General features: G+C 44.0%; 12 protein-coding genes and 1 pseudogene across 12 annotated transcripts in view; all 13 read right to left on the bottom strand.

The window, feature by feature from the left end:
* Positions 1–305, bottom strand: part of LOC129339654 (olfactory receptor 2D3-like) — a 945-nt gene extending 640 nt beyond the window's left edge. Inside the window, exon 1 of the mRNA XM_054994236.1 lies at positions 1–305. This exon is cut by the window's left edge and continues 640 nt beyond it. Within this exon, the coding sequence (XP_054850211.1) occupies positions 1–305 (305 nt within the window).
* A 7,365-nt stretch (positions 306–7,670) lies between these two features.
* On the bottom strand, positions 7,671–8,594 carry LOC129340304 (olfactory receptor 2D3-like). The gene has a single exon (XM_054995022.1). It carries the CDS (start codon positions 8,592–8,594, stop codon positions 7,671–7,673), a length of 924 nt encoding a protein of 307 aa, XP_054850997.1.
* Positions 8,595–13,609: 5,015 nt separating this feature from the next.
* LOC129339653 (olfactory receptor 2G3-like) lies at positions 13,610–14,560 on the bottom strand. Its single transcript, XM_054994235.1, has one exon. It carries the CDS (start codon positions 14,558–14,560, stop codon positions 13,610–13,612), a length of 951 nt encoding a protein of 316 aa, XP_054850210.1.
* Positions 14,561–41,288: 26,728 nt separating this feature from the next.
* LOC129339652 (olfactory receptor 2D3-like) lies at positions 41,289–42,222 on the bottom strand (annotated as a pseudogene).
* Positions 42,223–58,044: 15,822 nt separating this feature from the next.
* Positions 58,045–58,989, bottom strand: LOC129339651 (olfactory receptor 2D2-like). Its single transcript, XM_054994234.1, has one exon. The coding sequence runs from the start codon at positions 58,987–58,989 to the stop codon at positions 58,045–58,047; it is 945 nt and encodes a 314-aa protein (XP_054850209.1).
* Positions 58,990–67,777: 8,788 nt separating this feature from the next.
* LOC129339650 (olfactory receptor 2D3-like) lies at positions 67,778–68,722 on the bottom strand. The gene has a single exon (XM_054994233.1). It carries the CDS (start codon positions 68,720–68,722, stop codon positions 67,778–67,780), a length of 945 nt encoding a protein of 314 aa, XP_054850208.1.
* Positions 68,723–73,374: 4,652 nt separating this feature from the next.
* LOC129339649 (olfactory receptor 1102-like) lies at positions 73,375–74,319 on the bottom strand. Its single transcript, XM_054994232.1, has one exon. The coding sequence runs from the start codon at positions 74,317–74,319 to the stop codon at positions 73,375–73,377; it is 945 nt and encodes a 314-aa protein (XP_054850207.1).
* A 13,202-nt stretch (positions 74,320–87,521) lies between these two features.
* On the bottom strand, positions 87,522–88,463 carry LOC129339648 (olfactory receptor 2D3-like). Its single transcript, XM_054994231.1, has one exon. It carries the CDS (start codon positions 88,461–88,463, stop codon positions 87,522–87,524), a length of 942 nt encoding a protein of 313 aa, XP_054850206.1.
* A 10,555-nt stretch (positions 88,464–99,018) lies between these two features.
* On the bottom strand, positions 99,019–99,960 carry LOC129339647 (olfactory receptor 2D3-like). Its single transcript, XM_054994229.1, has one exon. It carries the CDS (start codon positions 99,958–99,960, stop codon positions 99,019–99,021), a length of 942 nt encoding a protein of 313 aa, XP_054850204.1.
* A 6,453-nt stretch (positions 99,961–106,413) lies between these two features.
* LOC129339646 (olfactory receptor-like protein OLF3) lies at positions 106,414–107,337 on the bottom strand. Its single transcript, XM_054994228.1, has one exon. The coding sequence runs from the start codon at positions 107,335–107,337 to the stop codon at positions 106,414–106,416; it is 924 nt and encodes a 307-aa protein (XP_054850203.1).
* Positions 107,338–117,510: 10,173 nt separating this feature from the next.
* LOC129339645 (olfactory receptor-like protein OLF3) lies at positions 117,511–118,443 on the bottom strand. Its single transcript, XM_054994227.1, has one exon. The coding sequence runs from the start codon at positions 118,441–118,443 to the stop codon at positions 117,511–117,513; it is 933 nt and encodes a 310-aa protein (XP_054850202.1).
* An 8,681-nt stretch (positions 118,444–127,124) lies between these two features.
* Positions 127,125–128,069, bottom strand: LOC129339644 (olfactory receptor 5L1-like). The gene has a single exon (XM_054994226.1). It carries the CDS (start codon positions 128,067–128,069, stop codon positions 127,125–127,127), a length of 945 nt encoding a protein of 314 aa, XP_054850201.1.
* A 6,527-nt stretch (positions 128,070–134,596) lies between these two features.
* LOC129339643 (olfactory receptor 10C1-like) lies at positions 134,597–135,544 on the bottom strand. Its single transcript, XM_054994225.1, has one exon. The coding sequence runs from the start codon at positions 135,542–135,544 to the stop codon at positions 134,597–134,599; it is 948 nt and encodes a 315-aa protein (XP_054850200.1).
* Positions 135,545–144,179: the final 8,635 nt, after the last annotated feature.

The following is a 144,179-nucleotide window of genomic DNA, read 5'->3' as shown; positions in this document are numbered from 1 at the left end:
TACATCTGGGCCGCGCAACGGGTGAAGGAGATGGCTCCATTTCCACTCACCAGGTGAGCCAGCATCTGAGGCCCAGTAGTGGTGACAAAACAGATCTCTACACCAGACAGATGTGTGAGGAAGAAGTACATGGGTGTGTGGAGGCAAGAGTCAACCCGCACGAGGATTATGATCAGCAGGTTCCCCACAATGGTAGCTGAGTACATAATGAGGAATACCACAAAGAGCAAAATCTGAGTTTCTCGGTTATTGGAGAGGCCCACCAAGATGAACTCTGTGACAGAAGTGATGTTCTCAGCCCCCATCCTGGCCTCCTGGCTGCAGAGAAAGTTCAACATTGAGAAAGAGTGATATTTACCTTAGATACCTGCATTGTTGTTGTACATATATATGTTGTATATTGCGCTTTAATATATTTTAATGTTTTAATTGTATGCTTTTATCTTTTACATTGTATGCTTTTATCTTTTACCTGCTGAGTAAAGGGTAAAAAAAGCATAAAATGTAAAAAGAATATTCAAGCATATACAACGTACAAGGGGAGCTGAGTACGAAAGGAGGAATACCACAAAACGGAAAATCTGAGCCTTGTGTTGATTGGAAAGTCCCACCAAGATGAGCTGTGCATCAGAGGTAACATTTTCAGTCAATATCCTGGCCTCCTGGCTTCTTAGAAAATACAATACTGATATTCTCTTATGTACCTCTGAATGCACTAAAGTAAACTCAAAAGCAAACAGACTCAAGACCTTAATTGCAGTATAAACAGTAACAAGATTTTACATGTATTTCCAGCAATCACCATCCCTAATCTACATGCCTTTGCAATTTTCAACATGATCAGATGTTTGAATGCAAAGAAAACATGGTTGTCTCTAGCCATGGATTGTTACTTTCACCATGACAGTGGTTACATCTTAGCTGTACAGTAGGATTTGTCTGTGGCTCAATGTGAGAGCCTCAGCTTTGCATGTAGAAGGTCCCAGGTTCAATCCCTTGTATCTACAGCTAAAAAGACCAGACAGTAGGTGATAAGAAAGATGTCTCCCCATGACCCTGGGGAACTCCTACATTTTTGACCTGGTGGACCAAGGGTTTGATTCAGTATAAAACAGCTTCGTCTGTATGACTTCACAGCTATGCTAAGCTCTGACATTTGACTCCTTGTCCTGAACAGCTTTTTATATTACAAACAGAGAGGCTGGAAATGCAGGGAAACATAACTGTAGATGACTTCTATACATGCCAGGTACAGAGCTTAATGATGCTCAAGACCATTTGGTTTGCAGTTTATCAAGCTCTGTCAAAGGAGGCATGAGAGGGGTTTCATTGGGGTGAAATTTAAAAAGAGTTGCGGAGTTTAATATTACTGCGTTCAAAATAAGTAGACAAACCTCTGTGGTTTTAGATCTAGAAAAATAGTACATATCAGGGAAAAGGATACATTTGGTTAGAAAATAAAGAATAGCTAACTAACTACATCTTGATGGTTAGAAAGAAAGACTGAGACTTCCTTAGAGACTGAAACTTAGACTGAACAAAAAGCAATAAAACCTTAGTATATGTTACTAGTTAATTGCCCCCCCCCCAATAAACTGGTTCATCCAATAGACAATCCTAGATTCCTTTATTAAGACTAGACTTCCCTTTGAAACACCACAACAGGGCATTAGGGCAGCAACCAGTCCATGGTCTGCCCCTATATGAAACTGGTACTCAGAGATGCACTGCCTCTGAACATGGAGGTTCCATTGTTCCAGCCTGGCTGAATGAAGGGGATGAGAAAAAGGGTTGTGCCTAATTTTTTCCCAGGTTAATAACAGACAGTCTAAAATATCTAAATTTTGTTTTCATTTCTTTTATTTGAAAGCTGCATATGGAAGCAGTCCTGGCTCGTGGATCACAATTTTAAAATAAAGGAACCAGAAAATTCAAAAGGAGCTTTAATTAGCACTGATGATTGAATTGTCCAGTGTGTGGATGGTGTGAAAAATACAATAAATGCTATAAAGGGGAGACCACTTGCTAAAACCCTTGCAATAAAGCCATTTCCAGTAGACGACTATTTTCTCAAGTGCTCGAGGATGAGGAAGCGTGCCACAGACTGAGACGTGAGATGGAATTTTGCACACTTTAGGACAAACCATCTGAAAACTGAACAAAAAGAGAGTGCAAGGAAGAAGTTTTTTCCCCTTTCTTCTTCCCAAGATCAAGGACAGCTCACAATGGGGCAAACCGCCTGCTTAAGGAAGTTCAGAAATATTTCCCTCTGGGGGAATTTTAAGAAAAAAGTGACCTTTTTCATTCTAGCATAAATGTTTGTGCGCTAAAGACCATCGAATACAGGTGCCAGACCTTCCTTTGACAAGCATTCCCAATATGCAATCCCACTTTATGAAATACAACCATACCTTTGTGCTGTTCCTAGGCAGTCTTCAGGAACCACGGTTTTAAAAACAAACGTTTTATGCCAGTACATAAAACAGCCAGAAGACTCAGTCAGCTTCGTCTTGTAAGATGTTAAAAATGGATATAGAAGTTACTGGACTGTCAGAGACTTTATAGGAAGATGTGCGTCATAGTTAACGAAAACTGCTGATGGAGCATTTCTCCATGGTGTTTTCAAAAATGTGCCTGTGGCAGGATCTTGGAGCCTATGCGCAAGTTCAGTCAAAGAGCGGAAAGCATCTAGAATTCTCTAGCTTTACCACAGCAAGAAGCATTGCAGATCAATATGGACCCAGAACCGTGTCATACAAGTACCTAAATCATCATTTAACAGTTTAGAAATATGCGGTTTAGCTTGCATGGAAATTCATGATGCCCGATTTTTCCAAGGAGGTCCACCACCTGTAAGACCAAGATGAGTTGCTTGTGTTGCAAACTCCATCTCTTCTTGCAGAATATCTCTTGACTGGCTGCAGCTCTCTGGGACCTCCAGTCTATGTTGCTCCTTGCTCTTTCAGCTGACATACCGTCACTGAAGTGCCAAGAGATCCTTTATCTTCTAACTATGTGCTTAGCTTGCTAAGCCCATGTTCGTCAACCTCCATGACAGATGTTTCTCCAACCAATTCTAAAGTTGCACAAAGTGATGGAAAATAAACTCTTTTCAATTAGATGATGTATCTTTTTCTCTTGATGATTTCAAAAGTTTGAGGGTTTGGGAAGATAATAAAAGCTTTGGGACTCCTTCACAGGGAATGCCTAGATCCCTTAGAGGCTGTCATTAGATTGTTAACTTTTTGTCACTTGTGATCTCCTCAACTTGTTGGGTCTCAAGAGCTTAATATGGTGTTTGGAGAGGGAGGAAGAATTTCTTTGAATTGTTTGAACAAAACAATGAAGAAAACCATAGGGTGCCTCTCAAAACTTTCCTCAGCAATTTGGAGAGTATGGATTTTTCATTCAAATATTTCCTTTGCCTCACTGATTTTGCTGTATTTCCATTATGAATCTCCTACCAATGGAGAACAGAGAAAAGGAAACATTATTGTTGATACGTTCCATTTATATCACAGATGTTTGGGTCTTCTATCAGCCTCTCTGAGATAAACTAAGCTGCAATCTCCAACAGGTAGCTCTTGCATTGCTAGTAGCTTTCTGGCTTCTGCAGAATAGCTCATGCGTCCTCTAGGAGAACCAGGAAAGGAGAATGAAAAGGTCTGTTCTCGGCTTTTTAAAAGAAAGCTTTTATTTCATAGGACTTTACTGACTACAGGAAAAGTGCCAAACCCCCATTTTCTTCATACAGCTGAGAACTGAAAATTTGCTTTTTAAAATAAAAAGTTGGATCCAGTGCTATTACTAGGAAAACAAGTTAAGGCAGCTGCAAACAACACCTTTTACAACCTCACTCTAGCCTGGAAGATGGCTTCTTACCTCAACGTGGCCAACCTGGTCACCTGGATCCATGCTATGGTAACATCAAGGCTTGACTATTGTAATGCACCATACAGAAGTCTCCCATCCAAATTAACTAGGAGACTCCAGTTGGTGCAAAACTCTGCAGCACAACTGCTATCAGGAGTGAGCAGGAGCATGAATATCACCCCCCATTCTGCAGTCACTCTATTGGTTACCTATCAGATACTCTGCTCAGTTCAAGGTATTGGTTATCACATACAGAGCTCTTCATGGCCTTAGCACGACATACCTATGGGACTACCTCCCCCCCCCCCCACACAACATGTTCCTCCACGGCAGCTTCGCTCAACTGAAAAGGGTCTCCTGCAGGTGCCACCCTGCACATGGGTGAAATCAACAGCAGCCTGTACATGGGTTTTCTCTGTGGAGGCCCTTACCCTGTGGAACGGCCTGCCTGAGGAGGTCAGGAGCATCCCCACTCTCCTAGCTTTCTGCAAATGATGCAAAATCAAATGATTCAAAAAGGCTTTAGTATTGTAGGGAGGGACTCTCAGATGCTTTGCTGATGAGTTAAGGACCATAGACTTCACCACTATGTTGCCTTAAATATGTGCTCATATGAGCTACCTGTGCTTGATGTGGTCTAATATCAGCCCTAGAATTGCTTATGTTCTGTTTTATCATTTCATCAACTCTGTATTGGAGTCTTACTAATGCTCTGTCTTTGTATACTTGTTTTTATTTTTACCCTATGGCACTGTTTATGGAAATATCCTTGAAATTGACTGTACTGTTCTCAAACTTTGTAATCCGCCTTGAGTTTCAGTGAGAAAGGCAGACTATAAATGACATAAATAAATAAATAAACTCTGTATTTCTTTACAGACAATAGTCTTGGTAGTGTGGTTTAGATTAGCAATACCAAGTTGAACTTGTACCCTTAAATCCCTCCTTCCCTTCTTAGATGGCCTCAATCCATATTACAGCTGTGTATACAATCAACTTTTTACTGACTTGGGGCCAAGCTACACATGACGAAAGACACTTGCCTGGCAAGTGGATTGAGTGGAGGGCAAGTGAACAGGGAGAAATACACTTGCCGTTCAAGTGTCATTTGTCACTTGTAGCTTGGCCCTCAGTCAGTGAAAGCCCTGAACCTCATTGGGTGACCTTAGGAATACTTATTTACTTCATTTATATCCTGCTTTTCTCCCATGTAAATGTAATATGCAAGCAGGTAGGGGACTCTGAGCCAAAGGAAACTTCAGTTGTGCCCAGACTAACAAAACAAGGGAGGATACAGCCCAAGACACCATGCAGAAATCAGCATTTGGCAACCCTAGGCTTAATTTGTTCATCCTCTCTTGCCAAAAAAGAAGAAAGGAACCTGAAACTGTGGAGAAAGTACTGGCCCTCCAGAACCTGGCCCATCTAGAACACCCCAACCCTCCTATCTGTATTAAAGTTATGTTTCTGGGTGAAAATAGCACCTTTGCTTGTAATTCCAAACATAGCTGTAGGGTGGTGGCAGTGGAGAGTGCCCTCAAGTCAGAGTTGACTTATGGTGACCCCTGGTGGGACTTTCATGGCAAGAAACTAACAGAGGTGGTTTGCTATTGCCTGCCTCTGCAACCCTGGTCTTTGTTGGAGGTCTCCCATCCAATTACTAACCAAGGCTGACCCTGCTTAGCTTCTGGGATCTGACGAGATCAGAGTACAGATTTAAAAACTGCACAGTGAAGATACTTTTGGCTCAGAGAGAGCTAATGGGATTGGGGAAGAGACTGAAAAACCTAAACAGAGGAAGAGAAGGAAACAGGAAAGGGGGAGAGGAGGAGGCATGGGAGGCAAGGCTTTTTTTCAGCTGGAACGTGGTGGAACAGAGTTCCAGCACCTCTTGAAAATGGTCACATGGCTGGTGGCCCCACCTCCTGATCTCCAGACAGAGGGGAGTTTAGATTGCCCTCCACGCCACAGTGGGCTATTTAAACTTTAAAAAACTCCCCCCTTGTTCCAGTTGACCCAAAGTGATGTCATTGTGCAGTCCTGGGAGCATGCATGAAAAAAAGCCCTGATGGGAGGGAAAACTGAAGGCCAAGCTGCTAGAAAAAGGGAAGGAAAGGGAGAAGACTGGGGGAATGGGAGAGACTGCATGGACTGCCAGGGGGAGAAAGAAGAGGAAAATGGGAGTAATGTGCGGAGGGCCATCAGAATCAGCTAGGGATGATCTAATCTCCCCCATGACCTTGTGAATTCCCTATTTGTGATCACTATTTATGCTTCCTCTCTGAGTACCTCAACTTACCTCCATTTAAATTAGACAAAGAGTGAAAATGGAGACAAAAATGAATTCATGGAAACTGCTATATTTAATTTTTATAGGAGTACATCAATGGCAACGTAAGCCAGTGAATTAATGATAAATACATTTTAGAGGCAGCACCTGCATTTGGAACTGTCCTCATAAAACATTTGCAATGCAGTCATAATGCAGTTTCATGGTGAGCAGGTCAAACTACAGGACTCTTTTTGTCCCTTTTCTCTAGCCTGATTTGCACATGGAACCGTGTGAGGTATGAAATCCCTGAGGTGGTACAAGAAGCTACATTTTTGGGACACGCTTTGTGATGGCTCCTCCGTGGTGAGGGGGAAAACCTTCTTGCTAATAGAAAATGGAACAGCGGGGGAGAAAATGGTAGCCAAACCTTGTTCCTGTGGTCCTTCTTTTCTATTTATACAGAATGTTTCTATGGATAAAAAAAACCCCACTCAAAATTATGTTTTTTTCACCATTTATATTTCATTCTAACCACTGTAAAATTGCCTTCATCTGTCAATGGCCGTTTCCACGCTGCTTACCTTCATCCGGAATGCTGCAGAACGTCGCAAAAAACCCACGGAAGATAGCATTTTCTCGCGCGAGTTTTGTGCGACATCGTGCAAAACTCATACAAGAAGATGCTATCTTCTGCGTTTTTTTCACGATGTTCCACAGCATTCCGGATGAAGGTAAGCAGTGTGGAACCGGCCAATGTTCTCTTCATCAGATGCCTTGTCAGATACTCGACAAAGGGAGCTTTGATTCTTGAAAGCTTATATTCGGGAAATCTTGTTGATCTTCAAGGTGCTGCTGGACTCAAGTCTAGCCCAAGGGTTGTATCCTACCACTCAGCTGAGAACAAAATGTTTCCCCAGAGGAAGAGCCTCTTCCTTCAGACAAGCAGATCCTTCTTCTGGAAGAACGCACAGCAATGAACTGAATGGTATGGTAGGCTACAATCTGGCATTTCTTTTCAGCCTGCCAGTTCTATTTTGCTTCCAATACAATGGAGTTAAAATATGTTCTCACCACAAGTCCCAAATGAGGATTAGAGTGAGAGATCGGGAGGAACCCACCCCCAGAGCCCACCCCGGGGGGGAACCCACCCCCGGAAGACCTCACAAATTCCACATGAACCTTGTGTGTATGTAAAGTGCCATAATGTCACAGCCTACTTAGGGTTTTCAATGAAAGAGATAGATAGAGGAGGTTTGCCATTGTCTGCCTCTGCATAGTGGCCCTGGCCTTCCTCGGTGGTCTCCCATCCAAGTACTAACCAGGACAGACCCTGCTTAGCTTTAGAGATCTAACAAGATCAGGCTAGCCTGGCCCATCCAAGTCAGAGCATGTGAACCTTAAGGTCAAGCTAAGACTTCCTCCATTCAAACATAAAGCTGCAGCTACTCTGTGTATGTGTTCATAGAAGGCAAGTGGTGGCCACCCTTGAAGAAGACATCAGTGTCCCAGTTTTTATTCAGAAATCTTATCTTTGCAGCAGCTTGGCTATGGCTCCATGGACATCCTTGTTCCTCAGGGTGTAAATAACAGGGTTGAGCAGTGGGGTGACTACAATGTAAAAAACAGCTATTTGCTTGTCATGAGCTGGAGCTGTACCAGAAGTGGGTCTCATGTACATAGAGATGACAGTGCCATAGAACATAGTGACCACTACAAGATGGGAAGCGCATGTAGAGAAGGCTTTGTACCTTCCAGTGGCTGAGTGCATTTTCATCACAGAGAAGAGAATGAGTGCATAGGAGGCCAGGATAACAGAAAAGGGACCCAAGAGGATCAACCCTGCCTGCACAGAAATGACAGCCTCTGTGATATGCGTATCAGCACTGGCGAGTTTCAGCACCACTGGCATCTCACAGATGAAGTGGTTGACATGGTTGGGGCCACAGAAGGGATGGCGGAAGGTACAGCCCATATATATGACACCAGAGAGGAAGCCGCCTGACCAGCATGCTGAGGCCAGCTGCAACTGACGCCATCGGTCCATGGCAACAGTGTAATTCAGAGGACGGCAGATGGCCAAGTAGCGGTCATAGGCCATGACACCCAACAGGAAGCATTCTGCACTCCCCATGGACAATACCATGTACATCTGGATGGCGCACCGGGTGAAGGAGATGGCTCCATTTCCACTGAGGAGGTGAGCCAGCATCTGTGGCTCCGTGCTGGTGACGTAACAGATCTCAACACCTGACAAGTGCATGAGGAAGAAGTACATGGGCGTGTGGAGTTGGGTGTTGGTTTGTACCAGCAGGATGATCACCAAGTTTCCCACAAGGGTAAGCGAGTAGATGAGGAGGAGGACCACAAAGAGAAGGTTCTGTGTCTTCCTGTGGTGGCTGAGCCCCTCCAAGATGAACTCTGATATGGACGTCGAGTTCTCAGCCTTCATTCTTGCCTCCTGTCTGTAGTGAAAGGGCAACACTGAGAGATAAGTGATATTTTCTGGGAATGGGATCGTCATTTAAAAAGTCATGCTTTGAATGCTATACCAAACCATGATAAACCTTAAACCACTTAATAAAATTCAGCACCTTCATCTCAGTCCAGTCTCTAGAAAACCATTTTTTCTTGATTCTCCAGATTCTTCCTCTCTAAGGGGAGGGAAAATAGCACCTCTGTGGAAGGGTCTGTGGTGGCTCCCCACCCCCACCCCAATCTCCAGAGATATTTCAGGCCTCTAAAAAATGTCAACATCTTACTCCAAACCTGTCTCCAGTCCATTTGCTGTCTCAGGGCCAAGCTACAAGTGACGAATGACACTTGAACGGCAAGTGTATTTCTCCCTGTTCACTTGCCCTCCACTCAATCCACTTGCCGTTCAAGTGTCATTCATCACTTGTAGCTTGGCCCTCAGATGAACTTATTGCATTTCTGCATAGCACAGTGCTGCAATAAAGGGCTCTTTGTCACAGTCCTAAATCATCTGACATTTAAAAAACTATAGATACAACTTACCTGAAGTTAACATAATAAAATTTACCATAAAAATGAAAAAAATGTAAGAGCCCAGTGCTTTGTTCTCCATTACAGGCTAGATTTTTAGCCTTGTGCTTTTCCTCCTAGGTGTTCTTCAAAAAGCAAGATGGAATTTCTCACACTACCGGCTTTTGTGGAGTGGGAGCAGAATGTCAGCCAACGTTCTAATGAAAGGTAATAGGACATCACCTGGAATGTCCCTGTATTGCCAATGACTTTGAGGGAAAGACAACAACACCCTTCCCACAAGCGCTGCCTATGAAGGGTTTCTCTGCTCTACTTCGTAAATATTGCTAGTGTCAGGATCATAGTAGCCAAACACCTGCTGACTTGTTCTTCCACTATGAGAACAGAATCCGTTTAGAATTCCCTCACTGTTTGACAGCAAGATCTGAAGATCCTTGGGAATTGATTTTTGGGCTATGGACACAGACACACTCTGGAGAAAAGTATTGGATGATGTACATTACTAGTTGGGAATATTATGCTTAATTTGCTACTGGAAGACATTAAAATCTCCCTGGCACCATTAGAAAGATGATGGAAGAACACAACAACACCCAGAATTTCCAAGGAGGACCTCAATACATCCAGCTGAGGACTTCCTATCTCAATTTGCAGCTACCCCCCCAGTGACACAGATCTGAGATTCATGTGCTAATTGGGATCTTATCCATGCAAAGCAGTAAGATGCAGACCGTAAATTACCTTCACTGATCCTTTGTCATCCAATTTGTAACGGTTTCTAAGACGAGGACTAAAACAAGCTGGCTTCTTCAAAACTGCTGGGCTGTTTTCAAGCACAGAAGATAGAGAGAACAGCATGCTGGCTTTGTTCTTACCGTGAATTTTCTTTAAAAGCTATCTTCAAAGGTCAGAGACTCAGTAGGGTAATAAAGACTGTGGATCTAATCCATGGGGAATGCTCTGATCCCTTTGGTGCTTGTATTTGTCTGAAAGAGTTTGTTGTTTAATACATTCAGCCTCTTGGGTTTCTCAAGTACTGTGTGTGTTATGTGCCATCAAGTCGCCTCTGATCTCTGGCAACCCTATGAAGGAAAGACGTCCAAAACATCCTATCATTAACTGCCTTGCTCAGATCCTGCAAACTGGAGGACGTGGCTTCTTTTATTGAGTCAAGCCATCTCGTTTTAGGTCTTCCTCTTTTCCTACTGCCTTCCACTTTTCTTGCATTATTGACTTTTCCAGAGAATCTTGTCTTCTCATGATGTGACCAAAGGATGATAGCATTAGTTTTATCATTTTGGCTTCTAGGGAGACTTCAGTCTTGATTTGATCTAGTACCCACAGCAAGCGTTTATCTTGCTGTGGGTACTAGATCAGCAAAAAACAGCAAGCATTTATCTATATTTGTGCTAGCTAGCTTCTTTCAGAGACGATTTCTGTCTATAGAATCAAATGCAGCAGCAAGAACTACAAATGCTACAAAAAGGGCTTTAGTGGGGCCATTTATGCCTGATAGGGCTAATTGATAAAGATTTTGACAGTGCTCAACTTTACTTTGGCCCTTTCTAAAGCCAGCCTGATTGGGGTGGATTACATGATTAGAAATTTCCCAGTCCTCCAATTTATGCAGAAGATATTTACTATAAAGTTTTGCTGTAATATTCAACAAGCTTATGGGACAGTAGTTTTTTGGATCTGCTTTATCACCTTTCTTATGAATAGGAGCTACAATACTAAGTTTCCATCCTGACGGGAAAACGCCAGTTTCATTAATCTGCGTAAAGACTCTGGCAAGTATTGGCAACCACCAGTCAGGAAAGGACTTTAGTAGTTCCGGAGGAATAAAATCCTCTCCTGGAGCTTTTCCTGAGGCTAGAGAGTTGATAAGATCTCTAATCTCAGGTTCAGTAACTGGGAGCCAATTAGGAGATACAGAGAATTCAGAGTGGGAAATTTGCCTCTGTATGCCATCAGTCAAGGATGGGGACGGAGGCGCTCCAAAAATTTTGCTGAAATGTGTACGCCAGTCTTTTCCTGAAATTTGAGCTTCAAGCTGAAAAGGAGGCTTGCCAAGCCCAAAAGAAACAAGTTCCCAAAAACGCGACTCTCTTTTCTCTGCGACTGCCAGACCTAATTCATGTCATAGGTGTTTGGCATGATCAAGTTTTTTTCTTTTAAGATTTTTATATTTAGATCTAAGGAGTCAGAGTTGGGTTACAGATGCTTCATCTTTGCGGTAACAAATCAAACGTGTACAGTTACTTAACTCTTTCTTGGCCATTTTACACTCCTGGTCAAACTCCACTGCCATGAGTTTTTTTCGAATTTAATGGTCTGTTGTTAGAAATCATGGGTTTAAAGGAGCTAACAATCTCATCAAAAAGTTTGATAGTGTTACTACTAGGTTGCAATAAAGTTTGACGCCAGGACAATAGTGCTTCATTTGTCAATACCTGAGCCAGGTCCATGAGCAACTGGTCAGACCACTTAATTCTTCTAGCCCCAGGAAGAATATCACCTGGAGGATCTAAAGTAGGGCTTAGGTAAATACCCTGCTTAAAGTTAAGAAGAAGTCTCAAAGGGCAGTGATCACTCTCAACTCTATTATCTGTCTGAAAGCAATCCATATGGTATAATAAGGAGGGAGAGATGGCCAGGTAATCAATTATACTGGCCCAACGTGAGGACAGGTAAGTAAATGTACCACCAGAGATATCAAATTTGGAACCATTCAGAATACACAGATTGTGAACAGAGAGCAACTCCAGTAGGCATAAGCCAGGCTTGTTAATGACTGGATCTTGAGAGGATCGGTCGAGCAAGGTGGCTTGTTCAGCAATCAAGGTTTTGGCATCGGCCACCATATTAGGTGAGCCTGACCCAATCCTAGCATTAAAATCACCACACAGAACAACTTGAGAGTTAGGAAAGCTACAAGTCAGGGTTTCAAGAGTGTCGGCTAGAAGGTCCCAAAAAGTTTTGTTGTTCTTTATTGGGAACTTAGGGGGATTGAATACAGTGATAAACAAAAGAGAACCAATTTGTCGTCCTTGTATTAAAAGGGCCTGGATATATTTTGAGCATATCAAAGAGGACTTGTGTTAAAATGCCAACGGTGTCAACTGTGAGGATCAGTATATCTCCGTTTCCTCGAATACGGACTTGATAAGCTGGAAGGAACCTGTGGAAATCCCAAGGTCGGATCCTCAACACTCGGACCCTAAAAGGGCCTATGCAGAACAAAATCCTACTAACCCAATGCATAATCATCTAGAAAACCCTGTAGAGATTGAACTCTTGCACTCCTTTGGGAATCTGCCAACAGTGGAACAGGCAGCTAACATCGAAAGGCTGGAATATGTGAAACAAAAACTACAAGTATCCAAGAACCTTGAGATAGTAACCCTCAAGCAGATTCACGAGACAATAACCCCTTGTTGGAATAATGCAGTGGGATCTCCCATGGATCTCATTTCTTCCAATCCAGAGACATATAAACCAACTGACCCTGGCATTTGCCAGTTGATACAGCAGGACAAGTCCTCCACTTGCTTTTGAAACACTAAGAGGGCATTAAAAAATGGCTGTATCTTCCAAGATTTAAATGGGGACCTAGAGCAAATTGCCAAGGATGACTGACAATTAAATGTCTTATCTTGGACTGTGTGTGTGTGTGTGGGGGGGGACAAACTATATGACCCTGAATTTTTAACTTTTTAATGCAATTTTGACATTCTTTGTTTACAGGAAACATGAGTGGAAGATTCCACCTCTCCATCTATTCAGGGTTACAGGACCTTTCCAGTCCCAGCTACTAAAGTTCATTCCAAAGGCCGGGCTAGTGGGGGCCTAGTGGTTCTCATCACTACCCTGATGCTCTAACCAGTACACACACTGAACCACCCATTGGTGCTACTAAAACAAGTAGATGCATAGTAGATCTAAACACAACCCTTCACCTACTCTACCATATTATTTATTTATTTATTTATTTAATACTTACAATATTAGTTTATTAAGCAGAGGGTGGATAACCGCCTCCTTGAGTGGCCAAGGAAAGGCACCTGGAGTTATTGACTGATTTATGACAGACATCAAGAGCTCATTTATGTGGTCTTTATATGATTTTAACAGCCAAGATGGGCAAGGATTCAGTGCACAATGGCCTTCACAGATACCAATATGCTGACTGGGTCCATAAGTGGACCCAATGGTGTACTAAGCATTTCTTCTGCCTTGCGTATATTACAGTTGGCATCCAGTTCACAGCATGTTTGTGCTATTTTATCAGTGAAAAACTTTGCAAAGGCATCACAACTAATTGTCTGTTCTAGAGACTAGTCACTGGGCGGGAAGTAGATGTGCATTGTGCAGTAGGTTGGACTAGATGACTTTGTGGGGGGTGCCTCCCAGATCTATATTTCTCTGTTTAGTCCTTGATCAATGTCCAGACCAATTGCGTTATGTTCCTCTTTTGTGTTCAGCCCCGCATCTTCGCAATGTCTTGGCCACTGCCACATGGATGTCCTTCTTGCGCAGGGTATAAATGATCGGATTGAGCAGTGGGGTTATCACCACATAAAAGACTGCAATTTGTTTGTCCCGATCAGGAGCTGAGCTTGATCGGGGTCTCATGTACGTGAAAACAACAGTACCATAGAACAGGGTAGCCACCAGCAAGTGGGAGCTGCATGTGGAGAAGGCCTTGCTCCTTCCAGCCATTGACTTCATTTGTAACACAGTGGAAAGTATTAGAGTATAGGAAGTCAGGATAGCTGCCAGTGGACCTGCAAGGATCAGACCTGCCAGCACAAAAATCACGGTCTCTGTGATGCAGGTGTCCGTGCATGCTAGTTTCAACACCAGAGGCAGCTCGCAGTAGAAGTGGTTGATACGGTTGGGTACACAGTAGGGGTGGCGAAGGATGCAGCCCACATATACAAGAGCAAAGAAAAAGCCGGCAGCCCAGGAGACGGAAGCCAGCAGCAACTGCCAACCCCTGTCCATGGCAATGGCATACACCAGGGGACAGCAGATGGCCAGATAGCGGTCGTAGGCCATGACGCCCAGCAGAAGAAACTCAACAGTGCCCAGGCACATACTGACATACCCCTGGGCTGTGCAACGGCCAAAAGAAATAGCACCATTCCCAGCCTGGAGGTGAGCCAACATCTGGGGCATACTGCAGGTGACATAGCAGATTTCCAGGCCTGAGAAGAGCATAAGGAAGAAGTACATGGGTGTGTGGAGATGAGGGTCGGTCCAGATGAGCAAGATAATTCCCAGGTCCCCCATTACTGTAAAGGTGTAGATAAGGAGGAGGATGACAAAGAGCAAAACCTGGGACTTTCGGTGGCTGGTGAGTCCCACCAGGATGAACTCGGTGATGGAGGTGAGGTTTTCAGACCCCATCCTGGCTTCCTGCTTGGATAGAAAGAGCAGCAGTGAGAGCAAGTATCATGATCCAGACCTCCCACCTTGACTCGTCCAACCAACTTTATCTCATTGACGTTGCAATTCCCACCCACCCCCAAATTTCCTGGAAGTAAGTTCCATTGAATTAAAGGGGACTTATATGTTAATAGACCTGCTTAATATTGCTCCCTAGATCTCTCACCTGTCCCTAGAAGGTAGCATCTCTTATACAACTATCAGGTTTGAAAGTTTCCAAAATAGACCCATGTAAAGTTCAGAAATAGAACTTCACTGTTTTGATAACTAGTCACAATTTGTGTCTTCATTATGGATAAATTCACAGATCCATAATAAAGTGATGGTTCGGCTAACTTCTGCCTCCCCCTGAAACACCGGAGCTCTATGGAAGTAAGATCTTTTTTCGGCAAGAAGTCTATTTAGAGAGGCCAGCAAAACTGGCCTGTCAGCTTGCAAGCAGAGTGTTGATGCTTGATGAATCATCGGGGCAGATTTATAGCAATCATTTTTAGTAAACCAACATCAAGCTGTAACATGACCTTTTGGTTTGTGATTGTAAAACATCTTGCAAACTGACCCATGAAATTGTCGAAGGCTTTCACGGCCGGAGAACGATGGTTGTTGTGGGTTTTCCGGGCTGTATTGCCGTGGTCTTGGCATTGTAGTTCCTGACGTTTCGCCAGCAGCTGTGGCTGGCATCTTCAGAGGTGTAGCACCAAAACACTCTACACCCGACAATAGCCCTGCGGAGAAGATTAGCACATCAAGCACCAATCCATATGCAAAAGAACCTCCTCAGGATACAGTGAAGCCTCCCGCCATTAGCATTCCACACCCTGGGAAACTCTTACAGGATGACTCAGCTCAACCCCACCCCTCCTGAGTAGATATAAATGACCTGCCAACACCTTTTCCACACTGTGACAATGAGAGATCTCTGTCTTTTGGTGCTACACCTCTGAAGATGCCAGCCACAGCTGCTGGCGAAACGTCAGGAACTACAATGCCAAGACCACGGCAATACAGCCCGGAAAACCCACAACAACCATGACCCATGAAAGTCTTTTTTTCTCCATCGGTTGAAAGACTTTGTGTTGCCTTCCACCAAATGCTTTGTTCTATCCCACTGCTATCCCTTCTCTACCCTTCAAAGCCTCTTTCCATCAACCCTCTGAAACATCTTCTGAATTCTTAAACATATTTGCTGTCACTCTCTGAAGCATCTCTGCTGTGCTGTGCACCAGACCAGGATGGGAGGAACCAGGTTCAAATCCCAATTGCAGATGAAATTTACTGGGTGACCTTCGACAAATCACTCTGTCACAGGGAAGAAAGACATACACTGCCCCGAGTTCCTTGAAGGATGTGTGCAATCCAAGCATAACGGGATAGAAGAGATGCATTCTTTTGAAAGATGGTGGTCTTTCCAAAAAAAAGTGTTACTGGAGTCATATGGACATTGCCACTGATCCACATCCTCCTCCTAGAATGATAAAGCAAGAGGACCTAAATGCAAGTGACTGTAAAGCTGGAGAAATTGCTTGCCAATGCAGTTGTTCCTATGTTAAAACATTTCAATAGCTGTACAAAGAGCAGTCAACTTCGAGCCGGCTATCTGAACCCAGCTTCTGTGGGTTAGTAGTATGACTCGGTGCTTTTACAAAGAGCAGAAGTTACTTTCTCCAGCAGAGGGCAGTAGAGACACAAAATCGATCACAGGCACAATTCCATTTAGTTAATCTTTTTTGCCTTAGCAGAAAGCCCTAGCTAAGATACAAGATACAATTAAATATCCATCAAGATAATTTTTATTAAAAATTCTGGACATTTTCATAAAAATGATTAAAATGCAGAATAATAAAAACGACATACAATCCAGAGTCTAGAGATTCAGAGTAGAGCAGTTACTGTAGGGGTCAACCATGCTTGGCCAGCAGGCCTCATCATCTTTTTTACCTTTATGATGGTAGCAGCAAACCTTGCCATTGGGAGAGTAATGGATGTGTCTCTATTTGCCAATAATAGAACTAATTTCTCCTGCTCTGTCCTTCCTGGGAAATGAGATATAATGGTCCTCAAAAATCTATTGCTCTCAGCTTCTAATCTCAGACACTGGAATGTCACATGAGACAAACCGTCCATGGGCCTATAATCACAGGAACAAACTCTTTTGCTGTATAGAATACCATTGAACCGGTCTTCCAATTCCATTCAAATATGCCTTTCACGTGGCTTCTACCAGCGACTGAATTTGCAGTCCGGATGAAGAAATTATACATACATACATACACACATACATACAGGGCTTTTTTTTCAGGGGGAACGCGGGGGAACGGAGTTCTGGAACCTCTTGAAAATGGTCACATGGCTGGTGGCCCCGCCCCCTGATCTCCAGACAGAGGGGAGTTTAGATTGCCCTCCGTGCCACTTGGCGGTGCGGAGGGTGCCGCTTGGTGGCACGGAGGGCAATCTCAACTCCCCTCTGTCTGGAGATCAGGGGGCGGGGCCACCAGCCATGTGACCATTTTCTACGAGGGCAACCCACTGAGTTCCACCACCTCTTTTCCCAGAAAAAAAGCCCTGCATACATACATACGTACGTACGTACGTACGTACGTACATACATACATACATACATACAGAGCCCAGGCAAGTCCGATCTTGTTAGCTCTCAGAAGCTAAGCAGGGGCAGCCTTGGTGAGTAGTTGGATGGAAGTCCTCCAATAAGGGCCAGGGTTGCAGAGGCAGGCAATGGCAAACCACCTCTCTGTTATTCTCTTGCCATGAAAACCTCAACAGGGAATGCCTTTCCTCCCATCTCCTTCTCTAGCTCACCGATCCCCACAAAATGCTGTTCCAGGGAGGCGAGGGGACCCAGAAGAACGACACAAGGGGTATTCTGCTGTGGGATGAGGGAATCGGTGGAAATTGCCAGTTGAGTCTGGATCCAACAATTTGTGAGCAGAGGTGATGGAAAACCAACTCCCCCAGAGGTTGCGTGTTCATCATAGCAACTTATATGTGGGGAACCAGTGAGCAAAACCGGGTGCCTTAAAATCTCATTATGTGTCAGAGACATTTCTCCCCACTGAGGACCCCAAGTGATTTACAACATTTCCCCCTTTTATTCTTACAAAGGCCTGCAAATTAGATGAGGCTGAGGGTGTGTAACTTGTTAGTAGTTGGACCTGCCCTCATGCTAATAATAATTATTATAATAACATTTGGTTTATATACCGCCCTTCAGGACAACTTAAAACCCATTCAGAGTGGTTTACAAAGTATGTTATTATTATCCTCACAACAATCACCCTGTGAGGTGGGTGGGGCTGAGAGAGCTCTGAAAGAGCTGTGTGGCTAACCCAAGGTCATCCAGCTGGCGTCAAGTGGAGGAGTGGGGAATCAAACCTGGTTCTCCAGATTAGAGACCTGCCGCTCTTAATTACTACACCAAACTGGCTTATGAATATGGCAATATCATAAGCCCCTCACTCCACGGGAATGCTGCCTAGCACAACAGGAGACGGATGCCAGATCCCGACCAGGAGCTGGAAAATTACTGACACGTGAGTGACCATGCAAGACTATCTTTTAGCCCTACAGCCCTGGAGATGTGCAGAGATCCTAAGACAATAGTATTTCCCGGAGTTCCTGAATTAATTCCATCAACACACCCTGCCAACCTTCTTATCCACTCTCCCATTCCAGGCCATTCAGGGCTCTGATAGCCTCACCTATACAGCCATCACTGGTCATGAATAGCTTTGGCTTCTCCCAAGAAGGCTTAATCAAATCTTCCCAGTTCTTTGTCTTGCCCTGGAGACAGCCATTAAGTTATTGTTTGGGGGCAGGAGATGCAGTCCTGCCCCAGGGTATGTCCCACAGTGTAACTAGACTACTTGCTGCTCCATTCAGCGTATGTGTTCTGGACCTACCCATACACTCTCAGACTGCACATCTGAGTCCCTCTCTTTCTTCTTGCTGCAAAGCGCTGAACGATGAAGCTGTTCCCCTTCTGGACTGGCAACTGTAACCCCAAAGCCCTGAAACTCTATCCAACTCTCTGCTTCTCCTAGGAAACCTTGTATGTGTGCAGTGCATGTTCTTGTACGATTGCTTTTGATACACCTTTAATAAAAATCATTCTTTGAACACCTGCTTGGTCATCATGAGAGTCTTCTGGGGGAAGAGACATGGTAAAAATTAGCGGAGGATCTCGCAGTTACGCCCTCTTGCTGCTTCTCCTTGCACGCGAATTCCCTCAACTCTCAAGGAGACCCCTCATTAGGGTAATAGACTGGCCCAAAGTCAGCCAGCAAGCTGCCACAGCAAAGCAACTCAGAGCAAATGTTCAGTGCTTGCTTATATTACATGTCCACGTAGTGTCCTTTATTTGACTTCACACCAACCTTGTAAGTGTTGGAATATATGTCGCAAGGTCTGACATTCAGTCATTATGGGGTTAACGTGTGTACCCAGTGTGCTTTGTTTGTATTGACCTGGAAGAGAACCCTGGCAGACAGCCAATAGCCTTGTCTAGCTGAAAGCCCAGGAAAATAAGATGTGTTTATTGGGCAATAGGTCAGGTGATTTCCTCTCTAAGGTCAAGAAGAAGGAGAAGGATCTCCATTGCTCACTCTGTCTAAGTTTGTACTCCATACTGTAAAGATATAGGGAATAGAGTTCTTTATTTTTTAAAATCAAAAAGAGTCCAGTAGCACCTTTAAGACTAACCAATTTTATTGTAGCATAAGCTTTTGAGAATCACAGTTCTCTTCGTCAGATGCATGTGTCAGGTTCAGAATGCTTCCCTATATGTTGTAACCAAAGAGACTCCATTTTAATTCTTTTAGTGTTCTGAGTGCTTTCCTCACAGGTGCCAAGATGTTCCCTAGCAGCTATCTCTCAGAAGAGGAATGTTTTGACTACAGCTTTTCCAGCCCTGGGAAACTTTCACTTTCTCAGCTTCAAAGGGATTGTTTTGAGAACTGTGGGGGGAGGCTGGGCCTACTGAGTCTTGATACTTTGTACTGTATTCTTTGCCTCTCATTCGTAACAATACACGTGTACCAGCCCAGATATTGCATCTGGGCCAGTGGACTATAATGGTTGCTTTTTTCAGTAAATCTTTTGAAAACAACGGACTCTTGTCTGATTGCAGAAGGTAGTCTGGATACAACTATTATTTAGCCACAGATCTGACAGCATGGAGGGTCAAAAGAAACTGGTCAGATATAGAGGAGGAGAGGGGAGGGCGGAGTAGATGCAAACAACTCCTTCTGATATGGAGATCAGTTTGCTTCTGTAAAGGTTCAGAGGAGTTAGCCGTGTTAGTCTGTAGTAGCAAAATCAAAAAGAATCCAGCAGCACCTCCAAGCAGCACCTTTATTTTGTAGAAACCCTGTGTACCTTTTTTCCCTTTAGAAGTAAATATTTTAAAAGCAAACCAGGTGTCTGGCTCTCTATAGATTCAAGATCCATTGCAACTCTGAATTTAAACGATTTTTACCCACTTTTTTCCCAACAGTGAGGCAGATCATTGATTTGGTCATTTATTTATTTTTATTAAAAGTACTTATTTTTCTGAAAGAAAAAAAGATATCTTCAAAGCAGCCTGTAAAACACGTCAACAGCACTAAATTCAATAGGCAGAGAGACAAGAGCTTAAAGCCACATCACAACTTTGTGGAGACCTAGAGCCAAGCTACAAGTGACGAGTGACACTTGAACGGCAAGTGAACAGACTCACGTGTATTCCTCCCTGTTCGCTTGCGCTCCACTTGATCACTACTGATGAGTAGTGTACTTGATGAGTGAACTTGATCACTCTACTTGATCACTACTTGATCACTACTGCGCAAGTGGAGTGCAAGTGAACAGGGAGGAATACACGGGAGTCTGCTCACTTGCCGTTCAAGTGTCACTCGTCACTTGTAGCTTGGCCCCTGGGGACTGAGTCTCAACATCTAATGAACCCTTTTACTCACTGCCTTCCAACATCAGAAAATAATGCCAACGCCGTCCCTCAGACTATGCATGCAGAATCTCCATATAACTGCCAGTGGATCATCTGGGCAGGGAGTAGGCAGTTTGCCAGCCTTCTCCCTGCCCAGCTGAGCGGCGAGTGGTTAGGTAGCTTCCCTTTGCCCACAGATCAGCAGATGAGGGAACAGATGGTTCACCTACCTTCTTGCTGCCCAGCTGAGTGGAGGGCTCCACAGCGTCCCCTTGTCCATGGATCATCTGGGCAGGGAGAAGGTGGGTTTGCCCGCCTTCTCCCTGCCCAGCTGAGCAGAGGGCTCTGCAGCACCCCCTTGCCTGCAGATCAGTTGGGCAGGGAGAAGACAGCAGATTGCCATCCCTTGCCTGCTGATCAGCTGGGCATGGCAGGCTGCGTGCTCAGCAGTTCTGTCCCTTTCCAGCTGACCAGTTGGCCGGGGTGTTATTGCACTTGTGCCAAATGTGAGTTATCGGGAACATGGTTACCATTTTATATAGTAGGATTAGGCTGAGAGATGGATCCATCCCTAAGAAATTCATCTCCCATCTCCAACACCCCTACCTGACACGGCTAACTCCTCTGAGTCTTGCCCAGTAGTCAGTTATTAACACCTGGGGAAAATCTAGACCAGGATGATGTCAATGCTTATTTCTTTTTGTTGAAAATTCTTTGCAGGACTTTGGCAGCTGCCTCATGAACGTCCTTGTTCCGCAAAGTATAAATGATCGGGTTGAGCAGAGGGGTAACCACAAGATAAAAGAAAGCCATTTTCTTGTCATAATCAGGACTTCTCGCTGACTGGGGAATTACGTACACAAAGGTGGACGTGACATAGAACAAAGAGACCACCACCAGGTGCGATGCACAAGTCGAGAAGGCTTTGCGTCTTCCGGCACCTGCTCGTATTTGCAATACAGAAGAAAGAATGAACCCATAGGAGATCAGGATTACACAAAGGGGAACCAGAAGAATCAAGGCACCAACCACAAAAGTGATGCGTTGCGTCACGTGGGTATCGGCACAAGTCAGTTTCAACAAGAGCGGTCCCTCACAGGCAAAATGGTTCACTCGATTGGGGCCACAAAAGGGGTGGCGAAGGATAGCGATGACAATTATGGACGCAAGGAAGGAGCCAGTTGTCCAGGAGGCCAAAGAAAGCTGCAAGGGGCGCCACGTGCCCATGATAATGGTGTACATCAGGGGGTGGCAGATGGCCAAGTAGCGGTCATAGGCCATGGCGGCTAGCAGAAAGCTTTCGCTGCAGGCCAGAACTGAACCAATGTACATCTGGGCCGCACAAGACACGAAGGGAATGACTCTCTTTCCCGCTGTGAGGTGAGCGAGTAGCTGAGGAACGGTGGTGGTGACGAAGCAAATCTCCAGGCTTGAGAGGTTGGTGAGGAAGAAGTACATGGGGGTGCGCAGGTGGATATCGATCTGTACTAATATGATGATCATCAGGTTCCCCAGAACAGTAAATAAGTACATGATGAGGACGACCATAAAGAGCAAAATCTGCGTAGTCCGGTGATTAGTCAGGCCCACCAAGATGAACTCAGAGACAGAGGTGAGGTTCTTGAATCCCATCCTGATGTCCTCCCTGTAAAGAAACGGCAACAGCGAGGAACAGAATATTTCATTCAGAGGGAGATCTGTGTGGAAGACTCGTGAAACAGACCTCTATTAAGCAGAAAAGAACAAGAGTCCAGTAGCACCTATAAGACTAACAAAATTTGCGATAGGGTATGAGCTTTCATGAGTCACTCACAGCTCACTTCTTCAGATACAGCTAAAAGCCAGATACAGCTAGCAGTATCTGAAGAAGTGAGCTGTATCTCACGAAAGCTCAACCCATTTCATTCATTTCATTTTGTTTATTAAACTTCTATCCCGCTCCCCCTGCTAGCAGGCTCAGGGCAGGTTACAACAGTGTCAATAGACTTTAAAATTACAATAAAACAGCAGCAACATTAGTTCCATAAAACATAATTCCAGCAGTGTTTAGTGCAGCCCACCACTGCTAACAGTGCGCAGGGGGGGGCATTTTTCTGCCCCCTCTACAGTTTGTGTGTGGGGGGCCAAATAACTGTACCACTCCCCTAGTAGAAGACTGGTGGGGAGGCGCCAGATGGATACAAGACCAGCCTCAACCACATGCCTGGTGGAACAACTCAGTCCTGCAGGCCCACCAAAAGGATAAAAGAACTTGGTGGGCATGCGTGTTGACTGAAAGAGAATTCCACCAGGTTGGAGGCTTGGGGCCAGGACCAAAAAGGCCCTGGCTCTAGTCGAGGTCAGTCTAGTCTTCCTGGGGTCAGGGACAACCAGTAGATGTTTATCAGCTGATCTAAGAGCTCTCCGAGGTACATACGGTATGCTGGCCCCTGTCTGCTAAGGCCTTTAGAGGTCAGAACCAAAACCTTGAATCTGATCCAGAACTCCACAGTGAGCCAGTGTAGCTGCTGCAAGATTGGAGTGATATGCGCCCTGTACAGAGTACCTGTAAGGGCACGTGCAGCAGCATTCTGGATCCGTTGTAATTTCCAGATTTCCAGGAAGCCCTGCATAGAGTGAGTTACAGTAGTCCAACCTGGAGGTGACCATTGCATGGATCACTGTCATTAGATCACTGGTTGAAAGATAGGGGGCCAGCTGACTAACCTGCTGAAGATGAAAAAAGCAGATTGAGCCACTGCTGTGACCTTTATAGATAAGGAGGCATCCAACGTCACTCCCAGACTCCTAACTGCCAGAGCAGACACAAGTGATGCCCCATTGAAAGCCGGGAGCTGGATCCCTGACCTCCATAGCTCATGATCCAAGAACAGGACCTTTGTCTTTATAGGATCCAGCTTCAGTCGACTCTGCTTCACCCATCCAGGCAGGGCTTCCAAAGCTCTAACTAGGGCATCTGGGGTACAGCCAGGCCAGCTGTCCATCAACAGGTACAGCTGGGTGTTATCAGCATACTGATGACAACACAGTCCAAAGCATCATACCAGCTGGGCAAGGAGGCACATATAAATTTTAACCAAAAAACGGGAGAGCATCAACCCTTCTGGGATGCCACACACCAATGAATGGCATGATGACAACTTCTCCCCAAGCGCCACCCTCTGTCCCTTTGTCCACTGTGGAGAAAGGAGATGAGCCATGGTAAGGCAGTCCCTCGTATTCCCATGTCAGCGAGGTGGTGGGTCAACAGATTGTAGTTGACCATATTGGACGCTGCTGAGAGATCCAACCACCTCGATCCAGGCGTCTACAAAGATCATCTGTGAGGGCAACTAGCACTGTATCCGTCCCATGACCTAAATGGAAACTGGACTGAAATGGGTCCAGGACAGAGGAATCCTTCAGGAAAACCTGCAGTTGTTCCACCACCACTCACTCAATCACTTTACCCAGGAACGGGTGGTTCGAAACTGAGCAGTAACTGAATAGGTTGGTGGGCTCCAAAGATGGGGTTTTTTTTCAGTCTCACCACAGCTTCTTTAAGCGCTCCAAGAAAAATTCTGGAGCTCAGAGACAAGTTGACAATGACCTCCAGTGGGGCCCTCAGTCCATCCACACTGGCCTTTACCAGCCATGAAGGACAAGGGTCCAGGGAGTATGTGGAAGGCCTCACCAGCCACAGGATCCTGTCAACCTCCTCCTGGGGAAGTGGACTGAAATGATCTAAAAGTGGACCAGAAGACGGCCAAGGGGCCTCCAGTTCCCTCACTGTTTCAACCATGGCTGGCAGGCCATGATGGAGAGACAAGACCTTATTCACAAAGTCGCTTATGAAAGCCTCACAGCTAATATCCAGGTTCCTGATTTGGGACTTTTCCTGGGACAGGGAGAGCAAAGACCGAACTACTTGAAATAATTTTGCTGGACAGGAACTTGCGGATGCTATTGAGGTGACATAGAACTCCTTCTTTGCTGCCTTTACAGCCACCTCATAGGCTTTCATAGACACTCTATAAGATGATCTCATCTCTTCATCAAGGCACCGCTACCACACTCAATCAAGCCATCTCAGCTCCCACTTCATCCATCTCAGCTCCTCTGTATACCAGGGGGCCAGACTGGTGTGTGGGCAGAGAGGGTGATGGGAAGCAATTTTGTCGATGGCTTCAGAGAGACGGACATGCCAGTCCTCCATCAGTTCATCCAATGAACCACCAGGGGGCATTGGGTCCCGCAGAACATTCTGGGATCCTATTGGATCAATTAGTCTCCACTGGCAAGCATAACACAGCTTGCCACCTATGCAGAAGAGGTCAGCATACCCAGATGAGCCTTTGGGACCGAATGATCTGACCATGGCAACACAAATTTTGTTAGTCTTATAGGTGCTACTGGACTCTTGCTCTTTTCTACTGCTACAGATAGACTAACACGGCTACCCATTTTGATCTCTACTAAGCAGGCATAGAAATAGTACCAGACAATAATGACCTTGATGGACCTAGCATTTCATAACAACAAAAACAACAACATTTGATTTATATACTTCCCTTCAGGACAACTTAATACCCACTCAGAGCGGTTTATAAAGCTTTCACAATACTCATGATACTGGCTGTCTAATAATAATATTAGATTTATATACAGCCCTTCAGACCAACTCAATGCTACACTCAGAGTATGTTATTATTATCCTCATGACAATCACCCTGTGAGGTGGGTGGGGCTGAGAGAGCTCTGAGAGAGCTGTGACTGACCCAAGGTCACCCAGATGGCTTCAAGCGGAGGAGTGGGGAATCAAACCCGGTTGAGTCCTGCTGCTCTTAACCACTACACCAAACTGGCACCAAACAGGCCAAAGCAGTGTCATATGTACTAAACAGCAGGAGAAACCAGTTACAGAGAGGAATGACAAAGTTGCTGAGGCAGCTGTAGGAAAAGAACTGATTCCATTCACAATCTATATCATACACATATACCTTGGATTAAGCTCCATATTCCATAATGGAATTTTCTTCAAGGTACAGAAGCATCAAATGGTGCCAAAAAATATTGGAGCAAAACAAAGGCAGATCTAGTGAGAGAGGAAGCCATGCAATTTGTGGAGGGGGTGGGGTGGGAAGAGTGGCAGCAGAAACGCAGGCATTGATCGTCCCCCATATCAGCTTGTCAATATTTTTCTTTGCTAGCTACGTCTGACTTGGTCCCCATTATTGGATTGGCTCTTCTTCTGTAGCATGAATGAGGACCTGTGTTTATTGCTTGTAGAAATCAATGGCCACACCCCGTCAACAAATCTGAACTTTGCTAAAATTCCATACAGTAAAAACACTCGGGTCAATGAACAAATAGACAGCATTCAGCAGGGATAAATAGGAATGAATATCACAACACAAAATGTTACTGATACGTAGGTCAAGTGCATGGTTTGGATCCAGCAGCTCCTTAAAGACCAACTAGATTTCCAGGGTGTGAGTTTTCAATGAAGACGAAGGAGCCACCTAATTATTTAAAGATTTTTCCTGCTGCTGCTTCTCAATAATTTTCATTAAAACATACATAACAAACCAATATTAAAAATCACAAATCACCACTCCAAATATACAAATGATAAAGTCAAATAAGAATGCTACATTATTGTCCAAGACCTCCCACCTGTGTGGAAACAAAGTCGATTTCATGTACTTGGCTCCAACACAAGCCATCTTTATGATCTAAAAGACAGCAAACTCTTACCTCAGGGCTTCGATCCCAACAGCTGCAACACTCCACTCCAGTTCCTGTTTCCAAGACCCACAGGGAGACGACAGCCTTGCTTCAGGGCTGTGAGTGACTCAGTGGAAATGTGTGAATCGCGGCTCCTCAGGGTAGGCAATACTGACTATGAAAGACCAGGGCTTGGGCGCAGACTAGAGGGGCAGTTTCCTCAGTTTCCCCTTTTCAGCTGCAGCAGTTCCTCACATCAATCTTCAAGGTCCACAGCCCTCAGGAGCGACATTTTGTGGAGATTCACAGACTGCAGTGTGGGGGTGGGTAGGTGGGGACTCCAAAGAAAAACTACCTCTTGTAAGGAGGGACTCAGCAATAGATGACACTGTTGCCCGCCTCAACTGTCACACCGACTTCTATCAGGAGACACAGCCCTTCAAGGGGAAAAAGATCACCACACCACTTAATGGAAGTAACTCTACCTCATCAAGACCAAAAGGTAGCAATGTTTCTCTATGTGGCAATAAAGTTCTGTCAGGAGCAGTTCCAGAAGTAACTTTGTTTTTTTCTGTGCTTTCTGTGTTGTGTACATTGTGTCAACTGGTGCCAATAAGGATAACTGAGACTGAGGGCCAAGCTACAAGTGACGAATGACACTTGAACGGCAAGTGTATTTCTCCCTGTTCACTTGCGCTCCACTCAATCCACTTGCCGTTCAAGTGTCATTCGTCACGTGTAGCTTGGCCCTGAGACTGAAAAAGGTTCATCCAAAGACAGTAGGGCACAGACCAACCGCTTTTGCCCATGGATTGCCTTTTTTTTCTTAGAATTAATGTTGGTTTTGTTAACAATATTTTATTTTATTGATATTTTATATTTATTCCTACCACTTGATGTTTTAGTAACATGCTCGTTATCAAGACAGCACTTTTTTATTTTGGCACCTGGAACTGATGCTATTTTCTATGCCAATTCCGATTCAGAGGTGTGAGACCTGTGTTTTGCTATCGGCAATATTTTAATCATGGAGTCTCTGTCTTCCTCCATCCTTCCCTCTCTCTCTCTCTAAGCCTACAAAAATCTCTTTTACACATAAAACAGGCAGCCTGTAAAGCGGTTGAAAAAGCCAAACTAATGGCAGGATCCGTGATAGAATTTCTGCGGTGGCTGAAGTCTTTTGGCTTTCAACTAAATGGTGAAAATGAGGATTTGCCCACATAAAGCGACCATTATTTTCTGCGAACATTCAGTTAAGAGAGAACTGTTTTAAAATGGCTAGTCAATGGTATATAACACCTTTGAAGTTATCTCAAATTAAAGGCAAAATTAGTAACAAATGATGGATTTTTCAATTGGAAAAAGTTGATTTCCAGCATATGTGGTGGGGGACATTGCAGATTGTAACTTTTCTGGAAAAATCCTACTATATAATTCTCTTAACGTCTTACCCGACGACTCACATGGATGCTGGTGCGCATGCCCAGGCGCACCAGCATAAAAGCGCACCGAGGAGGCCGCTTCCGGAGGCGCCGTTTGACGCCGCGGGCTTCGCAGCCCGGTTGGAGGGCGCCGGCAAGCCCCGGGGGAGCCGCGGCGGGAGAGAAGCCCGCCGCTCCGCTTTCGGCAGCGACGGGGCGAGGGCGAAGCGCTCGCTGCCGCGTCAGCCCCGCCGCAGCAGGGCGCGCCGCTTTGCAAAGACCCGGGACTTTGCACAGCGGCGGCGCTCCTCGTGGCGGCGCGGGAAGGGCGGCAAGGGCGAGCGCGGCAAGCCCCGGGGGAGCCACGGCGGGAAAGAAGCCCGCCGCGCTCTGACCCTTGCCGCAGCCGGGCGCACCGCTCTGCAAAGACCCGGGGCTTTGCGCGGCGGCGGCGCTGCTCCTCTCGCAGCATCTCGACCCGGGTCCGAGGAGAGCAGAGCGCAGGGCAGCCGCGCTAAACTCCCCTCAGGCCCGGCGAAAAGCGGCACGGGCGGAGCGCCGCCGCCCTCCATGGCCCCTGGAGCCGCGGCGCCGCGTTCCGATTTAAACCCCCATTTCCTCCCTCCCTGCCTTTCCCTTCCACACCCCACCTGTCTCTAACCCCTTCCCCAAACCCCATTGCTTCCCTCCTTGCCTTTCCCCTCTGCACCCCACCTGCCTCTGACCCCTCTCCAAAACCCCATTTCCTCCCTCCTTGCCTTTCCCCTCTGCACCCCGCCTGCCTCTGACCCCTCTCCAAAACCCCATTTCCTCCCTCCTTGCCTTTCCCCTCCGCACCTCACCTGTCTCTCAGCCCTCTCCAAAACCCCATTTCATCCCTCCTTGCCTTTCTGTTCTGCACCCCACCTGTCTCTCAGCCCTCTCCAAAACCCCATTTCCTCCCTCCTTGCCTTTCCCCTCTGCACCCCACCTGTCTCTCAGCCCTCCCATGGAGAGGAAAGGCAGGGAGGGAGGCAATGGGGTTTGGGGGAGGGCTGAGAGACAGGTGGGGTGTGGAGGGGAAAGGCCTTCCCCAAACTTCCATTGCCTCCCTCCCTACCATCCCTCCCCAGACCCCTCCTGCTTTTCACCTCTCCCCAGACCCCCCTAACCCCCCCCCCCACCTGCCAGCCCTTTCTAACCACACCCACCAGCCCTCCCCAGCCCCAGCTTTCTAGAACCGGTTGTATTTATTTGCACAACGGGCTCTGTTTCTAGTGGTTCATAAAGTTATTCATGAAATTTGGAACGTTATTCTTCTAATGAAAACAGTTTTTTTAAAAAAAATGCATTGAAATTGTTCAAGTTATTCAGAACAAACTGGTGCTAAATATATCGATAGTGGTATAAATTATGTTTACTAGGCATTGAAAGCCCCAATATACTTCCTAATACAAAAGAATAGCTGTTAAAAGTCTGATACTTTGTGAACGGAAAAATTAACTCTGCTGCAACTCTTTGGAAATAAAAGGTATCGAGAAGAAAGTTGACAACTTTTCATTAGATACTTAAATTTGGTACTGGAGTAGTGCATGAAACAAGGGCTGCTTCCACACACGTTGGATAATCCACTTTCAATACTCTTTAGTGAACATTTGAAACTGATTTTCCATGTGTGGAAGAAAAAATCCACTTCCAAAGGATTGCAAAAGTGCATTGAAAGTGCGTTATTCAACGTGTGGGAAAATGGCCAATGTGGTCAGTTAGAAATTAATGTCAGCAATTTCACCACAGGTTCCACCTTCCGTCTGGCTCCTTTTCCCCTTCCCAACTATACTTCAGTCTTTCTGCCTATTTTACTTTATTTTAAAGGGGGAGGTTTGAGGTGGGAAAGCAACATAGCACAATCCATTTTTAAATTATACAAATCTGTTCCAAGCTGTTAGTCAATCACTTCTATACACCACTAATTACCACTTCAATCCCTGTATAATTGGTTCTTGTCTACTTTTGCCTCTGGAACAAATCAGTTGCCTCATAAAAGAACACCTCCTACTTTCCCCAGTCCATCTTTTGTATGTACATTCTGGCAAACGTTACCTTCATCCTGAGGAGATGAGGAACAGAGGGACCAGTTTAAAAATCTGTGATGAGGAACAGAGAGACCAGTTTTTAAAATGTACAGATCTGTTCCAAGCTGTTAGTCAAAATACCCTCATAAAAATGCCATTTTACACATTCTACAGAATGATAAGGGTGTGGGAGCTTTCTTGATCCTGTCAGGTAGGCCATTCAACCAGGTGGGAGCCATGACAGAGAAGGCTCAGGTACTGGTTGTTGTTTATCTAACCCAGCAGTTCTCACTTCAAGCCCTAAACAATTGATTCTTTTCTACTTTTGCTTCTGGAATAAAAGAGCCAAACTACAAGAGACGCCTGACGCTGGTTGGACACTTGTCAGCTTCCCTCAAGTTTTGGTGGGAAATGTAGGCATCCTGGTCTTGCAGCTGTAATGGAGAGCCAAGCTGTAAAACCAGGACGCCTACATTTCCCATCAAAACTTGAGGGAAGCTGACAAGCGTCCAACCTGTGTCAGGCATCACTTGTAGCTTGGCTCTCAGTTGCCTCATTAAAGAACACCTCCTGCTTTCCCCAGTCCCTCTTTTGTATGTACATTATTTCAGCAAATGTTACATTCATCCTGAGGAGATGAGGAGGAATAGAGGGACCAGTTTAAAAATCAGACAGGGAAAAGGCCAAACTTCAGTTTTCCTTAGCATGCAATGCTTTCATAGAATCCATTAGCTTTTCAAAATGAGAAATGCTCACAATATTAATAAAGAAGAGGAAAGAGTCAATGTCAGCTAAGAGAATAAATCAAGCCTTTCCGCAAGCCGCTGTAATTCCTGATGCAAAATATGATCTTACCTTTGATCAAGCAAGAAGAAACTTTTCATGCATTTGGCTTCTGCGAAGTTATTCTGCCCCTTCAATCAGTTTCATTCACAGTTCTTGGAGTAAAAAGTTAAACAACCCTCAGGAAGTTCAGGAGACTTCAAGAAGGAACTGGCATTGCTATTACTGATTGGTGTCTATGCCCTTTAGGAAAAGTTGCCTGTAGCGGGATTTTGAATCTTAGCAGAGAGTACTTTAGTCCTCTAAGATGATCACATGAAATGTATGGGCTTTCCTACTATTATATTGGCAACACCTGTCTGAAAATTATCTGGAACTATGTTCAGGAATGAATTAAACACGCACAAATAAGTATGCAAACCATGAATATTATTGCTTGGGGAGATTGGTAATGTTCTCATCCACAGCCTCCCTTAGAATGAGGTTGGAATGATGCCCAACCTTTTTAAGAGGGTCACTGGCCTCCAGAACCAGGATAGAAGCAGCTTTAGATTGAGACAGACAAATAGTCCATCTGGTCTAGTGTAGCCCACATGGGCCGGCTGCTGATGTCCAGAGCTTAAGATCGATGCCCTTCCAAGCCAAAGTCCTTCAACAGGAGGTGTTGGTGCAAAGCATCTGCTCTACTTCTAACCTGCAGTTCCTAAGCCCCCTGGAAAGTGACATCTCCAGCCAATGCAGGTGATGGTCAAAGCAATCTAAGTCATAAGGACATAAGATGGACGGTGCAATTCTAAGAACACTTTCCAGGAAGTAAGCCCCACTAAGTAGCCTTGAGTAAGGGTTCTGCGAAGACCTTTTTAGAATTTCTCTTGGAGACGCTTTGTCTCCCAGTGACTTCACACAGTTGTAAAGGATGCAAGGACGAGTTGAGCTAACAAAGGTTGCTGCTGCCTTCCCCGGGGACTGCTCCAATCACTTTGCTGTTTTGTACTTTGCTGTTAGTTACTTCTATTTGTTGTGCTCAGGTAAGAAATGATGCAAGACAATTGGCATCCCTCGACAATATAACTCTGGTCTGTAATTAGAGTTGTATCATGGGTGAGATGTGTTTGCCTCCTGCAAACTTTCTACAAGAAATGTTGGATAGGTTGTCAGCCCCCAGTTGAGGTTGTGTCACCCAAAATGGTCTCCTTGCAAGTTGGGGGTAATTAGCAACAAGGAGAAGCCTGTGAGAGAAGGGCTAACTGTGGGCCAAGCTACACATGATGAATGACACTTGAACGGCAAGTGGATTGAGTGGAGGGCAAGTGAACAGGAAGAAATACACTTGCCGTTCAAGTGTCATTCGTCATGTGTAGCTTGGCCCTTAGAGACCTTTTAGTCTATGTATACGGGGATTGTCCCAGCTAGAGAACTCCTTCAATAAACAAACAGATATTTCAAACAAATAGAGAATCTTTATTGAAAAACAACCAAAATCAGTAGCTCACAGCACATTCACACAACACAGAACATGTATTCAAGGCTAGACAGAAAGAGAGTAGAGGTCGGGTGATAGGTACCATTCCGATGTCTGAGAGAGAGAGGAGATGTGATAAGCAGCCTGTGCTACAAGGCAGAAGGGCTCGAATGGAGTTCAAGGGTGGAGGCTCATCCTAAGCATGCACACATTTTGAGGAGCAGCCTAATTCATACCATGGATCCTACCTGGAGGTAAGATTGCACCTTCTACCCCAAAAACAAAGGCTTGAGTGGTTGGTCCTGGAGCAGGACAAAGGATTCCAAGGTTGTCTCTGGGGTAAGAAAAAGAGATGGTGAATCATCTCCAAAGTGGGACAATAAGCTGGTAAACCATCTTTGGGGTGTAACAAAGAACTAGGAAGGTTTGATTAAGTCTTCCTGAGCAGAACTAAATTATCAAATTGTGACCGATGACCTGTGAGGTGAGGTGGACAGGTGAGGCTATCAGTTCTCTGAATCAATTAAGAATAGGAAAGTGGTTAAGGTGAGACCAATAGAGTGGATTATGCTGATTAACTCAGGGACTCCAGGAAGCCCCTATTGTATCAGCATCCTTAGCGTGCCTCCGGGGCATGGAAGGGAGCGAACTGGCCTTGCCTGTTTCTCCCCATGTCTGCACGTTCCAGCTCCCAGGAGGCATCTGTCTTCCTGCTTGGGCAGCAGCCTTCATGTTTTCTGCCTGCTGGTGCAGTAGTTTTAATAGTGGAAGCATATTTAGAGAATGGGTTCGTGGCATATCCATAACCATAAGCCTTCTACTATTATGGGGGCAGTTCGGACCACTTACACTTGGGTTGAAAGCACTGGTCTTCCCATCAAGGGAGACTAGTGCTCAGGAGGAAATATTGGGGTCAGCCACAATAAATGTATATCAGCATTACAATTCTGGTTCCCAAATGAACATGATCTTTTCAGGAGCAACCAATGCAACCAGATAGGAAAGGAAATCATAGAGAGTGTCTCATCCAATCTGCCCCACATCTGTTGATGTTCAAAAGTGACTCTTCAAGCTTTCTGATATATATATATATATTTAAAAAAGAGCTTTTTTAGAGGTCTAAGGGGGAAATCCATTTTTAAGATACTGTAAATGTTCTGCAGGCATCAGGATAGTACAGCTGCTAGCCAATCTATGCTGCACCCTGCCGGCTTTTGCTGCAGACGCTTTTGTTGGTCTTCCAGATTAACTGATTGGCCACTGTGTGAGAGACAACTCTGGACTAGATGGGTCACTGCTGTGATTCGGCACAGCTCTTCTTATGTTCTTATGTTTTGAAGAAGTGTGCATTTTGCTTCAAATATTAATTGAATTTTTTAATTCCTTTCCCCCATCTCTGTTGAGAAGAAACAGCTCCCAAGAAGGCTGCATGTCCATCAAAGAACGTTGGCGTCGGGTGGGCCAAGGGGATCTATCGAAGCTTGAAAGGAATGCTATTCGACTCATTTGACCTGAATGCCCTTGTTGAGCAAGTTCCAATTTTAATCTTATCTGGCTTCACAACAACATTGTATGGTAGTTTGTTGGTTTTTAAAGTTGCCTTTATTTATTTATATCCCACTTTTCCAACGGAAGCCATTTTCTTCAAAGCACCATACGAAAGGAGACCATTAAACACTAAGGTCAATAAACCAAGAGACACTGGCTTACATAAATCCACAGAACAAATCAGATGGCATTGGGTATATGCTCACATTTAAAACACGCAGCAGGTCTGTCCCACTACTTGATGAAATACCGAGCATACAGATTGTCCCTGATGCGCATGAGGCCAGGACATGGTGCCCTCTGCAAGAAGAATCCTGACAGTGCAATTCTAAGCAGAGTTACTCCAGTCTGAGCCCACTGAAATCTCTCTTTAGGATGGCACTGTAAACTCTGCTTAGGATTGCACTGTAAGTGAACTTGATGGCTGATTTATCATTTCCTACATCCCAACCCACAGTTGAGCCCATGTGTCAAAGGATGCCTTGAAGACAGCTACGTCCCCCTGGGCAGCCCCTGACAAATGCAACATGAGGTCATCATGGCTTGAGTTTTCTGTTCAAGACCCTTTGCAGCACTTTGGCTGCTGCCCCGTGGACATCCTTGTTCCTGAGAGTATAAATGATAGGATTGAGCAAAGGGGTGACCACAACATAAAAGACAGCCACTTGCTTGTCGTGATCACGATTGACAGCCGATCGAGGAATCATGTACATATAGGTGATGGTACCATAGAACATTGTGACCACTACCAGGTGAGAGGCACAAGTAGAAAAGGCTTTGCGTCTTCCGGCAGCTGATCTCATTCGCAACACAGAAGAGAGAATAAGTCCATAGGAGGCAAGGATAACAGAAAGAGGAATCAGGAGGATGATAGAAGCTACCACTGAAAGGACATGCTTATTTATATGGGTGTCGGCACATGCCAGTTTCAACAAAAGGGGTGCCTCACAGAGGAAGTGGTTCACGCGATTGGGGCCACAGAATGGGAGGACGAGGGTTGTGAGCACACTTATCGAAGCAAGGAAGGAGCCACTTCCCCAAGAGGCTAAAGCAAGCTGCAGTGGGCGCCAGTTGCCCATGGCAATGGTATAGAGCAGAGGGTGGCGGGGGGAGGGGGGAGAACATGGAAATGAGGGTTTCAATTGAAAATCTGTAATATTAATTTTTACTCACCCAACAAAAATTTCTTTAAATGGGAATCAAACCCAATTCTCCAGATTAGAGCCCTGCCGCTCTTAACCACTACACCAAATGGACTCAACATCCAGGTCACAGAATGACTGGTCTCCAAGCCAATTTTCTCCACAAAAACAAGACAAGGGAGACTCCAAATATTCCCTTGTCCCATCTAGCAGCATACTTAGTCCAGGCTAGCCCAAAGTGGATCATCCTGACTTTTTGAATTGAAACACTTATGAGACATCCTGAGTGATAGGCTTTTGAAGAGAAATCATTCGAGGAGCAACTTTGGACCATAAAAATAAGCATGCATTAAAGGACTGAATTACTGCTTTCCAATTGCAACAGACTAACATTAACTGGCTTTCTGAAGTTTTACTACTAGAGGTATCCTTCAGCTCCAGTGATGAGAACCTGGCTTTGGTTGAGAGACAAAACCTTTGATTTTCAAGCAGAAAACTAGAAGTTTAATCCGTAGCTCTTTGCAGTTCAAAGGTCTCAGATGGTCTCTGAAGAAGGACCTCTTCCTTCCTGAAACCATGGAAGACCGGTGCCCAAACAGAGGAGATAATGGGTTGGATGCAACCAGCTTCTCACTGGTGAAAAAAAAGGAGAAGGAGGATCTCCTTTGGTCACCATGATGCCGTGCGATCTGCAGGGAACAATAGCTATGTGGGGCAGGACTTGTAAGGATGAACATTTGGGTGAGACTGAATGAGTCTAGCTAGATCCAAACAAATATGAGCGACATGGTCTTCACATTTCCTGGGAAGTAGAGGAACATTTGACTTCCATACCCTGCTTGTTGACTTTCCAGAGGTACCAAGTTAGATACTGTTGGAAAGAGGGCATCACAGCCATCATTTTTGCAGATGCAGCCATCATTTTTCCTCCTCTAGGTTAAATCTGGGTTACCAACTGCTGCTTTCCCCATATCTCTGATCAATTCATTTAAAAGCAGTTCCATCAGGCCTCGACCAGGCCTTGACCAGAGCCAGGGCCTTTTTGGTCCTGGCTCCGACCTGGTGGAACTCTCTGTCTAATGAGACCAGGGCCCAGCAGGATTTACTCTCCTTCCGCTGGGCCTGCAAGACAGAGATGTTCTGCCGGGTGTTTGGTTGAGGCTGAGGTGGGCCTCCACCTGCCGAATAGAGGAGATCGGGCCCCTCCCTGTTAGAGGTCTCTACCACCTGCCTCTTGAGGAGACGATTGGGTGGCAGACTGACTACCTTCCCGCTGCTATCGTGTATCTTTTAAATATTTATATTATTTTGTCTGTTTATTGCTGTTTTAAACTGTTTAAATGTAAATTTTAGGGAAATGTTTATGGAAATGTTTTTTTATTGAATTTAATCTGCCCTGAGCCTGCCTGTGCAGGGAAGGCGGAATAAAAATCTAAATAAATAAAATAATCAGATCCTGTCATCAGTTTGACTCCCCCACCCCCAGACACACATCAGGCTGTCTGCCTCTCTTATATTTTAAATAATATATTTAACCTCTAAGCACAATAATATATCTAACCTCTAAGATCCTTTTTTAAAATACTGGAATTCTGCACTAGGTATTAATTACTGCTTTGTGCAGCCCAATTCTGCTGCAACATGCAGCACAGAATATCTGTGAATTCAATTCTGGAAGGAGCTAGATATATCACATACAAGCATATGGTTGATTCCAGCAGTAGATGTCTGCTAAGGATTTCTTCCAGTTCAGAGCCTTCAATTTACCACCCAAGGGTCCCCTGTCTCCCACTGACAGCATTTTAAGGAGCTGAACAGGAAAGGTGAAAAAGTCCCACTCTCTTCAGGGAAATCCCTTCCAACTCTGGAAATTACCACTGGATCCAACCCATGGTGCGGAGTTTCTTTCCTCCTCTCCCATGCATGTTTCAGCATTAGCTTCTTTTTTCTTTACATCTCCCCGTTCTTAGACCAAGGACTCGAAAAATAAAACTGAAAAACTTAAATAAAACCCATGTCCAGAAGCACTTCCCTTCGGCATCTCTCGGCCTGCTCTAGAAATCAAGCAACAGAATCCTTTAAGAGGAATGGGACATTTTGCTCTAAAGTCACTAAAGGAAGCTTAGTCCATTTATCAAGGCATGGCATAATTCATAAGCTACAATAAATCAGGACAGTTTGGAAATAAAGAGAGAGAGATTCCCTCAGAATTCATGCCCAGTGTGTTGATAAGGAGAAAATAATCAAGGGAACCTAAGACCATACAATGAGCACTTCCCTAAGCTATTGGAATTCCTGGTGCAAATATAATCTTACCTTTATGCCTCTTTCACATAATCCGGATCAGTCAAGAAGCAGTTTGTCATGCACTTCACGTACGAGAAAGCAGGCCGCAGCTTCAATGCTTTGCAGCCAAAGTTTCTAATGCAAAATGTTAATTCATCTGACTGTCAGAGACTTTGAGAGGAAACTGATATCATTACTAAGGAATCTCCATGCTCTTTAAGGAAAGTTGCCCATAGCAGGATGTCAGTGCCTTAAGAAAGAGAACTTTATTCCTCTCCAAGACGACATTGATGGGCTTTCCTACCTGAATATTGGCAACAACTGTCTGAAAATGGTCTGGAACTAGATCAATGGAATGGTCAGGAATTAACACATACAAATCAGTACGTGGATCATAGATATTACTGCTTGGGAAGATGCTGCTTAGCTTGCAAATGTTATTCAGAGATGCCAGGAGGAGAAAGAATGATTCCCAGTGTTTCCAAGGTAGTCCCTGACCTCCTGGAACACATAAATGCCCAGCCAGTCTAGTGCTGCCTGTCAGGGCTGGCAGCAGATCTCCAGAGCTTCTTCTGGTCAATGTTCTTGCATGCCCAAATCATTCATCTTGAGGTGCCGGGGATCTCACTCCTGCAAAGCATCTGCTCTATCACTAACCTGTAGTTCTTAAGCCACTCAAAAAGGTTCACCTCTGGCCAATGCTTAAAGCGTTGGCAGGTGATGGTTAATGAAACTTAAGCCATCTGAAGGTTAGAAGATAGAGGGTGTGTTGGGAATCGCCCTGTGACTTCTTGCAATCTCTTATTATAAAAAGTTCAAGGACTGACTAATCTAATGAGGACCGTGGATCTCCTCCAAGGGGAGTGCTCCAGTTCCTTGGCTGTTTTCCACTGGTTCATTAACACTGCAACTCTTTGCAGGGTTGTGTGAGTCTAAGTCCATTCAAATTAATTGAATAAGTATGGAGTAAGTCTGCATAGGATTACACTGCCAGTATTAGAAAATCAAAATTTTGGAAGGGACTTTAAAGGCCATCTAGTCCAATCCCAGATCTATGCAGAAAATTCAAAGTCAATTAGAGTGTTTTTGACAGATGGCTGCCCACTCTTTGTTGGTTCATTTGGCTCACAAGGACAAAAGATACAATATAAATAATCAAAAACAGGAGCAGAAACAACAAACTGTGTCATGAGGTGGTTCAGGAAGGATTCGATAGCTGGCTTATTCACAGACACCAGCCAAGAGGCATGGGCTAAAAGCCAAAGAGCCCTCTTGTCCATCAGTTTTCACCCAAGGGTGTGATGCATTCAGATGTTGTGCAGCTTGCTAGATATGTCTGCAGATAGTTCCCTTCATGCCTGAAGACCTTCAGTGAGGCTCATCCAAAGGAACCAACTGCAAGCCACGGCTAAGAGCCAAAGCATCAAGAGCTCTCTTGCCCAAGGACATGAAGTACTCAGATGTAGTTCAGCTGGCTAGATGTTCCCCCAACAGCTCCCCTTCATGGTAGAGAAATCTAGCAAGAGAATGGTCCGACCTTCTCACAATGAAGTGGTTAGACTGTCAATGTAGGGCCAAGCTACACATGACGAATGACACTTAAACGGCAAGTGTATTTCTCCCTGTTCACTTGCCCTCCACTCAATCCACTTGCCGTTCAAGTGTCATTCGTCATGTGTAGCTTGGCCCTTAGTCTTACTTTCAGGTTCATCTAAACTTGACCCTCCTCTAGCTTAAGGCCCATCAGATCTAGTTTTGCTCTCTGGAGCAGCATGGAGTCTGTCCCTGCCATCTTCTATGTGATGACCCTTCAGGTATTTGAAGAGGAAGCTCATGTCATCTGTCAGAATTTTTTCCCTAAAACCTCAACCTAAAAGCTAAATTTTAAATCATACGAACATGTGTCGACTGGCCAGTATTTTCCCAACTTTCCATGTGTAAAATCTCCACATTACAAACACTTGGATTGGATTCTGTGTCTCCCTTTGTAGTGGGGGGCAGATGAGGGAGGTCATTGTCTTTGAGAGAAAATCTAGTGAATTGTTCACAGGTTCATGACGGCGTATTTCTTCAAGATGGGTAGCCATGTTGGTCTGTCTGCAGGACCAAGCTGTAAAACCAGGATGTGTACATTTCCCATCAAAACTTGAGGGAAGCTGACAAGCGTCCAACCTGTGTCAGGCGTCACTTGGAGCTTGACTCTGAGAGCAGAGCCTCTGTGGATCAGCCTCTGAAGTAAGACACCGGTCAGCTAAGTCAGATCCTATGAGTATCTTGTCTTCCTTCAAGGTACAAAGACTTCCTCCAATGAAGAATGATTTTTTTATGAAAAAGCAAGGCTTCACCTGGTGCAGAAAGGTCTTTCTTTGTTGAAGGAGATCTCTCCGTTGGAGAACAATTTGGCAGAGGTGAGTCGAAAGATCTAATTTTGCTGAAGGGAGTCATAGGATACAATCTAATACATTTAGGTATTTTTCATGTGGATTTAAGCTAGGAGGTTTAATTTAAGAAATATTTTTCCTTACATTTGTGCACACAAACACATCCTCTGTAGCACATGGGAGCAGCACACAGGAGCAGACACAAAGTAAACACACATATTGCTTCACAGCCTTTGATGGGTTCTTCTCACAGCCTTTGATGGGTTCTACAGATCTATCTGTAGATCTCAGGTTAAATACTGTTGTGTAAAATTTTTTAAATATTTATTCATCCTCACAAAATGTGAGCAAATGAAATAGATGCCCACTTCCATACAAAGCTTCCCAGATGTCATAAACAGATGCCTTCAATGTGACCAGAATTAAAGGAGATTATTCAGCCCCTAACTTTTCTGGTTGTACTGCATATAATCCTTTACATCCATTTTGTTTGGTCTCAGAACAACTGTGTGATGTAGCTATATTTGTTTTTTCTGTACTTTTTTGTACTTTTTCTGTACAAAAAATAGATGTGTTTGAAGTGCCTTACAAAAGCAAAACATGAAAACCCATACAGTCAATTGGAGAGACAGACACTTGGAACAAATTTTATGGAACACAAGGATCCAAGCCTCCAATGTTCAACTGAACATCTTATCCACTGCAGCCCAGAATTCTGCTTGCAGACCTGATCTAAAAATCTAGCACTGACAAGTCTAGATATTATGAAAACTATTGAACCTTTGTAAAACTGCAGGTATGCGATACCAATATGATTGTCTCAACATATAGCAACATGTCCTGAATGTAGAAAACTAGCACATCACACATACAAGATCCAACCCACAACTCTTCCTCCCAAGTGCTGAAAATTATTTCTGATATGTGTGTATTTAAACAGAAGTTGAGCATCCACCTGCAATCTGAACCACTTTGAATTCTACTTCTCTTTCCCACCTCCTTCATTTGTATGTGAACCTCACCCGCTGCAACACAGTTTATAGCCATTCATTTCTGATCTACCTACAGTGAAGGACTTATTCCAGATTCTTCATTTTGAAATCTGGTTTGGCAAGGACAGGTCTAAAGGCGTCTGTTCCCCAACCCTTAACAAAGAGCTGAGAGCAGATATTATACGGACTGGGACCAGCATACCTAAGGGACCGTCTCTCCCTGTATGTGCCCCAGAGAGCACTTTGTTCAACCAGAAAACATCTACTGATGGTCCCTGGCCCTAGGGAGGCTCGTCTGGCCTCTACCAGGGCCAGGACCTTTTCAGTCCTGGCCCCAACCTGGTGGAACTCTCTGTCTGAGGACACTCGGGCCTGCCAGGATCTTGTATCATTTAGGCGGGCCTGTAAGACTGAAATATTCTGCCAGGCATATGGTGGAGGCTAATTTTAGCCCATCATTGCCGAGCCTTCCACTGGTCTCCCTCTACAAGGGGTATGGAGAGTTCACTACCACTGGTTGCCCCAAAAGGGGCACAGTATTTTATCTGTTTTTTAATTGATTTTAAGTTGTATTTTAATCAATGTTGTACCTCGCCCTGAGCCCACTGGTGGGGAGGGCGGGTTAAAAATTAAATAAATACATACATACATACATACATACATACATACATACATACATACATACATACATAGACAGTGTTAGTTTTCAGGACATTCCTGTCCGAAGTACTGCACCTGGAATTTCTCACTACTTGGCAAGTACAGAGCACATCCTAATAGGATGTTATGGCAAGTCCCCGATGGATATTAGTCTGGTGTTATCCCCCAGACCACTGAGGAATTTCAGGGCCAGACGTCATCCCCCATGGCTAACGGCCCGAATGTGGCTACTCTTGCAAATTATTCAGAGTAAGCATCTGGCAATTCCTGAACAACATCTGGATGAATAAATCCAGATGTTAATCTTCAGCTTGTGTGTTCAAAGTCTTGTCTTCGCAAACACCTTGGCTGCTGCATCATGGACATCCTTGTTCCTCAGGGTATAGATGATAGGGTTGAGCAAGGGGGTGACCACAGCATAAAAAAAACGCTATCTGCTTGTCATAATCAGGGTTTACAACTGACCTGGGTATCATGTACATAAACATGGCAGTGCCGTAGAACAAGGTGACCACTGCCAGATGGGAGGCGCATGTAGAGAAGGCCTTGCGTCTTCCAGAAGCTGACTTTATTTGTAACACAGAGGAGAGAATCATCCCGTAAGAGGCCAAGATAACGGAAAGGGGAACCAAAAGAATGAATGAAGAGACAACAATAATGGTATGTTCTGTGCTACGGGTGTCGGCACAAGTCAGTTTTAACAAGAGTGGCGCCTCGCAGCAGAAGTGATTCACATGGTTGGGCCCACAAAAGGGGAGGCGAAGGGTGGAGATCATGTTTATTGAGGCAAGAATGGAACCAGTTGCCCAAGAGGCAAATGCTAGTTGCAGAGGGCGCCATCCACCCATGGCAACAGCATAGATCAGAGGATGGCAGATGGCAAAGTAGCGGTCATAGGCCATGGCAGCTAAGATAAAACATTCGACGCTGGCCAGGCAGGTAGCAATATACATCTGGGCTGCACAACGAGTGAAGGAGATAACTCCATTTCCAGCCAGGAGGTGAGCTAGCATCTGGGGCACAGTGGTTGTAACAAAACAGATCTCCAGGCCTGAGAGATGAGTGAGGAAGAAGTACATGGGTGTCTGGAGCTGGGAGTTAATCTGTACCAGTACTATGATAATCAGGTTCCCCAAAACTGTAAAGGAATAGGTGATAAGGATTACCACAAAGAGCAAAATCTGTGTTTTGCGGTGGCTGGTTAGTCCCACCAAGATGAACTCTCTGATAGAAGTGAAGTTCTCAGCGTTCATTCTGGTCTCCTGTTGGCAGAGGAATGGTAACATTGAACAACATGGACATTCTTTGGTATGAGACAGTCCAAACCAGTGAGGACTAGAATTCTTGAGCGACCAGAGCAAGGGAAAACACATCCATCAAATTCTGCCAACATCAAGATGGTAGCCAGGCTCGACTTAAATCTCCCATGCTTCTTTGTGTGTCTATAGCTTGAGGCAACCCTAATTGCTAGAGGCTTCCATCATTTCAGCTTCCTGTTTTTAAAGTGTTCTTCAACATTCCCCTTACAAAATTCCTGATTTTGTGATAAACATGATAAACATTAAGTATGATGATCATCACTAGCCCACATTATTTTCTTTAGCTATAGTAGAAAATCTACGGGGTCTGAAGAAGGGAGCTCTGACTGTCAAAAGCTTACACACTGAATATCTTGTTGGTGCCACCGGACTCGAATCCTACTAATCTAAATACAGTTACAGAGAGAGCAAAGTTTAACTACATGCCGCCATCTCCAGAGAAAATACATATTTCCCATTCTATTCTGCAAATTTTATTCCACCCCTTCCTTTGTGGAACTCAGGGCAGTATACACAACCTTAATTTTATTTCACAGAAGCCTTGTAAAGTAGTTTAAGCTCTGAGATAGTGACTGGTCTAAGTTCACATTTCCAGCTTCCCATTCCCTTTAATAAAGGAGTCACTAACTTCACATCTGCTCACTAGTGGTGTTTTTCCTTGTTTCAGGGCCAGGATGGAGACACTTGCTAGTACAAAAGGACATTGTAGTAAGGTTGGTTCCTATTTTCTAGGGTCTCTTTAGTTTGTTTTTAAAAAGTAGAAGCACTGCAGATATATTTTAGATCAAGTGATAGGTGTGGGGCCATGGATGAGACAGTATGTGGATAGCACGTTGGACTAAGATCTGAGAGACCCAGGTTCAAATCCCCACTCTACCCTGGAAGCCTGCTGGACAACCTTGGGCCAGTCCAGCACAGCCTAATCTACTTCACTGGGTTGTTGTGGGGATAAAATGCAGGAAAGGAGAATGATGTAAGCCACTATGGTTCCTCAAAGAGACAGTATATAAAGTAAGTTTTTTGGTTCAGTGGTACTACACATGATTCCCATGTTATGAAAATCTCTTGGTTCAATCTTGAAAGTCTCTGGATCTCAGTGATGAGGTGTTGCATAAATCCTGAGAGAATTGCTGCACATCTGAATACACAGTACTGAGCTAGATCAACCAACAGCCTAGCTTGGTATAAGACAGATTCATAAGTTCATTTTGGCATTGGGAAATTTTAGCTAAAGGCCTTTGGAAAACCTCTTTTGACCCCTGTGGAATGAATAGACCTTTGAATCTAATCCAGCGGGGTTCACTCATCTAAAATATTGACAGAGGCCATTTTGATTTCCTCAACCCTATTAGAAGGGAAAAGGCAGCATCCCTTAGTTTGTTCTGGAATCTTTACACTAGGAAGTCTTTGAGAAACAAGGATAGTTTCTTAATTTAAGACCAGTAAAAGCCTTAGAGGTGGGAAGAGACATCTTTAGAGTAGACATGAGCATGAACCAAAAAAACCCCGAGCCATGAGGTTCGCGGTTTGTAGGTTTTCACAAACCAGGAACCACAAACTGGCATGGAATTGGGGCCAGTTATGAACTGGTTTGTGGTTCGTGGGGTTTAAATGCCCCTTCTGGCTGCTTAGCAGCAGCAGAGAAAGGGGCATTTAACAGTTTAAAAGGCCCTTTCCTGCCTTGCAAGCGTCAGGTCCCTTTAAACTATCACCTGGCAGGCGGCAGGGGGATCCCCCGTCGCCACCTGCCAGCTGATAGTTTAAAGGGACCTACCGGTGACAGGGCCCTTTAAACTGCCCAAACCCCAGTCACCAGCCCCAGCCCCAGCTCCACACTTATCTTCCCCTGCAGCATGCGGTGTCCTCCCTCTCCTCTCACTAGGGGGCAGCAAGATTGTTTTTGGCCACCTTCACCACCCTGTGGGCCTCCTCTGTCCCTCTGCAGGCCTCCTCCGCCACTCTGCGGGTCCACAGAGGGAGAGAGGAGGCCGAAAACTGCCTTGCCACCCGTCATATGGACGCTGTGCGGCAGGCTTGGGTTTGGGCAGTTTAAAGGCCCCTGCCATGGCAAGTCCCTTTAAACTATCAGCTGGCAGGCGACGAGGGGGGGGATTCCTCCTGCCACCTGCCAGCTGATAGTTTAAAGGGATCTGCCACTTGCAAGTGGCAGGAAAAGTTTATATGGCCATTTCCCTGGGGAAACGGCCATTTAAACTAGCCCTCTAAATATGACCCAACGAACCAGTAGACCAGTTTGTGGAAGTTCATGGAAACAAGCTTCCACAAACCACTGGTTCACAAACCATGAACCGGCCTGGTTCGTGCGTTTTTTGGGGTCGTAATTCAATTTGTGCCCATCTCTGCTTTAGAGCCTTCCTCCCACTGAGACATTGGCCGATTCCAGACAGCCCTCTGCATTCCGAAACGTTGCGCGTCATCGCACGTCGTCGTGCGTAAAACGCGAAATATCGCATTTTCTCGCGTGAGTTTTGCGCGAGGTCGCGCAAAACTCACGTGAGAAAACGCGATATTTCGCGTTTTACGCGCGATGACACGCGACATTTCGGAATGCAGAGGGCCGTCTGGAATCGGCCATTGAGTGGCTCTTCTCTCAATTTGAAGCTTTCCTTTAAAAAAAATATTATTGTTGTTATTTTATTTATAGTCCACCTTTCTCACTGAGATCCAAGATGGACTACATACTGCAAGTATGTATAACTTGCTGCTATGTTTTTATTGTTATAGCTGGTAGTGGTAATATATGTTTTAAATGAATGATATGTATTATTTATATTTTTAATGGCTATTGCTGATGAATTGTGTAGTGTGTTTTAAATTGTTGTGATCCGCCCTGAGCCCACTTGGTTGGGGAGGGCGGACTATACATTTAAGTAAGTAAATAAATAAATAAAATAAACAATATACTCAATAGCTAGGACATTCATTGCAAAAATACAATATGACCAACGGTTGTGGGATTCAATGAAAACAGATACAACAGGGTATGGTAACCACAGATGTGAAAACTATAAATGAACACAGAGATGAAACCTTTCCAAATTAAGTGTAAGTAATTAACATGACATCTTCAGCAACATCGAACTACCCAGCAGGAGCATACACATGAGCGAACAGTCACTTAGTCTACAGTGCGCTCCTTACCAAGGTATCTCTTTGCGCTATTTCTTATGACACAGCCCTATAATCTGAGTAGAAAGCCCTCTGGAAAGCTAAGAGAGTGAGGGCCAAGCTACACATGACGAATGACACTTGAATGGCAAGTGTATTTCTCCCTGTTCACTTGCCCTCCATTCAATCCACTTGCCGTTCAAGTCTCATTCGTCATGTGTAGCTTGGCCCTGAGAGCTTTCCTGACCTCCTTGGGGAGGCCATTCTATAAGGTGGGAGCTACCACAGAGAAAGCCCGTCTGAACACTTGTTGATTTAGCCCAACTGCAGGGTGGTATCTGCAGAAGGCCCTGTCCAGATGAGTGAAGCTGTCATAGCGGAACATAGGGAGACAGGCAGTTTTGCAGATATGAGAAGCCTAGGCTATGAAGGGCTTAGAAAGTAATAGTAATAGTCATGACCTTGAATGGAGCACAGTAACGGACAGGTAGCCAATGGGGTGAGAAGATGAGCAAAACTACCCCCCCCCAAGAGAACAGCACCATTCCTTTAAGCTGCAGTGCTGCAAACCCAGAACCAGGCAACAAGACCACTAGAGAAATTCTCATTGGCCAGTGAAGTTTCTATTCCCCTTATTGACCAGAAAATAAATAAATATGGGCAGGCAGTACTCTGTCCAACATCTCACCAATACATAAACTGTTTCGTGCCTTCTTGCTGTTCTTGTAGTGTCTCTGGCAGACAAAACGATGCCGTCATTGATGTTCTGTCTTTAGTCCTCCATCCTCCTGTGCTTCAGAATGGGTTGTTCATCATCATGAAAGGTCTGGACAAATTGGAACTTGAAGCGACACAAATGTCAGCTAAAACTAGAAAATGAGTTCTGTTTTCCAGCATGAAGAATTCCAGACTCCAGAATATAATCTTTTTTGTTGTTGCTGTTGAGGTGTTAGATTTGTGTGTGTGTGCATGTATCAAGGAAATATTTGATGATTAACCGTACGTTTCAGGAACCAAATGAGAAGACAAAAATAAGCCAGTATGATATGAACCAAATAGCTAACCACTATATTGACTGTTAAATCAGATTAAAAAGAAAACCCTAATATGCTTTCTTTTCATTTTCAAGCAAATTCTATGGTAGTTTAAGAGCTCTCCTGAAAACACACTTTCTTGTAACATTTCCTAAGCATTCAGAGGATTATCACATACTCAGTCTCTTGTCTGAGAATGAAATTTTGTACCACTCAGCCTGTTGTTGAATTTATTACAGCTGCTCCTAAGATCTGAACCATCACCGTTAATTCTTCATCAGGATAATCAAGAAGCAAGCCTTGTCAAATTTCAGAGTACTTTAACTTACTCTATTTTAAAATGAGTTCATTATTCTTTAAATTCAGGAGGAATAATATTCTATTCCTTTGTATTTTAATTTTTTTGGGGGGGGGGGCTAAAAGCCAATGTGCCTTATAGCATTTTCTGGAAGAAAGATGATTAAAACAGTTCTGCCAATACAAGAAAACGTTAGCAATAAAAAATGCAACTGTATTTGTGTGCAATAAATTTTTACCTTTCTGCTCCTCTTCCAAGTATTCCGCTATGGGGTTTCTTATGTCTCTGACTTAGGTTGAGCCATGCAACAACTAGATGTGTTGCAATAAACTTTCTAATGGAAAATGCTGAAAAATCAGATGGACATTCACTGGATTAGCCCCTCACATGGGGATGGAAAGTTTCTCCAGGGTGTTTTTAAAAGGCTGCCTGCAGTACTCTCTCCATGGCTTTATTTGTGGCTTTTTGACCCAAAATTGGACTCTCAAAGTTGTTTATATCATTTCAAAACCAAGATATGTAAAAATGTTCTTCTGTGGGCTTCTCCCTCTTGCCCCATTGATGGCAATTAGATCTATACAAAACAAGGGAATCTACCCGGATAGTGATAAACCACAACAAACAAACAATTCCGGGAATATATATTTAACTATCAATTCCAAGGCACCCCTGGAATTATCTTTAGTTTGGACTGGAGCTTCCCACCACCTGCTTCTTAACATCTGCATTGGAACTCTATATATGGAATTTTGTACGCTGCCATATTTCCACCTTATATAGCCTATGGACATTGATTCTTCGAAAAATAACTTTATAACAACTAGGATAAAATTTTGTACTTTTATTGTATTTATTGCATGTCGAGACAGAGAGATCAGAATTTTATTGTATTTATTGAATATTTATTATTGCGTATAATTATGTAATACACCTTGCACTTTGCACTTATGCACTATATAAAAATATAAAAATTGATAGTTAAATATATATTCCCGGAATTGTTTGTTTGTTGCCATTGATGGCAATTGACAACCAAGAAGCAGAGGTTCAAAGCTGGACCCAGGGACAATGGAAGTGTTCTTGGCGGTTTCTTCCAGAATATGTTGCTTGTTCCTCCTGTATAATAGGAAAACCCAATAGAATTTCCTAGCTGTAAGCCAGGAAGGTATGAAGATCCTCTGCTTTTAATTATGGGCCTTCAAGTCACACCACAAAGATACAGATAAGGAACTATATTTCCTCTTGGAATATTTCCAACATATTTCCCTTGGAAAATATACTACTTAGCTTTGTTTTCTTCCTCACCAGTGCCTCGGTTAGAAGAAAGCTAGAATAAAATTAAGACACCCATGTCTGCCAAGGAGGCCCTTGCCTATAGGTCCGTGAAATAAACATTTTTACGCTAAGTAAGAAAAATTGTTGATTTACTCTAACCTCTATCTGTTGATTAATAACATTTCAGAAAGGTTTCAGCTGGATAATCCTTTATCTGCAGATGTAAAGTCTGTGCTCTGCCACTGAGAGCTGGTTCCTCAATCTCCTTCACAGGATGCTCCTTCTTCAAAGTGCAAGTCAACACAACCTTGTTTCTTGGACTGCTTAAGTATCTCAGATATCTGGCAGCCTGCTGGCATTTCTTCTTCCAGTTACTAAATTTACAATATTCAATCTGGTAATGAACCCTATGGGTCTACCCCAAAGGGACCACTCTGATTGTGTTGGTGCTGTCTTCTGGATCTTGAACAGTCAGCTGCTGGTTACCACAATGTGTTTGAGTCTCAGGTGCCCCATTTAGCAAAATAGGAAAACAACAGTGCTTCAGACTACTCAACAAAGAAATGTAGACAACCACATGGCACAGTTTCCCAAACATTTTACTTCCCTACAAGTAGGATGTCATGGTTTTGTTGGAGAAGTGATAGCCTGCTAAGAGTCTAGTAACTGTAAATACTGCTAAAAAAAATAGTTTAGTTCACTTGTACCCTAGGGGGACTTGTGGAGCATTCTCTAGTGTTTAGGGTTTATTTATGGAATTTCTTTTACATTTCAGCCTACCTCTTGTTGTTTTTCTCTCTGTGTTGTATGTTAGTATATATTGGTTCTTGTGCTCTGTAGGCCTCTGTGTTGTATTAATGGCCTGAACTGTTATTGTCTTTTGCAAAAATCCTGTTGCAGTAAATACATTGAAAGCAAATTCTAAAGCATGGATTTGATTATTTCCTGAACTCTGCCAACAGGGTTAAGCTGCAATTCATGGAAGGATGAGTCGTTATCTCCCATGTCTATATTCCAAAACTGAGCCACACCATTATAATATTCATCTTAAGCAACCAGTGGTGGTGAAGAGTGCCCTCAAGTTATAGCTGATTTGAGGTGACCCCCCCCCCCAGTGGGGTTTTCAAGCAAGAGACTAACAAAGGTACTATTGTCTGCCTCTGCAACCCTGGTCTTCACCGGAGGTCTCCCATCCAAGTACTAACCAAGGCCGACCTTGTTTACCTTCTGAGATCTGACAAGATCAGACTCACTTGGGCTAACAACCAGTAGCTGCTGAGCAATATTTGGACTCATTACACAAGACATACATGTGAGCTTTTTCTTGCTCCAAGCCTTGAATTCATACCACTTTTGTCACTGATACACAAACTTTATTGCTCCACAAGGTGTAAAAGACAGGGTTGAGCAGGGACTGACCACAGGATAAAAGAAAGTGACTTAGGGCCAAGCTACACATGACGAATGACACTTGAACGGCAAGTGCATTTCTCCCTGTTCACTTGCCCTCCACTCAATCCACTTGCTGTTCAAGTGTCATTTGTCATGTGTAGCTTGGCCCTGAGTTATTAGGGTGAAACACATTCTATCCCAGAAGTAGTGCCAAAGTTTGCATTCTGGACAGGCTTTAATGTGCAGCAGAAGGAAAGAGAAAAAAGAAGCAAGTGAGAATGAGTTACTTCCCTACTGCTGAGCTATTCAGTGCCATAGAAATGCAAATGAACCTGGCCAGGGGACAAGGAGGAGCAGAGTGTGATTTACATACCTAACCATAGGGAGGTTAAGACAAGGAAAAAGACCTTTTGGCAGAGGAAGACAGTCTGCTGAGATGTGGACAAAGGGAGAGAATAAAACTTTACAGCTTGCTGAAAAAGAGGCCTATAATGGACACCCCCCCCCTTCACTCCCTCACTCTGAGGCAGCTTTTCCTGCCAAAATCAAAGTTTGCTCACTGTGGTTGAGCAGCCTCAAGCACCATGTCTCTGTTTATAGTCTGAAGTTCTTTTTCTCCCACCCTGAGAAGCAGTTATATTTGGGGCTTTTAGCCCAGCCCAGAAAGTTGGTAGGGGAGAAGCAGGAGCCCTCTTCTTCAAGTATGAAATGGCACTGGAGGCTGAGTAACTCATAAAATCCCCAGCAACTTTATTGAACAGGAAGGGATGGCATAAGGACAGTCAGGGAATAAAAGTGCTGAGGTAAAACTTGCTGGTAAAACAGAATACTTTAAAAGTAATATGCACAATAGGTTGCTTGCAGCTTAGTTTCAATGTTTACAGTCTTTCAGACTGAGTGGCATGTAGTTTCATACTTTTGTTAAGCAACAATGTTTCTTCACAGATTTTCCTTTACAACACAAGTGTCCTGATGTTAATTTATCATTGTTTTCCCTTTACAATAGACCCGGAGTCCTCTTTAGAACCAAACTCTCCTTTCTAGATACTGGGCAGGAATTATTCTCCTTCATAAGACATAACCCTGTTCATTTGATTGAATAGGAGTTTCCATGTACTACCCTCTCACAATTATTGGTATAGACACCAGTAACTTTCTTCACTGGATTCTCTTGGGTTCTCTTGAGTTCTTTCTCTGTTGGATTCGCCGGATTCTTCACAACCTCAGCCAAGGACTCTATTCTAGTGGATGTGGTGTCAGCAACTGGTTCTACTCTTCCCCCCGTGTCACCAAAGAAGAGGATACATCCCCCATTGTTAAGTGATCCCACTTGAGCTGGAGCCAAAAACAGCCTCCTCCCACAGTTCTATCTTGGTTGTGTGAACAGGTTTCAATTTGTGCTGGCTTTTATACTTGTACTCCTTAACTGAAAGTCCTTCTTAAGACAAAATAGAAGAGTCCAGTAGCACCTTTAAGACTAACCAACTTTACTGTAGCATAAACTTTCGAGAACCACAGCTCTCTTCATCAGATGCAACTGATGAAAAGAGCTGTGGTTCTCGAAAGCTTATGCTACAGTAAAGTTGGTTAGTCTTAAAGGTGCTACTGGACTCTTCTATTTTGCTACTACAGTCTAACATGGCTAACTCTTCTTAAGACAGTAAGGGCAGACATTTTCTTTTTCCTCAGTTCAGAGGGGTACCAATCTGACCCTCCTTGTCAGACTCCAAACTCTCTAGTACCTCAACTCAAAATCCTAACTGAAGAGAATGCTTGATATTAAAAACTGATCCTTCCTTCCAGAATTCTGATAGATGAGTGAAAATCCGTGAGGATGGCTGAAAAGCAGTTGAAAAAAGGTAATATCAAATATAACATTTGATATTACCTTTTTTCAACTGTGTCCTTCAGAGAATTCAGGAGCTTAACACGTCACTGTAATGAGATGTTACAATATGAAAATGTATGGACTATGCATGAATACATGAAGTGACCTCGTACCAAATCAAACCTTTGTCCATCACAGTCAGTTCTGTCTGCTCAAACAGGCAGTGGCTCTCCAAGGTCATGAGCAGCGGTCTCGAACTTGGGACCTTCTGCATGCCAAGCGAATATTCTGCCACTGAGCCAGCTGCTGTTGCGCTGTTTGGCACTGTTTCCACTGCTGATTCTATTGTCAGTCTCATCCCTTCCCCCATCCTTCAAGGTGGCCGTCTGTCTGGTTTTTCAAGCTTGTGTAATACATAAAAAGCTCGGAGTTCATTGGTTTAAACAATGAGAATTTCATTCACTGACATATTTTAAGAATAGATTGCTGTAAAACTGCTTTGGGGGTGAGAGGCAGCTCATCCGCTAGCCAATCAGTGCTGCACCCTGCTGTCTTCTGCTGCCAGCCATCCAAAATGGTTTATCCTGACCATAGTTCTGGAGTGGATTAAGTATGTCATATAAACAAAAACAACAGTGAGGATGTCTCTAGAAAGTAATGAGTCCTTATTTTACCTACTTTGATACACACTTAGAGAAGCTAGCGTTTGGGGGGGGTACATGATCAAAGACAGAAATGGAAGAGACAAAAATGCAAATATTCTCTCTGCACAGGATATTGTCCGGCGACGCCGGCCTTTTGTCCACCCTCACCACCAGCCCTGCAGCAGCAGGCACCCCCTTTAGGCCCTGCAGCACAGCCTCTGGCAGTACCTCAGTTGCAGGAGCCCCTACAGGCCTCCAGGCCTCTCCCACCTTTAGGCGAGTTGCAGCCGACGCCCAGGCACAACTCTGGGGAACAGCCTGCAGCCACTCAGCAGACTCACCTGTCTCCTGCAGTTGCCCAGATGGCTCCACTTCATCCAGGCTCACAGGAGGTTGCCATCAGCACAAGGCAGGCAGGCGCAGGCCCCAAGATGCCAAGGGAGCCACTGGGGAAGGTTCAGAAGCAGCAGGGGCGAGCCAGGCAGAGAGCAGACCAAATGCCACACCCTAGGTGGGGATGGAGGGGGTGGAGCCAGGAGACTACAGAGTCTACCCAGCCCTCCTATCAGATAGGCTGGGAGCAGGGCCAGTCAGGGAGACAGGGTGATGATTGGGGCCAGAGCCAGAGAGGTGGGGCCAGGGGAGGCCTTTAAATTCACGTTCCTGTGAAGGCCGAGGAGGATTTTGCAGGGAGAGACAGCTGGAGCGTGCTGCCACTCCCAGGGCAGGAGAAGGAACAAGGTGGTGCAACCCCCTTCCCTGCCCATCTGAGGCCGGAGGACACCTGCCTGGAGAGTTGGTAGGATGGCAGGCCATCAGGAGAGGGTGCCAGTGAGGGAGGATCCTCACAGATATGAATCGAAATCAACAGCTTTTCAAATAGAGAATTCTCATCAAAATTTATCAGCTTAGTTGAGAGCTGGTGCTAGTGCATATGGTTAAACCAGACCACAAAGTATTCACCAGGACAAAAGGGCGAGCTTCTTCCCCGTACAAAACATACACACACACACAATTTGACTTCCACACTGCAGAATATCCTCTTACCTTTGTGCTCCTCTCTGGTGTCCCTCAGGAACCAAGAAGCAGGTTTTCAATATGTGTTACAGTGTACAACAGTTGAGTGGGTCTCAGCTTGTTTTCTAACATGAATTATATGGAAATGCACTCAACCATTGGTGAGTTGAGGCGAATAGTAACACCAGCTCTTATGGAGAGGTTCTGGTTAATTATGAAGGATATGTCTGAAAAGACAAGATTTTGGCAGCATAAAGCCCACTGTCTAGTTATTTCTTAGCTGGAAGACCACAAGAACTGTGCAAAAAACCCTCTGGAATTAACTGTGGGCTTTGAATACACTCTTAAACACAACTAAGAAATGCATGGTTTGTTTATTTTATTGGTTGAGAATGTGCTGCCATAGGTGGAAATCAGATTCTCAGTAAATAAAAAGATTGGAAGAGAATCACGACGACTCCAAGGAGGTCCTGGGCCTCCAGGAGAAATAGTGGACCTTTAACCTTTCTATACTAACTGGTAGAAGGACCTCAGGTAGGTGTCCTTCAGTATCTTGTTACCTGCTCATTTTAAATGTGTATGCCAGAGACAACATATTCTTCCAGAAACCTATATTTGCTAAACAATCTTGGCTGGTGCTCATCCAATCAGTTTTCAAAGATAATTCAACCATACCTCCGGGCAGCAACAATTGCTCAAGGAGGGGGTCGTGCATTGCTCCCCTGGATGGAGGGAGAGCAGTGTACGTTCTCGGGCATCCGGGTTTATGCTGGGGGGCAGAGCCAGCAGCCTGGTTAGGCAGCTCTGCTTACCCAGCCTCAGTCGCCTTTTAACGCTCGGGCCACCCTCCTCACCCTGTTCTTGGTGTAGGATTAGCCAGTTTCTGTATTCAAGGCCAGGTAGGAATTTTTTCCCCTTTTCCCACTTCAAGCTGGGATGAGCAGTTTTTCGCCTACCTTGCATCAGGTCATGGGTTGAGGGAATTGGCTTAGGGTGGTGCCTGTTAGTGGTGTCACTGGCGGGATAGAGTTTGTAAGAGGCAGCGGGCCAGTGAGCACCCTTGGCGTTTCCCTATTGGTGGGGAAGAGGGGTCTGCTAGGAGCGGCCGGTACTGCTTGTGCTGGCTGCCAGTGTGGGTGTGCAGACTGCCTGAGGAACGCCATGTGCAAGTACTTCCCTCACTGCTGTATGGCTGAGGCTTAGGAGCTTGAAAGGGGGAACCAAGTTGCCTGGCCGGCCAGGTTGTCTTGCCATCCCCAGGGAGGGCTCACACCTGGGGCTTTGGAGCTCGCCCAGACAGGTCAAGGCGGAGGTCCAGGGGTGACCCCGTGGCTTGACCTGTACCCCTTTCCCCTTGCCACAGTTATGGCCTAACGTTTAATATTGAGGTTAATTTAATAAAAGTGGCCCTTAGATCCAACACCTGTGTCTGTCTCTTCATTCCGACTAGGGGGCAATAGTCAAGGCAAGCTAATTGTTTCAATGGCCTAACTATTCTCAATGTTAAAAACAGGCTACATGTTGACTTTTGTTGTCTCCTTGGAACTTGTCAAAGGTTTGGGCATTCAAGAAGATAATAAAGACTGCAGATTCACCCCACTGGGCCAGCTCTGATCCCTTTTGTGATTCTCTCTAGTGTATTAACAATTTGTTGTTTGTTACCGCATCTTGGGTCTCAAATACTTATCGCAGAAAAATAGGGAGGGGTGTTGTCTGAGCTTTTAAAATGCTAAGGTTGATTTTAAATCTTATTTGGCTTCACAAGACCCCAGTAAGGTAGATAAAGCTGAGAGACATTGACTTGGTTATTATATATAAATAATACATATTTATATAATAAACATCTACCTAATGCATTGCACCTGAAGCAATAGGCTCTGCTCCATAAAACCTTATGTTAGGGTTTTTTTGTATTGCTGCAGCAGGCAAAAATATACCCTGGTGGGTAGCTGTTGACTACATAATGGCCCAGAATGGCCTCCTTCAGTTAGTTATAGTTTGCAGTTTCAGGGACAAAGTAGGTAGGGCTGTTTGGTTGGGATTAGGAAGGATCTTTGTGTTGCCTCTGTGGAGGGATCCAAGCTGTGTAGGTGGGCTTCAATATCATAATCCAGAACCTTTTAAATTAAACAGAAAAAATGGGCCAGCACCCTTCCTGATGCCTCCAACATCACAGGGGCAGGTGAGATGGCCTCTGTGCTCTCTCACAGATCTTGGAATGGATCATGATTCCTCTTCAGCCATGCTCATTTAGTTTAGAGGGAAAATACATCCTCCTTGGTCACCTTTCTCATCTCCTGATCAATACAGCATGCTCCAAAAGAGATGCTGAGTTTTGTTGAGAGAAGCAGTTCTCATAAGGGCGCACTGCCCGACAGTTGCCCAATTAGCAACGCACCTTTTAGCTCCACTATGGTAGTTTTCTTGCTTACCTTCTGGTGCTGGTGCCCTCAAATTGGCTGAAGCCTAGCCCAAGATGGTGCTGAATGGAGGTGATTAGTTTGGTGCCCCTTGGGACAAGAGTTTATTTCTACCGAGTCTGACTAATGGTCTATCCCCCCCTCCAATTTTCTCAATTTTAAATGTCAGCAGGACTCCAAGGCCTTCTTATCTGACATCCTTTAAGTGAAAGTACTAGGGACCTCATACTTGCCAAGCATGAATACTACCACACATGAAACACGCACGAAGCTGCTTTGTACTGACTCAGACCCCTGGTCCATCAAGGCCAGTATTGTCAGCAGTTCTCTGGGATCTCAGGTGGAGGTCTTTCACATCACCTATTGCCTGGTCCTTTTCCATGGAGATGCTGGGGATTGAACCTGGGACCTTCTGCATGCCTAGCAGACATTCTTTCACTGAGCCATAGCTCCACCTTTCTGATGTACCATGGATCTATAATTCCACAACTTCCTTAACAGATGCCTTTCCAATCAATTTGTAAAGACTTCTAGAGTGATGGTCAACATACTTATGCCTCTTCCTGATTATTCTCAGTGTTAGAATGCTTGTCAGTGTGCTGATTTTTTTTAAAACTCATTGAGATTTGAAAGATTGAAGAATTAAAAATGTGCCTCTGCTTCACCAGGATTGCTCTGATTCCCTTGGTGTTTTCATTTGGAACATTCATATTCGTTGTTTGTTATTTCAACCTCTTGGGTCTGAGGCATCTAACGTAGCAATATGGGGAAAATGTATTCCATGTATGTGGAAGAAAAAAATCCATACAGCATAGATTGCCAAACACTTTATTATATTTCCATGACACATCATTTCCAATAATTTTGCAATTTCTTGGCAAATGAGAAGAAGACCAGAGGAAGAGTATCTTTCACGTTTTTAAATATTTATTTAATCTTCCCCCCAAGGATGTGAGAATGATGCTGCAGAGCCGATTCTATCCCAGTTTACTCAGAATTAAGTCATCTGAGCTCAGTGGTGCTTAGTCCCAAGTAAGTAAGCATAGCACTGCCACCACAATCAGAAAACAACCGCACAAGGATATTCCCCCGGTCAGAATGAAGAGGCAGACACAAGAGTTGGGAATTAAAGGGCTGCTTTATTAAGTTATAACAACGTATTTGTCAACACGGCAAGGGCCTAACTAGCGGTACAGGTCAGGCCCCGGAGTCACTCCTGGACCTTCGCCCTGACCTGTATGGGCAACCCCCGAAGCCCCGGTTGCGAGCCATCCATGGTATGGCTGTGGCCCGGCCAGGCTGGCTAAGTGGTCCCCCCCCTTAAAGCTCACCCACTCAGCCATAAAGCTGCAGGGATGGGACAGGCTTGTCCAGGGGTTCCCCACCAGGACATCTGACCTCACAACTGGGCTGTACAGCAGTCAGCTGTTCCTCCTGACAGACCCCGATACCCACCAATGGGGATATGCCAAGGGTGGTCACTGGCCTGCTCAGTTTTCCCAACTCCTAACATGCCAAGAGATATTAAACTTGACCCACCTGAGCCAATTACCCCCCCACCCCATCCTAACAGTGCAAGGTAGGCAAAAAACTCACCCAGGTGCCAATAAGAGGAAGGAGAAAAAATTCCTACCTGGCCCTAGTAAACGGCCGTAAACTACCTGGCCCCAGTAAACGGCCCACTCATCCGTAAAGCTGCAGGGATGGGACTGGCTTGTCCAGGGGTTCTCCACCAGGGCATCTGACCCTGGCTAATCCTAAACGGCAACTGGCTAATCCTGCACTGAAACTGGGAGAGGTGGGTGGACCGAGCACGAGGTGTACTGAGATGCTGAAGGGCGAAGCAACAGAAAGAGCCCTGCTTAGCTCCACCTCTCGTGCATGTCCCCTGGAAGCACGGCAAACACTACTGCTGCTTCATCCTTCTTCCGGGAGGGCAAAACACGGCCCCCAGCTGCAGTGGCTGTTGCCATCAGCTGGGAGTGCCATATAACAGCTGGAGGACATGTTAGTTGAAAGGAAAACAATTGTTTAAAAACTGTTTGGAGTGGGAAAACCCACATGGGGAAATGTTTACTTTCTCCTATTTAACTACCCACACTGCCCTTCAAATTGCCTCCTCACCTTCATTTGTCGGAAGCAGGAGAATCAGGTATGGGTTGCGCTATACCATATCCGACTGAGTCCTTTACATTCCACCATTTCTTTTCTTGTAAAGATGATGAAAATGACAAGAGCTAGAAACTTACTTGTTTTCAATAATGTCTAGATACTCAGAATGCCCAGTTCTCCACCAAATGAAAGATACTGCTGTTGTGGAAAAAAATAATATTAGACACCAAGTCCTCCAACAATATACCTGCAAGGAAAAAAAACCTTTTCAAAGTGGAATTTAACTGAGTAACCATTTCTGTGCTATCTTTCCCTGTCCCTTGGCTTCTGCAAAATATGAAGTCCCTGCTCAAAAGGCACTGAGATAATTAAAGGTCTGATCACACACAAAAAATACTTTTTTGCTTCCTAAACCATCCTTACACCTGATTGTCACAACAGTCCTCCACATCATCCCATCTTATGGCTAATATTTATTTACTGCAAACAGAGACTTTGTCTCCTGTGTCTAAATCCAACAATCAGCCCACTCAAGCAAAGCAACCATAACTGGTAACTGTCCCCCGTAGAACAATATATGGGAACCCTTTTAGGAAGACGTCAATACTCAAATTTTTGGTTCTAAATGATGTTTTCGCAGCACTTTGGCTACTGCACCATGAACGTCCTTGTTCCGTAGGGTATAAATGACAGGATTGAGAAGAGGGGTGACCACAGTATAAAACACAGCAATTCGTTTATCATGGTTTGAGGGTGGGTTTGACCGGGGAATCAAGTACATAGAAATGACAGTGCCATAGAACACGGTGACAACCACAAGGTGGGAGGCGCATGTGGAGAAGGCTTTGCGCTGACTGGAGGTTGACCGCATCTTTAACACAGAAAACAGTATGAGCCCATAGGAAGTCAGGATAACAAAAACAGGAATCACAAGGACCACAGCTGCCATCGCAAAAACAATGGCCTGTGTGATGCGGGTGTCATCACATGCCAGTTTCAGCACCACTGGCATCTCACATATGAAGTGGTTGATGTGGTTAGAGCCACAGTAAGAGTGACGAAAAGTAACGTATACGTATATCATGCTAAAAAGGGTGCCCACTGTCCAACAAGCAGAGGCGAGCTGCCATTGGCGATCCTTGCTCATGGCGACGGCATACATCAGGGGATGGAAAATGGCCAAGTACCGGTCATAGGCCATGACGCCCAGCAGAAAGCATTCGGCAGTACCCATAATCAATACAACGAACACTTGGAGGGCACAGCCAGTGAAGGATATGATTCCATTTCCTGCCAGGAGGTGAGCCAGCATCTGTGGCTCCGTGCTGGTGGCATAGCAGATCTCTATGGTTGATAGGTTCATGAGGAAGAAGTACATGGGTGTGTGGAGGCGAGAGTCAGACCAAACTAGCATGATGACTATTGCATTCCCTACTATAGTAAGTAAATAAGTGAGAAGGATGACCACAAAGAGCAGAAGCTGTGTCTTGCGGTGGTTGGACAATCCCTCCAAGATGAACTCTGTGGCAGAGGTCATGTTTTCAGCCCCCATCTTGTTATCATGCCTGCAGAGAAAGGTCAATGCACTGTAATTCATGGTTATATGCAGGGCTTTTTTTCTAGGAAAAGAAGCAGTGGAACTCAGAGGGTTGCCAGCACAGGAGGCAACTGCTGGTGAGAGGTGGTGCCCCTGGTACCAAATGCGCACTTGCAAAGTGTGTGCACGCTTCAAGGACCGCACAATGACATCACTTTGGATCAGCTGGAACAAGGGGGGAGTTTTAAAACTCCGCCATGGCACGGAGGGCGATCTAAGCTCCCCTCTGTCTGGAGATCAGGGGGTGGGGCCACTGGCCATGTGACCATTTTCAAGAGGTGCCAGAACTCCGTTCCACCACATTCCAGCTGAAAAAAAGCCCGGGTTATATGCTTTTAGCACAGATCAGTTGTAAAACTAATTATTCTTTTCTCTGTGAAATACTGGAGTCAACCATAAACCAAGACATCAAAGTCAGTCAATGTTAAATGCTTTGTACAAACAGTAAAAATGTTCTCCTTCAATCTTCAGAGTTCATTCATCTAAACAAACTACTTAAGGGTCACTCGCTTTAAGATGTCTTGCTTATTCACCCGAATGCTTTAAACTATACTGCATTAAAATACAACAATAATAATAACATTCGATTTATGTATCACCCTTCAGGACAACTTAATGCCACACTCAGAGCAGTTTACAAAGTGTGTTACTATTATCCTCATGGCAATCACCCTGTGAGGTGAGTGGGGCTGAGAGAGCTGTGACTAACCCAAGGCCACCCAGTTGGCTTCAAGCGGAAGAGTAGGGAATTAAATCCAGTTGTCCAGATTAGAGTCCTGCTGCTTTTAACCACTACACCAAACTGCCTCTCATTACCCTTGTGGAGTTCCATATTTTGTCTCTATGCAGTGATCCTATTGCATTACACTTAGGCATGGGTCATTGTTTCAATTGTGGCTGCAATTTCCTATATAAAATACAACCATAGTTTAGCTAAACTGGATAGGGCAAAGCCCTGTTAGAAAGACTTCATTTCCTGGTTTGCAAGCATCTCCTAAGGATAGATTCAATATGCAGACATAATACTAAACCATGGATAATGAAAACAAACCATGTAGCTTCTATGTAGGATCCCTATTTTTTTTCCTCCTGCACTTACTAACTAATGTTCTGCCCAAGTGGCAGAAACAGCCTGGAGATGCTGATTTTCAGTGTGTGTGTGTGTGGGAGGGGGAATGCATAAAAAGAGATTTAAAAGCCGTTTCCCTGTCCCCACTGGTTTTTCCCTACATATTGCAGTCCCAATGCCTGCAATCTGTAAAAGACCCTTTAAAATTATTGGAAGAGCATGTCATGTGTAGTCTCACGCTTAGAGATGAGGGTGATATGTTATTTGTCAAGAGAGGTGTCTTTAATTGCTGTTGTGGGGAACAAGAGTTGCCAACTGCCCTGATCAAATGGTCATTTGTACTTCTTTGCCTGGAGCAACATCTGAGTATGAAGGACTAGGCAGGAACAGGTTTTCATGGCATGAATTATATGAGCATTATTATTACCTACTCTAGTCTACAGATCAAGCACTCTTAAAGACTGGAGGGAGGGGACTGGGAGTGCTATTGCATCAGCAGCATGATGTCATTTCCAGGTGAATGCAGAAGTGACATCATGTCGCTCTAGGATTCAGCAGAAATTCTATGGTGTTACCACTATAGCGGAAGACCTGGCAACCATAAACAGGCTGTTCTAACAATACACACTTGCATTTATTGTTCATGTTTTCTGGCTATGATTCGATAGGATCTAAAATATATAATTTCTTCTCTTGTTGATTTGTCTTTAAGACATTTATATCCCACCTTATCTCCTCAGACTCAAAGATGCATCAACCTAGTTGTGAGGACACAGCTTATAGTGGTCCAGTGAACAAAAGCTGATACCTGTTTGCACCCATTCTCTACTACCTTATCTATAGACCTAACTTTAATCCCAGGAAAACAGATTTGCTGGGGGGAAACATTGACTACACAAGTGCATTCATTCTCACCACCACCACCACCACTACATGATCAAGTGGAGTGCAAGTGGAGCGTAAGTGAACAAGGAGGAATACACATGAGTCTGTTCACTTGCCGTTCAAGTGTCATTCATCACTTGTAGCTTGGCTCTATGAGAGCCAGTTTGATGTAGTGGTTAGGAACATGGGACTCTAATCTGGAGAACCGGGTTTGATTCCCCACTCCTCCACTTGAAGCCAGCTGGGTGATCTTGGGTCAGTCACAGCTTTTAGGAGCTCTCTCACCCCCACCCACCTCTCAGGGTGATTATTGCTGTGGGGATAATGATAACACACTTTGTAAACTGTTCTGAGTGGGTGTTAAGTCATCCTGAAGGGCGGTATGTAAATCAAATGTTGTTGTTATTATTAACTATGAAGAATTAATGTGAAAACAGGGGAATGGTACACAGAGAACCAATCCTAAGCTTGGTAGAGCGCCACGTGATTCATTTTCATATGTTGCTTGGGTGCAGCTGGCTGTTGTGGGGGGTGGGCAGAAGAAGTTGTTTTGTAGGCGTCTGTGTTGGCTCTTAGCAGCTCTGGAACAAACCACATGAAAACGGAATAATGCAAGTGTTACCTTTTCCTCCTCCCCCTCCCCTGCTTAAAGACAGCTCCAGAGCTAAACAAGCTGCTTATCTAAAGAGATTTCCAATATATTTTTTCCTGAGTTCACACGAAAAAGGAGACATAGGCATGTCTTTGTTGCCAGATACACTGTTTTAAACCAAGCAAATTACCACAGATGTGGGTTGCCAGTAACCTGGAGAAAAAATATTCTATCCCTACGTTAGAGGCTAAATAGGAGGTTATTTACTAAGCGATGTGGTTTACTTCCATGCCATGAAAATCTCCTGCTGCCCATTTCCTCACATTAAACCTCCATTCCAGAGGCGAGACATTTTTTTCTCCAAGATGTTGGCAACGCTATCACAGCCATAGGGGGGTGTCTGCAAGGGCCTCTCCTACTCAGACGCTTTTCTAGGCACCTGTACTATATTTTCTCTTATGTTTTTAAAAAGCCTCTAGTTCCTTTACTTATAGAAATGTAAAGTGCGCACGTAACAGCTTAATAAGAATCCTCCTCTGCTCACTTCTTCACGTTCTGGATAACAAGTGTAAAGTTACTGGGATGACTGTAAGTCATTTAAATGACTGTCAAGTTTTATTTTTTTAAATGTGCTATTATAGTACCCTGAGAAGGATATAGTAATGTGAGAAGGAACGGAGGGGGAAAACATTTGGGCATGTCATAGGCAACTTTACCACGTTTCATTATGCTAACTTTGGCCCTTAGTTATTTTTGAGCCTTTAGTGGCTTGACTCAATAAAAGAAACCATATCCTCCAGTTTGCAAGATCTGAGCAAATCTATTTATGATAATACATATTGAAGGTCTTATTCATAGGGTCACCATAGGTCAGAGGTGACTTGACAGCACATAACACACGTCCAACTTTGGCCCTTAGTCATATTTGAGCCTGTAGTTACATTTGGAACCCCATTTAATCAATTAATAAATGAACAAAAGCAACCGCAGAGCCACGGATATATGTTAGGGGGCAATTACTTAGTATTAAAGTCACCAGTAAGAACCTGTGCTGGGTAGTGGTTAGAAATGGATAAAGGCTACGGACATGATCAGTCGTAATATTCCTTGACTGACCTTACATCTCTGAGCCTGAGATAGTTCATAAGGTTTGTTGTGAGTATAACAAGGAGGAAGTGAAACCCATCGATGCAACCTGAACTCCTTTTAGGAAGTCTGAGATAAAAACATGACATATATTAAGCACTTGAACATAAAGGTGGCGATTAAAGAATTCTCTGCTTATGGCATACCATATAGTGAGGAGGAGGGCAGGACGTAAGGATTATAGGATTCCATTTCACTGAAGGTTGCTAAGATAGCAATTACTGAGGCCTGTCACCAGCATCCTGAGCTGCTAAGAAGGCAAAACTAATGAAAACAGACATGTTCTCAGAGCCTTTCTAAAGGCAAATCAGGAAGAATGAACAAAATGCATGTCCCTCCCATTCACATTTTAGTTCAATATGGATAGAAATGGGTAAACTTCCAAGGCAGAAAACAAAGCGTGCACACTAGTACAGTCAGCGCTATTGTAAATGAGAAATCTTTCGAGATAGAAAATGCTCACTACGTTAGCGACTCAAGTGAGAGATACAGTTGGAAAGGTTGAACAGTATAATATAAAACAACAAGCATAGGTCTCTCTGTCGGAGACTTGTGCATACACACATACACAAACAGACACGATCTGGATTCCACATTAACAAATATAATCTTACCTTCATTCTTCTCCCAGGTAACCCTCAAAAGATAAGAAAGATTTCCATGACTCTGGTTTATATACAAATGCCAGGTGCCATGTCAATCACCGCTCTAATGCAAGAGTTTGAAAAAGCACAATAAAGTTTTTTGGACTGTACAGGACTGTAAAGGGAAATGTACACCTCTTGTGCGGGGGCTATAGGTCGAGAGCTCTTCCATTCCGCTTTCGAAGGGCTACCTGCAGCAGGCAGGATTTAGGTATCTTCATGCCTATTTTCTCCGGTAAAAGAGCAGAGAAACATCTAGGATTTCAACATCAAGGCCAGAAGATAATTACATCTTTGGATACACGCACACCCAAAGAAAAAATATGGATAGTTGTTGTTAGTTTGCTATTTGTGGGCCATTAGAAGAAGGTAAGAAGGAATTTGTAATTTCTAAGAATTTCCTTCACCTCTTGGACTTACTATATATTCCGTGAGACTAAAGGGTTGTCTCTCCCGGTATTCTGTAATTTGACTGGCAGCACCTTACCAAGGACAACTAGAAGTCCTCTGACAATGTCTTTTCTTAGATACTTTGAGTGGACACAATAGGGATCTCATACATGCAAACCATTTACACTTTCACTAAGATAGGAGTGGAACCAGGTGGTCCTCCAGCCCATTTGAGAAGCCTTCTCATATAACAATCAACACACACTGATTTGTGCCCCTCTCTGCCTGTTCTCGGTGTTAGGAGACATGACAGCACGCTGAACTTTCTTTCCCTTGAAGGTATGATTGACGGTTTGAATAAGGTAATAAAGACTATGGCTGTACTCCGCAAGGATTGTTGTGATCCCTTTGGTGCTGCCATATGGATCATTAATATCTGTTGTTTGTTATTCCAGCCTCTTGGGTCTTAAATATTTTACCTAGCAGTATGAGAGAAAAATGTATTTCAGCTTTCCCACAAGGAGAAGAAAGGAAACCATATAGTATAAGCTACAGAACATTTTTTGTGTGTGTTTCCATGATGAAAGCTGATAGATATAATATTGTAATTTCATGCCTAGTGACTTGAATGGAGAAATATGGTTAGTATTTATGCAGCCTTACTGACTGTTATGGTTTCAGAGAGCACAGCTCGAACTTGAGACAGAGGACGTGCTAATCAGTGGAAATGGAAAAGCTCTACACAATTAGGACTGCAAGACAAATGTTTATGAAGAGACCAGTGCTGTAGGGTAGGCTTAGTAGGTAGCCCAGTACAAAGAAGAACTACAACCTTGAATTATGTCACATGAGCATACCTTCCTCCATGGTGCAATTTGGCCCTGTGCCCAGCACCATTTCCTTGGTTTCAAGCTCAAACTTCCATGTGTAAAACCATAGAGTTTCTGGTGATCCCTAGAGCTACTTATGTCACTTCCGGGTTGTACTTGGAAGTGACATAGAAACATTGGCAACATTGCTGTTATTTTATCTTGCTGCTGCTCGGAGCACTGGCAAGCAACTGGATTTTCTGGTGGGAGTTAAAAAAAGCAAAAGGCCTGGCAAACCAACCAACAGATCTGTTGTTGCTGCAGTCCTCTCCAAAGTCAATGGCATAAACAGTGAGCAAAACAGTCAGTCAGCGACTATAAGTAAGCACTCCATTTTTTTTAAAAAAAAGTATTACCATTTATTTATTTATTTATTTATTTATTTATTTATTTATTTATTTATTTATTTATTTATAGTCCACCTTTCTCACTGAGCTCCAAGATGGATTACACAGTGCAAAGGATGGATTACACAGTGCTAGGACATTCACGGAGCAAAGTACAATAATGAACAACAGTTAGGACATTCCAGGAAACAGAGATAATATTGGTTGATCATTACTGAATTTATTTCTCTTGTGCACACTTTCGCACAGCATTATGGAACGTGTAGCTCCCCTTCACATCATTTAACAACCTGATCCAACCATCCAGGACCCCAGACAGAATAAATCTTACTTCCTATGTAGATGCAAGAGGCAAGGAGATGTAATTCTACCACCAAAGTTTCAGGTAGATAGCCTTGTTGGTCTGCAGTGGTGGTGGAGAGTGCCGTCAAGTCATAGCTGACTTTTGGCAACCTCTGGTGAGGTTTTCATGGCAAGAGACTAACAGAGGTGGTTCACCATTACCTGCCTCCGCAACCCTGATCTTCGGTCTAGGTCTCCCATCCAATTACTAACCAAGGCCAACCCTGACTTAGTTGCCATGATCTGAAGAGATCAGGCTCACCTAGGCTATCCAGGTCATGGTAAATCCCATGTCAAACACATTAATATACCATTTAATTTGGTCCATTTTACAATATGGGGCCAGATAGGATAAGAAATAAATGAGACGCAATTTGGAGTGCTTCTTTCCTGAAGAAGCATAATCTGATTTAATAGCCAGCTAAACTAATAATTTCTATCAAGGGGCTGCAGTGACAATGACAGATCCCACCTCCTCTTTGGTGAAAAGGGGTACCAAACCTGGCATCCATTAGACCCAGTGGGGCTGATGACGCATCCTTTAAAGATCCACTCACCAGCTAGGTGATCAGTGACAGCTGGTCCTTTAATAGTCAGCCATTTGACAATTAGCTGTTTGGTGGCTCTACCTTCACAATGAGAAAGGAAGGCAGCAGGAGAGACATAATGCCAAGGCTGCTATTAACACCTGGTGGGCTTGGCCATGCCACTATGGAAATCTGGGTAGAGGGAGGCCACAGCATGGCTAGTACCTTGGAGGAGTCTAAGGATGATACACCAGCTGTATCTCCCAGCAAAGAAAGGAGTAGATTCAAGTGAGAGGAGGTAGGAACAGGGTGGTGTTCAATCTTCCCCCTTCCCATTTGAAACCAAGGGAGAGCACTTCACATAAGATGGACCCTGCTGCACAGCTGCTGTAGTCTGGCACTCAACAACGTTCTCTGGTGACCTTTTGTTTGGGATAATGGAAGTCTGTCTGGTGTGTAGATCTTGCTCATTATGGACCAGATCTTGCCTTTCCCTGCACTGATTGATTGATCCTCCAACTAGATACTTGCAAGTCAAAATTTTGGAAATGGGATTTTAGCAGAGATAAGAAGATTCACTATGCCATTTAGTTAGACTTCGGTTATAGCAAAACAATGAGTCTCTGCTTATTTGAAGTATCATAATTAAAGGTCTGATTGCAAAAGAGTAATTCTTTACCTCTTCCTTTCATTACCATTATCTTAATAAACTTCACAACCCCTCCCTATAGCTTCCATTTACTGAGTTGGGCTGAGACGTCATCTGCCATTTTCCAATGCAATATTCAAATTCATCCAGCAAAAGATTACAGTAGATAAGTTGTTACCTGGATTGGTCTCCCTGCGAGTAAATAGAGTTTGTAGGGGGAATTAGCAAGCAAGGAAGACAGCTATGCGAGAGGCCGGTAACCGCGGGAATCTTATCACCAATAATTTACAGAGTCCTTTCCCAAGGATATACACACATGAAGCCGGTGTTCTTAATTAAAGGGTAGCTTTTATTCAAGGGGTAAATGCATATACACACTGACACACAAGAGGCCTAAGAAAAGCAGTGGTGGAATAGATTTGAGGGATTGCAAGGTGATAATTGTCTACCCAAAGAGGAAGGAAGTCCGCAGAGGAAGAGCTTCAAACTCCAGCATTCTTGGCCAAGGGAGCAAGAGGCTTAGGCCAAACCTCAAGGGAACAGTGCTTTGGATCCTGTAAGTGTGTATGGAGAGAGAGAGAGAGACTTAGGGAAGCAGCCGTAAGGGAGCAGCCAGGGAACGTGCACAATTTGAATGAGGCCAGGGCCCTATCTTTAGAGGTAAAACATGCCCTGGGGTGGGAGAACCCACCTAGCCATTAGAACAAAGACTCCAACAGTCAGTTCCTGGGGTTAACAAAAGGTTTGATTACCTTGATTGGTAGCTGCCAGGGCGTGTGAAAGCAAATGCAAAATTTGTTCTAGTGCTGCACAAAGGGATAGTTTGTTAACAAAGTCCACCGGAGCTAAGTTGATGAATTTAGCTAGGGAATGTACTTTCCCAGGAACCACTGTAAATACTTATGAATGTCATTTGATTAGCTCCTCAACCACAGACAGGAGATCTCATCATGGAAGGAGGGAAAGGAATGTGTTAAGTGGGGATGACTCTGTGAGATCTTTGTTGCACTGGATTCCTTAGGGGCTGGGGAGCCTGCAAATCTAATCAAGATCACTCTGGATTCCTTACATGCCTGGGTCTCCCAGGCAGGACTTAGCAACAGTTAGCTGGAGGTCCTCTGGCTGCAATACAAGCTGCCATTTTAAATCCAGAGGCCTGGTGATTTTATATCACAAGCAGCCACGTCAAAATGGCTATTAAAGATGGTGGAGGGCAGGCAGACTGCTTACAAAATGGTAAGCTTTGTGCAATATCAAGAGCCCTTTCAGGAAGATGTCCATGTTCAAATTTTTTGGTCAAGGTTTCGTCTCCACAGCACTTTGCTTACTGCTCCATGGACATCTTTGTTCCGCAGAGTATAAATGATTGGATTGAGCAGTGGCGTGACCACAACATAAAACACAGCAATTTGTTTATCCCGACGGGAAGATGTGCTTGACCGAGGAATCATGTACATAGAAATGACCGTGCCGTAGAACACAGTCACTACTATTAGGTGGGAAGCACATGTGGAGAAGGCTTTGCGCTGCCCAGAGGCTGATCGCATTTTTAACACCGAGAACAGTATGAGCCCGTAGGAGGTCATGATAAGAGAAATGGGAATCATGAGTCCCATCCCCGCCATCACAGATATGATGGCCTGTGTGATCTGAGTATCATCACATGCGAGTTTCAACACCAATGGCATGTCACAGATAAAGTGATCAATGTAGTTGGGACCACAGTATGAGTGACTGAAAGTACAGCAGACATACGTCAGACTGAAAAGGAAGGCTGCTGCCCAGCAAGCGAAAGCAAGCTGCCATTGGCGCCGTTTGCTCATGGCAAGGGTGTACAATAGGGGGTGGAAAATGGCCAAATAGCGGTCATAGGCCATGATGCCCAGCAGAAAGTTTTCAGCAGTGCCCATGAACAATACAACGAATATCTGGACCACACAACCCGTGAAGGAGAGGATTCCATTTCCAGCCAAGAGATGAGCCAGCATCTGTGGCTCCGTGCTGGTGGCATAACAGATCTCTGCACCTGAGAGGTGTGTGAGGAAGAAGTACATGGGCGTGTGGAGGCGCGAGTCAGACCTCACCAGCAGGATGACCGCTAGATTCCCCATTATGGTGAATGAGTAGATCAGAAGAAGGACCACAAAGAGGAGAATCTGAGTCTTGCGGTGTTTGGACAATCCTTCCAAGTTGAACTCTGTGACAAAAGTAAAATTCTCAGCCCCCATCTTGTCATCCTGCCTGCAGAGAAAATGAAATTGTATGAGAGGAGAATCATCCCTGGGCATAGAACAAATCTAAAACTAGCTATGGTTTGCTCCCAGGAACACTGGGGTGAATTGTAAACAAATGCACCAAAGTGAGCCACCATTATGTTCTCCATTCAAGCACTAGCAAGATGTTCTTCTTCAATCTCCTGCATGGAGAAACTACCCTAGCCATGGTTTACTAAATATATAAGTCTGGTTAAATTAAATGTTGGTTGGACACTTACTTCAATGCATGCTTGTGTTTCCTGCTTTGCCTGCAATCTGTAATCATAATGTTCAACCATGGTTAAAGATAACAAACCATGGTTAGGTATTGATTCTGTATAGAATTCCTGCATATATTTCTTCCTGAACATGCCAGCCAATGTGTCTTGTTGTACGGCAGTAACAGCCCTAATCATGTTAAAGGATATTTTCTTCTTTGATAAAGTGCAGCTTCAGGGGCTGCAATTTTGTTGGGGAGAAAACCGAGTGGAGAAATGTGTTTTTGAACTCTTCCCTCATACCATTTACTCCACAAAAATCACCAGTTGCAAGGAGGGCTGGAAAGAGCAACAACAGGCCCCCAAACAAAGATTCCTTCTGTCCTCCCCCCAGAAGGAAGAACGTTCACGAAATGCTTGATTAGAACAAATATGCTGCTACTATCAACAACTGGATGTCTTGTCCTGGTCCCTGAGTGATTTGGGATCCTGGAATTTTGCGTGTCCTTCACCCCCCTTGATAATCCAGCCCTAGCAGCATATATATGCAGGTGAGGTTAAAAAGCTTTTCTGCAATGTTATTCTCCTCCTACATTCCTTAAATCTCCATCTACCTCTTCACCCTCTACAGACTCTGATCTCCCCCAACGTCTTGCATCCTCATGACCGTCATATGTAACTGCATCTTTAAAATGCTCACAGAACTACATGTCATGTGCCATTCCATCAGTGTACCAACAGTGATTCAATTTTTGTCAAGAAAATGATCACTCATGGCCACTGGGGGAGTTGGACTATGAGCGTCAACCGTCCAGAAAAATCAGGTGGTTGCCAGGTAAGGATTAAACACTCCATTGAAGAGAAGTCTATAAGGAGAAGACTTCCAAGTGGAGAGACTTTCTCCTGGCAAAGCACCTACCAAGAGGAGTGGTACCTATTGCTTGAGTTTTGTGTGTTTTAAAAATGTGGGAGTAGATCGTGGATTGGGACTGGGGGCAATTTGACACAGACTGCTTTCAGTATTAGAAATGTATCTTAACAAAGCCAGGGCTGTTCTGCCATATGTACACCTAGTCGCCCCCTGAGTATTGCAGGCACAATGGCATATATATTAATGTTATTAATATATGTTTGAAGGGAATGCTGCATAGTATAGTCTGATTTTGTCAGATCCCGGAAGCAGGGTCAGTATTTGAATTGAGAATCACCAAGGAAGACTCTGCAGAGGAAGGCATTGGCAAATCATCTCACTTGCACTGAAAGCCCATTTCTGGGGTTGCCATACATCATTTGTGACTTACTACTGCTGCTGCTGCTGCTGCTGCTGTTACTACTACTACTACTACTAATAATAATAATAATAATAATAGCGCTTATATACCACTCTTCTAGACAGATTAGTGCTTCTCCCAGAGCGGTGAACAAGTTAGTGTTGTTATTATCCCCACAATATAGCTGGGGAGTTGGGGCTGAGAGGAGTGGCTTACCCAAGGCCACCTACTGAGCTCAAGGCAGTAGTGGGATTTGAACCAGCAGAGTGCTGATTTGCAGCCAAATCACTTAACCACTGTACTACAGCAGCTCCTACAGGATGTGCTACAGTATGATGGAACATACATACATACATACATACATACATACATACATACATACATACAGAAATTAATATGAGCATCAGGTGGCCAATAACTGCTGGCCTAGAATCATAGAATCATAGGATTGGAAGGTACCTCCAGGTCATCTAGTCCAAACCCCTGCGCAATGCAGGAAATGCTCAGAAAGAAAGAAAGAAAGAAAGAAAGAAAGAAAGAAAGAAAGAAAGAAAGAAAGAAAGAAAGAAAGAAAGAAAGAAAGAAAGAAAGAAAGAAAGAAAGAAAGAAAGAAAGAAAAATGTTATGCCATATGTTGTGCATAACCAGATGAGAGCCAGTCGCCTTTCTAATGTACAAGGCTGGAAAATTATAAAGTTCACTGGACACTCCATTACGCAAAGGAAAAGCTTCCATCACATCTCATATGGGGATACCAAGCGGAAAGTTTCTTCGTTCTGCTTTGAAATGTATGCCCTTGACAGAGTCAAGGTTGGCTAATGCCTTGTGGCTAGTCTCTTTGGGATCCAAATGTAACTAGAGTTTATCAGCTGGTAAAATACCAGCTGGTCAAAATATAATTACGACCTTGGGCACACATACGCAAATAAATATATGGATAATATATGTTACTACTTCCTAGATTACTGTTGCTGGGTATCTCCATTTGAAAAAATTGGTAGGAAATCATTACCCCCAGTGCTCCAAGTTCATGCTTTAGGGATGGGATAGAAGCTCCAAAGCAATTTTCCATGTAGCCCTGAAGTATCTTTGAAAGTACTTCCATGTCCTCTTACCTAAGATCTTTGCAATAGCTAGAAGACTTTACTGCTTGCTGACTCCTCTCTGTCTGAGCTGTGAAAGATTCAGTGTAAATAATAAACAATGAAGAACTACTCCATGAAGATTACTCTGATCCCTTTAGAATGCTTTCTTGATCATTACTAAAGAATTGTTACTGATCCTCCTGGGTCTTAGTTATTTTGTCTCACATGTTGGGGGAAAATATACTTCAAGACAAAGGCACACTGAGGACACGCCAAAAGACCAAGGCACACTAAGGACACGCCAAAAGTAGAGAGGAAATTTTGTTTAACTAAAACTAAGAAGAAACTTGATTCTTGTCCAGCAGGTTATCTTGCAGTAAAGGAAATACGATTTACACCAAGAATTTATTTGTGGCTTTTGATGAAGCTGTGAGCCTTGCGAAACGGGACAATTTAGCCAGGCAAACCCGTTGCCAATCTCCTGCCGGGAGCAGCCGGAGAGAGTGGGCGCTCCCCTGTCCTTTTGATTTGACCCTCAGCATTTATGAATAAAGCTTTGGATTGCAGCAGCGGTCTTTTGGCGTGTCCTTAGTGTGCCTTTGTCTTGGAGTTTGGGACCATTCCCCCTGTCTTTTTGCCTTGCGGAAAATATACTTCAACTTTTCAACAAAGAGCCTTGAAAGGAAGAAAAAACATATACTGTAGCTTGCTGAACACTTTTCTTTGTTTCCATAATTCATGTATTCTAAAACTTTTCCCATTTTTGGTGAGAATAACAGAGAAACAGGATCTTTAATATTTTATTGAATCTTTATTCCATCCTGAATACAAAAACAAGGTGCTCCACAAGCAAATCCTATAAATGTTTTACTCAGAAGCAACTGCCTCTTAGTTCAATGGTACTTACACCCAAGAAATCAGCATCACATTCCAACCATTATCAGACAACAAGTCTAAGAGAATTCCATGACTCCAAAACGTGTACGTATGTTAGGTAGGAAACAGACTTAATGCTGTTCCAGCTGGAAATTCTCTAATGTTGCAGCAATAACCTCCCATGCTGAGCTTCAGGTTGCTTCTCACCTCATTTTATGGGAAATTGGGAAGATGAGATGTGCATCATTCTCTATGGCATATTTGATTACTCTGTCACATATGCTTTCCAGTAAAGTGATTTTGAATCTTATTTGTTTTCAGTTGATAATTACAGTTATAAGAAATAGCAATACCCAGCTCAAATGGAATCAAACTACCTTACTTTAAGGACTGTTAAGAAAGAAAACCCCTCCTTTGCTGTCCTCAAGCCCCCCTCCCCACTTCATTCTGATCACAGTCTTCCTCAAATTCCCTTCTGTTGCTGTCTCGTTGATTTATTCGCTACTTTCCTTCTTTCAGCATCCACTTAAGGAGTCTATCTCAAAAAATGTGATTATCTTACACCTCTTACGATACTGGAAATTGCTTATAATACAGCATTAATACACAGGTTTTTAAAAAATGGCAGCCTGGAATAAAACGGTATTGTTTTAATATTGTGTAGAAAGAGGAACCTTTGACCAAAAAATCCATCAATTATATCCAAACTAGGGCATCAAAAGGGAGCAAAGGTCAGCATTGTAAAGAAAGAAAAAGGACAAGCAATGGGCAATCACTGCTGGTCAATCCTTCCATGGAACCGAATTCATTTTTTGTGTTTGTTTTTGCTTCTGTTTTCCTATGTGGTCATATTTTTTGGCTACTGCTTTTTTTTTGCTACTGTTTATCCCAGTTTTGCTACAGCTTATCCCATTAAAACACAATTGATGGAACAGACAAAAGTATGTCGATTGATTGCAGTGTTTTCTCAGTCACACTGGCCACTAACATAGATTAGATTGATTAGGCTAAGAGAAAATGCCATTTCCAGAGTCCATGGATGAGAACTGAGGCTTAGTCAAAACACTCTCTTCCATGTCAGAACTCAATACTCAACCCATTTTTGCCAAGTATTCACATTTAGCAACTGGCAGACATTTGGCAACATCAGGAGCATTGTAGGAAGATGTCACAACTCAACTATCGTGCTTAACTCCTTGTCGTCGCAGGACTTTTGCTGCTGCCCTATGGACATCCTTGTTCCTCAGGGTGTAAATGACTGGGTTGAGCAGAGGGGCTACCACCACATAAAAAACAGCAATTTTCTTGTCACGATTGGAAGATGCACTTGAACGAGGAATCATGTACATAGAAATGACAGTTCCATAGAACACAGTAACAACCACCAGGTGGGCAGCGCATGTGGAGAAGGCTTTGCGACGTCCAGCAGCAGACTTGATTTGTAACACAGAGTACAGAATGAGGCCATAGGAAGTTAGGATAACAAAAACAGGAACCAGGAGAACGAGGGCTGCCATTACAAAAACGATAGCTTCGGTGATGTGCGTGTCATCACAGGCAAGTTTTAACACCACTGGCATCTCACACATGAAGTGATTGATGTGGTTGGGGCCACAATAGAAATGACGAAAGGTGCAGCACACATATATCATGCCAAAAAGGAGACCTATTGCCCAGCAAGTGGAGGCAAGCTGCAACTGACGCAACCTACTCATGTTGATGGCATACATCAGGGGATGGAAGATGGCCAAGTACCGGTCATAGGCCATAATGCCCAACAGAAAGCATTCCACTGTGCCCAAAGTCAATACAACAAATATCTGGACCACACAGCGGGTGTAGGAGATGATTCCATTTCCAGATATGAGGTGAGCCAGTATCTGAGGTTGCATGATGGCGACATAGCAGATCTCAAGGCTCGAGAGATTTGTGAGGAAGAAGTACATGGGAGTCTGGAGGCTGGAATCGGCCTGCACCAACATAATAATTATCAGGTTTCCCATAAGTGTAAGGACGTAAACTATGAGGATTATCACAAAGAGAAGAATCTGTGTCTTACGATGGATAGTCAGGCCCTCCAAGATGAACTCCGTGACAGATGTGAGGTTCCCAACACCCATTTTGTTCTCCTGCTTGAAAAGAAATGGCAAAAATGATAGATGATGACATTCTCTTCATTTAGAAAACCCTAAACTACACAAAGGGATGGGTCCTATCCCTGAATCCTACCAATCCACTGAGCAAAGTTTATTCCATTATTAGTCCATTTATTTATTTAGACCCCTCCTTTCCTTTGGGCTTAAATTAGAGGTCTTCCACCTGTCTAAGAAAACTTCCTCAAAATTATATTGTTGAAGGCTTTCACGGACGGAGAACGATGGTTGTTGTGGATTTTCCGGGCTGTATTGCCGTGGTCTTGGCATTGTAGTTCCTGATGTTTCGCCAGCAGCTGTGATTGGCATCTTCAGAGGTGTAGCACGGGTTTGACACTGAGAGATCCCTGTCTTTCTGTGCTACACCTCTGAAGATGCCAGTCACAGCTGCTGGCGAAACATCAGGAACTACAATGCCAAGACCACGGCAATACAGCCCGGAAAATCCACAACAACCATCATTCCTCAAAATTAAGTGACATATCTGTTGAAAAAACAACCACTTAAGCTAGAGGAGGCTTCCTTAGAGAATCCTTGGATCCATCCAAATGCTTTGTTTCCAGGAACAGTTTTAGGCGGTTATCCTTGCTGGTCTGCAGTAGAACAGCAGGATTTTAGTCCAGTGGCACCTTAGAGACCAACAAGATTTTCAAGAGTGTAAATTTTAGAGTCAGACCTCCCTTCTTCTGACATGAGTAGGAATGGCTGGAATAAACCTTGTATCAGCCCATCAGTCAGGATAAATAACAAGCTCCATCCATGCAGTAGGAAGCCATTCTACCCTACTTGTCAATAATCATTTACCTGATGACAATTTAAAGGTTTTCTCCTTGGACTATCAAGTTTGAAAATGTTCTGCATTATCATTGCAGAGTCCACATTTTCTCCATAACCCTTTGCATCTGTAACAGGATCAGCAGTAGTCTTGGGTCATCCATGGTTGAGATTTTGACCATATAGGGAAGCTGTGGTTTAACTTAACAGTCTGTTCTCAGAGGAGCTAAACCCAGTTGACTGAAGCCCTGCTCTCCTGGTAGGTTTCTATCGGAAGACACCAGAAAGATCTGCTTTCCCGTCTTGTAAAGAAGAGGTGCTAGATGTGTAAGGAAATGGCCTGAGTTGTGATGTAGTTTATTGGTATGTTTCACTAAAGTCTGAGGGCCAAGCTACAAGTGACGAATGACACTTGAACGGCAAGTGGATTGAGTGAAGCGCAAGTGAACCGGGAGAAATACACTTGCCGTTCAAGTGTCATTCGTCACTTGTAGCTTCGCCCTGATTAACATCAGCCATCCTTTGCACAGCCACTACAGTGATGTGGTAAGCATTACTCTTTGTATCTTCATAAGGAAACTGTGTGAGTATTTAATGTGTGTTTAAGGAAGCAAAAATGTTAAGATTTGGAGAGGCAATTAGGGTGGAATAAAAGAGGAGAATTAGCTGAATGGAGAGGGAGGGTGAGAATTGCTTAAAAGGGAAGAAAAATGGAGAGGCGTTGGATGAAATTCAAGTGCAAAGTAGATTAAGAGAGCAGTCCTTAGCAATAAAAACCTTTTTTCATGCAAGGCGATTCCTTTCTGGACAATATTCTTAGGACTGCAGCGTGAATGGACCAGTGGAGAAGTTGTAGCATAAGGAGGTAGAGAGAGGGAAAATTTAAAGCAAGAGAGAAGGCTGGATCAGTTGGAATTGTAGAAAAGCAAATAAGAAAGAAGAGGAAATATCCACTGGCACAACTATCAGAGGCAGTTATTAAACAATGCAACATGATATAGGGGGAGTGAAGTGACCATTGTGTCGAATCCGTGGCCAAGTATGAGACCTGAAGCTGAACATGTCTGCTCTTGAGCACTATAAAGATGGGGGGGGGGGGGGGAGATTTACTAAGTACAAGCTTTCGAGAGACAAAGCTCTTTTCCTACCGGTGTCTGATTCTTATACCCAGAAAATTTGTCTTCGAGGCGTTACTGGATTCGAATGTTCCTTATATAAATGTGGTGGTTATTTTAGGGATCCAGACCAGTTGACATTAAAATGCTAATTCCCTCAGCCCTTTTATTAAGGATAGAGAAAGACAAACTCTGACATCCCATGTTTAAAGACATCTCCAGAGGTAGATATATCTACCCTAACAGCCCTAACAGCCCAAACTAGTCTGATCTTGACAGAGCTCCGCAGCTAAGCAGGGGGTGGTACTTGGATGGGAGACAACCTCAGAAGATCAGGACTGCTGTGCAGAGGATGGCAGAAAAAACCTCTGCTCTTCTCTTTCTTTGAAAACCCACGAGGTGGAACTTCATGGGGCTGTCATCGGTTGCCTGAAATGGCTGGTCTGAAGAGTTCCCAGATTTTTTTTCCTGAGATGTTTGCAAGGAAACGGTGGAACAGGGATACTTTTGCTGCAAGATACATTGTTTTAAACCAAGAAAATCACCTTAGACACTTAGATGGGGGAGATCTCTAGGGGCTTCCCTATTCAGGGTTTTCTTGAAACCTGTATTGAATGTCCAGCTTTCACTTAAAAAAAAACAACGTCCCTTCTGCTAAAGAGATATAACTATGTAAGCTGTATTTCACCCAAATGATCATTAAAATGTTCACCTGCTCCCTCCTCCAAATGTTCTGAGTATAAAGCTAGTACAATGGATGACGTATGACATAAATGGTTCTCTTTGGTGTTGGTGGAAGTTATCAAATTTTGTTCCGTTGAGCTGGAATGAAATGTGTCCTTTGCTATACTGAGGAAGTTATTTGGGCAGTAAGTGTATCTATTTTTGTCCTTCTTAGATTATACAAGGCTAAGAGCCCTGGATTCTATTTAATAGTCTCATTACAGAGACTGATTTGCATTGACTGTGTAATCCTAAAAACATTTATACCCTTTTAAGGTTATTGATTTCCATAGACTGAGGGCCAAGCTACACATGATGAATGACACTTGAACGGCAAGTGGATTGAGTGGAGGGCAAGTGAACAGGGAGAAATACACTTGCCATTCAAGTGTCATTCGTCATGTGTAGCTTGGCCCTTAGAATGGTTAACTCTGCTAAGGATAACATTGTGCATCATTCAGTAAATGAATTAAACCAGCCCCAAACCACAGATTTGTGGCTAAAAAAACAGCCTATGTGGTCTAGAAGTTAGAGAATGAGACAAAGCCTAGAGAGAGGCTGTTTGGGTGACCTTGAGCCATGAATAACTCACAGTTTAGCCTACCTCGCATGATTGTTGTGCAGATACAAGGGGAAGAGAGCCATATATGCAGTTCTGGGTCCCTGGAAGGAGACATTTGGTAAAACCTAACCCAATATTAGTGGACTGGACATACAGATAATTTTGAGCCATCTAAATATTTACAACAAATGATACAGAGAGAGGGAGAGGAAATAGAGATTATATAAAAGGCTACATTTCATTGAAGGTTGCCAGCACTGAAATATGAGTTCTTCGGATGTTTCTAAAAGGACAATGGAAAAAGATAGAAAAGCAAATCATATATTTTGCATTCAGCAGTCAGAGAATTTGGTAAAATTTCAACGTAGAAAGCATCCATTATGTGAGCAAGTTAAGTGAGAACCGGGGAAAGATGTTTTGTCCTCGACCAGAAGTATCCATTCACTTCCTAAGGAAATCTTCCCCTACCCCAAAATAATCTGGATTCCAAACTGCGCAGTACCTTACCCTCTTGCTGATCCTGGGTGTTCTGCAAAAAGGGAGTCTTTCGTGGCGCCAACTTTTCTTAGGATGTACAAAAACTAGATGAGTGTCCAGCAGCAAGAAGTTGAAAAGGGATAAGGAATTTCTTCAGGTAGTATGTGACATTAACTGAAATCTATGCCCCTCATATGTTGGAGCTAGAGGAGGAGAGTTTCTCCATCCTGTTTTGAAAATTTTCTCCGTTCAGGATCTTGGTTGTCTAAAGCTTATTGGTTACTGGTTTCCCCAGTATGAGAGGAGAAAACATCTAGGATTTCCCTGATGTAAAACACGATACTCAAAAAATAATGAAAGCTTAGGGCCAACACACATACCCCCAAAATTATATGGCTTTTTTTTTTTTTGCTGATTTCCTATTGCTGGACGTTAGAATTTCCATTAGGAGTCCAGAAGGAGATCATGATGCTCAGTCTTTCTAAAGAGCACCTTTTCTTAGATTTGTAGTTGCTTTAGTCTGACAAATGGACTATTCCCAATAAGGATTCTCTATTTGGAATGGCAGCAGCTCTGCAAAGCCTCCCATGCCCTTTTGTCTCAAAACCTTTGCTTGCACTAAAAGATGGTTCCCAAGCTACCTTCATAGTCTCTCCTCCAGCCGAAGACTTCTAAGGAGATGGTGACTAATACTACTTTGCTTCTGCAGCTGCCTGACTCTTCTCAATGTTAGAAGACATGACCGCATGCTGAGTTTCTTCTCCCTCTGAAAGGGAAAGACTGATAGTTTCAGTAAGGTAATAAAGGTTGTGGCTGTACTCCAGAAGGATTTCAGTCACCCCCTTGGTGCTTTTTATGAGAATCATTAATGTTTATTGTTCTTTCAGCCTCCTGAGTCTAAAGCATTGAACCTAGTAAAATGGAAAAATGTATTCCAACTTTTCAACAAGGGAAGAATACTATGCAGTGTAGGCTGCTAAATTCGTTACTTGGTATCAGGGCCAGATTTAGGGTTGCTGGCACCTGGGGCAACCCTAGTCCAACCTTGCACATGTGTTCCCAGCGCTGAGTGATGACATCATTTTGGTGACGTCATCATGCAGGGCGGCGGAGGCAGCATATGGGGCTGGGAAGCCGCCCGTGCCATTCTCCTCCCCACAGGTGAATGGTGTGGGCGGCCTCACACAGGACAGGTGGCGGCCGGCTTGTGCCCCCTGTCCTGCAGGGCAGATGAATGGTGTAGGAGGCTATGCTGCCCTTTGCCTGCCCTGCAGGACAGGGGGTGCACAGCAAGCCAGCCGCCCCCTGTCCCGCAGGGCAGGCGAAAGGCAGCACGGGGGCTGCGAGGCTGCCCACGCTGCTGCCTGCATGCTCTGGCAGCTAGCAGCTGCTCCCAGTGCCCCCTCCCAGGCGGTGCCGGGGGCAGACTACCCTTCCTGCCCCCCCCCCCTCGATCTGGCCCTGCTTAGTATACATTATTTCTTGGTCAATGAGAAGAAAAGAGGAAGAATATCTTTAATGTTTTAAGTATGTATTTATTTTATCGTTATACCTTCCCCCAAAGAGATGAGAATGATGGACAGTATTTCTAGGAGAACTCCATGACTGGCAAAAAAAGTTTGTTGCATATCATTACAACCATAGTCAGATACCAGAGCCATTCTATAGAATATGATCTTCTAAGGAGAAAAAACTTCCTTTTGGTGATCACATATCCAATTTGGTTCCAAGATATGTTGGGGGAAGAAGATAAAACTTTTTAAATTACTGGAATAAACCAAAAGTGGGTCACCATAAACAAAAGACATATTTCTGAATTCTACAGAACTCTTCCTTGGGCAGTATATTAAAAAGAGAGACTCGGGTAAGATTCCAGAATTATCTGGTTTGATGGCACACTGCTGAAGAATGTATTGTTGTTATATGAAAACTCATCTAAATGCAGCAGAGGGCAGCACTTCCACACAAAACGTGAGCACCAGTTTATCAGCTGCGACCTCTTACGGCATTGACATCCTTCCCTCTGTAGATGGAATTTCAAATGAATTAAGAAATAAGAACTACTGAACACGTTCTGAATGAATTCAGGAGTAATCTCTCCTTGGTTTCCTCCCTCCCTAAATAATACTGTTAAATTCATTCTTCCCATAGGCTGAGAAATTACAGTTCTGCCAATAGAGGCTCACAAGAGAGTCATCTTATATAAACAAGGGCAAACGAGATATTTCCAGATTCGGAAGAAGTACTGAAGCACACACACTTTTAAACATTCAGTTTAAAAACAATAAAAATATTATAAATAAACAGTAAAAAACTATTTCATATACAATAAAATTTCTCGATTGGTGGAGTAAATATTAAAATACAGTACGTTAGGCACAGAGCTTGGCTCGTACATCATGCCCTGCGCTACACTTATGAGCTCCTGCATGGGTGGTGGACGGTCCTCAGTGGTATGGCCAGCAAGAGGACAGCCTAGCCCCCACCAAATGCCTGGCAGAACATCTCCATCTTGCAGGCCCGGCGGAAAGATAACAAATCCTGCCGGGCCCTAGTTTCCTCAGACAGAGAGTTCCACCAGGTTGGAGCCAGGACCGAAAAGGCTCTGGCTCTGGTAGAGGCCAGACAAACCTCCTTGGGGCCATGGACCATCAGCAACTGCTTATTAGCTGATCGAAGTGACCTCCGGGGAACATATGGGGAGAGGCGGTCCTGAAGGTATGCTGGGCCCAGTCTGCATAGGGCTTTGTAGGTCAACACCAGAACCTTGAACTGGACCCGGTACTCAGCTGGTAACCAGTGCAGTTGACAGAGGATGGGTGTTATATGTGCCATGACTGGAGCTCTGGTAACCACTCTTGCAGCGGTATTCTGAACCAGCTGCAGTTTCTGGATCAAGCCAAAGGGAAGCCCTGTGTAGAGCAAGTTACATTAGTCTAATCTGCAGGTGACCATGGGTCGATAACTAAGGGACAAGTTATTGAGCCTGTCTTAGGTAGAAAAATGAGGATCACTGCGACCCATGCCTCCATAGACAGGGAAGCATCCAGGACCACCCCCAGACTCCTCACTCTCAACACTGGCATCAGTGGCGCTCCATTGAGAGTGAGGAGCCGGAGTCCCACACCCATGGACCCTAGACCCACATGCAGGACCTCCAAGGGATTTAGTGTCAGCCGATTCTGCTTCAACCATCCAGTCACAGCTTCAAAGGCATGTTCCAGGACATCTGGGGAAGAGTTAGGCCGGCCAGCCATCATCAGGTACAATTGGGTGTCATCTGTATATTGATGGCACCCAAGTCCGAAACTCCATACCAGCTGGGCGAGGGGGTGCATATATATGTTAAATAGCAAGGGGGAGAGTATTGACCCTTGAGGGACACAACACACCAATGGGTGGCGGGATGACAATTTCTCCCCTAGTGCCACCCTCTGTCCCCACCCGTGGAGAAAAAAGACAAACCACTGCAAGGCCGTCCCTCGAAACCCCACATTAGCAAGGATCAACAGGTCATGATCAACCGTGTCGAATGCTGCTGATAGATCTAACAATATCAGCAGCGCCTACCCGCCTTGATCCAGCTGTCTACGGAGATCGGCCATAAGGGCGACCAGTAATGTCTCCGTCCCATGTCAGAAGCCAGACTGGAAAGGATCTAGGGATGAGGAATCATTCAGGAAGACCTGCAGCTGCTCTACCACCACCCGCTCAATCACCTTACCCAGAAACGGGAGGTTCAAAACTGGGCAGTAACTGACTGGGTCAGTAGGGTCCAAAGATGTTTTTTTCAGGAGAGGCCTAACCACAGCTTCCTTCAATGCTTCCGGAAAGATCCCAGAGCTCAGAGACATGTTGACAATGGCCTCCAGGGCATCTCATAGCCCATCTACACTGGCCTTCACCAGCCACGAAGGGCACGGGTCCAAGGAGCATGTGTTAGGCCTAACTGCTTACAGGATCCTGTCAATCTCATCCGCAGAGCGTGGGCTGAATTGGTCTAATGTTATCCCAGAAGGCGGCTAAGGGGCCTCCAGTTCGCACACTGTATCAACTGTGGCTGGAAGATCAAGGCGGAGAGACAAGATTTTATCAGCAAAAAAGCTCCCAAAAGCCTCACAGCCAATATCCGAATTTAAATTTTGACAGTCCCCTCCTGATAAGGAGACCAAGGACCGAACCACATTAAACAATTTTGTTGGGCGTGAGCTAGCTAATGCAATAGAGGCTGCATAGAACTCTTTCTTTGTAGCCTTCACTGCCATCCCATAGGCTTTCATAAACATCCTATAAGATGTTCTTGCCTCTTTGTTGTGAGTTCGCCGCCATACTCGCTCTAGCCGTCTCAATTCCTACTTCTTCTGTCATAGCTCCTCTGTATACTAGGGAGCTAGTTTGGGGGGCGGAGAGGGCAATGGGGGCGATTTTATCGATGGCTTCGGAAAGACGGCCTTACCAGTCTTCCACTAGCTCATCCAACGAACTGCCAGGGAGCATCGGATCCCGCAGAGCATTCTGGAAACCAATTGGATCCGTAAGTCTCCATGGATGAGCATAAATAAGCTCACCGCCATTGCAGGGGTTGGGTGGGATATCCAGCCGAGCCTTCAGGACCACGTGGTCTGACCATGGCACCAACTTAGTTGTTTCCAGTACCACTCTTATCCCCATCCCAAAGATCAAATCCAGCATGTGGCCTGCTTGATGTGTAGGGGCCGAAACAATCTGGGAGAGTCCAAGTGTGGCCATGGAGGACTGCAGTTTGAAAGAAACAATCTGGGATAGTCCAAGTGTGGCCAATGTTCTCAGGACTGCAGTTTGAAAGAAACAGTGGCACATAGGGGATATTGTAGCAGTAAGAGGTACAGAGATGGAAAGGGGGAAGCAATTTCAAATTTAAAACTGGACAAAAGGATGGATCCGTTGTAATTAGCGAAAAGGAAATTAAAATAAGAAGAGGAAATCACCCCAACACGGCTATTGGGGTCATTATTAGAAAATGCAGCATGATACTGGGGAAGTAAAGGAATCGTTGTGTCAAATTGTTTGCTAAAAATAGGAATTTATCATACAGACATTGGCTCTTGAACACCTTAAAGACCATCAAGATTCACAGGGTATAAGCTTTTGAAAGCTCCTTTCTTAATTGTATGTGATATATCTTATTTGTATCCTTTCCTACTTGTATCTATAGCTTTGACTCTTGAAAGCTTATACCCTGTATACCCTGTAAATCTTATTGGTCTTTAAGGTGCTACTGAATTCAAATCTTGCAAATGCAAGGGTGGTGGTCTTCCTTTGGATCCGGGGCTGGTGTTACTAATCCAAGAGTTTCCTCAGCCCTTTGATTGAAGATGGGGAAGAAGACACTCCAGAGCTGGACATGTCTTAAACATGAGCCCCATTAGCTCAGGCTACTGTGACCTTGACAGAGTTCAAAAACTAAGCAGGGGTTGGTACTTGGATTGGAGGCAACCTCAGAAGATGAGGCTGCTGTGCAGATGAAGGCAATGGAAAACCCTTGAGTTTGAACTTCATGGGACTGCCATGAGCTGTCTGCAACCTGACAGCTCACTGACTTTTGCCACAGGAGGGCAAGTTGCTGACCTGAAGAGTTCAATTTTTTTTCTTGAGATGTTTCCAAGGAAGGAGTGGAACAGGAATGCCTATCCAGGCAAAGTTATCCAATGGACCCCTTTCTTCTGTAAAACTATAATGCTTGTATATAAATAAATTGTTATGCTAGAGCACTTCCTATTCCATAGATGGTATAATTGGTATTATTACTGTATAGTTAATTGTATGTAGATTCCATCAGTTTAAATCTACCCCAGTTTTATTTACTCCGTCTCAATCAGAATTCTTTGTTCAGAATGGCAGCAGCTCTGCAAAGACTCCAAGCAGATGTCCTCCTATGCCCTCTTGAATGAAAACCTTTGCTTGCACTAAAAGATGGCCCCCAAACTATCTTAACAGGCATTTCCTCCAATCAAAGTCTGTTAATAAGATGATGACCTATACAACGATCTTGTGCACCTGGTTGACTATTCTCGGTGTTGGAAGACATGACAGAATGCTAAGTCGCTTCTTCCGCTGAGTGGGAAAGATTGAAATAAAGGCTGTAGCTCTACTCCAGAAGGATTCCTGTGATTTCCTTGGTGCTTTTCATGAAAATCATTAATGTTGTTCTTTCAGCCTCTGGCGTCTGAAGCATTGAACCTAGTAAAATGGAAAAATGTTTCTCAACTTTTCAAGCAAAAAAGGAAGAAAGCCATACGGTATAGGCTGCCAAACTCTTTACTAGGGTACCATGATGGAACTTTCCCAACAGTTTTGCAATTTCTTGGCAATGAGAAGAATAGAGGAAGAGTATCTTTAATGTTTTAATTTTTTTAAAAAATATCTTTATTCCTTCCTTCAAGGAGAAATGAATGATAGGACACAGTCCAATGCTATGCATGTTTGTTCAGAAGCCCCGGACCCTGCAGGGATGAAGGGGTGCAGAGAATGGCAGCCATCTTTAATTCTCGAGCTCGACGGCTTCCAGCAAACTCCTTGGGGCTGCATGGACAGCCCATTTTTCAAAACACCTGGCCAGCCAATAGGCAGCAAGCTGGCTGGATTTGCGTGGGAGAGGGCTTTGCAGCCGGCGGACCTGGAGAATGCAGTCTTCCCTCTAAGAGCTGGTTGGGCCTGTTCAATACTTGGCTCTTATTCAACTTCTCACCCATCCCTCTCTGCATTACTGGTGGTTGGGGGCTGTGTACAACTGTTAATCTGGATGGAGTCATATTCTTTGGCTGGTAGTCTTAGTTTCTGTGACATGCACTTGGGTTTTGGGTTTGCTAACTGTTTTCTTGCATCAGATATTGTATCGGACATGGTTCCCTTTAAGGGGAAATGTGGCCTGCAAGCCACATTTGAGGCTCCCCTTAAGGGATCTTGGGGGCGGGGGGGGGGGGTGAGGCATGGCAGGGACATTCCCAGATCGGGTGCGGATTGGGCAGGTGTGTGCCCATGTGAAGTCCCATTTACTCTCATCCCACAGTTGCCTCCATAGCATGCTTGGATCTGTGCCCTATGCAGCTCCAATGCTCTGTAAGCCATAAACCAATAAAGCTGTGACCTTTTAAAACTGAGAGCCAGTTTGGTGTAGTGGTTACGAGTGGTGGCACTCTAATCTGGAGAGCTGGGTTTGAATCCCCACTCCTCCACTTGAAACCAGCTGGGTGACCTTGGGTCAGTCACAATTCTTTCAGAACTGGGGATAATAACATACGTTTGTAAACTGCCGTGAGTGGGTGTTAAGTTGTACGGAAGGGCAGTATATAAATCAAATGTTGTTGTTGTTGCTATTAATTCCAGCAAGTTATCTTGTGTCTTCTGTCACCTTGACCTCACCCCTCACCTCCTTGACACTGGGCCCAGAAGCTAGTCTCATTAAATTCAATAGTGTTTACTGCCAAATGAGTGAGTATATCATTGTAACCATAATCCAGCAGTAATGCTATGAGAAATTCATGATTGGAAGAAATGCTATTTGCATATTATTACAATCATAGTCATTATAGTCATTCTCTAGAACATCACATTCTGAGGTGGGGAACACTGTCTTTTGGAGATCTAGTTTAGTGCCGAGATAAGCAGGGGAAAGAAGAAGTCGCTTGTGAAATCACTGGAATAAAGCCCAAGTGGGGCATGTAAGTGGAGCAGAAAATAATATGCAAGTTTTGGAATTCTTCAGAACATTTCCTCAGGCAGCACGTTAAAAATAAAGATGATAGAATTGTCTGGCATGATGGCAAACTGGTAATAAAGAATGCATTATGGTTATATATAAACTCATCCCTTTCTAGCAGAGGACAGCACATACCCACAAAATTTAATTCTCTCTTCACCTGCCATGTCCCGTTGTAGCACTGAAATCCTTCCCTCTGCAGATGACATTTCAAATGAGTTAAAAAATAATAACTACTGAATGTGTTCTGAATGAATTAAGGAATAATAGCTTCACCCCCCCGCCTCACACTTTAAAGTTTTATTTATTCTTCACACCAGGTGAGAAATTTCAGCTCCGCTAAAAGTAGCTCACAAGATTGTTGTCTTATCCAAATCATTGCACGTAAGCAAGAGGGAAAGAGATATTAACAGATTATGAAGAAGTACTAACAGTATTTGAGAAAAAATATTCAGCTCCTGCCTGCAGCACATTTATGTACGTAGAGAACTTCACATTATCAATCTCATTTGGGCCTCATAACAATCCTGTGAGGTGGGTTAAGTTGAAAAATAACATCTTTCTGAGAGCCACCAAAAGTCTCCTACATCCTGTCCACGATCCATCCACTAGACTCCAACACTCCACACGCAGGGAAAAACTAAGGAGGAAGCAGAGCTAGATGTTACATGCTTGATATCATAGAGTGGATTGTACCACTTCAAAGTATGGGTGGGGGAATATCATATTTTAATTATTCTGTATAATACAAAATACCTCCCCAAATTCTCCAAAGATCTAACTCCGGCCTTTCCTTATGGAGCTTCTTTTTTACTTTTTAAAGGAATGGATTAAAAAATATGACTCTCTCACTGCATCTGATTCTACAGCTTCTTTCCCAATTTCCTCTTCAATAAGTGCACACTGCCAGGCAAGCTACAATAATTTGGTTCTATTCCAATTGAAGATGTTGACATTCACTTTCTTGTCGAAGTGCTATCTTTACACCCATGTGACCACTGCATCATGGACCTCTTTGTTCTGTAGGGTGTAAGAGCGGACTAGGAAGCGAAAACTAAATACAGAACATGACCAGTCTAGTTTTTTTAGAAACATGGTTTCCAGTATTAAATTATATGGCTGATTTGAATATATATCCAGGCAAAGTTATCCAATGGACCCCTTTCTTCTGTAAAACTATAATGCTTGTATATAAATAAATTGTTATGCTAGAGCACTTCCTATTCCATAGATGGTATAATTGGTATTATTACTGTATAGTTAATTGTATTTAGATTCCATCAGTTTAAATCTACCCCAGTTTTATTTACTATATATTGTTATGATTTTGTTGCTTATGTTTTCATTGTTGGAAAAAATAAATGATAAGATTTTTTTTAAAAAAACAGCCCAAGAACGTGGCTCCTGGGGCACTGAAAGGTCTAAGCCAAGTGGCCCTGACAATGTTGTTGGACATTGGTACTTTTGCACTTCAAACTGCAAATGTAGATCCCATTTTTGATCGCTATTCCATATGAAATGAAAGTTCTTCTAAATCAGCAGCTATCACATTGAACCCAGACCTCTTCCCATATGAGTGTCATGGGAAGAGGTCTGGCTTCAATGTGATACCTACTGATGATATATAATGTTAGATAGCAGAGAAAATATCTCTGCTATCGAACATGTGACATGTTACAATTCATTATATCCTATTAACATTCTACCTCCTTCCTTCCTCATTCCATGCTGTGTGTGGCATTGCAGATGTTCAGTTCTCCTCTGGTTAAGATGTCAACTCTCACTTCTGTTCAAATCTACCTCTTCGCAGCACTTTGGCCACTGCCGCATGAACTTCCTTGTTCCTCAGGGTATAAATGACAGGGTTGAGGAAAGGGGTGACCAAAACATAAAACATGGCAATTTGTTTGTTGTGATCTGAGAATGTGCTCGATCGGGGAATCAGGTACATAGAAATGACAGTTCCATAGAACACAGTAACTACCACGAGGTGTGAGGCACACGTGGAGAAGGCTTTGCGCCAGCCAGTGACTGACTGTATTTGTAACACAGAGAATAGAATGGCTGAATAGGAGGTCAGAACAACAGAAATAGGAATCAGGAGTACCAGGCCTGCCATTACAAAAACAATGGCTTGAGTGATGTGGGTGTCATCACAGGCAAGCTTTAACACTACTGGCAACTCACACATGAAGTGGTTGATATGGTTGGGACCACAATAGGAGTGGCGAAAGGTGCAGCCCACATATATCACACCAAAAAGGAAGCCCGTTGCCCAGCAAGCTGAGGCAAGCTGCATTTGGCGCCACCTGTCCATGGCAACAGCATACAGCAGGGGCTGGCAAATGGCCAAGTAGCGGTCATAGGCCATCACACCCAGCAGAAAGCATTCAGCAGTTCCCAAGGACAAGGCAACAAATATCTGGGCCGCACAACGGGTAAAGGAGATGACTCCATTTCCAGCCAGGAGGTGAGCCAGCATCTGTGGCTCCGTGCTGGTAACATAACAGATCTCCAGGCCTGAGAGGTGCATGAGGAAGTAGTACATGGGCGTCTGGAGGCGGGAGTCAAAGCGTACCAGCATGATGACTGCCAGGTTCCCTATGATAGTCAGTGAGTAGGTGAGAAGAATTACCACAAAGAGCAGAACCTGAGTCTTTCGGTGGTTCGACAGTCCCACAAAGATGAACTCTCTGACAGAGGTGAGGTTCTCAGGACCCATCATGAGGCCTTCTTGCCTGCAGAAAAAAGGGCAGCAGAGAGAGAAAGTGGCATTCCTTGAGAATAGGGTCACTCTTTTAGAAAATACATTGTTTTGTTCATACCAAACTCAAGCAAACACAAGGATAGTTTAAGTGGGTAGTTCTGTTGGCCAGCAGTAGAAGGGCAAGATTTGAGTCCAGCGGAACAGATTTTCAGAGTGTGATTATAAAAAAGCCTGACTCTCAGAATGTCTGACTCTTGAAAGCTTACACTCTGAAAATCTTGTTGGTCTCTAAGGTGCCGTTGGACTCAAATCCTGAAACTAAACACAAAACCACCTCAACTAACATCTGTCCAAAAAAGAGTCATACTCTTTACTTGGATCTCCATGATTATGAGAGGCAGTATGATTTTCTGTCATTTCCTCAGCTGAGGTCAAGATATGACTTACCAACTTCTGTTGAATGGCAATATTTCCAGCTGCAACTTCTCTGGGTATCTAGATATGGCCCCGCAGCATTAAGCATTCCAAGTTCTCCTTTATTCCTGGAAATTCTCAATAAAGCCATGCAGAAAATGAATCCTACAATATTTGTTTTTATATATTCAATGTTGATTAATTAATATGATATGCAGTGTCTTAGGAATAGAGATGGGCACAAACAGAAAAACAAACAAACATGATGTTTGTTGTTCGTTGCCATCCACGAACAGGGACTCATGAACAACCACAAACATGGCCCTGTTCACGAACATGTTCATGGTTGGCTGTTCATGGGGGCCAGCAGGCTCTCCTCCAGCCATCATCCAAGTGTGGTCAAGGTCCCTACTGCACCATTCCCAGAAACCTGACCTGAGCAGGCAGCAGGAAAGGTACCAATAATAAATAATAGCTCGGCCCAGAGCCTGGCAGCAGCCCTGGAACCTGAAGAGGCAGATCCCTATCCCACCACACACAAAGAAAATTCAAGCTGCAATGCACTCTCTCAAAATGCCAACAGCATCTGTCTCTCCCTCTCCACTGTTTGCAAAGCCAGAGCTGGGAGCCCCCCTCCCCCCTGGTCTTTGCTCTCTTATAACAAATTTGGAGCTCCACACTTGAAAGGAAGACCTGCCTATCAAGCGAAATTGGGCTTAGATTGGGGTTTCCAGGGCAACAGCAGGAGTTCAGACAGACTTCAGACAATCCCTGCCTAAGTTGCCAAGGGAATTGATTGCAGGTGCCAGACTGTCTGGTTTGATGAACAGCAAGACAAATTGCAATGAACAAGGCTTGCAACGACCACCTGTTTGTTTAGAATGGGGCCTTATGAACAGCTCATTCGCGAACAGCAGATTGGGCTGTTCGTGGCTTTTTTTTGTTCATATTGCTGTTCGTGCCCATCTCTACTTAGAAATGAATGGAATAAGGAGCTAGATTGCTCAGTTTTGCCAAAGCAAATGGATATGGCCTTAAATTTATACCTGTTGTATGAAGTGTATGATTTGTTATTTTCTCCTCTGCACACAGACCAGCCAGCAGAACCAGCTCACAACCACCTATAATCACACTTCCTCTGCTAAACAATAGACTCTGCTAAACATGGAATCATTTAACTAAGTTTCTGGGGCCAACATACAATTTGGTTGTTGGGGGTTTTCCGGGCTGTATTGCCGTGGTCTTGGCATTGTAGTTCCTGACGTTTCGCCAGCAGCTGTGGCTGGCATCTTCAGAGGTGTAGCACCAAAAGACAGAGATCTCTCAGTGTCACTGTCTTTTGGTGCTACACCTCTGTCTTTTGGTGATCTCTGTCTTTTGGTGCTACACCTCTGAAGATGCCAGCCACAGCTGCTGGCGAAACGTCAGGAACTACAATGCCAAGACCACGGCAATACAGCCCGGAAAACCCCCAACAACCATCGTTCTCCGGCCGTGAAAGCCTTCGACAATACATCGAACATACAATTTATTTATCAGGTTAGACTCAAATCTTTGAGAACCAGGTTCAAATCCCTGCTCTGCCATGGAAGCTAGCTGGGTGACCTATGGGTCAGCCTAACGTACTGCACAGGGTTTTTGTAAAATAGAGGAGAAAAATGCAAGCAACTATGAGCCCCTATTGGGGAGAAAAACGGGGTATGATTGAGTTCCTAAACATACAAAGAAATCATACTTTCCTTTCAGGTCTGTGGCTCGCTGAGCAGTCAATCCTAACTAAACTCATCTCTGTCTTCTGGCATGCATGAACAGAGAGATGTCAACATGACATTAGAAAACAGAGAGATGGGAAAGAGGGAAATTGCCCTTGACAAAGGTTTATTTAAAAGTTTATTTAACATACTTGTACCAACTTTATCAGATTAACATAAACCATAATTTCAAATATCTCTCCAAATAATGAGGTCACACAGATATCGGGGGGTGAGCTGTCCCAATCTCCTCCAACCCACGCAAATCAATTTCCCACCTGTTGAATATACTCTTACCTTTGTGCTTTCCCCAGTTGCTCCTTAACATCCAAGACCGAGATTTTCATGTCAATGGTTTGGATATAGTACTACAACTGCTGGATGAGAATCAGATGGTTTTATGATGCAAGAGGTTTGAAGACCATGAGGACACTCAATGGACTGTCAGTGACTTCTGAACTCAGAGGCATAAACGGAAGAACTAGCCATATTCTGAATAAAGTTTATTTCATATTTTTCATTGTTGAATGACAATATCATTCATACTAGAGATCTTTTACCTATTTCGTGATGTCAATTTGCTGGAGAAGCCAGAGATGGAACCTGGGATCTTCTTAATGCAAAACAGGTAGTCTGCCACTGAGCTCTCTCTTTACCTGGAACTTCTAGACAAAATCTGTCATCTATCCCATGAGGTGCTTGCTGGTTTGAAAGCCCTGCCTGTGGTAGCCTAAATGTGCAAGTGTTTTGTAGCACGAGAACTAGGTTTTCTAGCAGTAAGACCACAATAATTATCTGAAAACCCTCTGAAATTAATAATATACATAAACACCAACAGGTATATAGAAAATGTAATCATTACAGTCCAGAAGCACAGTGCTTCATTTACTCCTGCTGGAGATCAGAGTCTCGGTGAGAAATTATGATGGGAAACCTTTGTCAAGGAGTCCTTGATCTTTAAGGTTGAGAGAGAAGGCAATTTAGGTTGACCAACGCAAGTCCTCTGTTGTTTTGCTGACAGCAGGTTTGTTGTAGTAGTTAAGAGTGGCAGGACTCTAATCTGGAGAGCGGGGTTTGATTCCCCACTCCTCCACTTGAAGTAGGGTTACCAGCCTCCAGGTAGTGGCTGGAGATCTCCTGGAATTACAACTGGTCTCCAGGCCACAGAGATTAGTTCACCTGGAGAAAATGGCTACTTTGGGGGTTGGACTCTATGGAATTATGCCATTCCAAGGTCCTTTCCCTCCTCAAACCCCACTTTCTCCAGGTTTCTCCAGGTTTCACCCCCAAAATCTCCAGGAATTTCCCAAGCTGCAGCTGGCAACCCTAGTTTGAAGCCAGCTGAATTACCTTGGATAAGTCACAGCTCGTTCAGAGCTCTGTCAGCCCCACTCACCTCACAGGGTGATTGTTGTAAGGGTGATAATAACACTTTGTAAACTGCTCTGAGTGTAGCATTGGGTTTTCCTGAAGGGCAGTATATAAATCAAATGTTGTTGTTTCCAGGACCCTGAGTGCATGTTCTTCCTTGTTTTAAAAATGGCAAGGACCTTTGAGATGCATACAAAATATAGTCCCTGGATTCCAGTTTGTATGCTACTTCAGTATACTTTTCTTCTAGAAATATTTAAAGCCTTCTGGGGTGAGGGTCAATGCATCCTGGCTGATTCTACTTGCTAACTGCTCTTCAGATTAGAAAACTGGCAGCATGGTGGATGTTTCTTCGTTCTCATCACAAAGCTTTGGAGATTCAGGAAGATAATAAATGCTGGGATCTATTCTACAGAGAGTGCTGTGGTCCCTTGAGCATTGCACTCTCTGGGTCCGTTAATAGCCTGTTGTTTGTTTTCTCAGCATCTTTGTTTCAGAAGCCCTTAATGTAAAAAAATGGGAAGGATTTAAAAAAAACATTTCAAGAATGAAATGACCCTGGAAGTGCAATTCAGCAAAGCTGCAGCAATAAAGCCATTTGTTCCAAAGGGACAGAGCCTGGAGTGACAACAGTCAAGCTGGGACTGAATAGGGACTATGAATGGTTATCTCATTATCACAGGTAACTGATTTCCTTTACATAGTTGGGGTCAGGGAGAGTCCAGTGGCACCTGACGTGGGCTTTCGAGGACCACAGTTCTCTTTGTCAGATGCATCTGGCGGGGAGGGCTGTGGTTATCGAAGGCTTGTGCTGCAGTGGAATTGTATGGTCTTGGTGGTGCTGCTGGACTCTTTTTGATTTTGCTACTACAGACTAACACGGCAAACTCCTTTGAACCTTTACACAAACAAACTGACCCCCACATCAAAAGGAGCTGTTTGCATCTCCATATCAAAGGAGTTGTTTACATCCCTCCTCCCCTCCTCTCTCCTCCTCTATATTTGACCAGTTTCTCTTTTTGCCCTCCATGCATCTGACGAAGAGAACTGTGATTCTCGAAAGCTTATGCTACAATAAAATTGGTTAGTCTTAAAGGTGCTACTGGACTCTTTTTGATTCTGTATGGGATTGAACTGAAAATTACACAGAGGAGCCTTTCAAGTTCTAAAGCAATTTGCTTCTCGGGTCATAAAATGCATAGCAATGGGCTTCTGATCCATTGGTCATGCAAAGAAAAACACCACCTAGGAATCTCATTGCATGGTTCTGTTCCTGAGGAGAGAACTGAATGCTGCCTTACCAGAGGTGAGGAGGGGGAGCCACCAGGCACCACACAGACTCCTCCTATGAGTGTTGCTCTTTATTTATTAAATCCCCAACAGTTTAACAGATGTTATAACAACTCTGGAGATAGATGATTCCATGCCAATGGTTGACAATCCAAGGATGGGTCTTGTTAAGGCATCTCATTGAACTGAGCTTCTGCAAGAAATGTTGAAGAGTAACAACAACAACAACATTTGATTTATATACCATCATTCAGGACAACTTAATGCACACTCAGCACAGTTTGTAAACTTTGTAGACTACACACTTTGTAGTCATTATTCTCCTCACAACAATCACCCTGTGAGGTGGGTGGGGCTGAGAGAGCTCCAAGAAACTGTGATTGACCAAAGGTCACCCAGCTGACTTCAAGTGGAGGAGTGGGGAATCAAACCCAGTTCTCCAGATTAGAGAATCCTAATAAGTCCTGCTGCTCTTAACCACTGCACCAAACTGGCTCTCCAGTTTGCATGACCTTACTCCCCAACATTTTGTGGTTGGCAGCCATTTTGTGACCGCACCTACCACCCTGCGTCAGAATTCCAAAGGCACCCACAGGCTCAAAAAGGTTGGGGATCCCTGCATTGAGGGAACAGGATAGGAAGGAAGGAGCAGAAAGATTATGAGCAAGCTTAAGAGTTCCCTTCCCTTGAAGGTAACTAGGGTAGCTATCGCAGAGGAGAGGTGCAGATGTCTCTGGTTCCTACCAAAGTCAAATGGCTGTTTCTTCACAGCTGCCTGCCCCCTCCACTCAGCTGGCCATTATTTTTCAAATTCAGTCATGTTCACTGTGAATGGAAGTAGTTCTCCAGGCAGAGAAAATCTCAACACCGGATTGAACCAAGAACCTATGCGCAACACATGCCTTCTGCCACTGAGCCACAGATCTTCAATGAAATACTATGGTCCTGACCTGAAAAATGCATTCTATTATTTTGAACTGCAAGAAAGGTTGTCAGCTGAGACCACAGGGCAGGAGCATTGGTGGGGAGGAGCCTGGGAAGACAGCATCACATGATGCCATGATATCACTTCTGAGTGTGACATCACAGCATCATGCAGTGCCATTTCCCCCCATCCCTGTTTTGCTCCTGCCACATTATTGAGCAAGAACAGGGGCCAGAGCAGCAGGGATCGGAGGTTGGTTGTTGTTGTTGTTACTACTCCATCTCTTCATAAGGAAAAGTGTGTGTGTTTGCTGTATGTTTAAGGAAGCAAAAATGTTGGGATTTGGAGAGGCAATTAAGATGGTATGAAAGAGTAGAATCAGCTGAATGGAGAAGGAAGGTGCTTAAAAGGGGGAAAAATTGATGAGATACAAGTGCAAAGTAAAGAGAGCAATCCTTAGCAATCAAATCTCTTTCCATGCAAGGGGCTTCCTTCCTGAACAATGTTCTTAGGACTGCAGTTTGAAAGAAACAGTGATGCATAGGGGATATTGTAGCAGTAAGAGGTACAGAGATGGAAAGGGGGAAGCAATTTCAAATTTAAACCGGACAAAAGGATGGATCAGTTGTAATTAGCAAAAAGGAAATTTAAAAAAGAAGAGGAAATCACCCCAACATGGCTATCGGGGTCATTATTAGACAATGCAGCATGATATTGGGGAAGTAAAGGAATCACTGTGTTAAATTGTTTGCTAATAATAGGAATTTAACATAAGGGCTGTTTCCACACGTCTTACCTGACTGCGGAACATCACGCAAAAGACCCGGAAGACAGCGTCTTCTCGCGTGAAATTGCACCAGGAAGATGCTGTTATCTGGGAGTTTTGTTATCCTGGTACGATTTTGCGTGTGGAGACACTGTCTTCCGGGTCTTTTGCGTGATGTTCCACAGGCAGGTAAGTTGTTTGGAAATGGCCAAGGACATTGGTTCTTAAACACCTTAAAGACCATCAAGATTCACAGGGTATAAACTTTTGAAAGTCAAAGCACCTTTCTTACTTGTATCTGATATATCTTATTTATATTCTGCTTTTATCTATAGCTTTGAGTCTTGAAAGCTTATACCCTGTATACCCTGTAAATCTTGTTGGTCTTTAAGGTGCTACTGAATTCGAATCTTGGAAATGCAAGGGTGGTGGTCTTCCTTTGGATCCGGGGCTGGTGCTACTAATGCACGAGTTTCCTCAGCCCTTTGATTGAAGATGGGGAAGAAGACACTCCAGAGCTGGACATGTCTTAAACAGGAGCCCCATTAGCTCAGGCTACTGTGACCTTGACAGAGTTCAAAAACTAAGCAGGGGTTGGCACTTGGATTGGAGACAACCTCAGAAGATGAGGCTGCTGTGCAGATGAAGGCAATGGAAAACCCTTGAGTTGGAACTTCATGGGACTGCCATGAGCTGTCTGCAACCTGACAGCTCACTGACGTTTGCCACAGGAGGGCAAGTTGCTGACCTGAAGAGGTTGCACATTTTTTTCTTGAGATGTTTCCAAGGAAGGAGTGGAACAGGAATGCCTTTCCTGCATGATGCTCCATTTTAAACCAAGTAGATCACCTTAGCCCTTTGGAGGGTGGAGTCTGCAGGGATCTCTCCCTACTCAGGGTTCCTTGGAACCTCCACTGAACGTGAAGCTTTCAATTTGAAACTTTCTTTCCCTTCTGTTAGAGATAAGTATGTAAGGTATATTCACCTGAATGCTCCCTAAAATATCCACCTGCTCCCACCTTCTAATGTTCTGGGCAATGAGTACAAAGCCAATGGGAAGACTGACAAATCACATAAATGGCTTTTTTTAGTGGTGGCAGGAAGTAATATTATTCTGTTAACTTGGGTTGGAATTGAATGTGTGCCACTTTTTGATGTTCTTTGATTATACTGTGCTAACTGTATGTGAACTGAGCTCTGAGTTATATTTAATAGTCCCTTTGCCAAGATTGATGAACATTTACTGTGCAATCCTAAAAAGAGTTGCACTCTTCTAAGCTAATTGTAAACTTAAAAAGGTAAACTCTGCTAAAGTGCATCATTCAATAAATAGGTTAAACCAACCAAACCGCACAGATTTACGGCTAAAAGATGGAAGCAACAAAGTCACCATAAACAGCCGATGTGGTCTAGAAGATAGAGAACTGAATGAAGACTACAGAGAGGCTGTTTTGGTGCCCTTGAACCACCAATATCTCACAGCCTAGCCTACCTCATATGATTGTTGTACAGATGTGAGGACAGGAGAGCCATATATGCAGCCCAGGATCCTTGGGATAAAGGATGGGGTAAAATTTAGCTCGATATTAAAGGATTGGACATCCAGAAATTTTGAGACATCCAGGGCTTTTTTTCTGGGAAAAGAGGTGGTGGAACTCAGGGCCAAGCTACACATGACGAATGACACTTGAACAGCAAGTGGATTGAGTGGAGGGCAAGTGAACAGGGAGAAATACACTTGCCGTTCAAGTGTCATTCATCATGTGTAGCTTGGCCCTCAGTGGGTTGCCCTCAGAGAAAATGGTCACATGGCTGGTGGCCCCGCCCCCTGATCTCCAGACAGAGGGGAGTTTAGATTGCCCTCCGCACCCCTCGGTGCCACGGAGGGCAATCTAAACTCTCCTCTGTCTGGAGATTGGGGAGGGGCCACCAGCCGTGTGACCATTTTCAAGAGGTTCCGGAACTCCGTTCCCCCGCGTTCCCCCTGAAAAAAAGCCCTGGAGACATCTAAATACTTACGACATACAACACAGAAATGGAGAGGGAGAGGCAATAGGGATTATACCAAAGACTACGTTTCCTTGAAGGTTTCCAGTACTGAGATACATCAAGAAGGGATACATTTATTAAAAATAAATTTAAAAAGAAGGGAAAACTCAAGAAATGACATGAGTTCTTTGGATGTTTCTAAAAGGACAGCGGAAAGAGGCAAAAATTCAAGTCTATCTTTTACATTCAGCTGACATAAAATTTGGTAAAATTTCAAGGTAGGAAGCACCTACTGCGTTAGCCATTTGAGTGAGAACCAGGGCAAGATGTTTTGTCCCCTTCCAGAGGGATTCATTACATTTCTAAGAATATCTTCCCCACCCGAAATAACATTGATTCCAAACTGCAGAATATCTTACCCTTCGTGCTTCTCCCAGGTGTTCCACAAAAAAGCAGCAGTCTCGCATGGCACCAGTTTTTCTTAGATTACACAAAAGCTAGATGAGTGTCCCGTAGCAAAAGGTTGAAAAATTGTAAGGAAATTCTTCAGGTAGTATGTGTTGTTACCTGAAATATATGTCCCTCATATAAAGGGGCTACAGGAAGAAACGCTCTACATCCTGTTTTGAAAATTCTGCCTGTGTAGTATCTCGGTTGCCTAATGCTTATTGGCTAGTTCCTCCAGGATGGGAGGAGAAATCATTAAGGATTCTTCAGATGTAGAACAGCATAGTCAAAAGATAATGAAAGGCACACATACCCAAAGAACTGGATACCATTTTGCTAGCTGTCTCTTGCTGGGCCTTAGAGTCGGCTCTAAAATTTCAGAAGGAAATTACAATGCCTGATTTTTGGAAATCCTCCTTCTCCTCTTGGACATGAAGTTACTTTAGTCAGAGTTAGGGACTGTCCCAATCAGAATTCTTTGTTCAGAATGGAAGCAGCTCTGCAAAGTCTCCAAGCAGATGTCCTCCTATGCCCTCTTGAATGAAAACCTTTGCTTGCACTAAAAGATGGCCCCCAAACTACCTTAACAGGCATTTCCTCCAATCAAAGTCTGTTAATAAGATGATTCCCTTGGTGCTTTTCATGCGAATCAATAATGTTTGTTGTTCTTTCAGCCTCTGGAGTCTGAAGCACTGAACCTAGTAAAATGGAAAAATGTTTCTCAACTTTTCAAGCAACCAAGGAAGAAAACCATATGGTGTAGGCTGCCGAACTCTATTAGGGTACCATGATGGAACTTTCCCAAGATTTTTGCAATTTCTTGGCAATGAGAAGAATAGAGGAAGAATATCTTTAATGTTTTAATTTTAAAAAAAATCTTTATTCCTTCCTTTAAGCTCCAGCTTGGATTCCGGGCAGCTGGCATTCTGAGTAGCTGGCCAAGTAGCTGGATACGAGCTTCGCTGGCCTTTTGTTTCTCTGCTCGTTTCGAAGCAATTCTTCTTCCGGCCAGTATTTAATAATCCACGAATAAACGTATTCAAACCTCCATCTCCGATATCGTCAATAACAATGGGATATCGGAGATGCCAGCTGCCCGGAATCCAAGCCGGAGCTCTCCTCGCACCCAGGGGAATGAGCAGCGTTCATTCACCCATTAGGGTTTTGATTGTATATGCTCCATTTTGGGGCTACTTTGATAAATGTATACTTTTTGATGAATGCTAGTTTCATATGACGTTCATGTTGGGGACTCTTGTACTTGAAATAATTGTACTTGCTAACATTGATTACTGCCCACTGAAGGCTTCATAAATACAGACTAAATTGATTTACACGGAAGGTGTACCTATTCTCATTCTGTTTGTACTTCCTTGAGCTGGTGCTCTCTTACTGTTGATGTTATTTAAGGAAGTTTCCCTCTTTTGTGTCTGGATTCAATGTGATATCTACTGATGATATATAATGTTAGATAGCAGAGAAAATATCTCTGCTATCGAAGATGTGACATGTTATAATTCATTTTATCCTGTTAGCATTCCACCTCCTTCCTTCCTCATTCCATGCTGTGTGTGGCATTGTAGATGTTCAGTTCTCCTCTGGTTAAGATGTCAACTCTCACTTCTGTTCAAATCTACGTCTTCGCAGCACTTTGGCCACTGCCTCATGAACTTCCTTGTTCCTCAGGGTGTAAATAACAGGATTGAGGAAAGGGGTGACCAAAACATAAAACACTGCAATTTGTTTGTCGCGATCCGAGAATGTGCTTGATCGGGGAATCAGGTACATAGAAATGACAGTTCCATAGAACACAGTAACTACCACAAGGTGTGAGGCACACGTGGAGAAGGCTTTGCGCCAGCCAGTGACTGACTGTATTTGTAACACAGAGAAAAGAATGACTGCATAGGAGGTCAGAATAACAGAAATAGGAATCAGGAGTACCAGGCCTGCCATTACAAAAACAATGGCTTGAGTGATGCGGGTGTCATCACAGGCAAGCTTTAACACCACTGGCAACTCACACATGAAGTGGTTGATACGGTTGGGACCACAATAGGAATGGCGAAAGGTGCAGCCCACGTATATCACACCAAAAAGGAAGCCCGTTGCCCAGCAAGCTGAGGCAAGCTGCATTTGGCGCCACCGGTCCATGGCAAGAGCATACAGCAGGGGCTGGCAAATGGCCAAGTAGCGGTCATAGGCCATCACACCCAGCAGAAAGCATTCAGCAGCTCCCAAGGACAAGGCAACAAATATCTGGGCCGCACAACGGGTAAAGGAGATGACTCCATTTCCAGCCAGGAGGTGAGCCAGCATCTGTGGCTCCGTGCTGGTAACATAACAGATCTCCAGGCCTGAGAGGTGCATGAGGAAGTAGTACATGGGCGTCTGGAGGCGGGAGTCAAAGCGTACCAGCATGATGACTGCCAGGTTCCCTATGATAGTCAGTGAGTAGGTGAGAAGAATTACCACAAAGAGCAGAACCTGAGTCTTTCGGTGGTTCGACAGTCCCACAAAGATGAACTCTCTGACAGAGGTGAGGTTCTCAGGACCCATCACGAGGCCTTCCTGCCTGCAGAAAAAAGGGCAGCAGAGAGAGAAAGTGGCATTCCTTGAGAATAGGGTCACTCCTTTAGAAAATACATTGTTTTGTTCATACCAAACTCAAGCAAACACAAGGATAGTTTAAGTGGGTCGTTCTGTTGGCCAGCAGTAGAAGGGCAGGATTTGAGTCCAGCGGAACAGATTTTCAGAGTGTGATTATAAAAAAGCCTGACTCTCAGAATGTCTGACTCTTGAAAGCTTACACTCTGAAAATCTTGTTGGTCTCTAAGGTGCCGTTGGACTCAAATCCTGAAGGGGTAGATCCCTATCCCACCACACACAAAGAAATTTCAAGCTTCAATGCACTCTCAAAATGCTAACAGCAACTGTCTCTCTCCCTCTCCACTGTCTGTAAAGTCAGAGCTGGGAGCCCCCCTCCCCCCTGGTCTTTGCTCTCTTATAACAAATTTGGAGCTCCACACTTGAAAGGAAGACCTGCTTATCAAGCTAAATTGGGCTTAGATTGGGGTTTCCAGGGCAACAGCAGGAGTTCAGACAGAGTTCAGACAATCCCTGCTTGAGTTGCCATGGGAATTGATTGCAGGTGCCAGACTGTCTGGCTTGACAAGCAGCAAGACGAACAGCAATGAAGGAGGCTTGCAACAACCACCTGTTTGTTTAGAATGGGGCCTCACGAACAGCTTGTTTGCAAACAGCAGATTGGGCTGTTCGTGGCTTTTTTTTGTTCATATTGCTGTTCGTGCCCATCTCTACTTAGAAATGAATGGAATAAGGAGCTAGATTACTCAGTTTTGCCAAAGAAAATGGATATGGCCTTAAATTTATACCTGTTGTATGAAGTGTATGCTTTGTTATTTTCTCCTCTGCACACACACCAGCCAGCAGAACCAGCTCAAAACCATCTATAATCACACTTCCTCTGCTAAACAATAGACTCTGCTAAACATGGAATCATGTCAGCTAAATTTCTGGGGCCAACATACAATTTATTTATCAGGTTAGACTCAAATCTTTGAGAACCAGGTTCGAATCCCTGCTCTGCCATGGAAGCGAGCTGGGTGACCTATGGGTCAGCCTAACGTACCTCACAGGGTTTTTGTAAAATAGAGGAGGAAAATGCAAGCAACTTTGAGCCCCTATTGGGGAGAAAAACGGGGTATGATTGAGTTCCTAAACATACAAAGAAATCATACTTTCCTTTCAGGTCTGTGGCTCGCTGAGCAGTCAATCCTAACTAAACTCATCTCTGTCTTCTGGCATGCATGAACAGAGAGATGCCAACATGACATTAGAAAGCAGAGAGATGGGAAAGAGAGGGAAATTGCCCTTGACAAAGGTTTATTTAAAAGTTTATCTAACATACTTGTACCAACTTTATCAGATTAACATAAACCATAATTTCAAATATCTCTCCAAATAATGAGGTCACACAGATATCGGGGGGTGAGCTGTCCCAATCTCCTCCAACCCACGCAAATCAATTTCCCACCTGTTGAATATACTCTTACCTTTGTGCTTTTTCCAGTTGCTCCTTAACATCCAAGACAGAGATTTTCATGTCACTGGTTTGGATATAGTACTACAACTGCTGGATATGAATCAGATGGTTTTATGATGCAAGAGGTTTGAAGATCTTGAGGACGCTCAATGGACTGTCAGTGACTTCTGAACTCAGAGGAATAAACGGAAGAACTAGCCATATTCTGAGTAAAGTTTGATTCATATTTTTTGGTGTTGAATGACAACATCATTCATACTAGAGATCTTTTACCTATTCCATGAAGTCAATTTACTGGAGAAGCCAGAGATGGAACCTGGGATCTTCTTAATGCAAAACAGGTAGTCTGCCACTGAGCACTCTCTTTACCTGGAACCTCTAGACAAAATCTGTCATCTATCCCATGAGGTGCTTGCTGGTTTGAAAGCCCTGCCTGTGGTAGCCTAAATGTGCAAGTGTTTTGTAGCACGAGAACTAGATTTCCTAGCAGTAAGACCACAATAATTATCTGAAAACCCTCTGGAATTAATAATATACATAAACACCCACAGGTATATAGAAATTGTAATCATTACAGTCCAGAAGCACATTGCTTCATTTACTCCTGCTGGAGATCAGAGTCTCGGTGAGAAATTATGATGGGAAACCTTTGTCAAGGAGTCCTTGATCTTTAAGATTGAGAGAGAAGGCAATTTAGGTTGACCAACGCAAGTTCTCTGTTGTTTTGCTGACAGCAGATTTGGTGTAGTAGTTAAGAGTGGCAGGACTCTAATCTGGAGAGCTGGGTTTGATTCCCCACTCCTCCACTTGAAGTAGGGTTACCAGCCTCCAGGTAGTGGCTGGAGATCTCCTGGAATTACAACTGGTCTCCAGGCCACAGAGATTAGTTCACCTGGAGAAAATGGCTACTTTGGGGGTTGGACTCTATGTAATTATGCCATTCCAAGGTACTTTCCCTCCTCAAACCCCACTTTCTCCCCATTTCTCCAGGTTTCACCCCCAAAATCTCCAGGAATTTCCCAAGCTGTAGCTGGCAACCCTAGTTTGAAGCCAGCTGAATGACCTGCTCTCTCAGAGCTCTGTCAGCCCCACTCACCTCACAGGGTGATTGTTGTCAGGATGATAATAACACTTTGTTAACTGCTCTGAGTGTATCATTGAGTTTTCCTGAAGGGCAGTATATAAATCAAATGTTGTTGTTTCCAGGACCCTGAGTGCATGTTCTTCCTTGTTTTAAAAATGGCAAGGACCTTTGAGATGCATACAAAATATAGTCCCTGGATTCCAGTTTGTATGCTACTTCAGTATACTTTTCTTCTAGAAATATTTAAAGCCTTCTGGGGTGAGGGTCAATGCATCCTGGCTGATTCTACTTGCTAACTGCTCTTAAGATTAGAAAACTGGCAGCATGGTGGATGTTTCTTCGTTCTCATCACAAAGCTTTGGAGATTCAGGAAGATAATAAATGCTGGGATCTATTCTACAGAGAGTGCTGTGGTCCCTTGAGCATTGCACTCTCTGGGTCCGTTAATAGCCTGTTGTTTGTTTTCTCAGCATCTTTGTTTCAGAAGCCCTTAATGTAAAAAAATGGGAAGGATTTAAAAAAAACATTTCAAGAATGAAATGACCCTGGAAGTGCAATTCAGCAAAGCTGCAGCAATAAAGCCATTTGTTCCAAAGGGACAGAGCCTGGAGTGACAACAGTCAAGCTGGGACTGAATAGGGACTATGAATGGTTATCTCATTATCACAGGTAACTGATTTCCTTTACATAGTTGGGGTCAGGGAGAGTCCAGTGGCACCTGACGTGGGCTTTCGAGGACCACAGTTCTCTTTGTCAGATGCATCTGGCGGGGAGGGCTGTGGTTATCGAAGGCTTGTGCTGCAGTGGAATTGGATGGTCTTGGTGGTGCTGCTGGACTCTTTTTGATTTTGCTACTACAGACTAACACGGCAAACTCCTTTGAACCTTTACACAAACAAACTGACCCCCACATCAAAAGGAGCTGTTTGCATCTCCATATCAAAGGAGTTGTTTACATCCCTCCTCCCCTTCCCTCTCCTCCTCTATATTTGACCAGTTTCTCTTTTTGCCCTCCATGCATCTGATGAAGAGAACTGTGATTCTCGAAAGCTTATGCTACAATAAAGTTGGTTAGTCTTAAAGGTGCTACTGGACTCTTTTTGATTCTGTACGGGACTGAACTGAAAATTACACAGAGGAGCCTTTCAAGTTCTAAAGCAATTTGCTTCTCGGGTCATAAAATGCATAGCAACGGGCTTCTGATCCATTGGTCATGCAAAGAAAAACACCACCTAGGAATCTCATTGCATGGTTCTGTTCCTGAGGAGAGAACTGAATGCTGCCTTACCAGAGGTGAGGAGGGGGAGCCACCAGGCACCACACAGACTCCTCCTATGAGTGTTGCTCTTTATTTATTAAATCCCCAACAGTTTAACAGATGTTATAACAACTCTGGAGATAGATGATTCCCTGCCAATGGTTGACAATCCAAGGATGGGTCTTGTTAAGGCATCTCATTAAACTGAGCTTCTGCAAGAAATGTTGAAGAGTAACAACAACAACAACAACATTTGATTTATATACCATCATTCAGGACAACTTAATGCCCACTCAGCACAGTTTGTAAACTTTGTAGACTACACACTTTGTAGTCATTATTCTCCTCACAACAATCACCCTGTGAGGTGGGTGGGAATGAGAGAGCTCCAAGAAACTGTGATTGACCAAAGGTCACCCAGCTGACTTCAAGTGGAGGAGTGGGGAATCAAACCCAGTTCTCCAGATTAGAGAATCCTAATAAGTCCTGCCGCTCTTAACCACTGCACCAAACTGGCTCTCCAGTTTGCATGACCTTACTCCCCAACATTTTGTGGTTGGCTTCACTTCTTGTGGCAGCCATTTTGTGACCGCACCTACCACCCTGCATCAGAATTCCAAAGGCACCCACAGGCTCAGAAAGGTTGGGGATCCCTGCATTGAGGGAACAGGATAGGAAGGAAGGAGCAGAAAGATTATGAGCAAGCTTAAGAGTTCCCTTCCCTTGAAGGTAACTAGGGTGGCTATCGCTGAGGAGAGGTGCAGACGTCGCTGGTTCCTACCAAAGACAAATGGCTGTTTCTTCACAGCTGCCTGCCCCCTCCACTCAGCTGGCCATTATTTTTTAAATTCAGTCATGTGCACTGTGAATGGAAGTAGTTCTCCAGGCAGAGAAAATCTCAACACTGGATTGAACCAAGAACCTATGCGCAACACATGCCTTCTGCCACTGAGCCACAGACCTTCAATGAAATATTATGGTCCTGACCTGAAAAATGCATTCTATTATTTTGAACTGCAAGAAAGGTTGCCAGCTGAGAGCATGGGGCAGGAGCATTGGTGGGGAGGAGACTGGGAAGTCAGTATCACATGATGCCATGAAATCACTTCTGAGTGTGACATCACAGCATCATGCAGTGCCATTTCCCCCCATCCCTGTTTTGCTCCTGCCACTTTCTTGAGCAAGAACAGGGGCCAGAGCAGCAGGGATCAGAGGTTGGTTGCAATGGCACAAATAATGCAGTGGAGTTTCCCACATTCAGGGAAATAGGCAACTTCCTGATGATTTGCAGCGTTAGAAAACTGAGAGTATGGAGGGTGATTTTTCACCCTGAGATTTCAAACATTTCGATAGTCAGCACAATATAGAGGTGGGCATTCCAGTGGGCACGATAGTTTGATATTTCTCCAGCTCCTGGCCTGAGACCAACAAGGTCCAGATTTTTCTTCCCACTAAACTGGGCAGGTTTAGAGTCATGTGGTTCCCCTGTTGATCTCTTGGGTAAACTCTGACCCTGGGCACCTTGGCCAGAGACTACCCTATCCTCCCTGGCTCATTCTGGACTCTCACTTTTATCCTCTTACCAATACCAGCCCCCACCCCCTGGTTCCACTCCCAGCAGGTGTGCCATCATGCGGGCCACCCTTGGCAACCACAGCTGCCTGTGCTTACTCCCTGCTCCCAGCTGTGCCTTGTCTTACCTGTGCTTGGCCTCCCACAGCTCCACTTCCTCTGCTGCTGGCTCGCCCCACCTTTGCCTTCCCCCAGCCCACCTTTGGGCTGGTGGCACCCTGTCCTGTCTCCCTTGATGCTGTTTATAGCTGGTCCTTACCCCTTCTGCCGCCGACTATGGTAGCAGTTTCAACTCACCAGCCACTTATTCCTGGCAGACCTCAAGGTGGTTGCCCAGCCCTGTTCCCTCACTGTTCCCTCCACCACCACAACTATGTCTGCCACAGCAGTGGTGAGCCTACAGCCTCAGCTTTTGGGCTTCCCCTTGGCCTCCTCTCTACCGGCCTCCCCTGACCCCCCAGCATTGTATTCCCCCAATGTTGTGGCCAAGTCAACAGCGACCATGAGTTATCTGGGTTGCAGCCCAACTCAGCGGCTGCCACCGTAACCTCTCCCAAATTTCTTATCCCCACTAGAAGAATGCACACAGTGGCATGTAGGCCCATAGGAGGCGCTCTTTGGGCATGGAGGGGTGACCCCGGGAGTGTCCCAGACACCAGCCTCAGGGATGGACAGTATAAAACATGTTAATATATAAAAGATAATTAAAATGTAAGAATCAAATGGTCCATGGTGGTATTTAGTCTGTTAGAGTATGTTACTGCTAACATTTAAGATAAGAAGAAAATTTAATCTTCAATGTAAAACTCCAGCACTCATGAACCTTGTTCAGAATATTCATCTTTGGCAACCAGTGACTTTTTGAGACCCATGTCAACACTCATATTTCCTTTACAAAACTCATTACTCCTTGGATACTGGAGAACCTTCAGACCCATGTCAACATGCTTATTTCCTTCCCAGAAGCCATTCATCCTTGGCTAATGATAACCCTTCAGTCTTATATCAACACTCATATTTCCTTCACAAAACTCATCTTCGGAGCACCCTGGATATTGCCTCATGGACATCCTTGTTCCGCAGAGTGTAAATAAGAGGATTCAGAAGAGGGGTGACCACAAGATAAAACACAGCCATTTGTTTTTCATTTTCAGGAGACGTTCCTGACTGGGGTCTAATATAGACAAAGATAATGGTGCCATAGAACAAGGTGACCACTGCTAAGTGGGAGCTGCATGTAAAGAAGGCCTTGCGAAGCCTGGCAACTGACTGTAATTGCAACATGGAGAACAGAATGAGGCCATAGGAGGCCAAGATAATGGAAAAGGGACCCAAGATGACAATCCCTGCAAACATAACAATGATATAGCCTGTGATGCGGGTGTCATCACAGGCGAGTTTCAACACCATGGGTATCTCACAAACAAAGTGGTTGATGCAGCAGGAGCTACAGAAGGGGTGCCAAAAGGTGATGCTCACGCATATTGCAGCAATGATAAAGCCACCCACCCAGCAGGCTGAGGCAAGCTGCAACTGGAACCATCTTCCCATTTCTGTGGCATATTCTAAGGGACGGCATATAGCTACGTAACGATCATAAGCCATGACTCCAAGCAGAATTGCTTCGACAGAACCCAGAGATGAAGTCATGTACATCTGTAATGCACAGCGGATTAAGGACAATTCTCCATGGCCCGTTAGAAGGTGATTCAGCATCTGGGGTACAGTGCTGGTGACAAAACCAATCTCTACACTCGAAAGGTTTGAGAGGAAAAAATACATGGGTGTGTGGAGGTGGGAGTCCGCTCGTACCAGCACTATGACCCCGAGGTTCCCCACAAGGGTAAATATGTACATGAGGAAAATGAGAACAAAGAGAAGGATCTGTGTGTCCCGGTCGCTAGAGAGTCCCACCAGGATGAATTCTGTAGGAGAGGTGAAGTTGCCAGCCCCCATTCAGTGTTTCTTCCTGTAGAGTAAGAGAAAAAATACTGAGACAATCTCTAGGAGTAGGAAAAATGCAAAAAAAAAAAAAGGAGCCAGTCTTTGTTCCTCCAAGTCTCAAAGTGTGCACAAACCATTCAGCTATACGATCTCAGTTGAAATAGCCCAGAGACACTCTACTCCCTTCACTTCCTTTATCTGGATATACTTCTGAAATGTACTTAACTATAAGAGACATCTGTCATTCAACCTTCATGTTATAAAGCAATGATTATTACGCTTGCCAAATTCCCAATTGTCACTGTGGCCTTATGGATTCTTGATACTTAACCATGGTCATCTCTAGTCTTAACCGTGGTTGATGCCTCCACTCCACACGTGCATAGAGTGGCATTGTGATTTATATCTGCTCTCCAGTAGGCCTATATAGGGAGACCCCCAGTAACACCTGTTTGTCACCTTACAAGCAGAGAAGCTAGAGCGTTCTCTTGCCCCAACTCTGAGTTCAGCTGTTCTGACAAAATTATGTTAGTATTTTTATACTTGTTTAGTGTCTGTCATTTTATAACATTCAGTACTCTTCCAATCGATTGTGTCATCTCCTGATGTGACATTAGTGTCAATTTTTGCAGAATTAATGTATAAATGCTCTGTGTCCATGTGCCCACTGATCCATTTTTAGGACCCTGGGGGGAGGGTTATCTAGGGATAATCTCCTAAATAATATCCATTCTCCTAACAATAACTAACTACCCATAACAAAACAGTGATCACTCTACAGAACAACATGACAGAAGGAAAGTTGCTTTCTCCTAGGGCCAAGCTATACATGACACCTGGCACGGGTTTACACCCATGTCTGCTGACACCATTTTAAATTGAAGTGTAGTGGGTTTTCTTTAACTCAGAGCTACGAGGTCCTGTCCAGAACAGCTGCATACTTGCGGCAGCCCTGGGCATGGGGCTCTGTCGTCAGCCAGCTGCCCTGGAGGCGTGACCTTGTGCCTGCTCCAACACACAAGTGGCGGGGGGGGAAGGGGAAGGATTGCCCTTCAGCTCTCCATCAGTACTTTCTTCCTGCTTTCACCTCCTTTCTCAAGAAAAAGACAACGACCCCGCTGGCAAGTCCACACCGCCCTGCTGCCACCAGCTCCTTCCTGTTCTCACCTGTTTTTGCCAGCTGGGTCACCATCTTTCACCTGAGAAAGGAAGACATCACTTCCATCAAGCTCTTCTTCCACCACCAGCTTTTAAATATAGTGGCGCTCTCCGCCAAGGACCCAGCCATCTCCCGGGTCCTCAACTGGGTGTGGAGGGGATGACCAGCTGGCGGAGCTGAACCAGAGTTCCGGCTGTATTGCTCCCGCCAACATGAGCTGTTGGTGCACAAAGGGTGCCTACTTTGGGGGAGCAGAGTCATCATTCCCCCAAGCTGCACCGGCGGGTACTCGAGGCGCTGTATGCTGGGCACCCAGGAATTGTGAAGATGAAGGCCCTGGCTCTCAGCTATATGTGGTGGCTGGGAATGGACACAGAGGTGGAAAGATGGGTCCGGACTTGCCAGCCTTGCCAGGAAACCCACCCCAAAATGCCGCAGTCACCAATACAAGCCTGGAAAACAACGCAAACACCATGGCTGTGACTCCACATAGATTTTGCCAGCCCCTTCCAAGGACACACCTTCCTGGTTGTTCTGGACTCATACTCCAAGTGGCTGGAAGTAGGCCCCGTGTCAGCTATGACATCGGAGACCGTCATCCGCACCCTGTGGTGCTTGATCGCCACACATGGACTGCCGGACACAATCGTGTCAGACAATGCCGCCCAGTTCACTTTGCGAGAGTTCCAGACATTCCTGGAGAACAATGCCATCCGGCACATCACCTCGGCACCCTTCCATCCCTCCACTAATGGGCAAGAAGAACGCATGGTGAGATCCACGAAGGACTCACTGCACAAGCTCAGCCGCAGCGACTTCAGGCAGTGCCTGACGGAGCTCCTTCTATGGCAAAACATCACTCCGTACACTGTGACGGGCTGGAGCCCGGCGGAGCTGCTAATGGGGTGAAGGCTGACCACCCATTTGGATCGACTTCACCCGGATTTCGCACCAGACGCAAAGCGGGAGACAGGAGCGTCTGGCCCATCCAGGGCATTCCATCCTGGCGACCTTGTTTACGCCAGGAACTTTGGGAACGGACCGGTCCTGTTCTCTGCAACCGTCACCAGGACCACAGGGCCAGTGTCCTATGGCCGATTCCGCCGGCAAGGCTTACCGCCAGCACATTGACCAGATGCGGAAACAATGATCAGATTGCCCAGGGAACCTGGAGGTTCTTTGCCTTCCTCTGGACATAGAGCAGGGGGGGTAGCTGTGAGAGTCATGGGGGGGGGGGGTAGCTGTGAATTTCCTTCATTGTGCAAGGGGCAGACTAGATGATCCTTGGGGTTCCTTCCTGCTCTATGTTTCTATGTCATGTCTAGCTTGGCCCCAGGTAAACCCAGAAATATATTTCTCTTTTGAGAAGCACATCACCCTTGCTGACTTTTCCAAGAATCCTAATAGGACAGTAAGCTCCAAATTCTGATTCTCGAGTGCTTATAAGGAAACACAGCAAGGAAACAGTCGGCTACCATAATTTGCAGACAGGCTCTTTAGAGGCAAGAGAATTCCCAGCTGAGTGCAAACTGTTTGCTTTTAAAGCAAACTTTCCCAAACTTTAAAACCTCCATCTCATCCTGTCCCCTTGAGCTCTTATCTCCTTACTTAGAGTCATTAGAAGATTATTCTGAATTGTCAGTATACCCTGGGAACAATAATCTATCTAAATAGTAGGTCAGATTAAAAGCAGATTTTATACCTAAGAACTGGTTTCAATAGTGACATTTCTTCTAAAGTTTATATGCAAAAAAAAATAATCTGCATACCTAGAGACAACAGCTGATTCAGGATTGAGATCTCTCAGATGTCTCCTTTAATTGCATTGCTACTAATCAGCCATGGGAAGGCCTGTTATGTATGAAGCGATTTGTTCCTGTGAAAAGCAGTGCAAGAATGTGACACATGGGACATGAAGCTGCCATATACTGGATCAGACTGTTGGTCCATCTAGTTCAATATTACCTACTCAGACTGGCTGCAGCTCCCCCCTGAGACTTCAGGGTCTCAGAGCCAAGCTACAAGTGACGCCTGACACTAGCTGGACACTTGTCAGCTTCCCTCAAGTTTTGATGGGAAATGTAGGCGTCCTGGTTTTACTGCTTGGCTCTCCATTACAGCTGCGAGACCAGGATGCCTACATTTCCCATCAAAACTTGAGGGAAGCTGACAAGTGTCCAACCTGTGTCAGGCGTCACTTGTAGCTTGGCTGTCCTACTGTTGTCTTCCACACCATCTTTTACTTGATATTTTTAAGAGGTATTGTTAACATTTGACACATTTCTGGTTTCGCTTCCCTCTCTGCACTCAACTGGTATGCAAGTTCCAAGGATGTCTCCCAAATTTCCAGCAAGGTACAGGAAGCACTCGCTTCTTTTGAGGCAATTCAAGTTGTCACAAGTAGACCGACCTGGGAAGAGGAGAACTATTCCAGTGAGTTGAGGTGTGCACTTGGATATGCTCAAGCCAAAAATAAACCAGGGCCGTTTTCACACTACTAACCTGCTTCCGTAATGTTGTGAAATGTTGTGCAAAAAACGCTGAAGATAGAGTCTTCTCGCGAGAGTTTTGCGCAATGTTGCGCAAAATGTTGCGCAATGTTGCGCAAAACTCTCACAAGAAGACGCTATCTTCTACGTTTTTTGCGCAACATTTCGCTATGTTACAGAAGCAGGTTAGTAGTGTGAAAACGGCCCAGAAATTAGCTGTTTTGGGTTGGCTCAGGCATATCCAAAATGGCTCCAAACACTCCCAAATTCCGGGGGTAATTAAATGTTATCTGCTGAAATCTGGGGATTGTTTTGGGTTTCAGGGGCCACGGGCCAAGAGGAGAGGGAGGTAGCTGGTCCGTCAAAGAGCTGCTTGCTGCGGGGAGGGCATTTCCTTCCTTTAAATTTTAAAGTGCCATTATTTTTTATGGGAGTTCGGGTCTTCCCCCCATAGAATATAATGGCCCTTCAAAATTTAAAGGGACTGAAAATACAGAGTTACAGCTTATCAAATAGGCTTGAATTGGGAGGCGAGGCTAACCACTCGTATGAAATACTGAGCCATTATTTCCTACGGACAGTAACCAGCCAGGCTGGTAGAGGCAAATCAATTTGCACCATCAACATTCTTCTTTTTTTAAATACTGTGCACACATTTGAAGCAATCAGAGGGTTGTCTAACATCTTATTTTTAAAAGTATATAAAATACAGTTTAATAAATAGAAAAATATAACTTGCTGAATATTTCGAACTCATTATAAAGTGAACACTTCAAAAAAGGTAAGCATAACCAGCTGAGCTGATGTCTCTCCCCCACACTTTGTCTTCCAAATCTTACCCCTGAGCTTGTCTCTGATGACCTTCAACAGCTACAATGGACTTTTTCGTGCCACTAGATCCTGTTCCAATAGCTGGATGGGTCCAGTCAGTTTTCTGATGCAACGTTGGGAAACCCTAAAGAGAAAATTCATTCATCTATCAGTGCCTTCAGGGGAATGTATGAAGTCGCCCTAGATTATGGCAGATTATAGCCACCTACCTCAATATTATTGATTCATTGATGTCAGTATTGTATATTCTGAGCAGAGACACCTCTCTGATATGGTAGGCTAGGAAACAGCTTTCCTAACATCTAATATCTGAGCTTCTATTAACTGGAGATGTCTGGCATTAAAGCTAGAATCACTTGCTTGCAAAACTTGTGATCCATAAATGAGCCACAACCTCTTCCAAGAAGCAATACCTACACAATTTCTCACATATGGCCACAGATAGAGAGGATTTCTCTATATTTTCCTTGTAAAGGACGTTTATGGAGAATTCTGGAATCTAATGCTGTGGTTCCTCCAGTATGAGAACATGAAACACATAATATTTCCTGTCTGTGATACAGCAAAAAAATAACAACAGCCGAGCGGGTCAGTCAATGGGTTATTTTCTTGCTTATACAGTGGCTCACCACTATATAAAACTGGATGGCTCTTAATTCGTTTTCACATGTAAAGCAAGGAGTGGTAGGATTGAAAAAACTCATTACACAGTCAGTGACTTCTAGACATAGAGACATTAATATAAGGATTCAAAGAGTACTGAATGAGGCCACCTGTCTATCAAGCCCAATATTGTCTATTATCATCCAAGACCTTTAGACAGAGTTCTATCATAGTCCTCCTACCCGATATCTTTTCATGGGAGATGCCAGCAAGTCACCAATGGGACCATATCGGGGCACACTATGTTCTCTACAACTGACTGATCTGATCTCGTTTACTGGGGAAACATGCATAACCTTTCATACAAAGATCAAGCCTTCAAAGCCTAAGATTTATCTGTGGTAGGATCTTAATACCTTAAATCCTGGTGGCTTGTTCCTCGAGCATAAGAACAAAAGGATGTAGAATTCATCTGCTGAGAAGTTTCTGAAGATCCTCCAGAATAAATTCCAGTTTTCAGACACACATGCACATAATTCCAAAATATATGGATCCTGTATATTACATGGTCCTTCCAGACAAGCACAGAAATGTTCCCATCTAACTCAGTGCTCTCTACTTTGCCTGCCCAGGGTCTCAAATAGATGTCATTCCTTAACCTGAAAATAGCAGGGAACTTTGTTTTGCATAAAAAATATAGACTCTGGATTCCCATTCCTAAACTTGAGAAGTACTTGAAACTTCCAGGCATTATTGAGAAGCTTCATTATTGAGGGTGAGCACACCCTGGTTTGTTTATCTTCCTAATGACTCTCACTTCTAATTACTCTCAACACTACAACACTGACAGCACATTGGATTTTTTTCCACCATGTAATCTCAAACATGTGAGGTTACTACAAGACTATCTCCATGGGAACAGCATCTGTCCCTTCAGTACTTTCTTCTCGATCATTAGAAGTTTCTTTCTCACCTCCACTTCATGAGTTTGAAGAACATAATGTTACAACTGAGGTTTCCACAGAGCAATCTAACTACTGTCACACAGACATTGTTCTACCAGAAGAACAGGGCTGGGGACAGAGTGACCAAGGGACAAAAGATAGCCAAAGGGGTCTCCCAATGTCTTTGCCTCATCTATTTATGGCCCCATTTCATCCACCTACTGGACTAGAAATTTCCCCATTCCCAGGAGTGATAAGTTACATTCATACTCAAGATAGGGCAATTAACATGAGGAATTTCATTCCCAAATTTATGTCTCCTTCACCATAGTCCATACAAATAACAGGCCTTATCCTTCCAGCAGAGAAGAGTGTCTAAACACACCTACACAAACACACACATACACACATGCAAACACAAACAAAACAAATTCCTTCCCATGACTTGATGGGTTGTTCCACTGAAATCTTCCCAATCTACAGATCATTCTACATAAATTAAAAATGAATATTTGCTTGCTTTATGCTCTAAATTTTTATTTAGCATTTTATTCACTCCCCTGTCTGTGAGATTAGATTAAGAAAAAAACAGCTGTCTGTTCACTGGAATAAATATAGCTGACTGGTGGGTGGAGGGCTGGCAAAGTTTTCAGTATGACCAAGCTGAAGAGGAGTCGTACTCACCCGTGGAGTTTGTGTATGGGGAAAATATCCAGTGTTTGCCTATGGCACTTTACGGTACTGTACACTTTTGCAATTCCATTCCAGGCAGAGTTACGTGCTCCTAAGCCCATTGAATTCAATGGATTTAGAATGGCATAACTCAGTTTAGGATGGCACTTGTAATCTCCTTTGGCATCACAGCAATCCTGCAGGGCAGGTTGACCACAGTCCACGGTTTGTTGCGCAATTTTTTTTGCAGCAGCCTGTAAAATCTGCAATGCTACTACGTGCATGACACGTAAATTTTAGCCAATTTCTTTTTTTTATGTTATATTTTGTACAATGGATATTTTGGTCAGAATTTCTGTATTTTGTATTATTATAATTTGTGCTGGTCTTTGAACAAATAAATTGAATTGAATATCCTTCCCTGCTTCCTTCTGTCCTTCCCTCCCATCAACCTAACTTTTACTTGCATTTCCATCTTCACTCATACTTATTATTTATTTGCTTCATTTATATCCCATCTTTCTCCACAATGGGGAACCGCAGCACTTTACAGCGTTCTTGTATCCTCCATTTTATCCTCAGAACAATCCTGTAAGCATGGCAGACAGTGAGTGACAAACCATGGAAAAGAGCCCCTCCCCAAACCCCTCTGGCCTGGGCCCCCAAAGGAGGGAGGGAGGGAGAGACAGGCAGCTTAACCAATCTGCTGGCTGCCATTTTCCACACCTCACATAGGGCTTGGGTGGGTCTGGCACCATTACCCACTTGTTGGGGGGCACGACTGCCTCACTCTCCTTGCCTCATGTGGAGCCCAGAAGGTAACACCAGAAGTGGTAGCACTGGTCATGGATACATAGGTACATGTGCAAGCTAATGTATTTGTGCTAAATGAAGAAAGGTGAATGCCCACTGACTCCACCCTCCCAACACCTGCTAATTTATGAGAGGGGACTAGCAACCTTGTAGGCACCACCTCCCCATCTTGTACGGGATTCAGGTAGGTCATCTCAGCCTTCCTGTCATAGTACTTGGCTCAGCCCAGGGAGGGGGAGACTATTGGCTCACTGATGCTGTTAATGGCCAATCCATCTCTACCCATGAGGTAAATGACACTGCCCTAACTCAAGGACCTGAGCCTTGAGCAAGATACAACTGACATCCATTCCTGGGCTTGCAACTCCGGCCAAGTCCAGCGGAAACATAGCCCGAACCTTAGATTCAAGTGCCACTCATACAATGTGCAAAGTCACCATTGATTCAACCTCTCAGGATTCTGCCACTTTATTTCAAAATCAATTTATTTATTTCCAATCAATTATTTATTTTCTATCATTTATAACCTAGCACAATACAGAGGTGGGCATTCCAGTGGACACAATAAGTTCATATTTCTCCAGCTTCTGGCCTGAGAACAACAAGGCCCAGATGTTTCTCACTGCTCATCGATGAAGCTCACTAGCTCCTCCCTCTATTGTTCATCTTCAGCGGGCAGGTGAAGACTTTTGTGTGGCATCCCCCCAATAACTTTTATTGGGCCTCCTCCCTGGTTGTATTGTTATGTGTGTTTATGTGTATTTATATGTTTTTGTTGGATGGTTTATTTTACTTTAAATACAGTATTCTTGTTAAAATATTTTAACGTTTTGATGTTCACTGCTTTGGGAACCCGATTTGGGTGGAAATGAAACATAGGAATTGTTTATATATATATATATATATATATATAAACAAAAAATTATAACTGTCCTTAGGGCATTCTGGTTTAACCTAACCTACCTCACAGAGTTATTGTGAGGATCAGAGAGAGGAAGAGATAACCATTTATGCCACTCTCAACTCCATGAAGAATTCTCTGTGGTGGCCCCCACCTTATGGAATGACCTACCAGAAGAGCTCAGGGTAGCGCCTACTCTCTAGGCTTTTTGCAAACTATGAAAAACGGAATTATTCAAGAAGGCTTTTTTACACAGGTATTAGGGCTGTGTTGTAAGGAAATTGTTCAGAGGGATGCTTTAGTAAAGGGATGGCAACTTTAGACTATACTAGTATGTACTATGTGTTGTAAGTACTCTCCTACTGGATAGTTTCCACATCATTTAATACGTTGTGTTCAATTGCTTATCTTTTGTTTCAGCATCATTTTTCAGTTCTGTATCAGATTTTTGCTTGTATTGTGTCAAATTTCTGCCATCCATACCCTGTTGAACATTCAAGTCCTTGGTCATATTGACCTACTCTATGTAATCTGCCTTGAGTCTCAGTGAGAAAGTTAGACTATTGTAGCGCTCTGCCTAAGGGCCAAGCTACACATGACGAATGACACTTGAACAGCAAGTGTATTTCTCCCTGTTCATTTGCCCTCCACTCAATCCACTTGCCGTTCAAGTGTCATTCGTCATGTGTAGCTTGGCCCTCAGTCAGGTTGGATGCCAGGAACGTTGGGGTATTTCAAGACTCAGAAAGAGAGTGAGGAGGATTTAGAGTCACCCTGTTCCCCTTTTGCTCTATTAGGTAAACTCCGGCTCCTGAGACAGGAGCCGGCTCCTCCCCAGCCTGTTCTAGTTTCACCCTTTTATCCTCTTACCAATCTCAGCCCCCACCCCCTGGTTCGTCTCCCAGCAGATGTGCAGCCACACAAGCCACCTTAGGCAGCCACATCTGGCTGGGATTTCTTCCTGCTCCCTGTTGCGCATTGTCTGACCAGCGCTTGGCCTTCCACGCCCCCACTGCCTCCCCTGCAGGCTTCCCCTGTCTTTATGTTCCCCTGGTCCACCCTCAGGTGAGGTGGCCACCCTGTCCTGTCTCCTTTGCCACCACAGAACTGCTGGTTATGGCAGCATCTGCCTTGCAGCCAGACCCTGTCCCTTCCACCTCTGCGATGTTGTGACTCTGTGGCGCCCACTTGCCAGCCTCTTGTTCCTGACCCACCCCACAACTTGGTGGTTGCCCAGCCCTGTTCCCTCTGCTGTTGCAAGGGTGGCTGCTGCGGCAGCACTGAGCCCGTGGCCTCAGCTTTCAGGCTGCCCCTTTGCCTTCTCACCCATGGCCTCCCATAACCCTGCAGCATGGGATTCTTCCAGCGTTGTGGCCAGGTTGATGGCAACCATGAATGACCCAGGACCGCAGCCCAACTCAGCAGCTGCCACCATGGCCTCTGCCAGATTCCTTGCTCCTGCCTGGTGAGTGCCCATGGTGGTGTGAAGGGCTGGAAGGGCCACTCTTCGGGCGTCCCAGGGGGGGTGACTCCGGGTGGGTCCTGGAGGTTAACAAATAAAAAATCATGTTAATAAATAAAAGATAATTAAAATGTAAGAACCAAATGGTCCATGATGGTGTTTAATCTATTAGAATGCATTACTCCTAACATCTAACAAGAAAAGAAATTGAATCTTCAGTGTAAAACCCCTGCACTCACGAACCTTGTTCACACTATTCGTCTTTGGGCAAACAGTGGCCCTTCAGACCCATGTCAACACTCATATTTCCTTCACAAAACCCATCTTTGCAGCACCTTGACTATTGCCTCATGGACATCCTTGTTCCGCAGAGTGTAAATGAGAGGATTCAGAAGAGGGGTGACCACAAGATAAAACACAGCCATTTGTTTTTCGTTTTCAGGAGATGTCCCAGACTGAGGTCGAATATAGACAAAGATGATGGTGCCATAAAACAAAGTGACCACTGCTAAGTGGGAGCCGCATGTAAAGAAGGCCTTGCGCAGTCCAGCGGATGACCACATTTGTAACATAGACAGCAGAATGAGTCCATAGGAGGCCAAGATAATGGAAAAGGGTCCCAGAATGACAATCCCTGCAAACATAACAATGATATAGCCTGTGATGCGGGTGTCATCACAGGCGAGTTTCAACACCATGGGTATCTCACAAACAAAGTGGTTGATGCAGCAGGAGCTACAGAAGGGGTGCCAAAAGGTGATGCTCACGCATATTGCAGCAATGATAAAGCCACCTACCCAGCAGGCTGAGGCAAGCTGCAACTGGTGCCATCTTCCCATGACTGTGGCATACACTAAAGGATGGCATATAGCTACATAACGATCATAAGCCATGACTCCAAGCAGAATTGCTTCGACAGAACCCAGAGACAAAGTCATGTACATCTGTAATGCACAGCGGATTAAAGACAATTCTCCATGGCCCGTTAGAAGGTGATTCAACATCTGGGGTACAGTGCTGGTGACAAAACCAATCTCTACACTCGAAAGGTTTGAGAGGAAAAAATACATGGGTGTGTGGAGGTGGGAGTCCGCTCGTACCAGCACTATGACCCCGAGGTTCCCCACAAGGGTAAATATGTACATGAGGAGAATGAGCACAAAGAGAAGGATCTGTGTGTCCCGGTCGCTAGAGAGTCCCACCAAGATGAATTCTGTAGGAGAGGTGAAGTTGCCAGCCCCCATTCTGAACTTCTTCCTGTAGAGTAAGAGAAAAATTCATACTGAGACAATCTCCACGAGTAGGAAATTGCAAAAAAGGAGCCAGTCTTTCTTTCTCCAGTCCCAAAGTGTGCACAAACCACTTGATATCATGATCTCAGTTGAAAGATCCCAGAGATGCTCTACTCCTTTCATCACATTCCCTTTATCTGGATATACTTCTGAAGCTGACTTATTTTTCTTATTTATTTATTTCAAATTTCTACCCTGCGCTCCCCACGAGCGGGCTCAGGGCGGATAACAACATATTAAAATACAATAAAAATTCATCTACATTAAAACAACAGTGTATTAATACACATTTAAAACAGGATGGTGGGCAGCCTTCACAGGGAGGGTTAAGATTTTATACACCCCTTTTTTCAGGCTGGCTGAGGCCCAGCCTCAGCCATATGCCTGGCGGAACAAATCTGTCTTGCAGACCCAGCGGAAGGATGGTATGTCCTGCCGGGCCCCGATTTCAGCAGACTGAGCGTTCCACCAGGTGGGAGCCAGGACTGAAAAGGCCCTGGTTCTAGTCAAGGCTAGGCGGGCCTCCTTGGGGCCAGGGACCACCAATAGCTGTTTGTCCCCTGATCAGAATGTCCTCCGGGGAATATATGGGGAGAGACAGTACCATAGATACGCTGGTCCCTGTCCACACAGGGCCTTATAGATCTACACTAGAACCTTGAATCTGATCCGGTACTCCACTGGCAACCAATGCAGCTCGTGTAAGATCGGTGTTATATGCGCCTTATTTGGCACTCTCGTAATAACACGCGCCACTGCATTTTGTACTGAGAGAGGCATCTGTCCTTCAACTTTCATGTTTTAAATCAGTCATTTTTACTCTTGCCAAATTCCTAATAGTCACCATGGATACTTAAAAAATAAATCAATTAAAACTCTAGTCCTACACCATGTGCACATTGACTGGCACTGCAGTTTATATCTGCTGTCCATATAGGGAGATCCCCAGCAACACCTGTTTGTCACCTTGCAAGAAGAGAAGCTATAGCATTCTTTTGCCCCAACTCTGAGTTCAGCTGTTCTGACATAGTTAATTTGGTATTTTTATGCTTGTTCAATGTCTATAATTTTATAATATTTAATAATCTTCCAATTGATTGTAGCATCTCCTGATGTGTTGTTTGTGTCAACTGTTGCAAAATTCATGAATAAATGCTCTGTGTCCACTGCTCCATTTTTAGGACTCTGGGTGGGTTATCTAGGGATAATATCCAATAAGCATCCATTCTCCTAACAATAAGTACCCATAAAAAAACAGTGATCGTTCTCCAGAACAATAGGGCAGGATTTATGCCCATGTCTACTAACACTATTTTAAATTGATTTGTAGGGTTTTTTTAACATTGAGCGGAAGGAGAGGGATTGTCCCTTAGCCCTCCACCACTGCTTTCCTCCTGCTTTCACCTCCATTCTCAAGACAATGGCACACTCATGATGGGTCTCATGGGTCACCAGGCACCAGCAATGCCCATCTTCAGCTCATACTCCCCATAAGTAAGTCTCACTGTCTTCAGTAAGGCTAACTCATAGGTAAATACGCACAGGGTAGGATATGATAGCCCTCCTCAAGTATTAAGTATTTGAAGGGCTTTCACATAGAGGATGGAGCAGAGTTGTTTTCCGTTGCCCCCGCGGGTTGGACCAGAAACAACGGGTTAAAATTAAAGCAGAAGAGTTTTTGGCTAAACATTAGAAAAAACTTCCTGACAGTTAGGCCGTTTCCACACATCTTACCTTCCTGAGGAACATCACGCAAAAGACCCGGAAGACACCATCTTCTCGCAAGAAATCACACCAGGAAGACACTGTTATCTGGGAGTTTTGTGAGATTTCGTGTGATTTCGTGCAAAACTCCCAGATAACAGCGTCTTCCTGGTGCAATTTCACATAAGAAGACGGTGTCTTCCGGGTCTTTCATGCAATGTTCCGCACCAGGTAAGACGTGCGGAAACAGCAATTGAATGGTTCCTCAGTGGAACAGGCTTCCTCAGGAAAAGTGGGCTCTCCTTCTTTGGCAGATTTTAAGAAGGAACTAGATGGCTACATGACAGCAATGATGATTCTATGACTCAACATGAATGTACGCATATTGGGAGAGGGAGGGAACGGATGAGCTGGTGCTAGTGTCTCATGGCCCTTTCTTATATTTCCCAGGTAATGCTGATTGCCACTTCTGGGTCAGGATGGAATTTTCCTCAAGACTAGATTGGCCAGAGATCCTGGAGGTTTTTTTGCCTTCCTCTGGGCATAGAATTGGAATCACTAGGATGGGGAGGGGGGGGAAGCTTTGAATTTCCTGCATTGTGCAGGGGGTTGGACTAGATGATCTTTGGAGTTACTTTTACTTCCTGCTCTATGTTTCTATGTCATGTCTAGCTTGGCCCCCGGTAAACCCAGAAATGTATTTCTCTTCTGAGAAGCACATCACCCTTGCTGACTTTTCCAAGAATCCTAATAGGACAGTGAGCTCCAAATTCTGATTCTCGAGTGCTTATAAGGAAACACAGCAAGGAAACAGTCGGCTACCATAATTTGCAGACAGGCTCTTTAGAGGCAAGAGAATTCCCAGCTGAGTGCAAACTGTTTGCTTTTAAAGCAAACTTTTCCAAACTTTAAAACCTCATCTCATCCTGTCCCCTTGAGCTCTTATCTCCTTACTTACAGTCATTAGAAGATTATTCTGAATTGTCAGTATACCCTGGGAACAATAATCTATCTAAATAGCAGGTCAGATTAAAAGCGGAGTTTATACCTAAGAACTGGTTTCAATACTGACATTTCTTCTAAATTTTATATGCAAAAAAAAAAAAACCTGCATACCTAGAGACAACAGCTGATTCAGGACTGAGATCTCTCAGATGTCTCCCTTAATTGCATTGCTACTAACCAGCCATGGGAAGGCCCATTATATGTGAAGCCATTTGTTCCTGTGAAAAGCAGTGCAAGAATGTGACCCGTAACACATGAAGTTGCCATACACTGGATCAGACTGTTAGTCCATCAAGTTCAGTATTACCTATTCAGACTGGCCGCACCTCTCCAGGTAGGGTTACCAGGTCCAGGTTGAGAAATTCCTGGAGATTTTGGAGGTGGCAACTCAAGAGTATGGGGTTTAGGGAAGGCAGGGCCCTCATATGGCTATAATGCCATAGAATCCACTTTCCAAGGCAACAATTCTCTTCAGGTGAACTGATTTCTGCGACCTGGAGATCAGTTGTAATTTGAGGAGATCTCCACCCCCAACCTGTACAGTGGTAACCCTCCTCTCCAGGGCCACAGATTCAGGTCTTCTGCATCACCATTTACCTGATACTTTAAGGGATACTTTTAACGTTTAACACATTTCTTGTTTGCCTTCCCTATCGGCACTCAACTGGAATGCAAGTCCCAAAGATACATTCCGTGGTTGTGTCTCCCATATTTCTAGCAAAGATCAGGAAGCCCTCCTTTCATATCAAGCAATTCAAAGTGTCACTAACAGACCAAGCTGGGAAGAGAACTACTGCAGTGAGTTGAGGTGTGCGCTTGGATATACCCAAACCCAAAGTAAACCAGAAATTATCCTTTCCAAGTTGGCTCAGCAGTATCCAAAAATGACCCCAAATGTTCCTAAATTCTGGAATTAATGTAAATTTATTTCCTGAAATTTGGGGAGTGCTTTGGGTTTCAGGGGCCACGAGCCAAAGGGGTAAGAGGTAGCAGGTCTGTCAAAGAGGTGTTTGCTGATGGGGTGGGGTGGGTTGGCTCTCCTTCCTTTAAATTTTGAAGTGCTTTTATTTTCTATGGGAGATCAGGTCTGCCACCATAGAATATAATGGTCCTTCAAAGTTTAAAGGGTCTGAAAATACAGAGCTGATCAAACAGGCTTGGATTGGGAGGTTAGGCTAACCACTCTTAGGAAATACGTAGCAATTATTACCTATGGGTGGTAAGAGGCCAAGCTTGTAGAGGTAAATCAACTTACACCATCAACATTCTTCTTTTTTATTACTCAGCCAGCACACATTTGAAGCAATTGGAGGGTTGTCCAGCATCTTATTTTTAAAAGTATATAAAATACAGTTTAATAAATAGAAAAAATAGCTCACCGAATTTTAGAATTCATTATAAACACTTCCAAAATGCTAAGCTTAACCAGGTGTCTTTCCCCCACAACTTGTCTTCCAAATCTTACCTTTGAGCTTGTCTCTGATGACCTTCAACAATCACAATGGACTTTTTTGTGCCACTGGATCCTGTCCCAATAGCTGAATGGGATCTAGTCAGTTTTCTAAACCAAAAATTCATTCCTCTATCAGTGCCTTCAGGGGAATGTATGAAGTCGCCCTAGATTATGGTAGATTATAGCCACCTACCTCAATATTATTGATTCATTGATATCAGTATTGTATACTCGGAGTAGAGGTATCTCTCTGATATGGTAGGCTAGGAAACATCTTTCCTAACATGTAATAGCTGAGCTTCTATTAAATGAAGATGTCAGGCACTGAAACTGGAATCACCTGCTTGGTCCATAAATGAGAAGGATCTTACACTTGTTCTCCCATCATGGATACACATGCACTACTTGGGAGACAGAGTACACTTGAATATAAGACCACACAGAAAGTAAGTCACTAGAGCATTCCTGTGTAAGATGTTTTGTGTAGAGAGACTCAAAGATTAAGCTTTCACAAGGATTAAGATTTACTAGTTGCAAGATCTCAGTACCTTAAATCCTGATGGCTTGTTCCTCCAGTATAAGAACAAAAGGAGGTAGGATTCACCAGCTATGAAGTTCCTGAAGATCCTCCAGAATACATTTCAGTTTTCAGATACACATGCACACACTGCCAAAACATGTGGATCCTGTATATTAAATGATCCTTCCAGAAGAACTCAGAAACAGTCCCTCTAGCCCAGTACTCTACCTTGCAGCTACCCAAGGCCTCAAATAGATGTCCTTCCTTGAACTGAAAATGGCAGGGATCTCTGATTTGCATCAAAAATATGGACTCTGGATTCCCATTCCTAACTTGAGAAGTACCTAAATCTTCCTGGCACTATTGAAAGGCTTTGCCATTGAACCACATCCTGGTTCATTCATCTTCCTAATTACTCTCCTTCCTAATTACTCTCAGTGCTACAACACTGACAGCATGTTGGATAACATTGTAGGCTATCTCCATGGGAACTTCATCCGTTCCTTCAGTGCTTTCTTCTAGATCATTAGAAGTTTCTTTCTCACCTCCACTTCTTGAGTTTGAAGAGCATAATGTCATAACTGAGGTTTCTACAGGGGAATCTAACTAGTGTTATGCAGACATTGTTCTACCAGAAGGACAGGGCTGGGGAAAGAGTGACAAAGAGATGAAGGATAGCCAAAGGGATCTTCCAATTACTTTGTCTCATCTATTGATTGGCCCCATTTCATTCACCTATTGGACCATCAATTTCCCAATTACCAGAAGTGGTAAGTTACATTCATACTTAAGATGGGACTATTAACTTGAGAAATTTCATGCCCACATTTATTTCTCCTCCACCATAGTCCATACAAATAATAGGCCTTATCCCTCCAGCAGCAGAGAGTATCTAAAACAAGTCTAAAACTCTAAACACTATTAGAGATAGGCATGAACCAGGAAAATGGCAGTTCGTGGTTCGTGAAAAGCGATGAACCATGAACCACGATCCACCATGAATTTGCCCAATTCGCAAACTGGTTCATTCGGTTCATGGTTCGACACTTTTGGAGCTGGCAAAGCAGCAGCAGCTGCAGCACTTTTCTAGCTCTTTGCATTTGCAAATACAAAGAAAGGTTTCAAACTTCCTGCCCAGCTGCTGTTTTCACCCAATGGGAGGGAAGGAGGGTGCACCCCTCCCCTTCCCCCTCCCCCTCCAATTGAGTGGAAAAAGCAGGGTGGGAAGTTTGAAAGCAACACTTTTCTTGCTGCTTGTGGCTGCAAGTGGCAAGAAAAGTGTTGCTTTCAAATGCCCGCCACTTTTCAGCTGATGGGAGAGGGATCCCCCATCAGCTGGAAAAAGCTGCCGGCTTTACAAGGTGCTATTGGACTCTTTACTATTTTGCAGCTACAGACTAACACAGCTAACCCCTCTGGCTTTGAAAGAAGCTCCCATCAGCTGAAAAAAGCTGCTTTCAAATGCTAGCCACTTTTTTCACCTGAGGAGTGAAAAAGTGGTGGGCATTTGAAAGCAGCAATACTTTTCTTGCTGTGCAAAAGTTTTGCTGCTTTCAAACCCCAGCAGTTTTTTCAGCAGACAGGAGGGGGATTTCCCTCCCATCAGCTGAAAAAAGCTGCTTTCAAATGCCCTCCTCTCCCTCCCCTCAACTGAAAAAAGTGGCGGGTGTTTGAAAGCACAACACTTTTCTTGCCCTGCAAAAGCCGGCAGTTTTTTCTTCTGATGGGGGATCCCCTATCAGCTGAAAAGCATCTGGTGTTTAAAAACAATCTTTTTCTTGTCTTTGCAAACAGCAAGAAAAGTGCTGCTTTGAGCTTTGGTGTGCTCTGTAAAGATTCCTGAATCTTTACCAAGCATACCAAAGCGTTTAAACACCCTGCTCAAACTGAAAAAAGAACCAAACGAACCAGCCTAAAGTTCATCACTGTTCATCAGAAATGGGCTCTGATGAATGGCTGGTTCGCAAACCACGAAGTGGCTCGGTTCATAATGGATTTGGCTCATATTTCAGTTCATGCCCACCTCTAAACACTACACAATACAGACTTTAATGTGTGTCTGCTGTTGAATAGCAGCAAGCAGCCAGGCCTGGATAAGTAATGCAAGTCATATGATAGCAAGTCACCAGTGGTTGCTGCTGGGCTTGGCCATGATGTGTTTTCACTCAAAGGCCAAAATAGCCCCAGAAAGAGCCTTGCCCCCATCCCACCCTTAATGGACACACACCAGGCCCAGAATGCGGGCAAGATTGAGGTTGCCTAGCAGTATCCGTTGAAGGCATCTATAGCTTAAAGCTACAGATTCTCCTTTTATCATTTTGGGGTTTTTTTAAACACCCTCCCCACCCATATACATATATATACTTACATATATGTATGTATGTATGTATGCATGCGTGCATGTACTCAGATTCTTTTGCAAACCTGGGCATTTTTTCAGGTTTGCAGAAAGATCTGGTTTTTTTCCATTCACAGCTCCAGTCTACAGATTAAAATATCCTCAGATCTGGTCAGTTGAGAATTAAATATGTTGAAAACTCTGCATAGGTTTGCACTGATAGACATTCAATATTCAACATCTGAAAAAAAAGATGATCTTCGAATAGGTCTTGGTTTATAAAGGATCTAACTACTATCATTTTTGAATGTGGCTTTCATTGACTTGCTACCATGTTCATCATTTAAAACAATTCTGCATCACTCTGGACTACCATATTTTCCTGCTGCTCTCAGCCTTGTGTGTTCTAGAAAGTGATAGAAAGGGGGCTGATGAACTGCTGCCTGTTACCATTTCAGAGCTCATTCATTTTTCTTCATCCATGAACTTCTGGTGCATTTGGCATTGAGTTTCATATCAAATACCCTGGTGTCTAATGAAACGTGCACAATTGCTCAATCTCCATTTTAAGGAAGATCCTCTCTGTGGACTTTGGACTCTTCCAGTCTATCCCCAAACATCATGTTCTCCTTCTCATCACCTCTTCCCCTTCTGTAGTTTATATCAAGCCTGATGAAGAGTTCTCTGATGCTCAATCTCTTCTGCTCTCCATTTACTGGTATTTTGTTTGGCACAAATAAAATGCAATTGGATTTTCTCTCCCTGTGGACCTACATGTCTTTCCCTGATTTTAATCTCTCAACAACTTTCCTCTGACAAGGGCAGATATAATACATAGCTCTGCTCTCAAACCCACTTTCATTTATATAGCAGGAATCTCAAAGTAATATATAACATATACATCCAATATCTTAACAGTTTATTATTACGAACTAGGATCAGAATTTGAGTCAGCATATACAATAATATATAACAAATACATTGATTACATATCTAAGCATATCTAGGAAACGGAACAATATATTTAAATGAATAAAATTGTTAAAATATTGTAAAAATTTCTTAAAGGAAGTTGTGATAGTCTGTCTGATTAAACTAGTCAGGGTGCAGAATCTTGCTACCTCAGCAGTGATTTTGTTACAGGAATCAGCTAAAAGGATAACAGATTAAAATTAACTAGATCTTCCTGGATAGGTGACGATAATTGGTGCAATGTATTTGTTTGGGTCTCTTGATAAAATTGGCAAAATAAAAGAATTCGCTCAATTGTCTCTACCAGTCCAGACTGACAAGGGCAGAGACCATTTACTTATGGAATTTGAGCATATCTCCCCTCCAAAAGAGCAGAGGGGATAACTTTAAGTCGTGTGCACCATCCAATACCTTATTTAGTATCTGTCACATACAGTAATATCTATTGTGATATTAAGTAACCCAAGGTTTTTCTTTCCATTGGAATGTTATTTAGGCAGATGGTATCATCTCCAGAACCACTCATCAGCATCCAGGTACAGCAGAAATATAATCATCAGTGCTGGTGCCCAGCCCTCAAAAACCTCATTCAAAGTGTCGATTATTGGCAAATGAGGAACCCTCTTAATCAGCGACAATGCTTAATTTTTCTGTTCAAAGCCCAATCTTCGCACTACCTTGGCCAGCGCCTCATGGATATCCTTGTTCCTCAGAGTGTAAATGATAGGGTTCAAAAATGGGGTGACCACAACATAAAACATGGTAATTTTCTTTTCATTATCAGGAGATGTTCCTGAGTGGGGTACAATATATATAAAAATGGTGGTGCCATAGAACAAAGTGACCACTGCTAAGTGGGAACCACATGTAGAGAATGCCTTGTGCAATCCCCTAGCTGACCGCATTTGGGATACGGAGAAAAGAATGAGCCCGTAGGACGCCAAGATAATGGAAAGCGGTCCAAGGAGGACTGTTGCTGCAAGCAAAAAAATGATGATTTCTGTGATGTGGGTGTCATCACATGCAACTTTCAACATCATTGGCAGTTCACAGATAAAATGGTTGATGAGGCCAGAGCCACAGAAGGGGTGGCTAAAGGTGAGGAACACACATATTACAGAACCCAAAAAGCCACATACCCAGCAGGCTGAGGCAAGTTGTAACTGGCGCCATCTTCCCATGGAAGTGGCATAGGTCAGGGGATGGCAGATGGCTATGTAGCGATCGTAGGCCATGACGCCCAACAGAAGTGCTTCAGCAGAAGCCAATGACAAAGCTATATACATCTGTAATGCACAATGGATTAAAGACAATGCCGCATGACCTGTGAAAAGGTGAGCCAGCATCTGGGGTATGGTGCTGGAGACATAACAGATTTCCATGCTTGAGAGGTGTGCGAGGAAGAAATACATGGGCGTGTGGAGGTGGGAGTCCGCCACTACTAGCATGATGATTCCAAGGTTCCCCACAAGGGTAAATGAGTAGATGAGGAGGATCAGTACAAAGAGCAAAATCTGTGTCTCACGGTCATTGGAGAGTCCCACCAAAATTATCTCTTTAATAAAGGTAAAGTTTTCTGGTGCCATTCAGAACTTTTCCCTGAAAAAAAGAGAAATATTGAGAAACAGATCAGTAGGAACAGGGGCAAGCCAGGCTTTTCTTTCTTTAATTTGGAGATGTTTAAATTGTTTTGTAAGCCATCTTGAACTATGTGGAAAGGAAGGATATAAATATTCTAATAAATAAAAATAAGTGAACACAAACTACCCCATTTAACTCAGAATCCTTATCTGAGTCTAAAGAGTAGAAGCAAAATAGTAAAGAGTCCAGTAGCACCTCATCCTCCAACGTGATATATGCCCTCATGTGCCAACAATGCCCGTCTGCTCTGTACATAAGACAAACCAGCCAACCTCTGAGCAAAAGAGCAAATCTGACATCAAAAATGGCAATATCCAAAATCCAGTAGGAAAACATTTCAATCCACCAAGGACTTAAAGGTCCCCATAGCTGAACAGAAACATTTGAAAAACAAAATTTTAAAAAATGGAATTCATATGTAAATTTGACTCAATCAGACTTGGATTGAATAGAGACTCTGTATGGTTATCTCATTACCAGAATCTGCATTCCATTCAGATTCAGCAATGGAGGGAAGGGGTCACACCCAGCCTGGATTGTGCACTCCACCTCTTTCATAACTTTTGCAACTGATTTACATTTACATGATCCTCACTCCAGAGAGAGAAACATGATTAGTTCCTGCCCTCCAAAGCTGCAGATGTGCTCTCTTTGACAAGAAAGGCACTTGTGAGTCACCCCTCCCTGAACATTCCAAACTCCCCTCTTCCCATTGATTAGATCCTGTCTGGCAATTGAGGGCAATCAATCACCTCTGATAAGTTTGAAACTCTTCCTGGGAACATTTAATCAAAACTCCAAATTCATGAAGGAGCTCTGGGAACATTTAATTAATTGCAGTTTCTTTGTAACACACTGGGAACCATTGATCTAAGTCTTTTGTTACACCCCGGCAGTAACAGTCAAGGTACTCAAACCTTTGTCTTTCCCAGAAGATGACCATTAGGGTCTTTTGTCTTACTGGCTGAAGTCATTCTCCAGCCCTAGGGCACAGCTTGCCCTATAATTACTCTGGCTCTGTCCCAGTCATATTGTACATGCTTATTGGTCCCAAGCGTAGTGCCCTCAGAATCCCTGAGACTCTCCTGGTTGAGAATGCTGGCTGTTTGAAGCCTTCTTCCTCCATGGACTACTTTACTCCACTGACTGGTAATTATTTCCTGAATCCCACACTCTATTCCAACCTCTGGCTAAGTTCCCAGGACTCTTGTATGCTTGTATAAACCGTTTATTTGCCTCTTGTGTGTGTGTGAGTGAGTCTTCCCCTTTAAATAAAAACTACTCTTTATTTGAAAAACATCTGTCTCATCATTTTTCTTGGGGAGGGGACTCCGTAAAAATTGGTGGAGGATCTCACTTGTTACCCCTCTCGCATAGCCTTCTCCTTGCTGCTAATTCCCCCAGGTCTCAAGATCAATTCCAGTAACATCGGAGTTCAACAGTTCTATCCAATGTCAGTCAACTGCTTATTTTATGTATTTATTTACATTATTTATGTTACATCTACCTTTCTCATGGGATACTCAAGGCAGGTTACACAGTGTGAGTCAATACAGTCAATATCAAAAATATTTCCATAAAAATGTAATACATACACATTTCCAAAGATTTTAAAACCAGCAGAAATCCAATGCAGAGCAGAAGAAATGGTGAAACAGAGCCTAAGCAATTCTATGACTGACATAATGTCTGATGTATGTCATCGTTACTGTTTTCGTTTTCTAGCATTTAGCACTTTTCCAGTCAATTGCAGCATGTCCTCAGTTCTCAGTTATGTCAGTTTTTTGCGTGATTTTTTTTTTGCATTTTTCTCTGAGGAAAATGTTTCTACCTGGACTGCTCCAGGACTGTGGTCCTGGTCTTTCAGGAAAATGGGAGAGGCTTTAGGGGCTTTCAGAGAAGGGGGAAAGGAAATAGTAGAGGAATAAACAATCCTCCCTCTCAGCCATAGCTTTGAGGTTCTCTCTGATGATCTTCAACAGTGAGAATGGAGTTTCTCATGCCACTGGCTTCTGCCCTGTAGCTGTGTGAGTTTCAGTCACCTTTTCAAGGGAACCTGAGGAAAACCTGTACAGAAATTGGTTCGACTATCGGTGACTTCAGGGATATGTATGAAGATGTCTTATACAGCCATTTTGCTCAATATTGAGAGAATATTCATTTATCTAGCTCAATTATCTAGCTCTAAGCAGAGGCATCTTTGCAGGATTTGTGACTAAGGGCCAAGCTACACATGACGAATGACACTTGAACAGCAAGTGGATTGAGTGGAGGGCAAGTGAACAGGGAGAAATACACTTGCCGTTCAAGTGTCATTCGTCATGTGTAGTTTGGCCCTTAGAAAGATCTTTCTCAGCATCTCATACCCGAGATTATTTAAAGAGATAATTGGAAATGGAAATCAGATCAGCTCCATACAAAGCAGGGTCTATACTTGAGCCACTATTGCTCTCCCCAAAAGCTAAATCTATACTCTTGCTCAGGTGGGTGTGCTGATTTCCCTGAAGTCTCAGTCACTCATTTACATTTATTTCTTACGATCACTGGTCAAGTTGAATATTATCTTCTAGTAAAGATAAAGGATATCAGTGTTTCATCCGTGACTTGTAGACAGAGAGATATCAACACTGAACCAGTCTTTTACTGAGTGAGGCCAATGGTCCTCCAAACCCAGTATTGTCTATCCTTAGTAGCAGTTCCTCTCCATGATCCACAGACAGACATATTTGCCAAAATATATAGATTCTATACATACCTGGTTAGGAGGAGCAGATGGCTTAATTTGCTACTGATACCAGTAAGAGATTCAGTCAGTAGGCCAAAACTTATTCTATCTTTCTCTAACACTGGGAGGGAAGTTGCTTTATATGAAGTCAGAAAAATGGTCCCTCTACCTGATTATGTACTCTTAGACTTACAGCCTCTTTCCAGGGCTTCAAGAAGATGTCAGTCCTTGTCTCAGAAATGCCTGGAAGCTTGGAGATGAATGCAAGTTATGTAGTCTGGATTTCAAATTCTCGGCCACCTTGAGAATTTCTCCTCAAGTCAATAGTTAACTCCCTTTTAGATGAGAATTAATACACACAGACTTGTTCAGCTTTCTGATTCTTCTCAGCTTTAGAAAAGGGATAGCATAGTATGTGATTCTGCTCATCTCCAAGGTTTTTGGACTCAGCTTTAGAAAAGGGATAGCATAGTATGTGATTCTGCTCATCTCCAAGGTTTTTGGACTCAGCTTTAGAAAAGGGATAGCATAGTATGTGATTCTGCTCATCTCCAAGGTTTTTGGACTCAAAAAAATCATAAAAGCCATGGACTTTCTCCACAAGGACTGGTTCAATTCCCTTGGAGCTTTCTCTTAGATCATTAATATTTTTCTTGTTAACTTAGCCTCTTGGGTCTGAAGCACTTGATGCTGAAGAATGAAAATAGCGGCTAAAGGTGTAGGTTAAACCTATATCTCCTAATTTTTAAGTTAAATGCTCTCCACCAAGCCTTTGCTTCTTAAGATATCTCCCCAATCTTGGCTCTCAAAGCTATTCCTAACACACATCTTGGAGTTCCCAAGATATTGTTAAGGAACCTTAATAACAGGGCATCAATATTATCCATTGCCACACTGATCCATACCCATACGACGCACAGCAACTGCCCAGGAACATTAGTGCAGAATGTTTTAACTGCTGCAGGAACATATTGTTCACCTGAGGAGTAATAGAATATGGCATTATACCCTGCTGAGGCCCATTCCCAAATCCCACCCTCTCCGTGTTCTGCCCCCAAATCTCCAGCAATTTCCCATCCCAGAATTGGCAACCCTATACACTGAGCATGCTGGACTTGGAAATGGAACGGGAAACTTGCAAGGAAGCGGAATCCCATTTTTCCTGCCTTTTCTCTCCTCCCCACTTTTCTCTCCCCCCAGTCCCTGCAATCCCCTTTCCCCCCAACCTTTCCCTGTTACCCTTCCCCCATCCCAGCAACCTTCCCAGCCACCCACCCACCATTCCTTGTTACTCTTCTCCCCTACCTACACCCCTCCCCCTGCCTTTTACTTACTGTTTCCCTAGGTGGGGGTTGAAGATCTCCAAGTATTACAGATGACCTCCAGGCCACAGCAAGCCATTCCTCTGGAGAAAATGGCTGCTTTGGAGTTATACCTCACTGAGACAGGATTGCCAGGTCCCCAAGGGGCCAAACCAAGGGGTGAGGGCTGTGTGTACAAAGCATGCACGCACTCCGGTACCCACCCATCTTGCCAGAGAAGGACATCATTTTCTGGCACGGTTCAGGTGCTGTGGGTCATGCCATGCAAGGAGCTGTATGCTTCACCACTGTTGGCTCCAGTCTCAACAAGACTTGCCCTGACTGGGGACTTGAGCCTTGAGCAAAACATGACTGGCATCTAGTCCTGGACCTGCACGTCTGGCCAAGTCAAATGGAAACACTGCCACAGGCTTAGATTTGAGCCCCACTCATACCACGTGCAATGTCACCATTGGTTTACTCCACTCAGGATTCTACCACGTTATTAGCCAATACAGATATTCTGCGATTTGTAGGGATTCACACACTATTTTCAATCAATTATTTTATTTTATTTGTAACCCAGCACAATAGAGAGCTGGGCATTCCAGTGGACACAACAGCTTCATATTTCTCCAGCTTCTGGCCTGAGACAAGGTCCAGATTTTTCCCCCCACTCATCCATGAAGCTCGCTAGCTCCCTCTATTGTCTTCACCAGCAGTGTATCACTTAAAACCAGCAGTGTATCACTTGTGTGGTGTATCACTTAAAACATTTATTGGCACTTGTCCCTGGCTTTATTTTTATGTGTGTTTGTATGTTTATATGGTTTTATTGAATTGTTTATTTTATTTATACTTTAAATGCTGTATTCATGTTAAAATGTTTTACTGTTTTGACGTCCCCTGCCTTGGGGACTCAATTCGGGTGGAAAGGAAACAAAGAATTTTTTAATATAAAATAAATAAAGAATAATTTTCCTTAGATCATTCTGTTTTAACCTGACCTACCTCTTAGAGTTATTGTGAGGATCAAAGAAAGGAGATAACCATTTGGATTCTCTGTGGTAGAGTTTCCAGGTACCTCACCCTTCAGTCGGGACTCGGCACTTACTGTATTCTTGTTCCCAGCATGCTCCTTGCGTGCTTGTGAAGCACGATAATATCAGGAAATGCCATCATCGGTCAAGGCAGTAGAGGGCGCATATGCTTTGCAGCGGGACGATTTGGGGGCTGTGAACTGCATTCGTGCTCTTGGGGTGGCACATTGACTACAGTGATGTCATCGTGCCAGCCCTGGGAGTGCCCCTGCAAAGCCCATTCCCCACCTTTTCCCCTGCTGGCACGGGAAACAGTGGCAGGGTGAAAAAAGTGAGTGTGGGTGATCCCTAACCTGTGACAATCCCAGCATCTTATGGAATGGCCTACATGAACAGCTCAGGAAAGCTCTCACTCAGTTGGCCTTCTACAAACTATGCAAAACCATATTATTCAAGAGGTAATAAGGTTGTGCTGTAAGGAAATGTTTCAGAGAGATGCTTTGGTAAAGGGATGGGAAGAGACTGTAGACTATGGTACTGTGTTCTGTCTGTTGCTGTAAGTATGTTACTTCTAGGCAGTTTCCACATCATTTAATGTCTTGTTAAGTTGTTTATGTTTTGTTTCAGCATTATCTTTCACCTCTGTATCAGATTTCTGCTTGTTTTTTTCCCCAACTTTCTGCCATCAATACCATGGCCCTTTTCACACTGCTTACCGGGACTCGCAATGATATGGAACATCGCGCTACAAATGCGGAAAATCGCGGTTTTTTGCACGAGATTTGCGTGACATTGCACAAGATTTGCGTGACATCGAGCGAGATTTGCGCGACATCGTGCAATGTTCTGCGCTGTTGGAGGTCCCAGTAAGTAGTGTGAAAAGGGCCCATATTGAATATCTCAGCCATTAATCATATTGGCCTACTCTATATAATCTGCCTTGAGTCTCAGTGAGCAAGGAAGACTACAAATCATGTTAATAAATAAAATATAATTAAAATGTAACAATCAAATAGTCCCTGATGCTATTTTGTCTGTTAGAGTGTGTTACTGCCAACATCTATAAAAGAGCAAGAGTCCAATAGCACCTACAGGACTAAAAATTTGTGGTAGGATCATAAGTCACAGTTGACTTCCTCAGATTTTCTTCAGATTTATGTGACTCATAAATGCAGTGCAGTGATCCCAAAGCTAAAGTGATCTGAAGAGCCAAGTGTAGGGTTCTGAATATCGAAAACATCTTAACACTTGTCTTCAAAGTTGATTAGGCTGAGAGAGAGGGCCATTCTCAAGGCCCCTGTCAACAATAGCAAGATTTGATTATCTGTGCAAACATCCAAAATTACAGCACCACATTCACACTATTCATGCTTGCAACTTTTGTACCCTCAGACTAATGTCAACACTCATCTTTTCTGCTCAAAGCCCCATTTTCGTAGCACTTTGGCCATCGCCGCATGAATGTCCTTGTTCCGCAGAGTGTATATGATAGGGTTCAGAAGTGGGGTGACCACAACATAAAACACAGCAGCCTGCTTGTCATTCCCAGGAGATGCTCCTATCCGTGGTGCAATATAGACAAAGATGGCCGTGACGTAAAAGATTATGACCACTGCTAGATGGGAGCCACATGTAGAGAAGGCCTTGCGCAATCCACTAGCTGACCTCATTTGGAACAAAGAAAACAGAATGAGTCCATAAGAAGTCAAGGTAGCTGAAAGAGGGCAGAAGAGGACGATTGCTGCGAACACAAAAATGATGATTTCTGTAATACGGGTGTCATCACATGCGAGCCTCAACACCACTGGCATCTCACAGATAAAATGGTTGATGCAGCAAGGGCCACAGAAGGGGTGGCTAAAGGTGAGGCTCACACATACCATTGCAACACCAAACCCACCTATCCAGCAGGCTAAGGCAAGCTGAAATTGGTGCTGACTCCCCATAGCAGTGGCATATATGAGGGGATGGCAGATGGCTAAGTAACGGTCATAAGCCATGACGCCAAGCAGAAGTACTTCAGCAGCAGCCAAGGCCAAAGCTGTGTACATCTGCAATGCACAACAGATTAAAGACAATCCTGCATGACCTGCTAGAAGGTGAGCAAGTATCTGGGGGATGGTGGTGTTGACATAACAGATCTCCACACTTGAGAGTTGTGTAAGGAAGAAATACATGGGGGTGTGGAGGTGGGAGTCTGTCCGTACCAACATGATAATCCCTGCATTCCCCACAAGAGTAAATATATAGATGAGGAGAATGACCACGAAGAGTAGAATCTGTGTCTTGCGGTCATTGGAGAGTCCCACCAAGATGAACTCTGTACTAGCATTGAAAGTGTCAGGAGGACCCATCCACGGCTTCTTCCTGCAGAGAATGAGAAACATTGACCGATTGAGAAATACAGTAACTCTAAAACAAGCTGGACTTTCCCTTTCTAGTGCGGATCAGACAAGGCAACTTGGTTTGCCAACTTCAGCTGGGGAATTTCCTGGGCATCTGGGGCTGAAGACTGGGGGCCAAGCTACACATGACGAATGACACTTGAACGGCAAGTGGATTGAGTGGAGGGCAAGTGAACAGGGAGAAATACACTTGCCATTCAAGTGTCATTCGTCATGTGTAGCTTGGCCCTGGGAAAGATTGGGTTTGGGAAGAGGATGGACTTCAGCAGGATATAATGCCATAAATGCCACCTTCAAAGACAGCCATTTTCTCTGGGGGAACTCATCTTTGTAATCCAGAGATGAGTTCTAATTCTGGGAGAACTTCAAGCACCACCACCTTCCTCCTCTAAAGTTCCTTGACTTGAATGTACCTCTTACTTGTGCTGACAAGAGAACTTTTATAAAGAATTTGTCAAAATGATAACCTCCTGACAAAATACTTAAAATATACAGTGGTTATAATTCTGCATGTTGGACATATAGGAAAGAATTTTGAATGTTGGCGGTGGTTCTGTGAGAAGATGCTTCGAGATTGAATTCAGAATATGCAAATTTACCATTTTTTTAAAAAAATAATAATTCACACAACTCAGGAGCCTAACATTTGCCCTCACATTTACTTAAAGGGGTCTCTATCAACAATTAAGGAAATGTTAATTTTTCTCCCTTAGTGTTGTGGTGATGTCGGTAAATGTTTAATATAGATAACTTTCAGAAATAGCTAAATTATCTAAATAGAATGTTCAAATGTGGGACATGTGAGTAAAATTACATTGTCTATTCAAGTTAAAGGGGGTTGCCAAAATTAATAATTTAGGCAGAACTGGAAATTGTTTGTGATATTTTGGAATGGTAAAAAGTTAAGTGCCGGAGAAAAGATATTTTTCCTTGTCAATTTGATTTTTTTAAAAAAATCAATTCTTCCTGCCCATGAATTCTCTACTGTTTTTACTGGAAAGCCTCAAGGGAGGGGATAACTTTTATCAATACAAAGAGAATCCATTTAAAGTAATAAACTTTGAATCAAACCACTGAAAATGCGCGATTCTTTGCCATCATTAAAGATAACTGCTGATTGAGGATCTGGGACCTATCAGATAGCATTAACTAACATGAGAAAAACTAAGTACTGATGGGGGACCTGACATACATGAGGAGACTCGTTCCAAGTAAAGCAGTTCATCATGTATGTGTTTGTCAATTGTGGTACCAACATGGGGTTAGTGGATGAGTGGTACTATCCCCTGTTCCAGGAGAAAAGAGCAAGAGTCCAGTAGCACCAGATACTGGTATCTGAAGAAGTGAGCGTTGACTTATGAAAACTCATACCCTACCATAAATTTTGTTAGTTTTATAGATGTTACTGGACTCTTTAACTTTTCAACTGCTACAGACAGACTCAGGGCCAAGCTACACATGACGAATGACACTTGAACGGCAAGTGGATTGAGTGGAGGGCAAGTGAACAGGGAGAAATACACTTGCCGTTCAAGTGCCATTCGTCATGTGTAGCTTGGCCCTAAGACAGCTACATATCTTGATATATCCCCTGTTCTCTCATCCTGTCTTAAAAACGACTCCCTGGAGCAGTCCTTTTCTCCGCAGCTTGGTCCATCACTAAGAATTATAACTGACTCATAAAACAGATTTTGCACCCCCTCCATGGGAAATTTGGAAAGAATAAACATTCATAAGATTTACATTCGAAGCTTGGTGAGGAGAAGATAACCCAGAAAAGTGTTTCTCATAAGAAAAAAAATACTAACAGAACTGATGACCAAGTTAATCAATGGTAAACTCGTAAGCAAAGTTATACTTTTCCAAATCAATTGAAGTCAGTGGGCTTAAAGGGTATAACCTTGTATAGGATTCTAAGGTTGTTGTTGTTGTTGTTATTGTTGTTTATATTTCTAGTCTGCTCTCTCCACAAGCAGGCTCAGAACAGAGTACAACAAATATGAAACAGTATAAAACTTTAGTTTAAAACCAACTAAAAACATAAATAAAAGCAGCAATTTCTACAAGATAGCAGCGGCATGCATATAACAACAACAACATTCGATTTATATACCACCCTTCAGGACAACTTAATGCCCACTCAGAGCAGTTTACAAAGTATGTCATGATTATCCCCACATCAAAACACCCTGTGAGGTGGGTGGGGCTGATAGAGCTCCAGAAAGCCGTGACTAGCCCAAGGTCACCCATCTGGCTTCAAGTGGAGGAGTGGGGAATCAAACCCGACTCTCCAGATTAGAGTCCCGTGCTCTTAACCTCTACACCAAATTAACAACAAACGATGGGTCTGGGAGGCTAATTGCTAGATATTAACAAAATGGGATGGTGGTACACCCCCCCCCCCATGGCAGGAGGCCTGTTCCACAGACTGCACACCTCAGCCACCATATGCTTGGCAGAACATCTCTGTCTTACAGGTGTGGTGGAAGGATAATTCCTACAGGGCCCAGGTTTCCATAGATAGAGATTTCCACCAGGTGAGGGCCAGGACTGAGAAGGCCCTGGTCCTGGTTGAGGCAAGGCACACCTTTTAGGGCAATAGACCACCAGAATATGTTTATCTGCTGAACAGAACATCCTCCAGGGAACTTAGGGTAAGGAACCCAGCTCCATTTAGTCATGAACTCATAGAACTCAGGTGAGGTATTTAAACTCATAAAATTCTTGAATCCATCATTATATATGTGAGAGCAACTATATGTGCATATCTCTATATGTACTGATTGACTCAACAATGCCCAGCCCAAACCTAGAACTGTGAAATTTGCCGGCTGCAGTGAGGGGGGAGACTGTCAAGAAACCCCTGACAAGCGGCTGAGTTGGGGTGAAGTGCTCCTCTCCCTGCTGCTGTGCAGCAGTACCAACCAACCAACCAACCAACCAACCAACCAACCAACCAATCAATCGAGTTTATTGTCTATAGCCATAGGCCGTCACAATTCACCAAACATCGACTAATAAACAATTAAATCCATTATCACAGTTTGTATAAGTTACTAATATTAATTAAAACAATACAGTATGCGAAACTATCGCAGGAGTCACAAAACAGCCTCATTCAGTACCTCCTTAGATCTTATCTTTTGGCTGCGAGTGCAAACTGAGAGACTCTATAGGACACATGATTATCAGTGTCAGATAACAAAAACACAATCTTCTCGATTTCAGAGTATGTGTTTGTCACTGATAGAATTCTGGCCAAAAATTTAGCTCTGGATACACTATATAATGGACAATAAAGTAGGTAGTGGGAAAGGTTCTCCACTGTAGGTAATCCACAAATGCAGGTGCGATGTTCCGTAGGGGTGTGAGAATAACGCCCTGCCCAAAGAGCTGTTTGCATCACCTGAAAGCGCAGAGCAGTGAAAGACACTGAGGTTGTAATGAGACAAATGGTCAAATTTGATTAATTTATACCAAGAAGCTGCCTTAGATTTTAATATTGATAGCCGATCCATCACTGCATCTGACTTGTAGATCTACTCCTTAAGTGGGAGGTTGTTGGCTGAGACCCCTAACAGGTCATCCGGGATGGTATACCTTTGGCAAATGGTGTATAGAAAGCCAGGGCATGTGGGGTCTTTGGATAGTAAGTAATTTACTGATTAGCAAGTTAAGGAGTCAGAACTGGAAAATTTGATCCTTTTCCAGTATTTTAAAACTGCAAGGTGTACCTGCGCCCTAAGGGAGGGAAGTCCTGTTTCGGCCCTCATCAGGGCGGCAGGAGCGCCTTTGGGTAAAGCCAAAATCCATCTCAAGAATTGGTTTTGGATTACCTCAAGACTGATTAGAATGTCTTCCTTCCAACCCCACACTTCAGCTCCACATAGCAGGTGAGGGACTACCTTGCTCTTAAATAATTTCAGTGCTGGATCTATCAGTCGATCCCCCCCCCCTTTGTATAAAAGAAATGTATTATTGACCCTACAATCCTTGAGGCTGAGGATTTAACCAATGCAAGATATATCTTCCAATTCAGAGTCTCTTTAAAGGTTTCCTCTAGATATTTAAAGGAGCTGCATTGTTGGATTGGGTTGCCAAGGATGCTCCAGCGGGAGATTTTTGGCTTTCTCCTGAAAACCATTACTTTTGTCTTTGTGTAGTTGACATTGAGAGCTTCTACGTTACAATAATGGCCTAACTGATCTAAGAGTCTCCTCAAGCCGATCTTGGTCAGGGAGGTTAGGACCATGTCACCTGCATAAAGGAGAACTGAAATCTTCTGTTGTCCCAGAGAGAGAAGGCGGCATAAATTGGGGACCTGACAGAGTCTCATTGATATCATTGATATACAGCAGTAGAGAGAAGGGCATTTCACCCTGGCAGGCTGCACTCAGCTGCTTATCGGGGGTTTCCCTGACAAGCAGCTGAGTGGGAGATTTAAATGTCCCTCTTCCTGCTCTGCACAGCAGCAGGGAGAGGGAAATTTAAACCCCGGCAGGCTGCAATCAGCCCTTGTCAGGGTCTTACCTGACAAGTAGCTGAGTCAGGGGTGAAGTGCCCCTGGGCTTAGATTGGGGTTTCCTGGGAAACAGGAGTTCAGACAGAGTCCAGAAAGTTCGTGCCTACTGTTGCCAAGGGAATTGATTGAAAGGTGCCAGACTGTCTGGCTTGACAAACAGCTGATGAACACTAGGAATAGGGCTTGGAACGAACACATGTACTTCGGGAACAGGGGCCTCACGAACAGCTTGCTCGCAAACAGCTGATGGGGCTGTTCATGGCTTTTTTTTGTTTGTATTGCTGTTCGTGCCCATCTCTAATAGAGATTAGATGCATGCGAGAGGAGACATGGTTCCTCTTCCCCTTCAATAGAGACGCAGAGCAGCGAATCCACTTCAAGCAAGCCCTTGAAAAAAAACTAAAATAAGCTGATCTCTCCCTCTTCTGCCCCATAATTTGACTTGCAGATCTTACCTTTGTGCTTCTGTCTGATGATCTTCAACAACTGCAGTAGATGAGTTTCAAATTGGTATCTAATGCAACATGTGGAGACTCTAACAAGGAAATCAGCCATCAGTCAGTGGCTTCAGAGGCATGTATGAAGCTTCCATCCATCAGGTCAGACTGTCCTATTTAACTCAGAGCGGAACTACAAGTGACAAAAGTCACAGGTTGGACACTAGTCAGCTTCCCTCAAGTTTTGATGGGAAATGTAGGCAGCTTGGCGGAATGTTGGACAAGTGACAGTTGAAAAGTCCATGGGAGAGCCAAGCTGTGAGACCAGGATGCCTACATTTCCCATCAAAACTTGACGGAAGCTGACAAGTGTCCAACCTGTGCCTTTTGTCACTTGTAGTTCCGCTCTCAGATGCCTACTCTCACCAAAGGCATCTCTACAGGGTCTTGGTCAAGAAAAATCTTTGGCAGCATTCACTGCCTGAGAGTTTTTTAGCTAGAAGGAGTAGCATTTGTATTTGAGACCTTGTGCATGCAAAGCAGGTGATTTAGAAGTGAGTCCCAAAAAGGAAGACCTATGTATTATATGAGATGGAGCCGCAGATGAAGACTTTATCCATGTTATCTTGACAAAGCAGTCTATGGAGAGCTCAAGAACATAATATTTTGGCATTATCCTTCAGTATGAGAACAGCAGACATCTAGAATTTCTTGTCAGTAGACCAGCAAGAACGGCAGCTGGATGGGGCAGTCACTCAGGCTGCAATCCTAATGACATCTTCCTGAGAGAAAGCCCCACTGAATAACTTGATACTGGCTTCTGAGTAGACCTGCTTAGAACTCCTCCTTCAGTTACTTTATTGCTCAGCCTAACCTGTATCACAGAGCTGTTTTTAGGATAAAAAGGCGGATGTCCAAAGCCACTTTGGCTTTGGGGAGAAAAGTAAAGTGGGAATTAGGTAAATAAATAAATAAATAAATTTAAAGCTGGATGGATATTAATAAGTTTTGTAATGTAAAACTATGTGGAGGATGCAGCATCTTGTTAGTACTGACTTTCAAACATACATAAAATAAGAATCTGATTCATATTGAATCAGGCCATTGCTCTAATACGTCCAAAATTGTCTACTGTCAGTGGCAGCAGATCTCCAGACAGAGTTCCATCACAGGACAACTACCCGTTAACTTTCCATACAAGATGCCCTATACAGGCAAAGCAAGTTCTGTGCCACTGAGTAACCCCAGCCCAATTTACTGGGGGAAATACATGTGACATTCCAGATAATGCTTCCTGTGGCAAGTTCTTAGTACCTCAGCTCCTAGTGGTTTCTTCCTACAAGACAAGGGCTGAAAGCCTTTAGAATTTTCTGGCTGATGAGTGGAAAAAAGTATTTGAAGATCCTTCTTTAGGACACATGTATCAAAGTATACACTGACCAAAGACACTGCTGGGTGGAAGCATGCTGCTTAACTTGCTATGGATGCAGATCAAAGGCTTCGTAAAGAGGAGGACAGGTATTATTCCCAATGCCCATCTTTCCCAAAGAGGTCCTGTAGGATCAGGGGAGCAGCAACTTTATGCTGAGTCACGCATCATCTAGCCCAGTTGTACTCTCTACCTTGTCTGGAAACAGTTTTCCTTGTTTCAGGTAGGAAAGGCAAATGCCAAGGTTCTTTTACAAACAAGCAAAGCATCTCCTAAATTCCAATTCAGAAGTTCCAGCCCATGCTAAATGCCTTCTAAGAACAGAGCCACACATACCTTGGCGTATTCAGCTTCCCAAGTAATCTCAGCATTAGGAAAAGGACAGCATGGTGATGACTTCTTTTCCATACGATGTCAAAAGTTTCTGGATTCAAGAAGATAATAAAGACTGTCAACCTTCTCCATAAGGGCTGATTCAGTCCCTTTGGAACGTTCTTCTCAGTCACTGAGAGTTTCTTTGTTGCTTCAGCCTCCTGGGTCTGAGTCCTTCGATGTAACAAAATGGGAGGGGGAGGTTCTTTAAACTTTTCGACAAGGAAATTCCCCCACATCCCTTTTTGAGGTTATACAGAGGTGTTAAATGTATAGCAGATGATCGAGTTTGTCAGATCTCGGAAGCTAAATAGGATCTCTTTTGTGATTAGTGATTGATTGGAAGAGTATCTAGGAAGACCCAGGTTGCTATGCAGAAGAATGCAATGAAAAACCACCTCTGCTCATCTCTTCCCTTGAAAACCCCATGAACTGAAACTTCGTGAGGTCACCATGTGTCAGCTGTGACTTGATGGTACATCACCATCATCATCATCATCATCATCATCATCATCATCAAGTAATAACGAAAAGTTTCCTAAACGTTGGATATCCTCATTTCACTATTATTGGACCTCACCATTAGCAACAATAAGCAATTCTCAATTGTTATATTCAAACTCATGCAATGAGAATTCGCTTGAGAGATTTCATTTAGGTCACCTCTGAAACAGTTTTATATCCTTTTAGCAGAGGGTAGCATGAGCAGACTCGGGCACAAGCACGTTACTGTGTTCTACATGTTGTTCCACAGATATCTACCCATTCACAGACATCCTTTTCTTTTTTAATTATTTCTTTTGGGGCTATCAAAACAGCTACTGAGTGATCTGAGAACTAGGCCACTTTGAGGCTTTTAATATGACCAAAATAGAATCACTTATGAGGAAAATGTTCAACTTAGTGATTTTCTGTCTGGAGCGATTAACGTTTTCATTAGCCTCTTGTGTCACAGCAGTCCTGTGAGGTAGGCTAAGCTGAAAATGGGTGGCTCCATGGCGGCGTATATTGCTGATCTGATAAACCCTGTGTTTAGGAGGGCTTTTATGTTAGCGAGGTTCAATCTCTTTCCCTCAGCAGTGGTCACAGGCAGATACGGGGGTATTCCATATAGGGATAGGCTGTGTGACTGCACTCTGAGGGAACCCGATTCAATCTCACATATTCTTTTTCGCTGCCCCAAATATTCTGTTATGCGCAGTTTATTGATTCGTCCTCTTTTTCCTGTGCAGAGGGATTTTTTGGATAAGGATCTAAAATTTTTCTTAGCTGACAAGAGTCCAGCAATAACTCTACCCGTTGCTGAATTCCTGGCTTATGTGTGGAAGTCAAGGGTAACATTTTATAAAACCCCCTATGACTGTGCTGTATCCTGAGATAATTTTGCTGTCTGGGGACACGATTGTGCTGCCCTATGAATTTATTCCACAACATTTCTCCTGTTTTGTCTGTATTATTTATGCCAATAAAGGTTGCTGTGCTGCAAAAAAAAAATGGGTGGCTTGTGTCCAGCCATCTTTTCTGCTTCACCCAGCCGGGATCAGGAGTGGAGCAGGTGGCAATATCCACCCCCCATCTTCACCCAGCGGGGAACATTATCAATGCCCGCCCTCCTGGGATCAGGAACAGGTGGAAATGCCCACCTCCCTGCCATCACCCAGTGGAGTAGGAGACAATGCACGCTCCCCACCTTCACCCGACCGGGATCAGGAGCTGAGTACGTGGCAATGCCTGCTCTCCACTTTCACCAAGCAAGGATCAGGAGAGTAGCAGGAGGCAATGCCTGCCCCAACCTTCACCTGGCTGGGAGCAGGTGCAGAGCAG

This window comes from Eublepharis macularius, chromosome 12 (genome assembly GCF_028583425.1).
Source record: "Eublepharis macularius isolate TG4126 chromosome 12, MPM_Emac_v1.0, whole genome shotgun sequence".
Taxonomy (NCBI): Eukaryota; Metazoa; Chordata; class Lepidosauria; order Squamata; family Eublepharidae; genus Eublepharis; species Eublepharis macularius.
This window is presented reverse-complemented; position numbering and strand designations above follow the sequence as displayed.

Bases quoted from the DNA above. Each gene is read 5' to 3' on its own strand.
- LOC129340304 (XM_054995022.1), bottom strand. From the start codon at position 8,594: ATGAAGGCTGAGAACTCGACGTCCATATCAGAGTTCATCTTGGAGGGG.
- LOC129339653 (XM_054994235.1), bottom strand. From the start codon at position 14,560: ATGGGGTCTGAAAACCTCACCTCCATCACCGAGTTCATCCTGGTGGGA.
- LOC129339651 (XM_054994234.1), bottom strand. From the start codon at position 58,989: ATGGGGGCTGAAAACATGACCTCTGCCACAGAGTTCATCTTGGAGGGA.
- LOC129339650 (XM_054994233.1), bottom strand. From the start codon at position 68,722: ATGGGGGCTGAGAATTTTACTTTTGTCACAGAGTTCAACTTGGAAGGA.
- LOC129339649 (XM_054994232.1), bottom strand. From the start codon at position 74,319: ATGGGTGTTGGGAACCTCACATCTGTCACGGAGTTCATCTTGGAGGGC.
- LOC129339648 (XM_054994231.1), bottom strand. From the start codon at position 88,463: ATGGGTCCTGAGAACCTCACCTCTGTCAGAGAGTTCATCTTTGTGGGA.
- LOC129339647 (XM_054994229.1), bottom strand. From the start codon at position 99,960: ATGGGTCCTGAGAACCTCACCTCTGTCAGAGAGTTCATCTTTGTGGGA.
- LOC129339646 (XM_054994228.1), bottom strand. From the start codon at position 107,337: ATGGGGGCTGGCAACTTCACCTCTCCTACAGAATTCATCCTGGTGGGA.
- LOC129339645 (XM_054994227.1), bottom strand. From the start codon at position 118,443: ATGGGGGCTGGCAACTTCACCTCTCCTACAGAATTCATCTTGGTGGGA.
- LOC129339644 (XM_054994226.1), bottom strand. From the start codon at position 128,069: ATGGCACCAGAAAACTTTACCTTTATTAAAGAGATAATTTTGGTGGGA.
- LOC129339643 (XM_054994225.1), bottom strand. From the start codon at position 135,544: ATGGGTCCTCCTGACACTTTCAATGCTAGTACAGAGTTCATCTTGGTG.